This window comes from Jaculus jaculus, chromosome 11, assembly GCF_020740685.1.
Source record: "Jaculus jaculus isolate mJacJac1 chromosome 11, mJacJac1.mat.Y.cur, whole genome shotgun sequence".
In the NCBI taxonomy this organism is placed as follows: Eukaryota; Metazoa; Chordata; class Mammalia; order Rodentia; family Dipodidae; genus Jaculus; species Jaculus jaculus.
Genome location: NC_059112.1, coordinates 16735761 through 16863380, shown reverse-complemented (window position 1 = coordinate 16863380; position 127620 = coordinate 16735761). Strand labels below are relative to the sequence as shown.

At 46.0% G+C, this 127620-nt stretch overlaps 1 protein-coding gene and 1 pseudogene across 4 annotated transcripts; one reads left to right on the top strand and one right to left on the bottom strand.

Moving 5' to 3' along the window:
* Positions 1-9117: 9117 nt before the first annotated feature.
* Positions 9118-10085, bottom strand: LOC101604077 (annotated as a pseudogene).
* A 19448-nt stretch (positions 10086-29533) lies between these two features.
* Dcun1d4 (defective in cullin neddylation 1 domain containing 4) lies at positions 29534-112285 on the top strand. Of its 4 annotated transcripts, none has more exons than XM_045130057.1 (11): positions 29534-29552; positions 61961-62031; positions 62205-62244; positions 71709-71823; positions 74894-74985; positions 81961-82031; positions 85078-85169; positions 94190-94298; positions 105338-105442; positions 108514-108616; positions 109158-112285. In XM_045130057.1, exons 4-11 carry the CDS (start codon positions 71753-71755, stop codon positions 109211-109213), a joined length of 699 nt encoding a protein of 232 aa, XP_044985992.1. In that variant the 5' UTR covers positions 29534-29552; positions 61961-62031; positions 62205-62244; positions 71709-71752; the 3' UTR covers positions 109214-112285. The 4 variants fall into 4 exon arrangements, with proteins under 4 accessions (XP_044985992.1, XP_044985990.1, XP_044985991.1 ...); XM_045130055.1 differs by lacking the exon at positions 29534-29552 and adding an exon at positions 29594-29678; XM_045130056.1 differs by lacking the exon at positions 29534-29552 and adding an exon at positions 31441-31559.
* The last annotated feature ends 15335 nt before the right edge of the window (positions 112286-127620 follow it).

The following is a 127620-nucleotide window of genomic DNA, read 5'->3' as shown; positions in this document are numbered from 1 at the left end:
GATTTCCAATAAATACTCATAGATCAATACACATTAGATACACCTGTCTTACTTGTGGGACGCCAAAACAAAAACGTCAGAGGATGATTCCACAGTGGAAACTGCAACTTCTCTTCTCCCCAAATTATTCTGTGAGGCAAGCCTGAGGTGGGGGAGTTTGTGTGGCTACTTTGACTTCCTGGGTGAGATTAAATGAGTACTTAACCACTCGGGAGAATGAGACTCGTATGAGATGTATCAGGTCACGGCCACTGTCGGAGGTTAAGTGAGCTTGTGTGCACCCAAAGCATGCACTGAGCGTGATAGATGCTCGACTCTTCCTGTCTAGCTGGAGACACCCCGCTCCTTCCCCTGCATCAGCGGTTTAAGTTCTCCAGCTGCTGGTGTAGGTATAATGATCCTTGAGTACATCAGTGTGTTAGATTCGTGAAAGTCAAAAACGTCTTGAGTAGTCTCCCATATCCTGGTATGTTACATGTTGTGAGGTCTTGACAAGAAAGGCAGGTGGACAGATCATCAAACAAGGGTTTTCTCCATACATTGGCCCTTTTGGGAAATCACATATGACTTCCCGTGGAATTTCGAAGCTGCGAGAAATAGCAGTCCACCCAGGTGATGTGGATTGTAGCAGCTCAGCGTCACAACTGCACAGCAAGAGGAACATGTTACTGATCCTCCTGATACAGCCAGCCACGAGATCTGGCTCAGACCTGCTGCATTACGGCCGGATACATCTGAGAGAGTCCATGTGCCTTTCCGACAGGTTTGGCCAGTGCTTTTAAAAAATATTTTTATTATTATTAGATATGGACATTATTTTGTATGTAAACATCACAGGTTGGTACCATCCTTTCCCTCCTCCTTGCCCCTTTTCTGAAGAGGCCCTCCTCACCAGGGATGCAGGTCAACCCCATGGGGATGGTGGGTCATGCATTATGGGGGCAGCAGTCACTTACGGGGGAGAGGCAAGGTCTCTGTGCAAAATGTCCCAACTTGTGGCTCTAACAATCTTTCCTCCCCCTCTTCTGCAAAATTCCCTGAGCCATGCTGGGAGCGTTTTAAGTCTACTTCAGTGATGGGCACTTAGGAGCACCTAGGTGTCTGGTTTGGTAGGTGTTGTGTTTCCTCAGTATCTTTCTCCATAACCCTTGTGCTGATACCAGCTTAACTAAGGGAGCAGCACTCTTGCTCATTTCCCCAGTTCTTCTGTGGTTTCAGCTGGGGCTGGGGTGGAGTGCACTGGGCCATTGATCTCCTTAAGTCCAGTTCCATTTGAAAAGAGAAGCAGATTCTCCAATAGAGAATGAAGTCAGTGCCAGTTAAATGGGATAACCATTATTAATTTAGAGAGAATTTTAAGGGTTTAGATACTTTTATAGTGTAAGATTAGTGGGAGCTTGACAATGGAAGGCAGAATCATGATCTGGATGCGATTCTGGTTTGCTTCCCAGTTCCAGATATGGTTTCCTTTCCACTGAGCAGATCTGTTAGCCAATCCAAGAGCAGTTGGTTACCCACATGGCTGTGTGCCGCTATTGCGCTTGTGTGAGCATCACGTCAGGTTGTTCGCTTCTGAGTCACTTAGACCTCAAGTTGCTCGGACAGGTGTTTGGCTAATGCTTTTTGTAAGGCACGTGGGAAAGTGTTCCTGACCTTTGATACCCATAAGAATCATCTGAGAGGAAGTGACAGTTGAGCAGACAGCACTTTATGAGACATCTCTGTCATACTCTCCAATAACTTCGGGACTATCATGAAAGAGGTGGCAGAAAGAATGTAAGAGCCAAAGGATCAGGAGAAGTTCTTTGGAATTCTTTGTCCCAGACACAAAGTGGTTGTTGTATATATGACTTCATAGTGGCTGTCACTATCTGCAAAAAATAACTGCATAATAGTGGGCCCACCAACAGATTGTTGTGCATGATAGAGAAGGCCAAGTAACAACAACAACAAAGCATCAGCCAGGCATGCTGGTGCGCGCTTTTAATCCCAGCACTTGGGAGGTAGCGGGAGGAGGATCTCCATGAAGTCCCAGGCTACCCTGAGACTATATAGTGAATCCCATGTCAGGTTGGGAGAGAGCAAAACTCTACCTTGAAAAACAAAAAACATACCTACGGAGGGAATATTAGGGAAAAATAGAGTCTCAGGCTGGGGGCTGGGAGAGGGAACAAAGGATGGTGGTAGGAAGGGATTATGTGAATATTTTTTGGATTTTTTTTTTGAAGTGTGGTCTCATTCTAGTCCAGGCTGACCTGAAGCTCACTCTGTAGTGCCAAGCTGGCCTCAAACTCACAGTGATCTTCCTACCTAGGCCTTTCTAGTGCTGGGATTAAAAGAGTGTGCCACCACACTTGGTGGAAATTATGTGAATTTTTAATAAAGTTTTATATTTAAAAGAGAAAAGGGGACCAGCAATGTGAACTGGACCGCAACACCGCACAATGCATGACCCGTAATCCTCAACAAAGAGGGTCCTTCTGGAGTGGGGAGGACAGGGAGGAGGATAACAATGGTAGCAACATGACTGTATATGCTGTGTATATAACTAATAAAAATAAAAAAAATAGGGCTGGAGAGATGGCTTAGCGGTTAAGCGCTCGCCTGTGAAGCCTAAGGACCCTGGTTCGAGGCTCGGTTCCCCAGGACCCACGTTAGCCAGATGCACAAGGGGGCGCACGCGTCTGGAGTTCGTTTGCAGAGGCTGGAAGCCCTGGCGCGCCCATTCTCTCTCTCTCCCTCTATCTGTCTTTCTCTCTGTGTCTGTCTCTCTCAAATAAATAAATAAAAAATTTTAAAAAAACTTCAAAAAATAAATAAAATAAGTGAAACCAAAAAAAAAAAAAAAAGAGAGAGAGAGAAAAGGGGGACTAAAGAGATGGCTCAGCAGTTAAAAGTACTTGTTTGCAAAGCCTTGAGGCCTAGGTTTGATTCCTCAGAACCCACGTAAAGCCAGATACACAAAGTGGTACATGTGTCTGGAGTTTGTTTGCAGTAGTAGGACGCCCTGGTACACCCATGTTCATATTCTCTCTTTCCCCTCTCAATAAATAAATAAAATTTAGGTGTTTTTTTGCTTGGTTTTTCAAAGTAGGGTCTCACTCCAGCCCAGGCTGACCTGGAATTCACTATAGAGTCTCAGGGTGGCCTTAAACTCACGGCGATCCCCCTACTTCTGCCTACCGAGTGCTGGGATTAAAGGTGTTTAGCACCACACCTAGAAAATAAAGTTGTTTAAAAAAAAAAAGACAAAGTGGGGATGGGAAGGTGGCTCAGCAGTTAAAGGCACCTGCTTGCAAAGCCTGCTTGCCCAGTTTGGATTCCCCAGCATTCACATGAAGCTGGGTACATGTGTCTAGTGTTAGTTTGCAGTAGCAGAAGACCCTGTTGCAAACACACACACACACACACGCACACAGACACATGAATGAATGAATTAATTAATTAATAGGGCAGGAGAGATGGCTTAGCAATTAAAGCACTTGCCTGCAAAGCCAAAGGGCCAAGATTTGATTCCCCAGGATCCATGTAAGCCAGATACAAGATGACACATGCATTTGGAGCTCATTTGCAGCAGTTGGAGACCCTGGGACACTCATTCTCTCCCTCTCCCTCTCAAATAAATAAAAATAAAATTAAAAATATAATTCCCTGGGGAGCTCTTGAGCCTGGCACATTTCTGGGCACCACCCCCAGAGACTGGTTCTATAAGTTTGAAGTATGCTTCAGAATGTGTACGGTTAACAAGCTTCCCAAGTGATTCTCTTCTAAGTAGTTCACACAAAAGAGAATTTATATGCCCCAAATTGTAGATGTTTTAGAGCTGAAAAGTGCTTTAGAGCTCATTTGGTGCAAGATTTCCTAACCTTTTTCTCTTTATAAGAGCCAAGATGATCTCGATAACATATTCATGTCTGACAAAACCACAAGTGTTAGAAAAGAGCTAACATATCCCAAAATAGGAACAGCGGTTATTCCCTTTAGATGGAAGCACAGATAAGATCTGTCAATATATTTAACTCAGGTCTCTACTGCGGAATGTAATACTGCCTCTCCAGAAAACATACCAGAAAGCAAGAGAGAGAATGTAAGTGTTAACTCAGGGGTAACCTTAAACTTACAAATGTTTCAGAAATAGTTTCTTAGTACTCTGGAGCACTTTATTAGGAATCAATTTCCTGGCAATGCAGCGCACAATTAAGACCCTTATTGCAGTCCATCCTGTGACTGGTCCCATGATACTTCTGTTCTCTGTCCTGAGTAAGAAGCTTCACGTTTTAGCTGGGCGCTTGGACAGCCAGAGAAAAGATTACATTTTTCAGCATCTCTTGCAACCAGGCATGGCCACGGGCTGAGATACGATATAAAGGGTCACAGTGTGTTACCTCTAGGTAATGTCCTTTTGGAGTTGGGGGGTCACATGACTTCAAGGTTGCTCAGTTTTTAACATTTCTGGGTGATTTTTATTTTAGTTTTTTCTGTGGTAGGGGCTTCCTCAAGCCCAGGCTGACTTGGAGTTCACTCTGTAGCCCCAGGATGGCCTCGAGGGGATCCTCCTACCTCTGCCTCCTGAGCATTGGGATTAATGGTATTCACTATCACGCCTGGCCTTGAGAGATTTTCTTTGCTTGTTTGCTTGTTTGTTTTGTTTCACAAATTACAGCCATTCCCACCACCTCAATCTTTGTGGTTGTTGCAATCACCTTCTCAGTGCTGGGACAAAACACCCAACCAAATCAGCAGATGAAAGGGAAAGGTTCATTTCTGCTGACAGTTTTTGGGGGGAAGTTTCATAATGGCAGGAAAAGCATGGCAGAGCAGGAAGCTGGTCACATCTGGTCACCTATCCGGGAAGATATAGTTTAAGTACTGGGCTTGGAGCTGTGCTAAGAAACCTCAGGGTTCACCTCCTAGTGACACATCTTCTCCAACAAGGATCCACCTCTCAATGACTATATTGGCTTGGGATTGAGTATGAGGTTTAGTCACCAACACATGAGGCCATGGGGGCGGGAGGGGGCTGCATTTTATGTTCAAACTACCACAGGGGTGCATTTCCCTCAGGAAGCAAGGATAGCCTCGGAATCACAGAAGGGGCCAGGGACAGAAACCTAACAAAGGTGAGATGGGACAGAAGGTGACATTGCCATCATGTGAGTCCACCATGAGGAGAAACAGATGCCAGAAAGGGAAAGGCTGGAAGGCGATGTCTCCTTGATGCCTGGACTCCTGAGCAGGGAGGATAAAGATCTAAGGAGAATGACATATCTACATGTGATAAGGCTGTGACAGGCAGGGAGATACAGCAGATAGCTATGAGGAGGGTAAGGAAGGTGTAAGGCAGAACATTTATCCAGCTAGTGGACTTTCTGGTTCACTTACTTACAATGCCAAGTTAACGTGGTCACTGGCCTTTAGAGACACCTCAGATTTTGTGGTTGGAGGAGAGGGATGGTCCAGACTTTTGTAACATGATGATCTGCGTTAGGCATGGAGGCTAACTGTGGTATGACAGTAAGGAGCCCTTAACCCCTGTATCAATTATACCACAAAATGAAGGCATGGTGGCTTAAACAACAGACATGCATTTCTCACAGTTTTACAGTGTGGGAAGTGCACCATCAAGATGCTAGCCTACTTGGTTCTGGCATGAAGTCTTTTTTCCTGCCATACCAGTGCCTACCTACTCACTAAATCCTCATGTGATATGATACATAAAATCCCTCTTCTTCCAATAGGGATCTTAATCCCATTATGGGGTGGGGCACCTTCAGTACATCATCTAAACTTAATTATTTTTCAAAGACCCTATTTCAAATACCATTCCACTGGGGCTTAGTTTTTAGCTTAGTTTGTTTGGATTGCCATGACAAAATATTATAGACTGGGTGGCTAATATGCAATCAAAATTTATTTCTTGAGTCGGGCATGATGGCGCATGCCTTTAATCCCAGCACTCGAGAGGCAGAGGTATGAGTGGAAGGCCAGCCTGAGACTACATCGTGAATTCCAGGTCTGCCTGGGCTGGAGGAAGACCGTACCTTGAAAAACAAAACCAAACAAAAATTACTTCTCACTGTTCTGGAGTCTGGAAGTTCAATAATCAGGCAACAGCAGACTCAGGGTCTGGTGGTGTCTGGCTTCCTGGTTCACAGATGTTGCTCTCTGGCCATGCCCTCAGGTGGTGGAAGAAGAAAGAGAAGTCTTGGGGCGCGTGGGGGGGTTTCTTTTAAAAGATACAAACTCCAGTTATGATGAGTCGAGCAACTAAGTCACCGACCAGAGTCCCGACCTCAAGATCATTACATTGGGAGTTGGGAATGCGACATATAAATCAAAGGGTATGCAAACATTTAGTGCCTTGTAAGTCTCAATGCCAGAACCTGGCTTAGGAACTTTGAGAAGATATTATATCATAAAGCAAGGGGAAAATACCTCAATACTATACACTAAATACAACACTATACACTGAATATTTCATTAGCGAACCAGAAGATCAAATTAAAAGGTTTGCTTCGAAGTCACAGGAAAGAGAAAACATGGCCCAAGTGAGGAAGAAGAAGAGTTAAAACTTATGATGATTGGACCAGAATTTTATGCAATATGAAGTAAATAATGAGGAAATGGAGGAGAAGATATAACAGGGGAAAGACTCCCATGACCTTCAAATCCTGGACAGGATGAAGGCGAAGGATATCTACATGAAGAGACACCCTGGGGACATTTCAAAAATCATAGTTCTTGCTGCCACAGGATGTAAAGTGAGTTCAAGTTGTTTAAGTTTATGGGTTTGTGAGTTACTGCTTACCTCCTGAAATAACTACTCTTATACTCAAGTAGTCAATGACTGTGTCTTGATCAATGTGCCTCGGGAGGTCAATGCCGACAAAAATAACACATTTAGATTCTAGACGTAGCGTCACGTATAGCAGAGCGCAAAAATAATAAGAGGTAAACAATAATTCATGGAAGAAATCACTATTTATGTCTGTGGCTGCCGGTGAAGTCGCAACAAAAAAGCACAACAGGGAAACCTACTGCTTATGCAAGCTAAACTTTATTGAACTGTTATTGAGGAGAACTGTGACCTTGACAGAGTCACAGTAGGATCTCCAAACAAGAAGCTAAGAGTGGGTACAGACAGAGTGTGGGGTGCCAGAGTTAGTCACGGGGTGGTGTTAGGGTCAGAGTTGGCAGAATTTGTAAATCTGGCAAGTCTGTGGTCCTTAGCACATATAAATCCATGCAGAATGACTGCTGAGAAAGTTTTGTCTTAGAATTGTGGGTCTGAATGAACGTCTGTTAAAATAACAAGTTATGGGGCTGGAAAGATGGCTCAGCAGTTAAGGCATTTGCCTGCAAAACCTGATGACCCGGGTTTGATTTCCCACATAGAGCCAGATACACAAAGTGTTGCATGCATCTGGAATTCATTTTTCAGTGGCTAAAGGCCTTTCTCTCTCTCTGCTTATAAATAAATAAATAAACAAATAAATAAATGTTAAAAATAACAAGTTACCTGTCCTGATATAATTTTCAAAACTTCTTTATTTGCAAAGTGTGGTTCCATTTATGTTCTCATTGTAGCATCTAGCACCATGTTTGTGTGGGCACTTGATGCATAGTTGAATGAATTAGCAAGTTACTTATTTTTTTCATTATTTTAAATTTATTTGAGAGAGAAAGGCAGAGAAAGAGAGAGAGTGAGAGAATGGGCACGCCAGGGCCTCTAGCCACTGCAAACAAACTCCAGACGTGTGCACCCCCTTGTGCATCTGGCTAATGTGGGTCTTGGGGAATCGAGCCTCGAACCAGTGTCCTTTGGCTTCACAAGCAAGCTCTTAACCGCTAAGCCATTTCTCCAGCCCAAGCAAGTTAATTATTAAAGAGAAGCAAAGAACAAAACTAATGGTCTCAAATGACCACCCATGAAGAGCATGTGACAGTCCCTGGGCCTTGATAAAATAAAGATTCCTGAGGTCTCCTCCATATTACAGTAGGTGTGGATATAAGGCTGGGAGACTCTCTTTGCGGGTGGCCCAATGGTTTCGCTTTTGAGGAATACCACCATAGCTGCATGGTGAGAAAATGGGCTTGTGATGTCCACATGTGGGACACAAAATAAGATCTCACATGTATCTTTTGAAGCTTGGTGAAAGAGGATTAATAACTGATCCCGGGCAATCATGAGTGGTATCTCCCTTAAAGCCAGCCAGCTAATAAAAGAGGAGGCAGAATGAATTGTGTATCTCAAAGTACACACCCGCCTAACAATCTATATGCCAACACAGTGGTAAGCCCTTATTGAGAATTCAAGGGAAGAAAAGTGAGCAAAATTGCTATGGGAGATCACTTTAGATGGTGTTGATTTGACACACTTAAGGTATGTCAGGGTATGTCAGTATATTTTCATTCATAAGAAGATGCCTAAGTTTTTTTTTTTGCTGACTTTAAAATGTTTATTCTTTAAAAATTAGTTGCTTTTCATACAGCTACACAAAGTTCTAAATGTTTCTTTGGCAATGGAATATAATGGAATTTTACAATTATATAAAAAGCTACCTTTGCCTAAGAAGCAGTATTTACCTGTGTGTACATAGTTGACTGACAAAATTCTCTACCATCCAGCACCCTAGTTAATTGACAAAATCAGCTACCTCATATTATAGGATTTCCAAATAGAAAGAGGACAATACAGACGCACACACACACAACACACACACACACACACAACACACAGCCTTCTGTGGCTCACACAGTATCACAGCCCGATCTGCAGGCAACTGCAGTAATTGCCAAGTACAATTTCGTGATGAAAAAAAATCCTTCGAAGTCCCACTGAAGTACGGCTCAAGTGTAACTGTACATAAGAGATGACTTAACCTTTTGCTATCGCAAATATAGTCAGTGCTCGTTTTTTGAAGGATGAGTCCCCCCACCCCAAAAAAGTAACTGCATTGTATCTTTGACATTAAGCAGAAAACAAAGTGACAAAACCCAGTGCTGGTGACAAGCACAGAGCAAAGTCCCTTCTTCATTCTTCACAAAAGCTAAAATCAGTTTCCAGGACCAGGAAGAGCTGGAACTCCGCCTCTTTTTCAAAGCCACGTTTGTAGACTATGCAGCAACTTTGCTGTCTTTCCTATATTCAAAATCTGCAAACTCCCTGCCCCCACGGCCTCCTCTGAATCCACCACGACATCCTCGAGGGGCAGTGAAGGTCCCTCCTCGGCCACCACCACGCCCTCTGCCACCACAGATCCCAAGACCTCCTCTGCCTCCGTACCCGCCACGGCCACGATTTGGAAGAAGTGGGATTCCAAACGTTTCAGCGTTTAACCTTCTTTCTTCAGCCTAGGTTGGCCTCCTTTCTCTGTTATCATCACAAGAAATATTATCAAAGAAGGATTTAGTCTTGTCATAACAGCAATTAGGTCCAAGTGGATCTTCGTCATCAGCATTCCCTTCACTGTTTTGGGCATCCACTCCTGAGTCTCCTTTATCTTCACCATTTACAGGTTTCTCTTGTTTGTCGAGTTTATCTTCTTTTAATTTAAGTTTATTATGAAATTCTCTGTCGATTTCTTCCTTGTTAAATTGTGCATTTGCACTTTCAAAGTCAAAGTCTTTCTCAAATTTCACTGGACCATCTTGGGAATACCAAATCTTCCCCTGCCTCCTCGGTGGTCCCCATGCCCTGTCCTTGGAGCTGAAGGAGCACCTGGAGCTATTTGTCTTTTGCGATCACTTCTGAGATGATCATTCACGTTTTCTGGCCTTGAGATTTCGTGTACTTCAGCTCGCCTGTGCTCTTGGCTCTCTATTGCTTTCTGGCTGGCAGATGGCAAAGGCCTGGTGAACACAGGGCTCCTTCGCCCAACAGGTGCTGGAGCAGGTAAGTCTGCTCCATAGTTGGACTTTTTCTGAAAGGGTCTAGCTGAGGGCTTGATCGACCCTGAGATAACTGTGTTTTTATAGATCAGGTATCCTGTATTAAGGCAGAACCAACTGCACTACTTTGGGGACAGGGCACTGCCGTTTGATGTTTCTGTTCCAAAGGACATCAAGAAGCTTCCAGCGGGCATGGTGGGGCCTTTAATCCGATGCCTAAGTTTTAATGCCTTTTTTTTTTTTGCTTTAAAATATTTATTTATTTATTTGAGAGAGCAAAAGAGGCAGATATATATATATAGAGAGATAATGGGCACACCAAGGCCTCCAGTCACTGCAAATGAACTCCAGACACATGTGCCCCCTTGTGCATCTGGCTTTACATGGGCACTGGGTTATTGAACTCGGATCCTTAGGCCTCTGCAGGCAAGTGCTTCAACCATGGAGCCATCTTCCCAGCCCTTATGATGCCTTTTTATTGAAATGAAATTTACACAACACCAAATTAACCATGTTTAAATGAACATTTAACATATAGCCCGTTTTATGCAATCACCCACTAGATCTAACCCACAAACATTTCCAACCCTCCAAGATAAATGTGATGGTTTGAGTATAAAATACCCGCCATAGCCTCAGGTGCTTGTGGTGAGGCTGGTATTCAAGCCCCAGCCGTTAGAGCCCCTGAGAGAAAGAGCCTTGCTACAGGAGGTGTGCCACTGGGGGAAAGACCCTGAGGTTTGTTAGTCCAACCCAATGCATGTCCAGGAGCCAGCTTGCTCTCACTTCGACCTCTCAGCTACTGTGGCAAATGTGATGGCCAGCCTCTGCTCTTCCCTGCTTCCCCTTCCATGATGAAATGTGCCCTTACAACTGGAAGCCAAAATAAACTCTTCCCTTCCATAAGCTGCCTTTGGTTGGATGTTTTGTCCCAGCAAGGAGAAGGTAGTTGCTCTATTTTTTAAATTTTTGAAAAGCTACTCATTCAATGGCTCCTTCCAACTGCCTGCAGCCTGATAATGAATAGACTCCCAGTGCCTATGAATGACCTGTTCTGAATGTCACATGAATGGATTCACCCAGCAACGTGCCCTTTGGCATCTGGCTTCTTTGACTTGTCAAGATGTTTCCAAAGTTTACCCAAGTTGCAGTATGTATCTACAATTCATTCTCTCATATGGCTTATAATACTCCATGTACAGGTATGCCACAGTATTATTCATCCATTTTCATTTGGGACTTTTCTATTCTTTGAACAACTAGTATATTTTAAATATATTTTTTTATTTTTATTTGAGAGCAAGAGAGAGAGAGAGAGAGAGAGAAAGAGAGAGAGAGAGAGAATGGGTGCGCTAGGACTTCCAGCCACTGCAAATGAACTCCAGATGCGTGTGTCACAATGTGCATCTGGCTTACATGGGTACTGGGGCATTGAACTTAGGTCCTTAGGCTTTGTAGGCAAGAACCTTAATCACTGAGTAATCTCTACAGCCTGAATAGCTGGTACATTTAACCTTAGCTGCTGAGCCATTTCTCCAGCCCCAAGTTTCTGTTCTATAAAAATTACTAGTCTGTGGTATTTTCTTATAGCAATGAAAGCAAATCAGTGAGGGCTGACTTTGAGGATGAGGAACTCTTATTTATTTTTCTTTTTATATTTAATTTATTTGAGAGCGACAGGCAGAGAGAAAGAGGCAGAGAGAGAGAGAGAGAGACAGAGAATGGGCACGCCAGGGCCTCCAGCCTCTGCAAACGAACTCCAGACGCGTGTGTGCCCTTGTGCATCTGGCTACCGTGGGTCCTGGGGAATCGAGCCTCGAACCGGGGTCCTTAGGCTCCACAGGCAAGCGCTTAACCGCTGAGCCATCTCTCCAGCCCAGGATAAGGAACTCTTGAACAGAGAGGTCCAGCAGGCTGTTCTGTGGTGAGTAGAAGAAACCCTGGTCAAAGTGCAGCTGTTTCTTCTAAACTCTGGGTGGGAAACCCTCTTGTTGCCTGATACCCATTTTCAAGGCTCTCGTGGTCGGTGCAGTGCTGAGGAAAGTGTGGTTGGAGGCGGATGGATGCACCATGTTTTGTGGAAAGAATGGCAGAATCTCTTGAAACCCCTGTGTCTTGAGATGCAGTGAAGAAAAGTGACCTAATGCCATGATTCTTTTAAAAAAAAATTTTAAAAATGTATTTATTATTTGCAAGCAGAGATAAGTAGAAAACAGAGAGAACAGGCACACCAAGGCCTCCAGCTGCTGCAAACAAACTCCGGATGAATGCGCCACTTTGTGCATCTGGCTTTACATGGGAACTGCGGGATCGAACTCCAGTCACTAGGCTTTGCAGGCAAGTTCCTTAACCACTGAGCCATCTCCACTGTCCTAATTCCATTATTCTTATTCCAAAATGTTGATTTATTCAGCCAGCTCTGAAGGACAGGCTGAGTCTCAAGCCAACATTGTCTGGCTTATTCCAAAGAGATGAGGGTTTCACAAAGCCTCAAATGACCAGCTTCTTTAAAAAGATTGCCAGGAGGGAGAGGAGGAGGAGGAAACTGAAGTGATTTGTCCCTGGAGGTAGAAGGGAAGGACATACTCAAAAGAGTGACTGCCCTTACTTGGAGAAGAGTGAAAAGCCCAGAGGGGAAACGGAGTTCTCCTAACTGACAGAATCACAGAGCATTTCAAGTTGCCCAACACCCTGAGACAGGGTCCTCATAGATTATAAGTCCAGAATGAATGAAACCCAGCTGGGACATTCAGCTATGGACTTATAGGTTATGAAAGGGTCCCAGCATGCTAAGGCAGGATCAAAGTCATTCTTCCTTCTTATGACGTCAATTGCACTACTGTTCATAGACAAATTCCAGGCAAGTCAGAGCCACCTAATAACATAGCTAGAAGCCTGAGGCTGCTTGGGCCCAGGGCTACAAGCAATCCAGGTGTGACCTTAGTAGGTAATGAGAAAAGTGTGGTCAAGGCTCCCCTGACTGTCAGGGCTTCATCCCTCCTTCCAGCTGAAGCAGGCAAATGACCATAGGTCAAGTTTTAATTCATGAACTGTTGACTGAATTTCCACTCTCCGCTGGAGACAGTGCTAAATCATCAGAGATAGAGAGAGCTTTTGCACTGTTGGTCAGAAGGCCGGCATACAGTGGAAGTTTCCATGGAAACGTCATGGAAATATGGGCTTGGCTCACATCACGGATTAAGGAGATGGGTTAGACAAGCTGTCCTCCACAAGCCAGGCTGCTCTTGACAGCGACCTAATTTGAAGGCAAGAGTGGGATTTTTTTTTTTTTTTTTTTAATTTGAGAGCGACAGACACAGAGAGAAAGACAGATAGAGGGAGAGAGAGAGAATGGGCGCGCCAGGGCTTCCAGCCTCTGCAAACGAACTCCAGACGCGTGCGCCCCCTTGTGCATCTGGCTAACGTGGGACCTGGGGAACCGAGCCTCGAACCGGGGTCCTTAGGCTTCACAGGCAAGCGCTTAACTGCTAAGCCATCTCTCCAGCCCTTTTTTTTTGAGGTAGGGTTTCACTCTAGCTCAGGCTGACCTGGAATTGTCTATGTAGTCTCAGGGTGGCTTTGAACTCACGGTGATCCTTTTACCTCTGCCTCCCGAGTGCTGGGATTAAAAGCATGTGCCACCAAGCCAGGCTTTTTTTTTTAGGAATTTTTTTTTTTTTTTCTTTTTCTGTGAGATCCATTACTTGGAAGCACAGGAGCCCACCTAAGCCAGGCCAGGCCAGGAGTGACCAGTAGCAGGGGCTGGAAAGCCAGCAAAGGAAGACCATCGTGTGGAGTGTTTCCTGAGCTTGGGGAAACCTTTGCCCTCCCACGGGGCTTATCTACTGCTGGTGATCTGAGTGATGTCAGTCACCTCAGGGAGTGCTGAAGTGGCCTCTGCCTTGCTGGCACAGCGCACCTGACCAAAAGCACCTGACGGGAGGAAAGCTATTTTGTCTCACAGTCTCAAGGAGAAGCTTCCTGAGGGCAGGGGAAACCTGACATGAGCAGAGGCTGGACTTCCCGAGCAGCTGAACCACAGCAGCAGGAGAGGGAGCCAAACTGCCACTAGCAAGCTAGCGGTTAATAAACCATCAAGGCTCACCCGCAGGAGCACACCTCCTCCAGCAAGGCTCCACTTTCTAAATTGCTATTCTCTGGGGATCAAGCACTCAGAACACATGAGTTTATGGGTGGGGGGGGGGACACCTGATTCAAACTACTACAGGGGAGTGACCCCTCTCATGGAGTTCTCCCTGACTGACTCATACTGAGTTGTGGCTGCCCTATTTCAGACTCCAGGACAAATTGGAAAAAAGGTGATCTGCCAGTGTTTGAAGAACATTCTGGCCCCTCCTATGGGAAAACACAACTTCACAGCAGGGTTCAGAGCTGAAGTGGAATTTCAGCTCACTTGTCCCATTAGCTTGGATTGCTCTGTGCAGTACCCAGATTATACAACAGCATCCTGTAACTTAACCAGAGCCTCTGTGATGTACATGCAGAAAAACCTGTGTACCTTTCCTTCTTCCTACCTGTTTAACATGGTGGCTTTGTTTTGCACACATGATTGTTTAAGGGATTTCCACCTTCAGGTTCATGAACTACATGTGGATGGCAGCTAGGACTGTTATTCCTAGAGCTGACTGTTGCGTAGGCACATCTTGATGTATAATGTGGCTTCATGAATGAACCAACGAATGAGTTAATGAGTGGTTCTGTTATCTATTCTGCCAGGATTGGCCTTGTCCACTAAGTGGGAGCCCTGGTTCCTGGTAGTTATGAGACAGAAGGCTGAAAAGACTGCTTCATCTTAATTCTAAGTTTATTTTATTTATTTATTTATTATTTATTTATCTAAGAGAGAAAGAGAGAGAGAGATTGATTCAGATGTATACAGAGAATGGGCGCACCATTCTAGCCCCTGCAAACAAACTCCAGATGCATGAGCCACCTTGTGCATCTGGCTTACATGGGAACTGGGGAATCAAACCTGGGTCCTTAGGCTTTACAGCCAAGTGCTTTAACCACCAGGCAATCTCTTCAGCCCTTAATTCTAAGTTTATAATTCCAGGGACAGATCCTAACTAGCCCAGAGGAGGTGACGTTCTCCCTGATAAATGCTAGAGTGTGCAATTTCCACTCCAACCCCCCCTCAAAGATGGGGGTAGCTGAACAAGAAGCAACTGCTGGGGTCCCCCAACTGCTCACTCACGGGCTGTGTGTGGCTGGCCACCTTTGGTCTTTGTTCCCTCACCCGTGAAGTGAGGGAATGTGCCGAGCTCACCTCAAGTTGCTGGGAGGACACCTTCCATTCTCTCTGGTTCTGGTTCTGCTACTGGATTCTGTCCCAGTGCTGCAGGCTACCTGTGGGAGAAGACGTGACTGTGGGCCACCTCAGTCAAGCAAGGGTTAATGGAGGTGAGCCCAAACTGAAGTCAAGCACAGAGATGGACCCGAGGAGGACTTCCAGGGAGGAGGCTGCCTGGGGAGAGCAAGTTGGGGGCTGGTGTGCAACCATTTGGTCTCTTTCTCTGTCCCATAATTTCCTTTTATTTTAAATTATTTTTAACTAGGAACTTCACTGTGGTGGTTTGATTCAGGTGTCCCCCAATAAACTTAGGTGTTCTGAATGCTACATTCCCAGCTGATGGAGATTTAGTAATTAACACCTCCTAGAGGGAGTGTATTGTTGGGGGTGGGCTTATGGGTGTTGTAGCCAGTTTCCTCATGCCAGTGTTTGGCACACTCTCCCGTTGCTATGGTCCACCTTATGTGGGCAAGGAGTGATGTCCACCCTCTGCTCATGCCATCGTTTCCCCTGCCGTCGTGGAGCTTTCCCTCGAGCCTGGAACCCAAAATAAACCTCTTTTTCCCCACAAGCTGCTCTTGGTTGGGTGTTTTCTGCCAGCAATGCAAACCTGACTGCAATGCTGTATGAACAAATCACGGGTTGGTCATATTCCCATTGGGTTATCATCTTACAGTCTCTCACCCCACCGTCCCCCGTCCCCATTCCACTGACGACCCTATTCAGTGGGATCATTGATGAATGCATCAGTCAGTCCCTGTGGTGATCAACAGTGCCTTAAGAGACTTCTTCCCACCCTGTGGCTCTTACGATCTTTCTACTCCATTGTTTGCAATGTTCCCTGAGCCCTCAAGAGTGTGTTATAAGTTTATGTGGTAGTTTGAATGGATGCCCTTCCCCACAATATATTCAGTGTTTTCATAGCTTGTAGTTTGGATCTGCAGCCACCTGGCTGGAGGAGGTGTTGCTGGGCAGATCTTAGGGTCCAGCCCTAAGGTGTGGTGGTGGAATTGAAATTCCAATCTAAAGAGATAAAAAGTGCCTGGAGTTCCTGAAGTATGCTGTGTGGTTATGGCTTTGGGGCTAGTGGCTTCTCTCGCTCTCTCTGCCTGGTCTTGTGAAAGCAGGCCAGCTTCTTCTGCCATTATGGAACTTCCCCTGGATCTGTAGGCTTCCATAAATCCCTTCTTCCTGGTGCCTGGTCTGGAAGTTCATCCCAGGGACCTGAAGCTGTCTGCTACAGTTTACTTTAGTGTAGAGCATAATATATGTATATATAATAGTGAGAGCAGCACTTACGTTTAACTCATCCCCATTACCGCCGTCCCCCACCCCCACAATTCAGCTTCTCAAGAAACAGCAAACAGATCATTCACAAGGATCTGAGGGGATAACACATTGAATAGGTAAGGTTTTTTTTGGGGGGGGGGTTGAGGTAGGGTCTCAGTCTAGCCCGGGCTGACCTGTAATTCACTATGGAGTCTCAGGGTAGCCTTGAACTCATGGCGATCCTCCTACCTCTCTGCCTCCTTAGGGCTTGGATTAAAGGCCAAGGGTTCCCCCTTCTCTGCCTCCCATCTCTCCACAGGCGTTCCCTCACTGGTGTTACCGGGGTACTGGGGACTTAAGCTGAGGTTGCCACACGTGCACTGCAAGCACTTTATCCACTGACCCGTCTCTCATTCCTTAATTTAGGAATTCCTTTTAAAAATTATTCAATTTATTGATTTGAGAAAGAGAGAAAGAGGGAGGGAGAAAGAGAGAGAGAAGGAGAGAGAGAGGGAGAGGGAGAGGATGGGCACACCAGGGCCTCTAGCCACTGCAAATGAACACCAGATATATGCTCCACATTTTGCACTTGACTTACATGGGTACTGAGGAGTCGAGCGTGGGTCCTTAGGCTTAATAGGCAAGTGTCTTAACAGCTACATCATCTCTCTAGCCCTAATTTGGAAACACACACACACACACACACACACACACGACAGAGAGGGAGGGAGGGAGGGAAAGAAAGAGGGAGAATATGGTCGTGCCAGGGCCTCCAGCTACTGCAAACAAACTCCAGACGCTTGCATATGGCTTATGTGGGCCTTGAGGAATCGAACGTGGGTCCTTTGGCTTTGCAGGCAAGCGCCTAAACCACTAAGCCATCTCTCCAGCCCCTAATTTAGGAATTCTTAATGGCGGTGGTGGCAGGGTGGCCATGGGTGGGCTTTAGGCTTTTGATAAAGAGAGATCATTTTTCAATGATTCTCCTATGGGTTCCTGACCCCCAAAATGTAAAGGGCATTTGCACTAGCCTATCTTGACTGAGGTAGGGAGATGAAAGAGTAAATCTAGAATAACTGAAGGAACTAGTTTTTGGCTGGGTGAGCTAGTGCGTTGTATCTTTGTACATACATATATATGCTTTGGAAATACTGATTTTTCTTGAACGTGGCTTCTTCCTCTCCTCTCACCATCATGGCCTCTATGTAGGTAGTTTCATTTTGGGGACTCATGTCTGAGTGGCGGCTGAGTGAGGTGACCTTGGCAGCTGCCACCAGGTTGTGGTGCTGGAATCTTACAGGACATTCTTACTTCCATAGCATGTTACGACCTCCAAGGAAGTGAACATATATCTTCCACTGCTCCTGTGGTCCTCCCCGCCCTCCTCCCTCCCCTCCCCCTCCCCTCCCCCTCTCCCCACCAATTCCTTTTTGCTGCCTGCCTTCTCCATCCACTCTCCCACAATGCTTCACTCTCATAATGAGATGCTCCGCTGCGCTGCAGCCTCTCGTCCGTCCATCTGGAGATGGATGGGGTCTTCTGTACTGTCCTGAGAGGGACGTTAAGAAGACATTGTATTGGTGAGAGCAGGCTGGAGGAGGCAGGGGAAATGAAGGGCCTGACAGCACACAGAAGCCATTGTCCCAGTAAAATGGTTATTCTTTTTGCCCAGCTCCTGCCTGCAGGAGGAACTGAAGACATGCTATATGGATGGAAGTCACCCCAAAGGTCAGGCATTACTTAGATTCAATTGGAAAATTATACCTGCCCAGATTGAATTAAATGCAACCTCATTAGGACTTGATTAGCTCAATGTGGGAGAAGGTGGAAAAAAAAACAAAACAGCAACCCTAATTCAGAGAGGAACGTGTGGTAATGAATGAATGCATTCTTATTCAAACACTGTTAATTTCCTAGGCAGGGGTATCTCTGTTGTAAACGGCCCCTGGGGTATAAAGACAAGAGTCAGTTTGAGCATCCCCTATTGGAGATTAGCATAAATGTTTTGTTTGCTTGTTTGTCTGTTTGGTTGGTTTTTGAAGTAGCGTTTCACTCAAGCCCAGGCTAACCTGGGATTCGTTGTATAGTCTCAGGGTAGCTCTGAATTCATGGCAATCCTCCTACCTCTGCCTCCAGAATGCTGGGATTAAAGGCTTGCGACCCATGTCTGGCTTAGCATAAATGTTTATAAAGGTTTCCCTGATAGTTACATGACAGGAAATCTTGAAAGTTAGAAATAGTTTTAAAATTAAATGAAATTTCCTGCATTGTTACTAGGCGCAAAAACAAACAAACAACAACAAAAACAAAAACTCAAAACTTCATTGCTAAATGAAATTAAAGTTAACACATTGATGTCAAGTCTAATTGGAAAAGTCTTCAGTTTTCTTAAGGGACCCAAGATGGCTGCTTCATCAAGAAAGAAAATTTAAGGCTGGAGAGATGGCTTAGCGATTAAGGCATTTGCCTGAGAAGCCAAAGGACCCAGGTTCGATTCCCCAGGGCCCACATAAACCAGATGATGCACAAGGGACATATGTATCTGGAGTTCATTTGCAGTGGCTACAGGCCCTGGTGTGCTCATTCTCTCTCTGTCTGTCTCTCTTCTTCCTCTCTCTCTGCTCGCAAATAAATAAGTAAAAATAAAAAATTAAACAAAGGGCTGGAGGGATGGCTTAGCCGTAAAGCGCTTGCCTGTGAAGCCTAAGGAGCCAGGTTCAAGCCTTGATTCCCCAGGACCCATGTTAGCCAGATGCACGAGGGGTGCACGCGTCTGGAGTTCATTTGCAGTGGCTGGAAGCCCTGGTGCGCCCATTCTCTCTCTCTCTCTCTCTGCCTCTTCCTCTCTCTGTCTGTTGCTCTCAAATAAATAAATAAAAATAAACAAAAAAGTTTAAAAAAAGAAAAAAAAAGAAAATTTAAAAGCATGGACTCATTTCTCCGTTGGAATTATTCCAGAGCAAGGGAATTAGCTCATTGAACCTCACAGGCTTGCATTAGGTTACAAGGAAATGGGAAGGTGTCAATACATGAGTTTATGTAATCATTGCAGTGCCTCTCCTACTCTTAGAAATACTTTCATATATTCTCTTATTTATTCCTTATTCCTTGAAGTTATTGTTTCCATCGTTTTAGATGGAAGAACTGAAGTAGGTTTATTGATTTTCTCTCACTACTTTATTTATTTGAGAAGAAGTGAGAGAAAGAAGCAGATAGATAAGAGAGAGAGAGAGAGAGAGAGAGAGAGGGAGGGAGGGAGAATGGGCATGCCAGGGCCTCTGTAAATGAACTCCAGATGCATGTGCCACCTTGTGCATCTGGCTTATATGGGTACTGGGGAATCGAACCTGGGTCCTTAGGTTTTGCAGGCAAACGCCTTAACTGCTAAGCCATCTATGCAGCCCCTGATTGTTCTTTCAAACGAAGCCATTCTATGTAGCTCATGCTGGCCTTGAATGTGTCATCCTCCTGCCTCAGCCTTCTAAGTCCAACATTTGGCCCCAGGGTGTGTTTAATGTCTCAGTCAACCATGGTAAAGAGGTAGAGTCTGAGCCTGAATCCAGGCTGGCAGGCAGCACTTAAGGGCATTTTCCCCCCAACCCTCCCCCCCCGCCCCTCCCCCACCCCACTGCCAACACTGCAGGTTAAGAATGCTTCCTGCTGGTAACTGTGGCTCTCAGGGAAGGGCAATTTCCTGCAGAGAACAAAGAAGATGAATTATTCATTATGGAAACACAGTATACCTCTTTAGTCAGTGTAGAATCCCCTGGAACTTACAATTCTCTGTCTTCTTTTTGGATACCACCTTTTTTTTTTTTTTTTTTTTTTTTGACTATTTATTTGAGAGTGAGAGAGAAATAGGCAGATAGAGAGTGGGCATGCCAGGGCCTCCAGCAAACGAACTCCAAGCGCATGCACCACTTTGTGCATCTGGCTTTCCATAGGTACTGACGAATCAAACCTGGGTCCTTAGGCTTCACAGGCAAGTAACCACTGAGCCACCTCTTTCTATAGCCACTGGACTTTTCTGTCTGAGCTCCCACTGTTAAAGTTCAAAGAGTCTGACTCGGAGTTACCACCGGACGCACAGTTTTTTCTTTGCTATGTAAATTCTCTCTGTTTGGCTTCAAATGAGGCCCATTTCTCATTGGTCATGGTGAGGGATGCCTTGGTGTCCTAAGTCAAGGGTCACTGTAAACTTTGGGAGCTAGGGAAGGAGCTAGAACACAGAGTGTCAGGAACTCACTTAAAGGGAAAGAGGTGGGGTAAAAAACAGGTGTGACAAGAATGGAATGGTGCTGAGGAGTGTCACAGTGACATGAAGCAACCCTAGCACTGTTTGGCAGCCAGTGGTCCTGACCGTGTGACAGGACCTTCATTCATCCCAAGTTCACAGTGTCCCAGGCAAGCAGAGCCCATTATTTTCACTATTTTGAGAAAAATGACACAAGTGTAAAAGCTGGCCAATAAATGACTCGCACCTATAAACCCAGCACTTGGGCTGAGGTGAGAGACTTGCCATGAGTTCAAGGCCAGCCTGGGCTACAGAGTGAGTTCCAGATCAGTCTAATGGGTTAGAGTGAGAGCCTGCCTCAAAAAAAAAAAAAAAAAAAAAAAAAAAAAAAAAAAAAAAAAAAAAAATTGGCCAAAGTGCTTTCCAGGCTAAAATGCCCGGTAAAGAGTTCTTGTCAGTTCCATGTATTTTTTTTTCAGGGGGAGGATATGTTATTGATTCAATGATGGATGATGAAAAAGGGCCATTAATGTGCATGTTTAGCTCACATTCTAGGAGCACACCTGAACAGACTACAAACAACTCCCTTGCCTATGCTTAAGATTCAGTTTGCTGACCTCTAGGATAAGAAAGAACCAGGCTGGGGGAAAGGAAGCTGTTGAAAGAAATATATATATAGTGAAGGAAGATATATGGCAAGAGATGCCACCTTTTTAACTTGTCAGTCACTATGTCAGGGTGAGGTGGGGACATCCTCATTGGCACAATCGAGAAATTATCCTGCTCTCCCTTTCCACTAACCCAATAATTGGGCCCTGTCTATATGCAGGGATTGAAAAGTGAAGCCATTACTTTTATTATTCTAGTGGCATCTAGCAAGGACCTAATTGCAAGACTGTTGTACGCACATAAACGAAAGACAACAGATGTCACAATGACTTTCTCCTGAAGCACTTAAGAGATAAGACTTTCCCACAACACAGGCCTCATTGGTTAACAGGTTAATTCCCATAAGACTGAAGAGACTGCTGAATTTCTAAGAGAATATCAAAGTACAGAGTATATTACATTCAGTAGAGCCTAGTTAGATACCTTGGATAAATAATCTCATTAAGAATTTACTATAGGGCTGGAGAGATGGCTTAGCGGTTAAGCGCTTGCCTGTGAAGCCTAAGCACCCCGGTTCGAGGCTCCATTCCCCAGGTCCCACGTTAGCCAGATGCACAAGGGGGCGCACGCGTCTGGAGTTCGTTTGCAGAGGCTGGAAGCCCTGGCGGGCCCATTCTCTCTCTCCCTCTATCTGTCTTTCTCTCTGTCACTCTCAAATAAATAAATAAATAAAAATTAAAAAAAAAAAAGAATTTACTATAAGGGGCTGGAGAGATGGCTCAGCCTAACTGCCCACGTTCGATTCCCCAGTACCTATATAAAGCTAGATGCACATGCGTCTGTGCATGCGTCTGGAGTTTGTTTGCAGTGGCAAGAGGCCCTGGCACACCCACTCTTACTCTCTTTTCCTTGCAAATAAATTAATTAAAAAATTAATTTAGGGCTGAAGAGATTTTTTAGTGGTTAAGGCATTTGCCGATAAAGCCAAAGGACCCAGGTTCAATTCCCAAGACACACATAAGTCAGATGCACAACGTGGCCCATGCGTCTGGAGTTCATTTACAGTGGCTGAAGGCCCTGACATGTCCATTTTATTTCTTATTCTCTTTCTATTTCTATCTATTTGTCTCTTTCTCTCTCTCACCCTCAAAGAAAATAAATTTGAAAAAAAAAATTGAGAGTTGCTAACGGTAAAAGTAATCTTTCTGACTCATTGTTTCCATACTGTACTTATTTTCAAAAGTACTTCAGAGGCCTGAGGTCCACCCCAGTGAGAGGACTGCCTTCCCTTACCAACCCTGGCGATCAATGGGGTGACAGATGTCACAGCCAGTCACCCTCACATTCATGCCTTCCCTTATCTTAGTTTCAAAGCACATTTGCACCTGTATTATGGTATCCTGATAGACAAATCTCTGAGTTACAGAGGATACATATTCACCTTACTAAAAAGAGAAGGAAGGCTGGAGAGATGGCTTAGATGGCTTAAGGTGTTGGCCTACGAAGCATAAGGACCCAGGTTTGATTCCCCAGTACTCAGGTAAATCGGATGCACAAGGGGGCGCATGCATCTGGAGTTGGTTTGCAATGGCTAGAGGCCCTGACTTATTCACTCTCTCTCCTTTTTCTCCTTCTCTTAAAATAAATAAATAAATAAATGGACCTGAAGCCCAGTAAGGAGTCGGGCTCTTAGGGGACACCTGTACTTGTTAGCTGGGTGGCGAGTTAGTGAAACTTTCTAAGCCTCACCTAACTTACCTGCAAGTTGAGTGCATTAGTTATGCTCCTCGTTGTTGTGACAAACCACCTGACAAATAGCAACTTTTGGGCTAGGGAGATGGCTCAGTGGTTATTAAGGTGCTTGCTTACAAAGTCTCCTGCCCAGGGTTCAATTCCCCAGTACCCATATAAAGTGAGATGTACAATGTGGTGCACCCTTATTCTCTTTCTCTGTCTCACAAATAACTAAACCAATATATATTTAAAACAGCAACTTCAAAAAAGCTTTACTTTGGCTCATGGTCTGAGGGTATAGTCCACCATAGGATGGCATGGTGGCCAGGGTAGGAGGCAGTGGGATCACATTTCATCCACAGTCAGGAAGCACAGAGAGAGGATTCTGGTGTTCTGCTCACTTTCTACTTTTTTTTTTTAAGTTTTTTTTTTTTTTTGTTTGTTTGTTTGTATTTGTTTAGTTGAGAGCAACAGACAGAGAAAGAGGCAGATAGATAGATAGAGAGAGAGAGAGAGAGAGAGAGAGAGAGAGAATGGGCACATCAGGGCCTCAGCCACTGCAAATGAACTCCAGACGCGTGCGCCCCCTTGTGCACCTGGCTAACGTGGGTCCTGGGGAATTGAGCCTTGAACCAGGATCCTTAGGCTTCACAGGCAAGCGCTTAACCACTAAGCCATCTCTCCAGCCCTTCTTTCTGCTTTTTTTATTCAGTCCAGGAACCCAGTTTACGGGATGGTGCCACCCACATTTGGGTGGTCCTCAGCTAGACCTGTCTGGAAACTACCTTGCACACACTCCCGGCGAGTGTCTCATAGATGATTCTCTACCTGTCAAATCAATAATCAACTTAACCATCACATTGAGGATAACTGTAGCGCTCCACCAGGTTGTTACGAAGATAGGCTAGATTAGTTACAAATGAAGCATGAGTAGTGTCCTGTCACATGGGAATAGTGAAAATGTTGTCATCAACTGGAGTTGGCAAACTGCCAATTGGCTGAGTTTGGGGAAATAAACCATCCTGTTCTCTATGGATACACTTAAGAATTTACTTGTTTGGTTTTACCTCCATATCCTGGACATCCACTTAATCTGATTTTTTAAAAAATGTTCTTTAAAAAAAAATTATTTAATTGAGAGCAACAGAGAGAGAAAGAGGGAGAGAGAGAATGGGTGTGCCAGGGCCTCTAGCCACCGCAAACGAACTCCAGATGCATGTGCCCCCTTGTGAATCTGGCTAACCTGGATCCTGGAGAATCGTGCCTCGAACCGGGGTCCTTAGGCTTCACAGGCAAGCGCTTAACCGCTAAGCCATCTCTCCAGCCCTTAATCTGACTTTTGATAACATAAAGGTTACACATGTTTTGAGAAGTTGTGCTATTTTTTCTCTTGCTCATCTTTTTCATGTCAAATTATCATCTAGGCTTAAGGTATTTCAAAATATATCTAATAAAACTTAATATTGTATAACTAATGAAATAGAAAGTGCCCAATGAAATCAGGTACCCGTTAAACAAAAGGTAACTTGCTTTATTGTTATATTAAAGCAGTAGTAACAAAGTGCAATGAAATGACATAGCTGTGTCCCCAAAACTCTCTGCCTATCCCAGCCCCAAGACACTCAATTATTTTTATTATTTTTCCTTTGGGATTTGAAATATAAAAGCACCAACTCAAATGTTATTATCTCAGTAGACATCTCCACAGGGAACATGCTATTGGAGAATTTTACCAATGAGAAAAATTGAAATAGCATATTGTATATTTTAAAGTCCTGCTGAATTTCATCAAAAGGCCATATTCCAAATATGAGGCATAGGATTCACATTAGGTTGATGTAACCTTAAAATAAGGTGAGTAGATTGTCCATCTTTGGAATTTGAAGCTTGGATATTGGACCCATGTGGTGTAGGGGAGATATGGACTAAGAGATGGGGAACTTGAGTGTTTAATCACTGCTTGCTGTTAACTAGCCAAACAACTTGGATTAGATAGTGACCTCCTTTGCACTTCAAGTCTCAAATTCTTAAAATGAGGATGTTGGAGTTGAATCATCTCCATGGTTCCTTCCAGATATAAAGTTTCACGGTCGTCAACATTCAGTTCATGTTCAGGAGTGATGTACCAGTGCTTGCCCCTGGAAGTCACTGAAGGTACTAGGGAAATGAAAGCATAAACATAACAAGTTTCCTGGCCACAAAGGTTTATAATCTTGTGGTGCTAAAGTGACTGGGCAATATTTGCTGAGAATCATGTAGTCATTTCATTCTAGCTGTTTGATTATTCATGAGACATAAGATAAGCAGTGAGACTTAGCTAAGAATGAGTTTTGCCTCTCAGTTCTCTGGCTATAGCTGACCCACTGCAATGATCTAGGCAAAGTCTGTGTTTTACTTAAATGATGATGAGAAGTTAAATATAAGCCATATATATATATATATATATATATATATATATATATATATATTATATATATATATAAGCCATATATATATATATATAAGCCATATATATATATATATAAGCCATATTTATATATTTATATATTTATATATATATAAATATATATATATAAATATATATATATTTAATCAAAAAAATATATTTTTTTGATGCCAGGTCTCACTGTGTAGTTCAGGCTGGCCTAGAACTCATGGAGCTGTTCCTACCTTAGCCTCCTGAGTGCTAGGATTAAAGTCATGAGCCACCATGCCCAGCTCTGAAGTCTATACTTTTGTATCAATACCATGTATGTGCCAAGGAATGGCTTAGAGCTGAGGAGAAATCACCTGGAAAGTTCTTCTTATAGCTTAACCATTAGACAGTTTACCACATATAAATCCAAAGAGCAAATGACTAGGTCAAATTATGGGCTTATTTGAGTTTTGAAATATCAGCACACCAGTTCTTCTCTATGAAAAATAATGGGTATCTCAGCCCTGATCATGATAAAGAAAAATCGAACAAACCCCGACACATACAAACATTACACATGCAAAAGATCAGAAACTTGTATAAAATATAGGTCTTGATTCTCTAGATGTAGGTTAGGCTAAAGCACAGGTGGGATAAACGAAGCAGGAAGGCTGCCCTGTTCAGATTTAGCACTGACCTTGTATAGTGCTATACGTAAGACATGCTGCTAGGAATCTGCACAGCATGAAAGGACCACATGGAAATAACAATGAGAATGAATACTTTGTTTTTTAAAATTGTGTTTTTTAATTTTTTAAATTTATTTGCAAGCAGAGATACACACACACAGAGGGAGAAAGGCAGACAGACAGACAGAGAGAACGTATGGGCACACCAGGGCTTCCAATCACTGCAAATAAACTCCAGACACATGCACTGCTCTGTGCATCTGGGTACTGGGGAATTGAACTTGGGTCATTAGGCTTGGCAGGCAAGTGCTTTAACCACTGAGAAAACTTTCCAGCCCTAAAATACTTTTATTTGAGAGAGCGAGCCAATGCCTCCTGTTGTTGCTGCAAATGAACTCCAGACACATGCACTACTTTGTGCTTCTGGCTTTACACAGGTGCTAGGGAATCAAACCTGGGTCATCAAGCTTTGCAAACAAGCACCTTTAACCTTAAACTGAGCCATTTTTTCAGCTCAAATACTATCTCTTTAAAGTAACTTTTATTTGTCTATTATTATTATTATTAGTATTATTATTAGAGAGAAAATGGGCATGTCAGGGCTTCTAGTCACTGCAAACCAACTCCAGACGCGTACGCCCCCTTGTGCATCTGGCTTACATGTGTACTGGGTAATGGAACCTGGGTCCTTAGGCTTCGCAAGCAAGCGCCTTAACTGTTAAGCCATCTCTCCAGTCCCCAAATACTGTCTTTTAATGATTGATCCATTCACATTAACGATAGAGAAAGTGCCCCTTACCACTGCAAATGAACTCCAGACACATGCGCCACTTTGTGCATCTGGCTTTAGATTGATACTGTGGAACTGAACGCAGGCCAGCAGGCTTTATAACCATGCGCCTTTTACCACTGAGCCATCTCCCGGCTCTGTGCCCACTTCTTTGAACTATTTCATGATACCTAATCAGATACTTATGCCTCCATCCAAGAGGTCAAAGACAAGTAAGAGAGATTTACCTGTACTCAGAAATCACTTGTAATATCAATGAGGAAGCTTTTACTAATTCAACTGAGGCAAATTACCTTTGTAGACATGACCTGGAAACTGAACATGCAAACGTCCAATCACTTCTTTGAATAGCTAGTCATTCTATTGTCATCTATTCCACCAAAGCAAATATTAGTTTACATAGAAGTTCTTTGCATAAAGTAACACCTTGTCATATTTTGGAATGTCATAAATTTTGGGTTAAAATAACCCGAGGCAAACTTGATCCCTTTTCAATTGAGGGTATCAAGCACAGCTCAAATTCAATAGCTGAACTTTTTTTTTTTAATTATTTATTTATTTATTTGAGAGCGACAGACACAGAGAGAAAGACAGATAGAGGGAGAGAGAGAGAGAATGGGCGCGCCAGGGCTTCCAGCCTCTGCAAACGAATTCCAGACACGTGCGCCCCCTTGTGCATCTGGCTGACGTGGGACCTGGGGAACCGAGCCTCGAACCGGGGTCCTTAGGCTTCACAGGCAAGCGCTTAACCGCTAAGCCATCTCTCCAGCCCCAATAGCTGAACTTTTAAAAATTAAATTTTATTTATTTCCAAGAAGGGAGAGAGAAGAGAAGAGAGAGAATGGGTGTGCCAGAGCCTCCAGTCGCTGCAGACAACCTCTAGACACATGCATCACACGTGGGTACTGGTGACTCAAACTTGGGTCATTAGGTTTTGCAGGCAAGCACCTTAACTGCTAAGCCATGTCTCCAGCCCGCAACAGCTGAACTTTTATGGAAAGAACTAAAGAGCATAATGCTAGGGATCTAGTCCTTTGGTGCAACTATTTTGCTCAGCAGACGTGTACAAAGCACTGCCATATTAGACTTGCCCAATAAGGAATTCCCAAAGGGATCCTACTCTTCTCTGTGGGACTTAGCTAAGATTCTGTCGTGTTAACAGGGGCCCAAAGGGATCTCCTATGAAAGCTTTTTGTCTTGAAAAGAAATCTGAGGTGTAGTACCTTCAGGTGCAATTCTGAGATTCTGTGATTAGACGAAGAAATTCATACATGTTAGGATTATATATATATATGTTATAGAGATGAAATTATTACAAGAATGCAATTTATTATGGAGAAATTAGGGATCCAAATAGACTAGGCATATTACAACTAGAGAGATGTAGGGCACAAGGACTGGTTTGTCTGCTTTTTCTTTGTTTTTCCGGTCCGGATTTGAAACCTAAACTTCACAACATTGCAACTCAAAAAGCCCAGGCTGTCGAATTCCGATTCAAAGAGACAGACCGTTTTCTTATCTGTTGCGGTGTCTCAGGTCTCTGTGACTAGATCTGCAGAATGTCCAGGCTGCCTCTAGGGCAGGGCCCTGGAATCTGGGGGAAGTGGAGAATGTGCTTGGGGTGGGAGCGGGGTCCTCCGTGATGATTCCACTTCTATAAAGTGGCGGTTGTGAGACAACAGCGCCGAACTCATACAAATGCTGCAAAGTTTCGATTTAGGAACGCAAGGATCAGAACGTGTCTCCATTCACACCTCTCTGACAAACAGCAGCTTCCGGGACTTGCGTTTTCCAAGATGACCAGGGGTGGAGACCTGACCCTGTGTGGGCTGAAGTGTCAGCCTGTCCCTCCGGAGCCGAGGACGGTCCCCGAGTTTCTCACTTTGCTGGTCTGGGGACCGCAGGCGTGGGTGACGGACAATGCCTGCGGCATTGGAAGTCTTCTGCACAATGTGTGAGACCAGAGGGTGCGTGGACTTTGGGAAAAAAGTGCATTTGGAAAGTAAGGAGAAAAACGAGGGGATTTTGCTAGAAATGAAGACGCGGTGATGCTGTTTTCAGGTTCCCCGCGGCCGGGCACGGCTGGGAGGCGTGCGGGACCCGCGGACCGGGTCTCTGGGATCTGGGGACCCGTTAGCATCCCACACTCGGAGTCAAGCTGCCCCGAGCGCAGCTCCGCGGGGCACTTGGCGTGCTTTGTTTCAGACGCCCACCCGTCTCTCGGGGTTGGTCTCCAGCCCCACCAATCCCGCCCGCCCTGGGGCGGAGCTTCAGGGTCAAGGTGGACCAATTTCCCCAGCCTCGCCTCTACACGCGCTTTCGGAACCGCCCCTTCCCCGGAGGAATGACTGACAGCGGCTCAGACTAATCCGATGCTCGGAAGCGCGGCCTCCGCTTGGGGGCGTTCCGGAGAAGAGGAGTCTAGACCAATCGCATGGCACTTTGGGGGGCGGGGCCTCGTTGCTAGGTCCCGGCCGTCGCTATCGGCACTCCTTTGGCCCAATGAGAGCCGGAGAGGGGCGGTCCCTCGGACGTGATCCAACCAATGGTGGCAGCGGAATGGGCGGGCCCGGGAGTGCCCGGCGGCGGGTCCTCAGCGCCCAGCTGAGGTGCGGTGAACCGGCGGTGGTTGGGGGTGGGGGGGCGGGACGGGGAACCGCGAGGCGAGCGCGGGAGCCCGGGCGGCGAGCGGGGCGTGAGCTGCCCGAAAATGCACTCGGATGCCGCAGCTGTCAGTGAGTAACGGAGAGCTATCGGGCCGGGCTGGGTGGTGGTTAGCGCACTCCAGTCTGTTGCCTGCCTCTGTCCCCCGCCCCATGCCGCCTGTCCCAAAAACGCTCCGGGGAGCCCCTTGTCCCGGGAGCCACCTCTTCCTCCTCCGGGGAACCCGGGCGGGCGGTGACGCTTGGAACGACGGGGGCGGGTGCAGGGTATGGTGTGTGTATGTGGGGGGGGGTGAAGCGGACGGAGGTGAGGGGGGTGGGGACTGGCTCGGTTTCAATGATGGGGGAAGGGGGGGCGGGACGTGCAATGAAGAGCCGGGACCCGAGTGTCCCGGGTGCATGGAGGTGGAGGACGGCGATGGGCGCTGGCGGCCTGAGCTGGGGGTGGCACGGGCGCGGGGAGTGGGGGGGCGAGAGAGCGATCGGGGCTCAGGGTGAGGTTTGCCAGGGTCTGAGCGCGGGGGCGGGGACAATGGGAAGGAGGGCCCCGGGGGTGGGGGTGGGGAACAATGGGTGGGGATCGGGGGCAGTGGCCGAGCGGGGCCGTCGGGCTGGTTTTCAGAGCGATGCGGGCTGATGTAACGGGAGCGCGATCGTGGGAGACTCTGGTGTGGGATGGGATAGTTGGGGAGTCGGGCGTGGGGGAGAGGCAAGGAGGTTTTGGGAGGGTTAAGGGGGCCGGTGCTGGGACGGTGGGGTAGTCGGGAGAGATGAGGGAGATCTGCAGTGTAGCGTGGGGGTGTAGAGGGGTAGGGACGAGGAGATGGGGTACGGAGCTAGTTCGGGCGGCAGGGGAGGTGGGGTAAGGACAGGGACCAGAAGGACTGTCATGCCCAGGATCCGGTCCGTCCGAGGTGGGGTGGGATGGGGTGGGGTATGTTGGGCTAGTGTGCTCGGGGAGGTGCTTTCCTCCCCTTGGAGAGTATGGGGTCCTGCTTGGGAGGGGTACGCCCCGAATATCGGGGTGCACGGAGAGTAGGGGCGTGACCGAGGTGGAAGGGATCAGGGAGGTGTCCAGAGGTTGTCTGTGGTCATGGCTCTCCGAGGGGCAAGCAGCGGGAAGCGAGGTCAGCGCTGGCGCGGGCTCGGGCTGCAGGATTGGGAGGCGGGGCAGGATTGGGGGGGGGGGGGGCGGGTGGCGGGAGGAGGAGCCGGGCTGCAGGCTTTTTTCCCCTTGCGGGAGCCGGAGCATTGCTGCTCTGGAGGCCGGGTGGGAGATATGCTCAGAGGGGAGGTGTTGCAGGGAGTCCCCGGCGGTCCGTGGGTTTGGCACTGTGTGACGCAGTTGTCTAATTTCTGGCCATCAGGTGTGAAGACCCCTGGACCCGCTCCTCTGCAAGGAAGGGTCGATGCTGACGCCCAGGCTCCGCGGGTGCCGGGCGCGATGTCAGCCCGGCGTACCCGCCGGGCGCTTTAGGGGTTTCCTTTAGGGTCTGTCTCCTGTAGCCTATGTGCAAGGGAAAGGCAGGCGCGCGGAATTCTGGGACTTGTAGTCCCAGCCGCGCCGGGCCGCGGTTGGGTGGGGTGCACGTGGGTAACTGTGGCAACCAGTCCCAGAATGCAGCGCGCCCCTTGGAGCCTTCCTTGCTGTGCTAAAACTCGTGCCTCTTCTCTCCCCCCCCCCACCCCCGTACTCCCCAGATCCCCCTGGGAAAAGTGTGAATGGCACCGCTGAGTGCCCTGTCCAAGTCCTGGCCTTTTACACCGGGCACTTGATCTCCGAGTTAATTATTTTCCCCTGCATTCGGTGGCCTTGCAGAGTGAACGCTGAGTTTTGAACCGTCGGTCCAGCACACAGGTTGTGGGACAACGTTCAAGCACCAGCGCAATGAAAGCAACGTTTAGGCTGGCTTGTTTCTTGCGGCATCATCCTGCGGAAGCCTGGCCTGCAAGGTCCAGTCTTTTATTATAACTATGGTAGCGCAGTGCAGAAGCATGGCTCCCTTGTGAAGAAAGTATAAATAACTCTGTTGGTGTTTCTTGGGCCTGCCCAGGGGTGAGGTGATTTGAGGAGGGCAGCTTAATGGGAATTAAGGTTGTTAGAGCCTCATTCATCAATCCATAATGAAGCTGAAGGGGAGCACTGAGGCAATGCAGTGTCTTCAGCTTTCAAAGAAACGAGACTGGGGTTCGTGTGCTTTGTAGCTGTGGCCTGTCATTCCTTCCCTCTCCAGCTTTACAGAGCTTTGGTTGAGGGGGTTCCCGGCCATCACGTCCTTAACCGTAGCAACTTCCTCATCTAACATAGGGGACACCAAGATTAACTAGAGCTGACAGATTACATCAGATATTATGAAATTAGTAATTTATTTACCGGAAGGATGTTTTAATGATCCTGATGTTAATCTTGTCACGGAATCTTAAGATTGGAAACGTTTGATTTCAAGGGTGTGGGTACAGCTACACCCAACTTCTATACTTATTATATGATGGCTTTTTTTTTTTAAAGTTTTAATTAAGCTGGGCTCAGTGGCGCACGCCTTTAATCCCAGCACTCAGGAAGGCAGAGGTAGGAGTATCACCGTGAGTTCGAGGCCACCCTGAGAATACAGAGTGAATTCCAGGTCAACCTGGACTAGAGTGAGATCCTACATTGAAAAACCAAAAAAAAAAAAAAAAGTTTTAATTAAATTTATTTATTTATTTGAGAGACATAGGAAGAGATAGAGAGAATGGACGCACAAGGGCCTTCAGCCACGGCAAACAAACTATGGACACATGTGCCACCTTGTACATCTGGCTTACATAGGTACTGGGGAATCGAACCTAGGTCTTTAGGCTTCATAGGCAAGTGCCTTAACTACTAAGGCATCTCTCCAGTCCATGATGGTTCTTTTTAAAAGTCTGAAAAAGGTCAGTGTGTAATGTTTTTGAGAACAAACTCACTTTATTTATTTATTTATTTTTGTTGTTTTTTGAGGCAAGTTTTCACTGTAGTCTAGCCTGACCTGGAATTCACTATGTAGTCTCAGGGTGGGCTTGAACTCTTCCTACCTCTGCCTCCAGAGATCTGGGATTAAAGGCATGTGCCACCACGCCATGTGAGAAACAATTTATATCTATCCAACATGTTTGAAGTGTCTTAAGAAATCCCTTATAATACATAATACATAATACATACATTTCCCCAAAAACCTTTATTTAATCTTGGGATTTGCTCTTAACTATGTAATGAGGTTCAGAAATGCCAAAGAACTGTAATTGTCTCCAGTATTTTAGAAATTATTAAGTAAATCATATCTCTCCATTTTTCTTTTGTGTCCCAAAGGACAAGTGTCCTTTCCACACATATAATCCTCCATCTCCCTCCATTCCCCCAAGTCCCCAGGCTGCTGTATTGTATTAGCGCATACTTTTTGCTCTGGTTTTTAGGATATTTTTGACCTTTGGGAGGTTCTTTATCTTTCTTATGGATTTAGCTATGCAGTTAAATAGGTATTCCTTATATTTTACGTAGCTGTTTTTTTTTTTTTTTTAAATTTTTTCATTTACTTATTTGAAGCAGAGAGAGATTGAAAAAGGCAGGGAGGGAGGAAGGGGGACAAGGACAGACAGAATGGGTACACCAGGACCTCTTATCACTGTCAATGCTCTCCAGAAGCTTGGGCCACTTTGTACATCTGGCTGTTTGTGGATACTGGGGGGTAGAATCAGGGCTGTCAACGTTTGCAAGCAAGCACCTTTAACCTCTGAGCCATCTCTCCAGCTCCAACCTAGCCATGTTGACTCTACTGGGAAGGATTTTTAGGTAATCTTGAGGTAATCCCTCATCCTCCTCACTTTAGTGCCCTGAGTCTTTACCCTCTTCATTCTCTGCAGGCACTGAGGAGACCTCTGCCACAATTTTTTTTTTTTCTTTCCCAAACATCCTCATTATCTCCTTTCCTACTTTTATCTTTTACTGTGTACAGAAGTCCTTTCTAGCTGTGTTTCCTTATTCCTGTTTTGATGTTGGCGCCATTCTCATCATAATCAACATCATGGCCATCCTGCTAATTGTAGCTAATAATCTGTGGCCAAGAATCCTTGCGAACTCAGTGGCGTAAAACATTAATATTCTGTCAGAAACTTCTCTGCTGATAGTTCTGTCCCTCATGGTGCTTTTGGTAAGTTAACAATACTCAACTAAAAATGGCTCAAACAGTAGGGTGTATTGGTGTCCGTCCACAAGAAGACTAGAGCAAGATGGTTCTATGGCTGGTGCAGTGGCTTAATGATGACATCAAGGAACTTGGCTCTCTGCGTCCTTGTCTTTCTATTCTGATGTTTGAACCCAAGGCCCGTTGCGTCATGCTTGCAATATAGTTGTCACCGTGCCAGATGTCACACCTATGTAAGGAAGCACGGAGGACAGAAAGCGATTTCCTTACGACTCTTTAAGAGAGGGCTCTTTCCCACAGACTCGCCTCAGAAACTTGTGGCTGTAAGCAAGGCTGACAAAGTGAGAGGCTTTTTCCAGCCTTTTATTGTTTTCTCTTTCCTTTTTGATTAGCTCAGGACCCTGGCCTGTGTCATGATTCTGCCCACAGTTCAGGTGGCTCTTCTCCCTTCAGTTATCCTAAGTTAGGAACTCCCTCACAGAAATGGCCACATTTGCTTTCATGGTGATCTTACATCCTGTCAGGTTGACAATCAATATTAATCATCACAGGTCCACCCCTGGTCAACAGGACACCTTAAGCTGTCCCTTTTCAGTCATAACCTTCCACCCCCTTGTCCCTGTGGGGTTCACGGCCATCTCATAATGCCAGCGTTCAGTCCAACTTCACAAGCTGCAGTCCCAACACTGTTCCAAAGTGTGCTTTCTTCTAAGAGCCCCTGTAAAATTTAAAACATTGGATACTTCTAACGCACCATGGGAGAGAGTAGACATTCCATCCCAAAAGGGAGGAATGGGGATATAGCAAGGAAAGATCGGACCAGAGAAAGACCAAAACCCAACAGGGCCAACTCCAAATCTTTCAGCCGCATACCCCACACCTGGGGCGCATGATGGGATCTGTTAGGCTCCAGAGGGCTTGGGTAATCCGCACCCCCCCCTCTCCCGCCCAGCTCTGCTGCTGCAGTCCACATAGCCTCTCCTCGGCCTGGCTGCACTCCATACAGGCAGACTGTGTCCCGTGGTCCTGGAGCATCCTCCAGTCTCCATCACAACTTGGGCTTCATGTTCACAGTGTCACGCAGTAGTCCCCCCCCCCCCCCCGGGCCTTCGTATTTTCCAAGTTTTGAGGTGACCTTTGGTATGATTGAAGGGCGAGGAGTCAGCTTCCGATTGGCAGTCCACACATTATGCACGTGAACCAGCTCCTTTGCCGCACTCTCTCTGGCTTGGTTTCATTTTTTTTTAATTTGTTGATTTTTTTGGGGGGGAGGCTTTATACTAAAAGAATTAAAGATGACTTACTAAATATAGATAACATCCTATCAAGAGAAGGAAAATAGGTTCGGGTCATAGCTTAGGGTTAGAGCACTTGCCTAGCAGCCTCAAGCCTTGGGTTTCATCACCAGGAGCACCAAGAAGAAAAATGAAAAGTACGAGCCGGGCGTGGTGGCGCTTGCCCTTAGTCCCAGCCCTTGGGAGGCAGAGGTAGGAGGACTGCTAAAAACAAACAAAAAAGAAAAAGAAAGAGTACATAGGGACTTCAGTGAACATGGAAGTGCTTGCAGTGTGCTGGAAATAGCTATGTATTTCCTAGCTTTGGGTACTTAGAGCAAAGAGGAGAGCAAGGCCAATTAATTTTATTCATTCAAACAAAATGAAAGAAGCAGCAGTAATTTCAGCAACCATCATTGGAACCTTAGATGTTTCTAACCCTCTTTTTCCCTATTTGCTAGTGGGAGCGAGAGGCTGTGGACTAGTGACTTTTACTCATTCATGGAACCAAACACTCAACAAGAACAACTTAAGGAAGGAAGGGTTCATTCGGGCCCAGTTTGAGGATGTAGTTGGTGTAGTCGGTCCGTTATGTTGGGGAAGGCCCGGCTATTGCGTGTGAGGCTGATGATCATGCTGCATGTGTTGTTGGGAAGCAGATGCATGCTGGAGAAAGGAGACTGCTGGAACATATCTTACTGTCCCTTTGTTTTTGTTTGTTTGTTTGAGAGAGAGACACACAGAGAGAATGGGCACACCAGGGCCTCTAGCCACTGTAAACCAACTCCAGACACACGCACCACCTTGTGCACCTGGCTTACGTGGGCATTGGGGAGTCACACCTGGGTCCTTAGACTTCACAGGCAAGCTCCTAAACCGCTAAGCCATCTCTCCAGCCCGCACTGTCCCGTTATTCAGGCCATGATCCAAGCCTGCAGGGTGGCATTTCTCACATTCCAGGTGGGTCTTCCCTCTTCTGTTAGACGTCTCTTTGGAAGGCCTCGCACAGACATGCCCGCAGGTAGTCTCTTAGGTGATTCTGAATTTCCACCAAGCGGATAAAGTTACGCATCCAAGGTTAAGCACCTCTTCCCGTACCCGTGCTCCCTCCCCGACTCATGGCCACCACCTTGGGTCTGGCTAGGGCTCCCTTACTCCCTCCCTTGCCCAAGAACCTGGAGGGTCCCGAGATACTCCTTTGTGGTACAGACTCCCCAGAACGAGAGCCCAGCGGGGTGGGAGCGTGTCTGTAGTCAGGACTCTTGCTGTCTTTGGAAACTCCTCCATGGCTGCCCTTGGTGCTGTGCCCATGGATTTCTTGACTGTGCCCTGCCCTGGTGGTTCTACTGACATGACACAGACCCTGCGGAAGTTCTGCCCGCTTCTGTTGCGGTTTCACATTATATAACAATGGCTGCTTGGTTTACTTACTCCTTCTGTCCCCAACTAGATTTTTACTCCCCCGAGGCCAGGGACATGTCTTAGTATCCACTCCAGTTATCTAGCATGCCGCTCACGTGTATTTAGTTGACCTGTCAGTGAAACTGTCTAGAAAATGTCATTGTTCCTGTTGCTACCCAGCATGCACTGGTGTCTTTTGTCATTGCCTTTAATTTTTTTTTTTTTTCCCTTCTCAAAGGAATACAAACTGCACTTTTTCATTATTTTGCCTTTAGGTTTTGTTTTCTTTTTCCTTGTAGACTCAGCCTGTATCAGTTACTTTTGCATCACTGTGACCAAAATAACCTGACAGGGGACAGATTTATTTTGGCTCATGACTTCAGAGGGTTCAGTCAGAGTTGCTTCCTTGGCTCCTTAAGTAAGGCAAAGCATCATGGCAGTGGGGGAGTTGAGGCAGAAAACAGCTAGCTGTTAACTCTCAGGTGGACAGGAAGCAGAGTGCAGGATAGAAATGGTCCTGGTTAGATAATGTATTCCCCATGACCCATCTCGGTGACCTGACTCTTCCACTCAGGTTCACCCAGCACAGTTCTCTCAGTCTTCTCTCTGGGGACCAAGCATTTAATATATGATTCTGAGGGTGACCTTTCAGATTTGAACCATGGCACAGCAGTCTGTAAACTAACTTAAATACTTTTTTTTTTTTAAAATTTATTTATTTATTTATTTGAGAGCGACAGACACAGAGAGAAAGGCAGATAGAGGGAGAGAGAGAGAATGGGCGCGCCAGGGCTTCCAGCCTCTGCAAACGAACTGCAGACGCGTGCGCCCCCTTGTGCATCTGGCTAACGTGGGACCTGGGGAACCGAGCCTCGAACCGGGGTCCTTAGGCTTCACAGGCAAGCGCTTAACCGCTAAGCCATCTCTCCAGCCCTTAAATACTTATTTTTAAAAATACATGCTGGGGGGCTAGAGAGATGACTTAGCAGTTAAGGTGCTTGCCCCCAAAGCCAAAGGACCCAGGTCTGATTCTCCAGTATCCACATAAATCCAGATGCACAAGGTGACGTATGCGCCTGGAGTTCATTTGCAGTGGCTATAGACCCTGGTACACCCATCCTCTTATCTTCCTCTCTCTCTCAAATAAATAAATAAATGATATTTTAAAAATACATGACGGTATTAATTTCAATTGAAGAATGTCTGACGTGGAGAGATTAAAATGTTAGGTTGAGGGCTGGAAAGATGGCTTAGTGGTTAAGGTGCTTGCCTGTGAAGCCTAAGGATCTGGGTTTGATACCCCAGTACCCATGTAAGCCAGATACACAAGGTGGTGCCTGCATCTGAAGTTTGTTTGCAGTGGCCAGAGGCCCTGGTGCACCCATTCTCTCTCTCATCTGCTTCTTCCCCCACCTCAAATAAATAAAACATTTTCAAAAATGTTAGGTTGTGCAAGGGACCAGCAAGAGTTCCATTTGTGAATGTGCTGTGTCCCTTTCTGGTGTCATCACAGAGTCCTGGGTGCAGAAGGTTACAGCAGGTTGACAAGTCTTGTTTTTTTGTTGTGGGGGTGGTATTACAGTGTTTCTGCTTTTCTCTGTTTCTGTCTTAATGACCATATCTTGGTCCTAAAGATTTATTTATTTTTTTAAAAATTTCTTTGTTCATTTTTGTTTATTTATTTGAGAGTGACAGAGAGAGAGAGAAAGAAGCAGATAGAGAGAGAGAGAGAGAGAGAAAAAGAATGGGCACACCAGGGCCTCCAGCCAGTGCAAACAAACTCCAGATGCATGCACCCCCTTGTGCATCTGGCTAACATTGGGTCCTGGGGAATCAAGCCTCAAACCGGGGTCCTCAGGCTTCACAGGCAAGCGCTTAACCGCTAAGCCATCTCCAGACCTGGATTTATTTCTTAATAGTATATTGAGATGGCTGAAGGACTTTCCACTCATAAAATGAAGTGTGTATGTTAAAGGTAAAATTCACAGAGAAAATGATGTGGAGTGAATCGGACATGAATGGTAATCATGGGTGGGTCAGTCAGCCTGGATTGGTGTTAATCGGTTAATTGCTTCCCATAGCTTGCTCTTGATTTGAAATTCAGGTTAGAAGTACTTATTGAGTTATTCTTTTAACCAGAACATACATTTAAAAATGTGTTTTAGAAAGAAAAACATGAAACCCACTTTAAATAGGATTATGTATTTTAGTCATTACTGCACGACAATTTTAGACCTAAGGATCTTTTTTTCAGAGTGTCCAGGATTCTAGCAGAGTGTCTGCTACTTGAGGTTTCAATTGCTTTTCCTTTAATTAAAAAATAATTCTTGGGGCTGGAGAGATGGCTTAGCGGTTAAGCGCTTGCCTGTGAAGCCTAAGGACCCCGGTTCGAGGCTCGGTTCCCCAGGTCCCACGTTAGCCAGATGCACAAGGGGGCGCACGCGTCTGGAGTTCGTTTGCAGAGGCTGGAAGCCCTGGCGCGCCCATTCTCTCTCTCTCCCTCTATCTGTCTTTCTCTCTGTGTCTGTCGCTCTCAAATAAATAAATAAAAAATTAAAAAAAAATAATAATTCTTTCTTTCTTTTTTTTTTTTTTTTGCTTTTTCGAGGTAGGGTCTTGCAGCAGTCCTGGCTAACTTGGAATTCACTATGTAGTCTCAGGGTGGCCTTAAACTCACGGCGATCCTCCTACCTCTGCCTCCCGAGTGCTGGGATTAAAGGCTTGCACCACCATGCCTGGCTCAGAAAATATTCTTAATGTGTTATTTTCAATTCAGAAAGGCAGGCTTGTAGTTTTTGAAACTAATGAATATACCAAGCCAAATACTCAATGATATGAAAAAGGCCTGTGGTCCCATAGTAGCATCACCTCTTCATGTGCTTTTTTTTTAAGATTGTATCGTTGAGAATCCCCCTCCCCCCGTGAGTGTTTTGAAAACACTTTCTGTACTTTCCTTGCTGGCCTAGATCAGGAGGATTTTCAGGGCTGAGAGTCACCTGTGTTTGCAGAGACCTTGTCCATCTGCTAGGGCCCTGGCTCTTCCCGGCGGGGGCAGGGAGCTGCTCAGGAGCTCTGCTCCCTTGTGTCTGAAGACAGAGGCGCGTGAAGGGAAGAAGGCTGGAGTCTGGGAAGGCTGGGTGTAGTCCCGACCCAGCCTTGGAGGGACCCTGCATGCGCCTGCAGGTATGTGGTCGTGTGGCTATCAGTTTGGCCTTCTGGTTTTGCTGTTGAGTCCAGTGCCAGTTCAAAACATCAGTAGCCACCTTTTCTGTTTGAACTCACCTACAGTTGGCTTCCTGTTGGTTTCCAAAGCTGCCCTCTTGAGAATTCAGGCATGGCCCTGTCGCCTGTCACATGGCCAGCCAGAAGCCTGGTGGGGAAGAGCAGCCATTTCTGCCTTCATTGTTGTTGCCAGGGACTCTGTTCAGAGGTGGCCCAGGGACTGAGCGAAGGCCCAAGTGACATCACTTGTAGGACACTTGAGAGTGGGGAGTAGTCATTGCGGGTGTTGGGGACTCTGAGCCAAAGTGGACCAGCCCCCTGGATCCCATGGAACTCTGTACCACAGTGCCAGGAGCTTACAGCATGTCGCTTCCTATACATTTTCTGATTTAGGAATATTAACTGTGGAAATGTTTGTGGATTTTTCTTAGATAACATATTTATTTTGTTTAGCCAAAAACTATAGCTGGGTTGGGGGGGGATGCTGGAGAGATGGCTTAGCAGTGCTTGCCAGCAAAGCCAAAAGACCCACGTTCAATTCTTCAGGACCCATGTAAAGCCAGATGCACAAGGTGGTGCATGTATCTGGAGTTCATTTGCAGTGGCTAGGGGACTTGGTGTGTCTATTCTCTCTCTCTTTAATCTGCTCCTTTTCTCTCTCAAATGAATAAATATTAAAAACAAAACAAAAATGGGGCTGGAGGGATGGTTTAGCGGTTAAGCACTTGCCTGTGAAGCCTAAGGACCCTGGTTTGAGGTTTGATTCCCCAGGACCCACATTAGCCAGATGCACAAGGGTGCACACGCATCTGGAGTTTGTTTGCAGTGGCTGTAGGCCCTGGCACACCCATTCTCTCTCCCTCTCTGCCTCTTTCTCTCTCTTCTGTCACTCTCAAAGAAATAAAAAATAAAATAATTAAAAAAACCTGTATCTGATAACTCTCATTGACTTTATTGAGGCATAATGTATATATTATAAAACTTTTTTTGTTGTTATTGGGATGGTGTCTTGTATAGTCCAGTCTGGCCGCAAACTCAAGGAGATCTTCCTGTCTCAGCCTCCCAAGTGCTGGGATTATAGGCATGAGCCACTGCATCCTGCAGATGATACCTATTTTAGGTGTATAGTTGGTTAGATGTTGGTAAATCAATCCGCTGGTTGGTGTAATGTCTGCTAAGATAAAGAACATTTTCATTGCTCCCAGACATCTCTGTGCTCCTGTGAGGCAGTACTTCCAGCTTACTTCCAGATACTTGGCTTGGGGGACATATCATCGTTAAGTGTCTTCCATGTGAATTGATGGCTTGCCCTTTTCCTGGTCCTGGGGCTCTATAATGTGTAAAAGTGTGACAGATGTCTCCTCTCCTTTGCTCCCTCTCACACGCTGAACTCTTAAGCCTGAGAGGAAAACCCTTCAGTGCTGAGCGAATTATGCATCTGATAATTGGTGCTTTCTCACACAAAGCTCTCTTGACTTCAATGTTTCACCAGGGTGACATTCCCAAGACCTGGGGCCATGCCTTGCTAGCATTTGCTCCATGAAGGTGGTAATGCCACTTAATTGCTCTGTGGGTCAGTTGGGAGGCAGGGAAGTATAGTTGTTAGGTACGCATGGGTCCTTGAGTAAGAATGTCTGAATTCACATCCTTGCTGCGCCACTTGTAAGCCGAGTGACTGGGTGAATTACTCACCTAGTCCATGTATAAAAGTCTTCATGGGGCTGGAGAGATGGCTTGGCAGTTGAGATGCTTGCCTGCGAATCCTAAGGACCCATGTTCGACTCCCCAGATCTCACGTAAGCCAGACGCGCAAGGTGATGCCCGCGAAAGGTCATGCGTGTGCACAAGGTGGCACATGTGTCTGGAGTTCGACTGCAGTGGCTTCAGGCCTTTGTGCTTCAGTTCTCTGTCTCTCTCAGCAGGCCTTGGTTCTCCATTTTGTCTTGACATTTTCTTTCTGGTCTGGGTGTCATATGGTGGTGAGTTTTTTAGAGACAAATAAGGCAGAGATGGGCTTAGCTCAGGTGCCCTCCATGTGGGGTCTGGATTTGGCAATTTTCATAACGTAGTAGAGAAGGACTCAGTGATGACCCGAAGAGCAAGGGGCCGTTCCAGGCAGAGGCTCTGGCTGGGGAGCAGGCCTGGTCTGAGGAACATCAAGGAGCCTGGGATGTGGGGAGGAGAGTTGGGGCCCGTAGAGGTGGAGAAGCAGTGGGTAAGATCAGAATCGATCCTGAGGAGGAGGGTTGTGTGAGCTAAAACAGCTCAGGTGTTTTGCTGCTCTTGATTTTCATGTAATGGCCTTAGGCCTTACACGGAGCACTCGAGGAAAGGAGAAACTCCCTCCCCCAGCTGTTCTGCAAACATCTGAGGGGTTTTGTTGTAAGACCCTGCTCTGGCAAACAAGATCCATGGCTCCTGTGTGTCAGGAACTTTCCAATGAGGCCCATGGTATGGACAGAAGATGGTTAGGTGAGATGTGGGAAGGAGGGTGGAGCTGGGTTAGATGGATGTCCAGGGAAGGTGTGGGAAGCATGGTGGAGCTGGGTTAGATGGACGTCCAGGGAAGGTGTGGGAAGGATGGTGGAGCTGGGTTAGATGGACGTCCAGGGGAGGTGTGGGAAGGATGGTGGAGCTGGGTTAGATGGACGTCCAGGGAAGGTGTGGGAAGGATGGTGGAGCTGGGCTAGATGGACGGTCAGGGGAGGTGTGGGAAGGATGGTGGAGCTGGGTTAGATGGACGGTCAGGGGAGATGTGGGAAGGATGGTGGAGCTGGGTTAGATGGACGGTCAGGGGAGGTGTGGGAAGGATGGTGGAGCTGGGTTAGATGGATGTCCAGGGAAGGTGTGGGAAGGATGGTGGAGCTGGGTTAGATGGACGTCCAGGGGAGGTGTGGGAAGGATGGTGGAGCTGGGTTAGATGGACGTCCAGGGAAGGTGTGGGAAGGATGGTGGAGCTGGGTTAGATGGACGTCCAGGGAAGGTGTGGGAAGGATGGTGGAGCTGGGTTAGATGGATGTCCAGGGACGGTGTGGGAAGCATGGTGGAGCTGGGCTAGATGGACGTCCAGGGGAGGTGTGGGAAGGATGGTGGAGCTGGGTTAGATGGACGTCCAGGGGAGGTGTGGGAAGGATGGTGGATCTGGGTTAGATGGACGGTCAGGGGAGGTGTGGGAAGGATGGTGGAGCTGGGTTAGATGGACGGTCAGGGGAGGTGTGGGAAGGATGGTGGAGCTGGGTTAGATGGACGTCCAGGGAAGGTGTGGGAAGGATGGTGGAGCTGGGTTAAATGGATGTCCAGGGACGGTGTGGGAAGGATGGTGGAGCTGGGTTAGATGGACGGTCAGGGGAGGTGTGGGAAGGATGGTGGAGCTGGGCTAGATGGACGTCCAGGGGAGGTGTGGGAAGGATGGTGGAGCTGGGTTAGATGGACGTCCAGGGGAGGTGTGGGAAGGATGGTGGATCTGGGTTAGATGGACGGTCAGGGGAGGTGTGGGAAGGATGGTGGAGCTGGGTTAGATGGACGGTCAGGGGAGGTGTGGGAAGGATGGTGGAGCTGGGTTAGATGGATGTCCAGGGAAGGTGTGGGAAGGATGGTGGAGCTGGGTTAAATGGATGTCCAGGGACGGTGTGGGAAGGATGGTGGAGCTGGGTTAGATGGACGTCCAGGGAAGGTGTGGGAAGGATGGTGGAGCTGGGTTAGATGGACGTCCAGGGGAGGTGTGGGAAGGATGGTGGATCTGGGTTAGATGGACGGTCAGGGGAGGTGTGGGAAGGATGGTGGAGCTGGGTTAGATGGACGTCCAGGGGAGGTGTGGGAAGGATGGTGGATCTGGGTTAGATGGACGGTCAGGGGAGGTGTGGGAAGGATGGTGGAGCTGGGTTAGATGGACGGTCAGGGGAGGTGTGGGAAGGATGGTGGAGCTGGGCTAGATGGACGGTCAGGGGAGGTGTGGGAAGGATGGTGGAGCTGGGCTAGATGGACGGTCAGGGGAGGTGTGGGAAGGATGGTGGAGCTGGGTTAGATGGATGTCCAGGGAAGGTGTGGGAAGGATGGTGGAGCTGGGTTAAATGGATGTCCAGGGACGGTGTGGGAAGGATGGTGGAGCTGGGTTAGATGGACGTCCAGGGAAGGTGTGGGAAGGATGGTGGAGCTGGGTTAGATGGACGTCCAGGGGAGGTGTGGGAAGGATGGTGGAGCTGGGTTAGATGGACGTCCAGGGAAGGTGTGGGAAGGATGGTGGAGCTGGGTTAGATGGATGTCCAGGGAAGGTGTGGGAAGCATGGTGGAGCTGGGTTAGATGGACGTCCAAGGAAGGTGTGGGAAGGATGGTGGAGCTGGGTTAGATGGACGTCCAGGGAAGGTGTGGGAAGGATGGTGGAGCTGGGTTAAATGGACGTCCAGGGGAGGTGTGGGAAGGAGGGTGGACCTGGGCTAGATGGACAATCAGGGGAGGTGTGGGAAGGATGGTGAGGGGGCCACGTGGGTGGATGTAAGTCCAGAGACCCCATAGGGGTGTGTGGGATGGTTTGAGTTGCAGTGGTCATGGCTGGTGAGATAGACTGTGACGCACACAAGAGCAAAGGAAGCAAAAAAGGGAAGGGGAGGGAGGTCGGGCATATGGATACAGGCACAGAGCGCCATGAGGTGGGACCAAGACATGAATGTAACTGCCCTGTTCCCCTAACTCCTTGCTCTCCACCCTGTCACCCCTGGTACACCCACGTTGCACAGGTGAGGGAGCTCAGCTCAGGGCTAGACAAGTGACCCTCTCAAGCTCAGGCAGCTGTTAGGCAATCCCATCTCAGGGCCTGGGTGGCCCTCCACTACCAGCAGAACAATTCTCAGCACGTTACCTGTTCATTTCATCCCTGTGGTCACCCCGTGAGCATGGTCATGCCCAGTGAACTTCTTGTCCAGTGAACTTCTTGTCAGAGCTCGTTGATACATGGTGTGGTGGTTTGAATAGAATAGATGGCCCCCAATATATTCAGTGGTTTATTTGTTTGTAGTTTGTATTCTGCAGCCATCTGGCTGGAGGCAGTGTCATTGGGTGGATCTTAAGGTGTGGTGGTGGGTTTCAGATTTCAAACTAAAGATGCAAAGTGTGCCTAGCTAGAGTTGCTAAAGTATGCTGTGCTGTGGTTTTTGACCTTTTGGCTTGTGCTTCTCTCTCTCTACTTGGTTCTGTAAAGGCAGGCCTGCTGCTTCTGCCATTAAGGAACTTCCCCTGCATCTGTAAGCTTCAGTAAATATCCCTTCCTCCATAACTGTGCCTGGTCTGGAAGTTTATCTCAGCAAACCTGAATCTGTCTGATACACATGGCCTCCCTTTTGACTTGGACTCTCTTCCTTCTGGGATGTCGGAGGCCTTCCATCTTGCCTCTGCAGTCTGTGCAGCCGTCCAGCTGTCCAGCATAGCCTCGCTCATGAGGACAGCAGACAATTTAACACTGCCTGAGAATTATGATCAAGAACATACTTAAAAGATCTTCTCTACTCTTCCTTAACCTCCCCCCCTTTTTTTTTTTTACAGATTCTCAGATAGCCTCGACTAGCATTATGAGCTTGAACTTCTGATCCTCACAAGTCCTGGGATTCCAGGCCTGCCCAGTTTTATGGGGTGCTGGGGAGGGACCCAGAACTTCTTGAATGCCTGGCAAGCACTCTACCAACTGAACTATATATCTCCCTTCTGTCCTTGCTTTTTATTCATTGGCGGCATTGTTTAAGTGTTAGACTTTATTTCAAATATATGTGTATTGTGATACCTAGCGCTTTCTAAATATAAGAGATCTCTAGGGCTGGAGAGATTGTTCAGCAGTTAAGGCACTTGCTGGCAAAGCCTAAGGACTCGATTTTGATTCCCCATACCCACATAAAGCCACATGCACAGTGGCCCATGCATCTGGCATTCGTTACAATGGCTGGAAGCCCTGGCATGCCTATTCTGTCTCTCTCTCTCTGCTTGCAAATAAATAAAAACATTAAAAAAGAGATCTTAAGCAACATTGCTGAAAAACTAGAAAACCAAACTTTCCACCTAGAGCTGCTAACAATTTTATAGTATTTTTGAGGCCATTTTCTTCCTGTTTTTGTAGCCCTAGGGTAAGGTTAAGTGTTCCCCTCCAATGGCTCTTTTGTTTTTTTAACCATTTTTTAATTACTTATGGACATACTCAGTATGTCAACAGCACATGTTGGTACCATCCTTAAACCTCATTCCCTGTCCCTCCCCCGCTGAAGGGACCCTCCTTGTTGGGGATGCCGGTTACATAGATGTCACTCCTAAAATTTAGACCACAGACTCCTTGTTCTAGTTAACTGAACAGGAAACAGGATTGCTGTAAGCGAAGTCCAGCAGTTCTTCAGTTAATAACTCTGAAGACAAACCATCTTCTCCCTCTTGGCCTGTCTTTCACATTCGCTGGGGTTGCCTGCCTTTTGCATGATGGTGATGATGGGGTTGGGACAATTAACCTGGACTGGTGTGTGGCACAGGCTGGCGCTCTGTCACACGCGGTGTGTACCATCTCAGTCAGTCCTCCGTAGCCTGTAGAGAGGACCCTGGCACTCTGGCTGTGTGCACACTGAGGCACAATGAGGTCGTCAGTTATACATAGGGACATTCAGCTAGGACCCCACAGAGCTGGAGACTCCAATCCAGAGCTTCCTGGCGATGAGCTGGCATTCTTCCCCCTAAATCTGGGACACGACTTCTGTGAGTGAGGGGTGACGGTTACTGTTAAGGACACCTTGGGCGTGAGTGTTGAGTTGAAGGGATCTGGAGCCATTTGTACCGTGTCCCATTGGGAATGCAGCCAACCCGTGTGACGTGAGGTGACCAGGTCCTTAGAGATGGTACCCGCAGGTACTGGGTGCTGGGTGGCATGCTGCCTCTCTTGGGTGTCTGGTGTCTTCTCCCAGCCTCATTCATGGGGTTTGTGAGTTGGGGGAAATGGCCAGCAGCCACGCACTAGGACGGCCCTAACTTGGATCTTTTACTCAACGAAAATGCTGAGTCACCGTGACCTGCTTCCCTTATCAATTTCCCCTTGGGTTTTGGCAATCTGTTTAGGCTTTCATGCCCATCAGGTAGCAAATAGTCATTGATAAGGTGAAAGGGGTTAACACCTTCCTCCCTGTCTCTCCTTTGCATTTGTCTGGTTTCCATTCCTTACTTCCCTCACCCTGGGGTGCCCGTCCCTGGGTTAGCCCTGCTTGGCTTGGCTGCTCACCAGTGGAGAAGGAGTTGAGGGTCCTCTCCACTCAAGGGATGACCAAAGTGCCCATTTCCAATTAATCCCACTTTATCTGACCCAGTGGATCTGTGGTTCTGTAAGCTCTCTGGGTATGTCTCTTGGGACCAGTGGCTAGGTTTGGGTTGAGCTGGGAAGTGGCGAGGGCTCAAAGTTGCCCATCTTCTGGCGTAGTAGCCAACGCCCAGGTGGTGCCTGTAATACTTCAGGCATTGATCTGCACATGATTTTAGTCCCTGTGGTGTCCTTACGGGGCAGGAAGAAAGTCCTGCTGGCAGCAAAGGGCACGTGGTGTGAGACTGACTGGCTGTGAACCTGGCTTTGGCGTTTCCTAGTCTTGCAGTGTAGAATAGCCGTTTTATTTCAGTGTGTTGTAATAATTTAACCTTAAAGTGCAAAATGCTTATATTTATAAATGAAAGTAAGAAAGACCTGTGCCATCTCATATAGCTCGTAACTATTAATTGGCATAGAAAGTTTTAAGTTGGTATTGTAGATTATTTTAAAGCATTATTATTTTATGGTTTGCCTAGGAGGTAGGCTTCATTTTATGGTAGCTATAATATATAATATGATACTATATCCCAAGTCAGTTTGAGGTGGAACACAGTGTAATTTTTTCGTTTTGGTTTTTTGAGGTAGGGTTTCACGCTAGTCCAGGCTGACCTGGAATTCATTATGTAATCTCAGGGTGGCCTTGAACTCATGGCTATCCTCCTACCTTTGCCTCCCAAGTGCTGGGATTAAAGGTGTGCGCCATGATGCCTGGCTTAATTTTTTTTTAAATTTAAAACTGACATTTGGGGACTGAAGGGATGGCTTAGTGGTTAAGGCACTTGCCTGCAAAGCCAGAGGACCCAGGTTCAATTCCCCAGGATCTACATTAGGCAGATGCAGTGGCTGGAAGCCCTGGCGTTCTCATCCTATCTCTCCCTCTCTCCATGTCTCTCTGACCCTAATAAATAAATAAAACTTTTTAAAAAAATGGCATTTTGGCCAGGCATAGTAGTACATGCCTTTTAATCCCAGCACTCAGGAGGCAGAGGTAGAAGGATCACCATGATTTTGAGGTCAGCCTGCAACTACAGAGTGTTTCCCAGGTCAGCTTGGGTTAGAATGAGAACTTGCTGTGGAAGAACAAACAAACAAAAAAATTGTACTTCTTACATCCCATATCCTCTGTATTTTGTGGCTCACAGTACGTCTGCAATGGCCTGCCTTTTTACACTCCATAGCAACCTCCCAGGCTATGAAGCAAAACTAACGTGGGATCCTCCTGCCTCAGCCTTCTTCTGAGTGCTGGGAAGTCATCAGCATTTTAAACATCTTCAAGCCCCACCTGCAGCACACCTTCATACCATGTATTTATCTGGTCTGCCCTTCAGAGCCACGTCTCTTTGAACAGGTCTTCCACTAATCTCTATGCTGCCGAGGCTAAGGTTCTCGCAGCACGAGTTCCCTGTGTGTTTATCCACACTCACCAATGTGCCTCCGTAAGTGTTGGGATAGGGTGACCGGTCCCCGTATCAGGGTTGGACTCTGATGGATGGAGATGTAAATGTATGTAATGTACCGAGTTCAGAGCATGAGAAACCTCATAACACGTGATTCTGTTAATGAAGACACCCAGAACAGGCAAAATCTGCAGAATAGACAGTTGCCTCGTGTTGAATTGGCGGGGGGGGGGGGGGGAGATGGGTGTCAGGTCAAATGAGGACTGATGGCCAGGGTGATAATGGGAAGGTGGTTCAGTGTCAGAGCGTGGTGGTGGTGCTCATCTGACTCCCTGAATATACTAGAGCCACTGGGACGTTTATTTTAACTGGGCAAGAGCTCTGGTATGTGAATTTTATCTCAACAAAGCCGTTACAAATCTAATACCAGAAAGTGGTGGGCTGTGGATCCCCATGACGGGATGAAGGTGCTACCACAGTGGATGGAGCAAGTCTCTAGGAGACCTGATAGGGTGGTCCTTAGAAGTCATGTAGCCTTATGAATGTCAGCTGTCAGTGAGGCAGAAGGCATAATAAATCCAGAGGTCCAGAGGTAGGAATTCGCTTGGGAATTCAGAGCAGATTGGAATTACGGAGCGAGCAAGAAGGACGCAAGGCAGATCAGATGGGACCTTGCAGGGACTTGCTGGACTTGGATGGCTTTCTTTGGTGCTGCAATAAGCAATGCAGAACTAGTGATTGAAGTCAGGTCCGTACATGTCCTGTGTAGGCTGGCAAGGGTCACCGCTCCCTGGAGACAGTCATCCTCTGTGTGCCTGGACCCAAAGGAAAGAGGACTTGTGTTTCCCGAGGAAAGAAGCCAGGCAGCCCCATGGAGGCTGTCCCTTGCATAGCCTTGCCTTAACAACAACCTTTTTCTTTTCCCATAACTCTTAGGAAAACAGAGGCTGGGCTTGGGCTTGACCCCTGTTGGTGGGGTAGAGCTGTGCGCAGTTGGATTGTCCTGGTGTTCTGTGCCAGAGACCTTTGGGATGACGTGGATAATCTTCACTTTGGATCTGTTGCCGGTGGCATTGCCATTATTCTGTCCTTGCTCTGAACCTCCTAACACCCCCCCACACACTCTAAACAGGGTCATTTCATCATTTCCATATAACAGCATTCATTGCATGCATTGCTCACTGATTTGTCGCTGGAGTTTAGATAATCATCACATACTTGCTTCAGTCTCCGGTGACCAGAGGAACGCAGTGCGCGTGACATGGAGGTGACAATGGTATGTTCGTTCTCCATTGCTCTGTCCTTCTTGTGAAATGCTGGGACTACTAGAGAGCTTGAGCTGTTTGGTGTGGAAGTAATAAATGGAAGCATTTAAAATTTTTTTATAGTTTTTAAAATTTTGTTTATTTATTTATTAGAGAGAGAGAGAGGAAAGGGGGGGGAGCAGATAGAGAGAGTAGGCATACCAGGTCCTCCAGCGACTATAGCCCTATATGAAAGCATTTTTAAACAGGAAACAATAAACTATTTTGTTATTATCCTCCTCCTCATTATTATTACTGTTTTTGGAGGCACGGTCTCACTGTAGCCCAGGCTAACCTAGAATTCACTAGGCAGTCTCAGGTTGGCCTCGAACTTACAGTGATCCTTCTCCCTCAGCCTCCCGAGAGCTAGGAGTAAAGGAGTCTGCTATCATGCCCGGCTAAACATTATTTTCAAATAAGTTTTTATAACTAAAAGCATGTTGTTTTTAACTGACAGGTAGCAGTTGTACATGACTTTGGGGTACAGTGACACTTCAGCACATGTATGTAGTGCATAGTGATCACGTTAGGGTGATTGGCATATCTGTCACCTCCTATATAACGTTTCCATGGGAATAGTGAGATAGTCCCTACTAGCTATGCAGCTAATGGTGATCAACCATGCTTAGCCTCTGATACTGGGTCACATTAGAAATTACTCCTCTTGCCGACGTCATGGTGCATGAACCTTTAATCCCAGCACTTGGGAGGCAGAAGGAGGTGGGTCGCCGTGAGTTCGAGGCCACCCTGAGACTACACAGGGAATTCCAGGTCAGCCTGGGCTAGAGTGAGACCCTACCTCGAAAAACCAAAAAAAAAAAAAAAAAAGAAAAAGAAATTACTCCTCATTCTCCGTGTTCCTCCTATACTCTGTATTCCTTACCTGCCACACTTCCTCTCTAGGATCTGCTCAGGCTCTGGTAACCACTGTTCTGTGCTTTCTTGGTGTGTGAGACGTACCTCTTACTTTCTATGCCAGGCTTGCTTCGAGCTCTGTCTTCCTCCCCAGCCTCCCGCATGCTGGGATGGTAGGCGTGAGCTGCCATGCCTGGCCCGCTCTGTACTTCTTTGAGATGAACATCTTACCTTCTACATGTAAGTGAAAACAGGCAGTGTCTTTCTTTTTTATTTTTTTTTGGTACCTTACAACAAATGTTTTCCGCTTCCCTTCACATTTCCGCAGTTGGCTAATACCACTCTTTTTATGGCTGTGTGATATTTTCCACGTGTGTGTGCGTGTGCGCGTGTGCTCACACACATGTGTATCACGTTTTCATTATTCATTCATCTGTTGATGAACTCCAAAGTTGACTCCATTTCCTGGTGGTTGTAAAGAATGCTTCAGTAGGGCTGGAGAGATGGCTTAGTGGTTAAGGCGTTTGTCTGAGAGCCTGAGAACCCAGGCCCAGGCTTGATCCTCCAGTACCCATATAAGCCAGATGCACAAGGTGGCTGGCACATGCTTCTGGAGTTTGTTTGCACTGGCTAGAGGCCCTGGCATGCCCATTCTCTCTGTGTATATCTGCTTCCCTCTCTCTCTCTCTCTCTCTCTCTCTCTCATTCAAATAAATAAAAAGGAGTTGCTGAAATCACCTATATTTGTAAAGAATGCTTCAAACCAGGCATGGTGGTACACGCCTTTAATCCTAGCACTCAGGAGGATCTCTGTGAGTTTGAGGCCACCTTGAGACTACAGAGTGAATTCCAGGTCAGCCTGGGCTAGAGTGAAACCCTACCTCTAACCCCCCCCCAAAAATAAGTAAAAATAAATAAATTAATTAAGTAAAATAAATAAAAAATAAATAAAAGTAATAAATAAATAAAAGAATTCTTCAGTGAATATTCTGAGTGCCGTACTTACCTTCTCGATGCTGGCACAAAAACACCAGACCAAAAGCAGCTGACGAGAGGGAAGTTGATTATTTGGCTTACAGCCTGGAGGGCGAGCTCCGTGATGGCAGGGGAAAGATGATCGAGCCGAGGCTGGACAGCGCCTCCTTGCCCCAGCACGTGGAAAACAGCAGCAGGAAAGCAAGCCAAGTTCTGGCAATGGCAAGATGGCCATAACCACCTCATCCCCTCTCCTCAGCCACACTTCCTGTAACAAGGCTCCACCTCCTAAATTTTTTATCATCTGGGGACCAAGCATTCCAAACACATGAGTTTATCAGGGACATCTCAGTCAGTCCACCTGGCTTCAGTGCCCTTGGCCGTATACTCAGTAGTAAAGAGTGCTGAATCATGCAGTGTGAGAACCCACCCAAATAAACTGTTTGCTTCCACAAGCTGCTTCACGTCAGGTGTTTGTTCATAGCTGATGCAGCACGGGGCCGGCTGTTCCACCTCGAAGCCTGCTTCCAGTGACGCACTTGCTCCAGCACAGCTCGCTACCTCCTAAAGGTTCCACAGCCTTCCCAAATCACGCCACTAGTAGGGGTCAAGTGTTCAAGGTTTCGTGTTCAAATCACCACATGATGACTCCTGTGGGCTCCTTGGCCATCTCATGATGCAAAATCCATTTCAAGACTTCCAAAGTCACTTAGTCTTTAGAAGTCCAATATTGTTCAGAAGTCCAGAGTCTCATCTGAGACTCAAGACAATCTCTTTGTTTTTTTTTTAAATATTCTTTTCCTGTTACTTTTATTTATTTATTTGAGTGCGACAGATAGAGAAAGAGTCAGATACAGAGAGAGAGAATGGGCGCTCCAGGGCCTCCAGCCACTGCCAAGGAACTCCAGACGCGTGCGCCCCCTTGTGCATCTGGCTAACGTGGGTCCTGGGGAATCGAGCCTTGAACCGGGGTTCTTAAGCTTCACAGGCAAGTGCTTAACTGCTAAGCCATCTCTCCAGCCCTCAAGGCAATGTCTTAACTGTGAGCTCAGTAAAATGAAGACACAGGTTAACATACTTCTGGCATATAATGTCACAGAAAAACAAAATGAAACAAAACAAAAACATTCCCATTCCAAAGGGAGGAATGGGAGCGAAGCAAGGCAAGGTTGGACTACAGGAAAACGGAGATTTAACAGGGAAAAAACAGACTGTGCAGATCTGTGTCATGATGTAATCGTCTAAAATCGGCTCTAAAAGGCTTGGGAAGCTCCACTCCCCGCTCTGTTGCCTGTAACACCCACAGCCTCTCTGTTCGGCGAGGTGCAGTCTGAACCTATAACTTTTCTTATCAGACATCCCATGGTCCTGGTATCCCCGAAATCCTGGGGTCTCCCTCACACCTTCACACAGTGGCCTCTCAGGATTCTCGCAGGGATTAAAACCCTGCTGTTCATTATCTGCACTCAGAGGCTCTCTGGAACCACCATGTAGTCCTCCATGGTCCCCTCAGCTGCATTTTTCATTCCATCTGAAGCTTGGGATGAAGCCTGGTATCCGTTGATCTTGGAGTAGGGAATGCCTTCAGCCTTCAGGCCTTTTCCTTCCAAAAGAATTTGCCATTGGAGCTTAGGGTTCACAATCAAAACTTACATAGAAATTGTTCCGTATATTACAGTTAAGGTAAAAATCACTTATATTGCCGGGCGTGGTGGCACATGCCTTTAATCCCACCACTCAGGAGGTGGGGGGGATTGCCACAAGTTCGAGGCCACCCTGAGACTCCATAGTGAATTCCAGGTCAGCCTGGGCTAGAGTGAGACCCTGCCTCAAAAAACCAAAAAAAAAAAAAAAAAAATCACTTATATTAAGAACATCACCTGATAAACATATTTCAGGTATATTAAGCAAATTGATAATTGCAGCACCTTTCATTGCTGATCTAAAATGCCAAACTTACCACTCCGTAGACATACCAGCCAGAGTAGAGGCTCCTGAGAATTTTCTGGACAAAGGAGAGGAAACTTAAATAAGAATTCCCATAAAACTTGTTCAGACTGTGTGTAAACACACATACTGTGCATTAACTTTACACTGATAGCCTATGCATGTATGAATTATATGTCTGTGTGTATTTATATAATTGTGTATATGGTAATGTGTTAATCTTGATAATTAACCAATTTATTAATTAGCAAAGATCCCGATATTTTCCAACTCTCTTCTTCACATTGTATGCTGAATTTTAATAATAATAATAATAATATATAATAAAAAGCAAGCCGGGCATGGTGGTGCACACCTTTAATCCCAGCACTTGGTAGGCAGAGGTGAGAGGATCTCTGTGAGTTTAAGGCCACCCTGAGACTACATAGTGAATTCAAGGTCAGCCTGAGCTAGAGTGAGACTCTACCTCAAAAAACAAACAACAACAACAACCAAAGCATAATAGACTGAAAAAAAGTACAACCTGAAGTAACTGCAGAAGGTTCTCAATTGGAGAGCACCCCAGATTATTCCCAGCAAGCCAGCGGTGTCCTCCAGCATTGGGACAGGTCACTGGCCCTCAGCTGAGCAGAGTTCAGCTAGATGGCGTGCAGCTGGACTGTGGTTTATGGAAAAGCCACCCTGCTGTGATACAGAGAATGTGATTGGCTGCTGAAAACTGAGCCTGGCTGTGCATGCGTCAGTCTCTGGCGCATTGAGTATGAGAAGGCAGCTATGGACAAACGAATTTTCTTTTTCTCCTTTTGTTTGACAAGTTGAATTTGGTGGAGTGACTATTTTCTGTGAGTCAGTGCACACGTGATCTCTCCCTGTCAGTGGCTAGTGCGAGGTCCCTGTCATTTATTTTCCACTTGAATCACTTGCACTTGTCTCATTAAATGGTCACCCAAAGTCTAGGTCACCTGTCCTCCATGCTCCACACTTGTCCTCTCCTAGAGCAGCGGTTCTAACACGCTCCTAGTTGGAACACCCAAGAGGTGCAGTCTCTAGCAGGAGCGCGTGTGGCTCAGACCTGTGGCCCTGTGGCCCTGTGCTTGGTGAGTGGCAGCAGGTCCTTTAGTGGCCTGCAGCCCCGTGCAGCAGAGCGCTGGAACTTCTTCCTAGGTTTGTGCCACCTTTGCATGCAAAGAGGTAGTCGGTAGTTCGTGCTGGCCGAGCGCGCTGTGTTTATCTGGCTCATCTGTATACTTTCAGGTGGCCCAGTGGTCTTAGCCCTCAAGGATTGACAAGTTACTGTTCTTTCATTCTCCACTTTAATCAAGACCCCTGTCGTATCTGAAGATCCCTTGAAATGCTCTGAACGTATCGATTTCAAGCTTTGGTCCTTTGTGCCTGATGTGGGGCTCTAGGGTTGAAGGGGTAACAGCAGTGGACAAGGCTGAGGCCCTAAACCTGGGTGCCATCCATATCCAGAGATACAGCTTACAAACGTGCCGCCATGGCAAGCGGCGCCAAAGCCCTAGAGGAAAGGAGGGCATGTAGAGCTGGGTTGGTAGCCTCCAAGATTCTGTGGAAGGTGGTATTTAAAGAGTCTCATGCAGCTGGTCATGGTGGCACACTCCTTTAATCCCAGCACTCATAGGAGGATCGTTGTGAGTTCAAGGCTACCCTGAGACTCCATAGTGAAATCCAGGTCAGCCTGGGCTGGAGTGAGACCCTACCTCGAAAAAACAAAAACAAAAAAAGAGTCTGATGCTCTACCAGCTGAGCTAACTGGGCACTCCCGGAGGTGGTATTTAAAGGGCACTTTGGTGATGTATGACAAGCCAGCTATGTTGTTTTGGGGGAGAGACCCCCAGGCAGAGAGAACGACACGTGAAGCCCCCCGTAGGTAGAAGTGTGTGTGGCATGTTCACAGAACACCAGGACGGAGAGGGGAGGATGAGGGCAAGTCGGGGAGGGCGTAGAAGCGGACTGCAGAACTCGGGGCCACAGAGTTTCCTTTTCCGCCGGTTCCTTTACTGCTCAGTCATCACCTCCCCTCGATTTGAGGTGCTTTCTCGTCGTGTGAGTTATGTCTAGACTTATGCATACAGACATGTTTATCAGTCCCTTTCTCTGACTTCCCTTCTTGCGTCCAAGGTCTGCTGTTGTCACTGCTGTACCTTCATGCCAACCACGAGCCGCTGATGGCCCCGAGGCCAGAGCCCACCCGTCACTTCGTGATTACAAATAGCATTTTATTGGAAACCAGCCACACTCACTTGCTTCTGCGTTGTTTGTGGCTGCACTTGGACCTCAGTGGCCAACCAGAAAGTCGGAAGTATTCATGATTGGACCCTTAATGGCCACCACCTTGTCCTGTGCGTCAATTCATGATAGAGTATGTTCTCAGTACATGGCAGAGTATGTTCTCAATACATGGCAGTGTATGTTCTCAATCCATGACGGAGTATGTTCTCAGTACCTGACAGTGTATGTTCTCAATACCTGACAGAGTATGTCCTCAATACATGGCAGCATATGTTCTCAGTACATGACAGCGTATGTTCTCAACACATGACAGCGTATGTTCTCAGTGCATGACAGCGTATGTTCTCAGTACATGACAGTGTATGTTCTCAATACATGACAGCGTATGTTCTCAGTACATGACAGTGTATGTTCTCAATACATGACAGCGTATGTTCTTCCTTGTCCTTTCTCTGAACGACTGCTTGGTTCATCTGGCTTGTCTGTTCCTCCATGAGGTTTAGAGTCAGCCTGCTAAGCTTGTCTGCTGATCCCCTGCCGTTTCCGTTGCCCATTTTTGGGTGAGCTGAATGGGAATTTGATTGCTTACCGTTTGCAGCTCGGCAGAGGGAGAGGCATCGCTTTACAGTGTAGTTCTTTCCGTTTCAAGAAGGTAATGTCTCCAGCCTTGTCTTTCCCTGATCTTCCCTAGCCTCTTCATTTGTATCTTACACATCCAGGTTTGTCGGGTGCATCACTGCCTTTTGTTGCTATTATAACTGATCTTCTCCAGCTGCGTCTTACAAGTGACTATGATTGGATAAAGAAAGCTTTGCTTCTTCTGTATTTAAGTTGTTTCAGACCCTTGTGGGAATAAACTGTCAAATTTGAAGGCTGGAAAGATTGCTTAGTGGTTAAGGCGCTTGCCTGCAAAGCCCAAGGACCCAAGTTTGACTCCTCAGAACCCATGTAAGCCAGATGCACATGGTGGCCCATGTATCCGGAGTTTGTTTGCAGTGGCTCGAGGTCCTGGTGTGTCCATTTTTTCCCTCTCTAATACATAAAATAAAATATTAAAACTTTCAACTTTGATTGTTTTCTTGGTTTGTAGTCATTAGCAGAACTTACTGATGATAGCAGTTTGGTTTCAATCTTTTACGTGTCTTCCTGCACTGTGGGTTTGGTAACCACGGTAGTTTTGGGCACTAGACCTTGACTTGAGTGATGTTCATGTTTTCCTTTCACATTGTGCAGGCCATATCAATTAGTAATTCAATCAAATTAGACATTAAAAAGAGAAAGTGGGAGGGGGCTGGTTGGGAAAACGGGATCCAGCAGAAGTGAGAGGGTTACAGAGGGTAATGGGAGACTATAATCATGCATTATGTACACGTATGAAGCTGTCAAACAACGAACATAAAAACTAGACATTTTAATGCCCCGTCAACATCTGTTGATAGTTTTAGGACCGCCCAGATGATAATTTGGCACTCTGCTTATCACAGAGGCTTGGCCTTTCTGCAAAGCCAACTGTTGCTTTCAGTGTGGAACGTGGGGGACCGCGCCCGCCCGTCACCCAGCAGTCCCAGCCTGCCCGCTCCCCTGGGAAGCACTTGCTCACGGGGTACAGTTGACTTAACCTTGCGTCTATCCCTTTGGAAGTGAAATACGAGCAGAAGGAGATTTTTATGAATCAGTGCTTTCCTAAATGTATTCTCTGTAAAGCATTTGATCTTTACCCGCCCCCCCAATCATGCTGCCTGAAGGATGTGAAATCTATTTTAGATCTCAAGGTCTATTACTTGCCCTGACCGTTGAGCAGATGAACCATAAACCCAGCGTCTGTTAACCTTTGTGAATTCACATCTTAACTTCTTCGGCTGGTGAACCCAGAGAAAGACTTATTCCTGTCCCTGATTGCATTTCCTTTTCTGCCTCCCTTTTCTTGAGTGCAGTGAACATGGGGTGCTGGTGGTGATAGGAATTGGATACAGAAGGGGACAATAGATGCTCTAACATGGGGTTGGTGACATGAGCCGTTTTCTCCTTACTGCCATTGGCGAAATGAAACTTTACCACTGAACCCAGTTTTAAACACTCTGCTTTTCCCATTGGGCTGAGATTTCCACTACCATCAGTCTAACCCACCACTTGGTTAATAAACCCAGCGGAGCTCTCAGAGGCAAAAGCTGTCAGGCCACTTGCCTCCGTCCCAGAGGCGCTGGAACTTTGGAGCCCATGATGGAGGGTCGGGGTTGGGCCTGCGTACCTAGAAAGTGTTGTGGGTGATAGTCTGGTGTGCAGAGTGCTTTAGGCAAATGGAGTGGTAATGGGGAGATTTTAGTGCGCGCTTGATCTGCTGTAGGCATTGTGTTGGCATTGTGATGACCTGGCACATCCAGTTGTTGTGGGCGTCTGATATTTTCATCGTAACCATACTCTGCAGGATAACTTCTTACCTCTCATGGAATAGATAAAGAAATGGAGATTTAGGGGAATAACCAGGAGACTTCAGGTTATAAGTTGGCACAGGGGTGGTTTTGGCACAGTGCTCCTGCCAGCTGGGGTGGGCATGTGCAGAGGATGGTGGGCTGAATGTGGAACGGCAAGGAGAAGGTTTGTGGAGCACTGTGGTGGGAGACCTGAAAGTCCTGGGAGGCATGGGATTCCAGTTTGGGATGACTTCCTTATCTTTCACACTTCCTCGGAGTTCACTGGCAGGAAGAAGAAGGTTGTTCAGTTACACATGTGAAGTCGACAGCTGAATGCACAGTGGGGCAGTACGTGTGGTGCCCGAGCAAAGCGCGGGGTCACGTGGACTGGGTGCACGCTGCCTCTGACGAGCTTCTTTCCTTCCTCCCTGGGTGGCGTTAGTAGAAAGAGAACCCGAAGCCTCTCGTTTGGGGTCTTGAGGGGCCCAAGGTGGTAATGGAATGTATTGGTTTGCCTTCCTTCCTTCCTTCCTTCCTTCCTTCCTTCCTTCCTTCCTTCCTTCCTTCCTTCCTTCCTTCCTTCTGTCCATCTACCCTTCCTTACGTCCTTACCCTTCCTTCCTCCCTCCCTTCTTTCCTTCCTTCTGTCCGTCCTTCTGTCCATTCATCCATCCATCCTTCCTTCTTTCCTCCCTCCCTCTCTCTTCCTTCTTTCCTCCCACCCTCCCTTCCTTTCTTTCTTCCTTCCTTTCTATCTTCCTTCTTTCCTCCCTCCCTCCCTTCCTTTCTTCCCTCACTCCCTCTCTTCCTTCCTCCTTTTTCCCTTCCTTCCCTCCTCCTTCCCTCCCTCCCTCCCTCTGCTTCTTCCAAGAGAGAGAGAAAGAGGCAGACAGAGAGAATGGGTGTGCCAGGGCCTCTAGCCACTGCAAGTGAACTCCAGATGCACGCGCCACCTTGTGCATCTGGCTGTATGTGGGTACTAGGGAATTGAACCTGGATCCTTCGGCTTTGCAGGCAAGCGCCTTAACCACTAAGCCATCTCTCCAGCCATTTTCTTCCTAAGGGGGCTCAGGTTGGCTCAGATGGGGAGGGCTGTGGGGATTAGGTATTTCAGCTCCTCCCAGCATCTGGCAGGTCAGAATGCTGTTGCGTGTGGCTTGGAAATCTCCACTGAGGCTATTGAATACGATCACAGGAAGGATTTACACACACGCTTGTGTGCCCTCTCACACCCCGTGTGCTTTCCTAAGCCTTTGTGCAGGTGTCCTTTGTGGATGAGCTCCGTGCTGTGCCGTGGTCTGTCATTTCCTTAAGCAAACAAGTGACAGTCTTAGGACTTCTTGCTTGCTTTTGTTCCATTTTTTTTCTTAATTTGTGTGTCTATGTGTATGATGTATGTGTTTATGTGCCATAGCTGTGTGTGGAGGTCCAAGGACACTCGTGTTTCTCCTCTCCTTCCACTGCTGAAAAATCTTCTATTTTTCTTCTTTTTCAGAATCTGTTGAGGTCATTATTTGTTCCATCTATGTTCTGGCAGATTTACTGGTATATTTGTATTGTTGGGTCTATGAATATCATGCTTTAATAAGATTATGGGATTTATCTCATAAACAGGAGTTCCGTCTTCTTTTATTTCATGTTTACTTATTTATTTATTAGAGAGAGAAAGAGAATGAAAGAGAAAGAGAATGGGCATGCCAGGGACTCGACCCACTGCCATCAAACTCCAAACTCCTGTACCACCTTGTGCATCTGGCTTGTGTTGGTACTAGGGAATCGAACCCGGGTCCTTAGGTGTCACAGGCAGGTGCCTAAGCCATCTCTCCAGTCCTCCACCTCCTTTTAACACAAGAGTCTCTCATTTTGCCACATCTGCTTGTGAGCTTCTGATTCTCTTGGCTCCACCTCCCATTACCGTAGGTACAGTGTTGGGATTACAGATGCATGTACCGCGTTGTATTAAGCTTTACGTGGGCACTGCGGAGGACCCATCCTCTTAACTACTGAGCCCTCTCCGTAGCCCCCGTTTGGTTTTTGAGGCAGGGCCTCATATAGCCTAGCCTGGCCTTAAACCCCTGATCCTCCTGCCTCTACCTCCCAACGCTGGCATTAGAGGTGTGTGCCACCACACCCTGCCAGGAGTCATATCCTTGGGGCACTTTAGCAGGGTTCTGCTGTGCTCTTTCTCAGCCACTGTGCAGATGGCGAGCTGTCCAGATGGCCATGGCAGAATAGCACGTGTGCCCAAGTTTGCCCGCTGTTCCCGCTGCCTGCCCGAGACAAGAGGCCTCTTGGTGAGTGCCTGTGCCCTGCAAACCTGCCCCGACGGGGTTCCTGCGAGCCGTAAGGAGAAAGCGAGCCTTTCTAACTGGTCGCAGGAAAGCCAGTTGCTGTCTAGAGTTGTAGCAGAGTCTAGGGGTCCAGCCCTTCCCTCCGAACAGACACCGCCTGCAGTAGCTCTGTTCCCTGGGCCTGGTCCTTGCCCCAGATGGTATTCCAGTGTCGAGTGACTTCTCTCCTTCCTTCCTAGTATGGGAGAGCCTTGGGTTAGTGTGTTTTCAGGGCAACTTGTAGACTAATCCTTATGATAGGAAAGAAACAGAGTTGATGTAAATCCCGATATTTATCAAAATACTTCTACTGATGCTTTCCAAATACGAAAGCAAATCATAAATCTTGAACTCATTGGAGTAGTCTGTATGTGGGCATATACTTAATATAAAGCATTGGGAATGAGACATTCGAAAGCCTGATAGTTTCGTACAGTTTATTTATTGACTTGGTGTGTGTGTGTTCACTTATGTTTGTTTCAGTGTGGGTGTGGATGCACATGAGCTGTGATGCATGCGTGGCCGGTCATAGGCCAGCTTTTGGGTTGGTCCTCACCCTCCATGTCATTTGAACTGAGGGTCTCTTGTGCACTTCTGTTCACAAGCTTTTGAGAAATTCCCCTGCCTCTGTCTGCCTTCCCACCCTAAGTACACTGGGATCACAGAGATCCACCACAGCTCCCAGCTGGGGACTCAACCCCAGGTACCCCGGGGTGCACAGCAAGCACTTTATCCCCGGAGCCGACTCGCAGCTCTTTATTACAGTTTTAGTTGTACAAGAGTGTAGGGAAGGCCTCCGTCTACGTGCCCGGCTTGGAGTACAATTCTGAATGAGTAGACACCTTACGCACATTCACTCTGCTCTGGGCCTGGTTCCTCAGGAGGGGAGTTTGCTTCTGGGGCATACTTCATTTACTGGGGAGGGCCTGCAGGGAACTGTGGGCTTGGGTGGGGGGCCGCTCAGGGCTGGGAGCTCACAGGATGCTAAAGAGATGGGGGAGTGCCACAGGTTCCCCTTTAACTCCGAACTGATCATCAGCTACAATGTAAGAAGGACTGAACGTCGGGATGTTTTTTCTGACATTTTCTTTTCCAGTAGCATGCTTGTTGTACCAGAAATTCTAGGAAAGATCAGGAGCTAGGGAACACATTTCCTTTGAGATCAGGTCTGCCTTCTACTTGTGTGACTACTGGTTTAATTTGCTAACATTACATATATCTTCCTATTCAATTCCAGTTCACTGCTGGCAGATTTGATAGCTATTGTAGTTATTTTCATTTTACCTTAGAATTCACCTAAACATTTCATGAGCCATTAGTGTCTGGTTGAAGATATCACTTTAGTTTCAGATCATTTTTTTTTTTTTCTGGGAGATAGGTCAGTAGTACACATTGTTTATTTATAAATATCAAAATTTGATATACAAAAAATGCTTGTCTTCACCTTTTATTTATTTTATTTTTGCTGCCTTGGAAATAACACCGAGTTTTCTCCTTTTCCTTTTAAAGACTTTCAGCTGAACTCTCATCTCTCAACACTGGCAAATATTCATAAAATCTACCATACCCTTAATAAGCTAGTAAGTCAATCTTTTCAATATACAGCCTCGAACATCAAAGTAGCCATTTTGTGCAACTGTATTTGCTTCTTAAAAATCCAAGCTATGCTTGTTAATTGCTTATGAAGATGCCATGTTTTAAAACTCACTGCGGGGTATGTGGTTTCTTGTACTGATGATGGTATTTCTTACAGAACCTAACAGAAGACGTTGACCAAGACGATCACCAAACAGGTAACTGCTAACACCACTTAACTTTATTACATAAACATGCTCAGATAAAATCATGTCAGAGAAGCCCCGTTCACAGATACCGTGCGTTGTTAAAATGCCCTCCATTGGAGTTGTTGCTTGATTCAAACGTCTTCCAGGGTGAGGGGAAGGCAGCCACGTCATAGCTGGTCCCCAATAGGAACTCCATTCTGGGCTCCAGCTTCGTTCTTTCAAAGGGCCCCATGTGTCTCTAGTAAGTTTTTAGATAACGTTTCTTTTTCCTTTACTGAAGTTATTCTAGTTCATACTAACAAGGTGACACAGTGTGAAAAAGCGTTCTATAAATGTTTGTTAAATTGAGCTGAAACATGATTTGATAGGTAGGAAGGTGTTTGCATATGTACCTTGTGTAGGTCCCGAGGACATGTGAGGGGGAGAATTGAAAATTGCTTATCCTCAAGGTGTGTACAGAGAGCTTATTTAAAACAGATTGCTAGGTCCCGCCCCCACGTCCCAAGTCTGCAGGTCCCAGGAGGGCCCTCCGGGCTTGCAGCTCCTCTCTCAGCTGGCCTGCAGAGCGCCCTTGAGAACCACTGCTCCGCACTCTTGCTCACTCTGAACTCGCTACTCGTGATCACCAAGTTCAGAAACTTGCATCTGATTTTAAACTTGTGACAAAAATTATTTTCAAATATTATGGCATTTGGAAATTACTGCAGTCCTGCGTTAACCGGTGCTCGTCTGGGTCTGTTCAGGTACTCTCACAAAATACCTCAGAGTGAGTCGCTCACGTCTCAGCCCTGGAGGCCGGGGAGTTCAAGCTGCAGGCGGCAGCAGACGCTGGGTCTGGTTAGGGCTTGGCACTCGTTCGTAGCCTCTCGCTGCATTCTCTCGTTGGGAGGGGGAGAGGAGGCATGGGCCATAAGGACACTAATCCCAGTCACAAGGGTTCCACCCTCATGACCTAATCACCCCCAAGGGCCCCCACTTCTTCATACACGCGGGGATTACATTTCGACAAAGGAATGTTGGAGGATGCATTCCGGCCATCGCAATGTTTGCTAGGGAATGTTGAATACCACAAGGTACATTAAGCGAAAGTGAAGGTCTTCCTTTACGCCTCCCAGTTCCAGCTTCCTTCCCAGTGCTCTGTCAGATAAGGCCGTGCATACGGGTGCTTGCTGTACTTGCTGTTTTATTTAACACATTTTTTCCTTCAATGGCACATCTTGAAGATCGTTGAGATTCAGGTCTCCTCCACCCTCTTCCAAATTGCTTCACAATCAGTCGAAAATTAAACATCAGGTGGGGCTTAAAGTTAATGGTCTCTTGGAACACACCTTAGGTAATGAAAAGCACACAGCCTTGTCAGTGCCGCGACCCGTAAGTCCAGTCCATCCAGGCCACACACGTGCTGGGGTCTCCCCACCTGCTCAGAGGTGCTGGACTCTGCTCAGCTTCTGTCTGGATCACCATTTAGACCAGACAGACCTCCCTTCCAGGACCATGTCTGGCATGTCCTAGAAGGCCAGGGAAATGGAGGGCCTTGACTTAGAAAAGGCCTGCTAATTTCTGGTTATATCTTATGTTTTCCCCTCCTGATGATACACATCTGTATGCTTAACTTTCAGCTATTCCCAGTAGTGCTGGAATAAAATTTCCAGGATCAGTTTTAACAGTTAAAAGGAAAAACATATTTCTCTGCATGGGTGGGCTGTGAGGATTTTTTTTTTTTTAAAATAACTTAAGGGTTGGTGTAGTTTTAATATTTAAAACTGAATTTGTATTAGTGAAACCCTAGGGTTGTCTTTTTTAAGCTACGGTAATAAGTCCTTAGTTCTAAATTGTGTGCATTACATATCTAATTTTGGAGTTTTGATTTAAATGAGGGCTTGTTAATAACAATTTCACATTTGTTTAACCTGAAAATTGGCAGTAATACTGAGTGTAAGTTAGTGACAAGGCATGTAAGAGATGACCATGTGTTTGGCCTCAGCCTCCCCTTCTGTCCTGGAGTCAGCGGCTGTGTCTGAGGTTTGATCCGTGCCCTGCAGGTGCCGCACGTGGACCTCACCAATGCCCAGCCAGTGCCAGCTAGTGGTCAGATTTCTTAGGGAGGTCCTTCATCCCAGCTCCCCGTTTGGCTGCAGTCGCTTGTGATCCCCCATCTGGAAGGGTGTACTGTAAAAGCTAAACCACGGTGCAAGGGTGGTCCCTAAGGTGACTCTTGGACTGCGTTGGCCTGGCGGAAGTCTGAGCCTTAACTGTCAACATTGCATGTTGTTGCAGTCAGCTTCGCGTTGCTGGCAGAAATCGCCCGACCAAGAGCGGCTTTTGGGACAAGAGGGTTAATTCTGCCTTACAGACTCGAGGGAAGCTCCACGATGGTAGGGGAAACAATGGCATGAGCAGAGGGTAGACATCACCCCCTGGCCAACATAAGGTGGACCACAGCAACAGGAGAGTGTGTCCAACACTGCCAAGGGGAAACTGGCTATAACGTTCACTCCCAACAATACACTGCCTCCAGGAGGCGTTCATTCCCAAATCTCCATCAGCTAGGGACCTAGCATTCAGAACACCTAAGCTTATGGGGACACCTGAATCAAACCCCCACACATGTGCAAGAGCCAGGCCTGTGTCTGAAGGCTCAGTGTCCCACACTCTGTGTTCTGTAAAACGCAGTGCTCCCAATCTTCCATGAGGGGCGGAGGGAGTGAGGATGACTACAAAGAGAGAGTAGTCCCACATTGAAGGGAATTAAGAGTTGACAAAAAGCAAAGGCCAGCGCCAAATAGAGGAACAACAACAACAACAAAAAAAAAAGCCAAGAAAATGGTGCTATAAGTCAGAAATCATAAATAACACAGAAATGTTAAGAAATGCTATTTAGAAAGAAAGGAAAGGAAATCCCTTTTGTCTGAAATAAATGGTATGACTAAAAAAAATTGTTCATTTAAAAAGTATGGATTTTACTCAAGCAAATAGTTGAAGAAAATGAAATAAAACATTATGTACTGGCAAAATGTCTTAGAGCGCAGTGTATTACAACCTAAATTATTAAATTCTGTGACACTGTTCAGTGAAGAAAGAGGTGAACTAGCTATATGAAATCACAGGCAAGGCAGGTTGAGCCACGTGAAATGCTGTGAAGCAAAGCTGGGAGAGAACAGGCTCATGAAAATAAAAAATCAGAACAGGAGATCTTCATACCAGAGCATGTGTTTAAATTTGGAAAAGGAAGAAACACCCTTTACCTCTTGTTTGGGGATGACTAGAAATTGGGCTCTATGCTTTATGAAAAACAAAGCCTGACAATGACTCATTTTACTGGGGCTCAAAGCAAGATGATCATATATATGTATATATGAACACGTGTATATGATCATATATATGTGTGTGTGTGTGTGTGTGTGTAAATAAAATCTATAAAGACAGTGTAGTACCTGCTTTGGCATCCTTTAAAACAGCATGTTGATTTAAATTATGATCAAAACAGCGAACTAGGAAGACTAAATTAAAGGGCCTTTGGTGACCTCAAACTGCCTTTTGCATTGATTTCTGTGGCACAAATACTAAGATAGACTACTTCAAAATATCAGTAGTATTCCCAACTACTTAACATGGGAAGACTACATTAATTGGCTTATTTATTTGAAAAGATGAAAATTGCTCCCTTGTAGTGTATTAAACCAAAAAGAAATGAATATGAGGGGCCAGAGAGATGGCTTAGTGGTTAAGGCATTTGCCTGCAAAGCCAAAGGACCTCAGTTTGATTCCACAGGACCCACGTAAGCCAGATGCACAAGGTGGTACATGTATCTGGAGTTCTTTGCAGAGGCTGGAGGCCCTGGCACTCCCATACTCTCTCTCCCTCTCTCTGCCTTTTCTCTTAAATAAATAAAATATAAAAATAAAATTTAAATAAATAAAGTCTTTTTTAAAAAGAAATGAATATGAATTTCAACTTTCAGATTAAAAACTATAAACAATTTGTATCTTCTCCCTAAGGATTATTTGAACACTACGGCATTAGAAGGAGTTTCTAGCTCAAGCCTACTGGAGCATACCTGTAATCCTGTCACTCAGGCTGAGACAGGAGATTTAATAGTTCAGGGCCAGCCTGGGCTACATTGGGAGGGTAAGGCCAATTTAAACTATATAGTGAAATTCTGTCTCCAAACGCTAAGGGCTAGGGATATAGCAGTTAATTACCTAGAATGTGTGAGGTCCTCATTTCCACTTTCCAAGAAAAAGAAATGCCTTATAATTACTGAGTGTCAAAATACTGGTCTTGAGATTTTGCCTCTACTCAGTTGTCAGGTGGTTTGTTCCAGATTATTTGCTTCTGATTTTTTTTCTGTAAAGTTTAATTTTTTTTTTAAATTTTTATAGTTTTATTCATTTATTTGAGAGTGACAGAGTGAGAGAGAGAGAGATTGAGAATGGGCATGCCAGGGCTTCCAGCCACTGCAAACGAACTCCAGATGCGTGTGCCCTCTGTGCATCTGGCTAACGTGGGTCCTGGAGAATCGAGCCTTGAACCGGGGTCCTTAGGCTTCACAAGCAAGCGCTTAACCACTAAGCCATCTCTCCAGCCCTGTAAAGTTTAATTGAAAGTAGATTAAATATTCAAGGTCAGAGTGAAGCCTAAATTTAATGGTACAAATGAATGTAAAATTGCACTAAATAACTCACTTGCAGAACTTTTGCTGTAGAAAAAGACTTCTCACAGAGTTACTTCAGGAAGCAAACACTCCTTTAATGTTTGTATCTTAAACAATTCTACCTCCTGGTAAACGTAAAGTTGGTTGTTTTGTTGATGAATGGGGAATAATCAGAAATGATGGCATGTGTCCTTCTGATGGGGGTTTTAAGTGTCTGGGTAGCAAGCTTTATTTGAGCAGATTTTAGAAATACATTCAGCAAATATTTGTCTACCAAATGATGCAATTACATATTTTTTGGAAGAAATTCTTTTCTTCCTCCTCCTCCTCATTATTATTATTGTGTGCGTGTGCACACACGTGTGTGTGTATGGGCACATCATGGCCTTTTGCCATTGTGAACATATCCAGGCACTTTTGTCACTTTTTACGCCTGGTTTATGTGTGTGACTTGGAAATTGAATCTGGGCCAGCAGGCTTTGAAAGCAAGTGCCTTTAACTGCTGATCCATCTTCCCAGGCCCCCCATCTTTTTTACTATAAGATAAAAAAAGTATTATCTGCTGTATATGCACAAGTTAAAAAACTGGGATCCCATGAAACAATATATATTCTTTTTCTCTGGTATTTTTGGGGGTGCGGGAGAGGTCTTGCTGTTAGCTTAGGTTGGTCTTGAACATATTTATGTACCTGAGGCTGGCCTGGGACTTGCATTCTCTGTTTTAGCCTCCTGAGTGCTGGTATTTCAGGCTGGAATGACAGGTGTTCTCTGCACCTGACCTGAAATGTACCACCACGTGTGCACTTAAACCCTCGAAAGGAGGCAGACTTGCAGGAAGCAGGTTTGGGGCAAATTGTCTTAGGTGTGTGCTATGTATTTTGTTGACTTGTTGTTATTGTTCTTATTATCTTGTAAATTGTGGCTTTTTCTGTAGCCTGAAACTTTGAATTCACTGTTATTCTGGGACTCAGTGTGGTTGTGCCTGACGGAACAGAACAGTTTTCCTTAGACACTTCCAGGGTCTGAGTTTGCCTTGTCTCCCTTTGAAGTGACTGCCGAGAGTGCTTGGGCTGTGGTGGTCACTGGGGAAGTGACTACACATGTTTCCTTTGTGAAAAACAGCCCCATAGTTACTCTCCTACACTGATACTCACAGTGGAAAAATCTAGAAGTCATGTCTCTTAGCAAGGTACCAAAATTGGGGTGGTTTGGGCCTCACTTATAAGTAAGGTTTACACAGACAGACACAAGAACTGATTTGTGAAACTTCCAGCAGAAAGAATTCATCAGGAAGAAAAAAATAATTTAAGAAGTTGGTTATAATATGATGGAGAATGGAATTTCAAAGGGGAAAGTGTGTGTGGGGGGGAGGGAGGGAATAACCATGGGATTTTTTTTATAATCATGGAAAATGCTAATAAAAATTTTAAAAAAAATTAAAAAAAAAAGTAATGCACTATAGAAATCTCGATCACACCTTCCAAGGCTCAGGGTCTGATGCAGAAGAGGTGGCGGAAAGAATGTAAGAGCCAAAGGAAGGGTAGGACTCCTTACAACGTGCTCCCCGAGACATAAAATGGCCTGGATATCCATGACCTCACAGTGCCTGACACTACCTACACAAGACCATCATAAGAGGAGGAAAAGACCATGACATCAAAATAAAAGAGAGACTGATTGAGATGGACAGGGGATATGATGGAGAATGGAATTTCAAAGAGGAAAAGGTGGGGAGGGGAGGGTATTACCATGGGATATATTTTATAATCATGGAAAATGTTTAAAAAAATTGAGAAAAAATAAAATTAAATTAAATTAAAACAAAAAGAAGTTGGTTAACTTCTAGCATGTGTGTGTGTCAAAATCACACTAGTGCGTGGTGTTCAGGGAAAGCAGACCCTGTGCTACTTTTCACGAGGAAGCAGTTCCAGTGAATTAAGCTTCCTTAGAGAAGACATGAGTTTTTACATGTTCATGTCCCGTAAGCTGAGGAGAGAAGTGCATTTTCCTCCTTGGTCTGCAGATACTCGTGGCCTGACCACACGCTCCTGGGGGAGGCTGTCTTCCCTTCACCGAGCACATCTGGGGAGGGAGAGGCCCTGCTGGCCACCCCTGCAGGCGTCCCAGCCAGCCGGGGCAGACACTTGTGCAGAACCCACGGGAACCGTGATGACCAAGCATAAGTTGTCTTCCCCTGGGTTGACAGTCTGTGGACGCTTGGGTCACTGCCGGAACTTGGGTCTGGAGTGTTCTCCGGTCTGGCTGTGGACCCAGTGCTTTTCAGGGCCCATGGGTGCAGTGGGTGGGCCGTGGGCTGCGCTCTGTCTGGCTCTCGTCCTGTCTCCCTGCTGTTGGGTGGGGAAGAGAGGGGCTTTGTCTCTGAAGAGCCTTCTTCCATCTTTGGAAGGCTGGCTCGAGCTGGGACTGGAGGTAGTCTGCGGAGGCCTGCTTGCTGAGGGCGGGAGCCAGCAGGCTCCTGGAGCCCAGGATCAGTCTAAGGTGCCAGTTTGGGAGGCACAGAAGCGGGGAGTGTAGCCTGATGGCAGAGGGCTGGCAGTGCCCTGGGGCTGCTCTTCTTGTCTTCAGCAGAGAGGGGACTTTGGGTGCCAACAGCCCTCACTTTTCCCCAGCCTACTGTGCTCGGGCCTTTTCTGCCCAGCCACATGCCCCCGCGCCTCAGTGCCCAACACAGGCCGACTGCAGCGCGTGGCATTTCCCTTCCAGCGGGCCTCCCTGGGGCTGGGAGACACTTCGCTCCACACTCAGATCCTTGGCTTCTGGGACACAGCAGGAGTGCAGAGCCCCGATGTCCTCTTTGCCCCGGTTGCCGCCACGTTTCCCCCAGTCTCTTGAATAACCACACTCGGGAGTTGGCAGCAGATAAGAGCTGGCATTGCTGCTGGTTACCCGGGGTCCCTCGTGCCCTGGCTGTACATACCTAAACACAGTGCGTGCCATCCGAGCCCTTGCTCAGTGGGTGTTTTTCTACGTGAAAATCCCGGGGTGGGGAGCACTGTTCGAATTCCTCCAACGGAGAATGAGTAAGGGGCCCGAAATGGATTAACCATCGCCCAGACCCCAGAGTTAGTTGAAGAGCTGGAGTTTGCTCAGTTAATGAAGGTCAGTACACCCCGGCATGCTTACGCCCTGTACTGCCCACACAGCTCGCCGAGAATCCCTGGCCTTTTTAACCGGGGGCTCAAGAAGGAGGAGTGATGTGGAGTCCAGAGTTCACCACTTCTAACCTAGAGACCTTGAAAAATTACACGATTCTAATTATTTTATCATCTTGTAATTTATAGTGGTTCAAGACAGTCGAAAGCAAGACTGCCCATGTTTGAGCCCCAGTGTTTCACTTACCGCCTTTCTGGGCCTTCATTTTTTTTTCAAGGTAGGGTCTCAGGCTGGCCTCGAACTCATAGCAATCCTCCTATTTCCGCCTCCCAAGTGCTGGGATTAAAGGCGTGCGCCGCCACACCTGACTGGGCCTCCATTTTTTTTTTTTTTTTTTTTTTTTTTTGGTCTACATGAGAAGCCAGTAGCTCCCTCTGTATAACCCTTCTTGTTAGGTGCTTAACTGAGCTAATGCATGTGTTTCTGGTACCTTCTCTTTGGCGGGACAAAACACCTGACCAATAGCAGTTTATGGGTGGAAAGGGTTTATTTTAGCCTACAGTTTGAAGGTGAAACTTTCTCATGGCAGAACAGGGAGCAAGGTGTCGCATCTTGTCCCATCAGCTGGAAGGAAGCAAAAAGAATGAACCAGCTCTGAGAACCCAGTGGGCTCTACTACTAAACATCAAGATTCACGCCCAGGGACACCCCTTCTCCAACTCCCTAAAGCCCCCTGAATTCTCCAAATTGTCACCAGCAGGAGACCAAGTATTCAAAACACATGAGTTGGGGCTGGAGAGATGGTTTAGTGGTTAAGCGCTTGCCTGTGAAGCCTAAGGACCCTGGTTCAAGGCTCGATTCCCCAGGACCCACGTAAGCCAGATACACAAGGCGGCACATGCATCTGGAGTTTATTTGCAGTGGCTGGAGGCCCTGATGTGCCTATTCTTTCTCTCTCTCTTGCTCTCAAATAAATAAATAAAAATAAACACAAACATTAAAAAGAAACACACGAGCCTGTGGGGTAGTTTAAGAACAGACCTTGGCACCAGTGTGAGTGTTCATTGTTGTCATTGTATGTTAGTCAGCATTAATGCCTTTCACAGGAAAGTTATCCTTCCTGACACAAGCCCTGTCTGAAGGCGGCAGAGGCACTTGCACGCTCTTCAAAAACAAGACAAGTTATTGTAAGCATTTTATTTTGGGGTTTTCTTCTGCCCTCTCCACCAGCAATGCAAATCCCTCCCCCCCCCCCTTTCTGATCAGGTGTTCCTTGAAGCACATGGTGGGACTGTGCATATTTCAAAGTCAGGGCACTGGTTGGGCCGCCTTTGCCTCAGGAAGAGCTGAACTGTGAACAGGCCCAGGTCTTGAAGGAGCATTGAAGTAAGAGAAGACGACGGTTTAGGCGATTCCCATGCGTATCTTTGGAGACTAAGTTGAAATGGAGAGCTCTTCTGTTTCTGTTGTGGTTTGGGGCAGTGGGAAGTATATTTGATTGTGTCATTGCTAGGTCTAGTTCTTGACTATAACATTTTCCCAAACAAAGAGGAACACAACCCTATCTTCTCCCGAAGTATTATTTATCTGATTATGTCTAAGCCCTTCCCGACACAGGCCAGGGAGGTGACTCAGTGCGACGCTGTTTGCAAGTCTCCCTATGGCATGCCTTAACTTTGTGTTCTCCACATGACTGTTTTGTAGGAAGCCTGCGGTCTTGCAGTTCTTCAGACTGCTTTAGTAAAGTGATGCCACCAAGGAAAAAGAGAAGACCTGCCTCTGGAGATGACTTATCTGCCAAGAAAAGTAGACATGATAGGTATGGCGCCAAGCCGAGGATCCAGCGCTTGCCTCCCTTTGGGGTGTCTTAGCGTTCACGTGCTACTGGCAGTACTGTTTGGGTTCTAGGCCATGGGAGTGGTTTCAGGGTACAATTATTTAAGGATACTTTCTTTTATATCTGGGTTTGTAAGACCTAGAAAACAATTTTGAGATTTCAGAAATCAACTGGATCTTGATGCATTGATCCCCTGAAAATGGACTAGCTCTAGTTTCTGGTCTCTGAAGCCTTACTGTGTGGGTGTGGGGACGAATTGGAATCTGTCCTTTTGAGAATGTCACTCACTGAAGGCAGCCCACAAGGATGTCCATCCTCAGTGTGAGCCCTAGAAGTTTGTTCTCAGATGGCTGAGAAGCTGATAAAAAATGATGGAAAAACAGGGCTGCCTAAACCACATCTCTGTCAGGCAATTCAAAGGATTGTTAAGTGTTTATTTCAGGACCTTCATGGTTTTACTCCAATTTTAACAAGCATCTTTTTTTTCCTTACCAACAAGAAGGCACCAGAGTCCCGTCTTTTGCTCTTCTTCCTTCACTTTCCCGTTTCTGGTTCCGTGGGTCACTTTATTGACAGGATATGGGGCTTTCCATACTTGTCAATTAAGGAGCTTCAGATAAAGTTTCTGCTGCTTTCCTGCTTTTCTTCCTTTGCTATAAGCTCAGTTGGAGGAGTAGAGAAGAGAGAGAGAGGGAGACTAACAATGTGAAAATCATGTCACCGCACCGCAGAGTAGAGAGGACAGTAGTGACCCCGGAAGATGCCTACCCGTCCGGTGACTTTGACTTCACGAAGTCACTTTGCTTTCTGCCAGTGTGGGTATTGTCACCAGGGGACCGTTAAGTTTTCATGACTGCATAGCATTTTGTGCAGTCCCCCTTTTTCAGTATAATTTAGTATGACAAAGGCAGATTAAAAACTGGCAGTTCAGTTGAAATTTCTGCATTTGTAGTCTTGGCCTCAAACGAACAAACAAACAAACAAACAAACAAACAAACAGGGGATGGAGAGATGGCTCAGTGGCTAAAGGTGCTTGCTTGCAAAGCCTGCTGATCTGGGTTCAATTCCCCAGTACTCACGTCAGCCAGATGCACAAAGTGGCATATGCATCTGGAGTTCGTTTGCATCTGGTGTTCGTTTGCAATGGCAAGAGTCCCTGACAAGCTCATTCTCCCTCCCCCCCCCCCGTCTGCTTGCAAATAAATACACAATAAAAACAACCAAACTTTATTTACATGCTATAAGGTTTTGCAATTTAAGTGTACAATTTTGGGTATAGGTATGTATTTAGTATATATATATATGGTATGGTGTGTGTAGTGCGCGTATGTAGTGTGTGTGTATACATATATATATATGGTGTGGTGTGTGTAGTGTGTATGTGTGGTATATATATGGTGTGGTGCATGGAATATGCATGTGTAGTACACACACACACACACACACACACACACACACACACACATATATGTATGGTATAGGTATGGTGTGTTTCAAAACTGGAATCTTTAATTAGAGATATACACAGAAGCCGGGTGTGGTGGCGCACGCCTTTAATCCCAGCACTTGGGAGGCAGAGGTGGGAGGATCACCGTGAGTTCGAGGCCACCCTGAGAATACAGAGTAAATTCTAGGTCAGGCTGGGCTAGAGTGAGATCCTACCTTGAAAAACCAAAAAAAAAAGGTATACACAGATAATCTAGTGATTGTTGATTGTCTGGGCCATGAATACATTTTCACTAAAGTATGGAATTATATACAGTTTTCCTATTCATTTATTGTCTAAGTAAGAACTATAATCAAATCTTTTTAAATATTATTTATTTGAGAGAGGAAGAGGCAGAGAGAGAGGATGGGCACATGAGGGCCTCCATCCACTGAAAAGGAACTCCAAATGCACGCACCATCTTGTGCATCTGGCTTACATGCATACTGGGGAATCAAACCTGGGCCCTTAGGCTTCGCAGGCAAGTGCCTTTAACCTCTAAATCATCTCTCCAGCCCCAAGTTACATACATAACTTGGTAACTCACATACATAATGGACTCTAATGTGTAGACTCATAAGTTTTGCATGTCAGTCGTAATTTGAAGGATTCTGCCTCCTCTCCCACTCCACGAAGGGAGCTGTGACCTCAGCCCCTGGCTATGAGGTAAGGACTTCCGGCCACGTTGCAGGAGGACGCTTTCTGCTTTTCTTCTCCAGCCACTGCTGGCGCCTGCACCGTGTGGAATGCCAGAGCCCCATGGGGTCCTCTGCTCTCTCTCCTGAGGCCCCAGGGTTATAATAACTGACAAGCTGATGAACCGTTCAAGGGAACTTTTCTTTTTAAACCTTACATCTGAATTCATCTTTTGTCCTGGAAACTTGGCCACGAATTGATTTTTATTTTTTGTAATTTGTTTAATGTTTTCTTGATTTGCTTACTGTTGACAAGTTCTTAGCTCGTGCTCTGTGCTTAACCAGCCACAGAAATCAGGAGAATTTAGATACAAGTGATTTTTTTTTTAAAAGGAACATTAACACCTTATTTCTAGATCCCTGCCCCCCAATATTTTCCTTACTGCCTTTCATCTGATTAGGCAAGTAGATGATAGTTAATTGGATACCTGTTCTGTTTAATTCTCGCTGAGTATTTGTCATCAGCAATACCCCTGCATTAAGTGTTGCCATTTAGTTCTATTTTAAAGCATGGTTGCATCTCAACGATTAAAAGATAGCTAAGCAGGGCATGATGGCACACGCCGTTAATCCTAGCACTCAGGAGGTAGAGGCAGGAGGATCGCCATGAGTTCTAGGCCAGCCTGAGACTACATAGTGAATTCCAGGTCTGTCTGGGTTACAGTGAGACCCTACCTCAAAAAACCAAGAAAAAAGAGAGAGAGAGAGAGAGAGAGAGTAAAGATAGCTAAGGCTTGCAGATTCAAAAGGTAAAAATGTTGAAAATATATTTGAAATACTGATGTCAGGTTTCGATAAAAGTAAAAACTGTTTGCTACTTAAAGGGACTTGGTGACTTTACATAACTCACAACTGCTTTTTCCACTTGTAGCATGTATAGGAAATACGAATCCACTAGAATAAAGACAGAAGACGAAGCCTTCTCCAGTAAGAGATGCTTAGAATGGTTCTACGAATACGCAGGTACGTCATCTCTCAGGTCCAGTGAGACTGTCTTTGGGAAAGTAAGCCATATACCTCAGAGGGGCTTAAAGACTCTTCTGCGCCTGCCTGGGTGGTATATGTGTACGCATATGTTAGACAGGGAGAGCAAAACGGGGGAGGGCTGTCGTTGAGCCAGTCACCGAGTGCCCTATTTATAGCCACCAGCTAAGCCAAAGAATTCAGAACACTAGAAGGGAACCGAAAAGATGAAATGCACTTGGAGAAACACTGAGAATTGCTAGGAGACCTATTTAGGATGCCGAGAATTATTTGGTGTGAGCACTGATGTTAAAATAAACTTGACTACTTTGAACGCCCCAGTGTAGTACAGTGGAGTTTCTTTATATTGTATCTCTATCCTGAAAGCTCATTTGGCAGGAAAAAAAAAGTTTGTTTTGCCATTTAAAAATGTCTTAGATCATTGCATTCGCGCCTTGGCTATAATTGGCTGGATGACATAAGACCGCAGCCTTGGGCTTGTTTGTTGGTAAGTGTGGATGGTACAAAAAGAGGGGAAAATAATCAGATAAAGTTTGGGTTTTGGGCCTTTGGCCTTTCTTCTCCCTCACCTTATTTTAGGCTCTTCCAACGGGTTTAAGCCAGTTTTCCTGTGCTGAGCTTCTGCTGCAGCCTGGGATCCTGTGTCTCTGTTGGCCTGCCATTCCCTGACCATGCTTCCTGTCTCCAGCTTACAGGATAAGAGACAGGTCACTGCTGTCTGCTGAAATGCTTGTCCCCACCCTTCCTTCTGACAGTACTCCTTAACACTCCCGCTCTCCCGGTTTTTCACATTCTTTTGGTGTGGTTCTTAACTGGTCCTGTGTTCATCAGTTTAAAAAAAAAAAAAGAAAAAAGAAAAAGAAACAAACCCTGTATTAGGGCCTTGCCGCTTAATTAATTCGACATTAAGGTTTGGTTTTCTTATGACTCTATCTTTTGATCCCCTTTAGAAGCTCAATAGCCTTCTTTGTAGGGCCTTAAGACTTTGTTCATAACTAGTTTTGGTCCAGTTTGAGTGTGAAAGTTGGGATTTTTTTTTTTTTTTTTTCCCTCTGTGGCCTGATATGCCCTTTTCCCTTGCCCTCATTCTACCCTTTTCCTGGTAGATCCTTGGCCCGTTAGCTGCCAAGCTTGGTCCAGGGAGACACAATTTTCCGATGAAAGCTGGGAGAAAAGCACATTCCTCCTCTGCCGGTGGCACCAAAGGGCCCAGCTCTCATTGCTCCCGTTCTCCTGAGGTGCGAGCTGCGGTGAGCCAGCCCGGTTACCTTTCTAGTGATTTCTGACCACTCGTTAGGCCCAGCCAGGTTTCCTCCGCAGGCCCCAAGACGGCTGCAGGCGTTGACACGGGGCTTGAGTTTATCACCCCGTTGCTTACTTGGTTAGAGCCGGCGGTGGACTCTGCCAGGGGCTCAGGAAATGGGAGCTGAATGAATGAAAAGTGTTTCCCCGAGTCTTGCTGCTGTGATTATGAAGATCTTCTGATTTTTCTGTATGGATTCGCATTAATGTTTTATGAAAATGGGTTCAAAACACCAGATTCTAAATAGAGAAGGCCCCCAGGTCATAGCACAGATACTTTGAATATTTGTGTGTGTCTTTCTTTGTAAGCAGATGAAAGCTGTTTTTTTTTTTTTTTTTTTTTTTTTTTTTTTTTTTTTTAAAGAGAACAGGATGGGATTGCCTACTTATTTGCTGTTCTTTGGACAGGGTGAGATTTTGGGAGTGAAAATAGAGCCACAGAATTTAGATTTCTTGTGAGGAGGGGCCTTGCTGGGGGTCTTCATAGACCATTGCTGAGAAGCTTGTGAAGGATGTGCATATCCCTGTGCCGCACTCTTTACCCTTCTCATCCATTATTTTTGCAGTTCTTAACTCTTTTACTTACGTTTTTTTTTTGTTGTTGTTGTTTTTGGTATCTATGTCTTAACAGCAGGAAAAAATGGCTTCATACTGGGAAAACCTTAACGCTCCAATAGGTACCTGCTTTTTCCCTTTGAATATCCAATCTGTGAATTGAAGGTGTAGGTCACGGACTGGGGGAGGCACCTGGACGGCCTGCAGGGTGCGCCGCAGCATGTGTGGGGGCGCAGGCTGCGCTGCCCCGGGAGGAAGCTAGGTGGCATGTGCGAGGATGGGCCCTGCGCTCTTGCCCTTTCACCTGCAGTGAAGGAGGGTGTGGTGAGGGCCCTGCGTACAGCTGGCACACCCCAACACTGCAGCTGTTCTCGCTTTCCACGGGTCTTACGACCCGTGTGCAGCCTCACCCCACTTATTCTTGAACATGTCACCTTATAAAACGCAATCGTTGATTCCCAGAAGTTCGGTAAATAAACCCCTTCCACTGGGACCTCTTCTCATCTCTGGTTACAGGCTTCCTCTCTTTCTACTTGGATGTGCAGTTTCCTAATTTGAAATAGAATTGGCTTGGGGCTAGGGGCAGTGTTGAGTTTCATCCCCATCTGAAGATGGAGCCTGATGTCTTTTCACCAAATTGAAAAGAAATACATACATATATATATTTATGTATATATATATATGTATTTATTATATATGTATTTATATATATATATGTGTGTGTATATATATATATATATATATATAGATAGATAGATAGATAGATGTATATTTATATATATGTCTTTCAAATACCTTCTATTTTCTGAAATAGATTCAAGACTAAGAAGTTAAGGCAAAACACACAGGTGCTGACATTGATTTTACGATGTTACACTAAAGCTCCCATGGCTGCCTAAGTTCTGTAGGCCATGACCATAAGTAAGCCCTTAGCCTCTGTTTTGGATTGTTTTCTAACATTTCTCTTTTGATTCACAAAGATGAGATTAGAGGTCTAAGGAGATAAGTGCTTTATAAGTACTGGCCACTTAAGCATGATGACCTAAGTTTGATCCCCAGACCCTACTTAAAAAGCCAGAAGCCAGTGCTTCCATAAACCCAGAATGCTGGATGTGAGATGGGAGGTGGAGACAGAATTTCCTGGAAGCTTAAGGGGAGCACAGCAAAGAACGAGAGCAAGCTTCATGGGGGTGGGGGACACCCCACCTCAGAATGAGGCTGAAAACAAAGACAACCCAAAAGTCGCTGTCTGATCTGCACACAAGTTCCTTGTCACGTGTGCACTTGCATGCGCACACACACACATGAACACATGCACACATGCAAACACACAAATACAGAACCCATGCACACCCACCACAGTAAATGTCACTGAACGAGGCAGAGGAAGATGGTAGATGTGCCGGACTTGGGGATTTGCTGGATGTGGAGGCTAACGGAGGATTGGAAAGTGACTCCAAAATGTTTGGCTTCACCTATTCGGTGAACTTAATTAAACGAGCAGTGCCAGGCTGCGGTACCCTGGGGCTGCAGTTAGGGTGAGCAGCTCTGGGCTTCACTCGTGCAGTGAGCTTACCAAGCATGGACAATACCAGGAGGTACACAGAGGCTGTCGTTAGAAACAGTTTGCTCCTGAGGTGCTTTCGTGGAAATGCAGATGGTGGCACTTTTGAAGGTGGTGTGCCGAGTGGGAGAAAACTGTTCACAGCCTTTATAGTGTCGTAGCAGACTGGTTGATGGAGAATTGCATCGCTGTCTGTTTTGTCTTCAAGGCTGAATGAGTTGTCTGGGGTCGAGTAGGGTAAAGCATGAGGGGAGGGGATGCGGAGCACAGTGTGGCGTTGGGTCGGTGTGTGGTACAGTCAGCTGCACGTTGCCGGGATGAATTTCCCAATAGACACAGTTTATGGGAGGAAGGGATTTATTTCAAGCTTAGAGAAACCAGGAGGGGAAGGTCCATCAGTGGTGAAGGAAGCTTACGTCCAAGCAGAGAGGAACCGTCACCAGCTAGCAAACATCAAAAGCAAAAGCCACAAACACAAAATTGGCAGCAGACAGCAGGGACCCTGATAGAGCTCAAACTGATCGGCAGTCCTCTTGACTGGACACCAGATCCGCCCGCAAACACACCTTAGGGATGGACCTCAGGATCCCCCCCAGCACCACCTCCCCCAGCCAGGTGGCTGGAGATCCAAGTCACGAGTTTAATGCCATGCCTACCTGAGTCTGTGGGGAACACACATTCAGAGGACCACAGTGTGGGGCATACTCAGGTCAATAGGTAATTTGTGACATGATCTTTTGAGGCATGATCTTACACAGCCTGTGTTGGCCTCCTACTTGCTATTTAGTTAAGCATCATCTTGAGCCACTGATCTTCCTGCCTCCACTTCCCTGGGATTATTGGCTAACCCCATTATGCCTGGGCTGATATAGGACTCAGGTTTATTCCCCCCCAACTCTCTTTTTGAGGTAGGGTCTCGCTCTAGTCCATACTGACATGTAGTCTCAGGGTGGCCTCGAACTCACAGTGATCCTCCTACCTCTGCCTCCCAAGTGCTAGGATTAAAGGCGTGCGCCACCATGCCCAGCTCTCTTTTTCTTCCTTCCTTTCTTTCCTTCTATTTTCTTTTCCTCCTTCCTTTCCCCCTCTCTCCCTTCTTCCTTCCTTCTCTCCCTTTCTCTCCTCTTTTCTTCCATCCACCAAGGAGACTGAAACTAGGGCTTGAACACGCTAGGCAAGTATTCTATCTCTGAGCTACATCCCAGTTCCCTTTTTATTCTTTTAGCAGTAGTTATTGGCTTATTTCTGAGAAAATTTCTTTGCAGTGGGAAGTTATGAACCTCATGATACAGAGGAAAGAATAAATAAAGCAAAGCCTTACCTGACGTGCCAAAGACTTAAACCTGGACTTGAGGCAGCAGAGAGCCACTGGATAATTTTTAAGCCAGCATGGGATTTGTGTTTGAGGTGGATCCCTTGTACAGGATGGGGTCAGGTGTTTTAGTGAGAAAATGCAGCCTGAACCAGGGCAGTGCAGGAGGATACCATTAAGTCACGGTGAGAAGATAAAATTGGTTGGAGAGAAGGAAGATGAAGGGCCATCCCCAGGCTTGCCTTCTGGCGTGAGCAGGATTGGCGAGGGCCGTTTCTGGCCGGTGGTGTTGGAGAGAGTGAAATGCAGTGGGAGTGGGCTTGGGGGAGTTCAGTCCGTTTAAGGAGGTGAAACAGAGGGGGCCAGTCAGGTTAATGCAGTCAGTCCAGCGGTAAAGAGAGCCGTGTGAGCTAGGATGAGAGCTGGGTGGCAGCAAAAAGGGTCGTAGGGAGAGTCTAGCAGGGCTGCCAACCTTTGGAGACTGTGACGTGCTGTTGTGAGTTACAAATGAGTTGGGGTACAGTCACAGCTGTCCTGGGTCCCATGGGGCCTGCAGATTGGCACACCTGGTAGAGGCTAGAAGTTTGAGGACAGAACTCTGGACGTCCACTTTAGCAAGCAAAAGAGGCCAAGAGAAGAGCAGAAGGAGGAAAAGCAGACTCGAGAGTGTCTCCTGGAGCCATGGGAAGAGACAGTTCTGTGAATAAGGTTGCTTCATATTCCAGAGGTCACCAAAAGACCAAGATGGGAATGTGCCCAGTAGATTTAACAGTTAGAGGGTTATGGGTGACCTTGATAAGAAGAGTTTTAGTGGAAAGAAATATCAGTAGTCGCAGAATGAGCGAGAGATGAGGTGGAGGCAGTGGCTCTTTCAGGAAGACAGAGCTGAGCTAAAGTGGAAAGGGGCTCTGTCGCTTATACCAAGAGCAAAACCACGTAACTGTCCTCTAAGTGCCTGTTGTGGGTTGGTTCTAGAACCTGCAGGGGCACCCACAAGCATAACATTCAATCTCTCATGTAAAAGGATACGGCCCTCCTCCTTACCTTAAGTCGTTGTTAGATTGTTTATGATACCCACTAGACTGCAAATGCTGTGTAAGTAGATGTTATGCTGCATTTAGAAATAGAGGCAAGAAGACAGTCTACATATTTAGTATAAATGCAGTTTTTCAAATACTGTTGATCCCTAATTGGTTGAGTTCGCAGATATAGAGGGCCAACTATGTCTGTTTAATTTTTTTCTCTATTTAAAAGAAACGTTTCTATTATTTCCCAGTTAACTTTACAGAGTCTGGTATTTGGTTCTTTGTTATGCTCCTTAAAATTATTGTAGTATTACCAAAACTAAGCAAAGGGCTTTTTAAGCTGCTTCTATTTTATTTATTTATCTGTATGTGTGTGTCAGAGAGAGAGAGAGAGAGAAAGAGAGAAAGGGTACTGCCAGGGCCTCTAACCACTACAGATGCACTCCATACCACTTTATTGTGGATATTGGGGCATCAAACCTCGTTCACTAGGCTTTACAGGCAAGCTCCTTAACTGCTAAGCCATCTCTCTAGCCAAAGATGCCTTATTTTTTAAAAGTTTTTTTTTTTTTTTTTTTAAATTTTAGAGAGAAATGAAAGAGTGAGTATGGGAACCAGGGCCTCCTGCTACTGCAGATGAACTCCAGAAGCATGCACCACTTTGTACAACTGGCTTTACAAGGGTACTGAAACCCAGGCTGTTCGGCTTTGTAAGCGTGTGCCTCTAACCACTGAGAAATCTCCCTAGCCCTTATGATACTTTAAATAGCAGGACCATATCCCAAAGGTTGAGGGACATAGCAGATGAACCAGTTCAAATGCTGAAACAGAGCAGAGTCTGTAAAGATTTAATGGACATATTCCTTAAGGATTTAATTGAACATTCTTTTTTTTTCTTTTGCCTTTTGTTTTTGTTTTCTCGAGGTAGGGTCTCACTCTAGCCCAGGCTGATCTGAAATTCACTGTGTTTTCTCAGGTGAATTCATGGTGATCCTCCTACCTCTGCCTCCTGAGTTCTGGGATTAAAGGCATGCATCACCACGTCGGGCCAAATTAAACATTCTTTACACTTGTCGTTTTTTTCTTCCAAAAGGGATGAAAGGCCTGTCCTTGGTATCAGTCTGGTTTGGTACTCCCGAAGTGGCCATTATGGATGCGGTCACATTCATTTTATTTAAGATTGCATTTCGTTGCAGGTACTGACGATGTCGTGGGTCCCGAAGGCATGGAGAAATTTTGTGAAGATATTGGTGTTGAACCAGAAAATGTAAGTCTAGCTCACTGAGTAATATGAATTGGTTTCACTTAAACCCTTTGTCCCTTTACAAATAAAGCATTATGAGGCCACCTAAGAAGTAAGTTCCATCTCAGGTTTGGTAAGTGGCCCCCCTAGTATACCTATGGTCATTTCCCTCCTTCTGGTTTAATTTCTCCTGTCCAAAAGGTACAGTAATTAAGCGATTCAATGAGATGCATAAGAAGTGGTGCAGGTGAACTGAGGCTGAGTCACTGTGCGCTGTGTGACTTTGTCCCCTCAGTAGCTGCTTCAGGTTTGTATAGACGTCCTTCTGAACTTGGGAGAATTATTCATAAAGGTTTTGAGTTCGTGGTAATTACCATGAATTCTTCACATAACTTTCACTTGCAACTAAATACAGCTTCAAAGTGACTGATTTTTAATGTAAAGGACTAAATAGGTCCTTTAGAATTTTTTGTTTACTTCGTATGTTTAATTATTTTTGCCTAATTCTCGGCATCATGTTATTATTGAATCTTGTCCCACATACTGTTTCTTGGGCTAAAATGAAAAATTATGGTCATATACATGTCATGGTACATAAATGATGCAGTTTCATTTTATACTAGCTGCCGTTTTAACAAATGTATCGTAGGTCCTACTTGAGCTTATGAGGCCAGACATGGTGGCCCACACCTTTAATCCCTCAGGAGGCAGAGGTGGAAGGGTCGCTGTGAGTTTGAGGCCAATTTGAGACTACATAGTGAATTCTGTCTAAGTCAGCCTGGGTTAGAGTGAGTCCCTACTTCAAAAAAAAAAAAAAACTAACTAACTAACTAACTAACTAACTAACTAACTAACTAACTAACTAGGAACTGGGCTAGAGAGATGGCTTAACAGTTAAGGCACTTGCCTGTGAAGCCCAGGGACCCAGGTTTGACCCCCAGTACATATATAAACCAGGTACACATGGTGACGTATGCCTCTGGAGTTTGCTTGCAGTGACTGGAGGCCCTGGTGCGCCCATTCTCTCTCTGTGAGTCTGTCCCTTTCTCTCTGTCCCTCTCCCAAACAAATAAATGAAACTTGAAAAATCTGAAAACAAAACAAAAACAAACTGGCAATCAAGACCTTATACATAATTTAATTACTCTTACCTTTTGCATGCCTCTCTGCTCCCCATTTTGCCCAAATAACAGGTAAATTTCCTAAAACATATTTGCAGATGCTTTTTATTTATTCCATGGATTTTCATCATGTTTTTTAACGACTGTTATTTTAAGGTGTTCCAGTTCAGATATCTTGATAAAAATGACTCACCTTGGCATAAAGGTTTGGGAACAACCAGGTCGTTAATATTTCACCTCATCATTAGAATCTCGTTGACTTCCGCAGGCAGTTTTGTGCTGGGCGCTGGGCCAGCGTGGCAGTGTTTCTAAGTGTTACGTGACAGGGATCTGGAGGTTCTGTCTGAGGACACCCTTGGGTGCATTATTAGTGTGATGGCAGTTGGGCCTAGGCTCTGGGTCAGATGGGATTGGGAGGCCAGGGTCTGGCCACAGGCATACAAGGGGTGAGCTAAGCATATACTTCAGAGGTAGGAAAGCCTGTGTGGGTATGGGAAGTGCTGATGTTGGTTCTGACAGACACAGGAAGGAGACACAACTCCTTCCAGCTCCTCTCTCTGTACCAGCCAGTACTCAAGAAAAGACAGCTATTGCTGGCATCTTTTTTTTTTTTTTTTTTTTTTTGGCAGTCAGGAGTCCTTTAAAACTCTTCTTTCTGCAGGAATAGAAATAGTCTTGAAATGTGAAATCATGTTGCAGACTAATAGACTACTTTCAGGATTTGTTCCAAGTGTGTATTACTGCATCTCAATTCTAAGGCGACACCCATAGAAGTTGTATTATTTTATATCATCCCTCGGAAAGAAAACGTGTTGCTAAATAAATTCTTACTGCTATAAGCCAGTTGTGGATGCACCCCAATTTTAGAGACGTTACCATTTGAAAAAACAAGTAGCTAAATCCAATATTTATCCAACCTGTCTGCCACGATGAACAGGCACTTCCTTGAAAGGTATTGCAAACCCTCAACTCCCCTGATCATCACAGCTTCGTGAATTTTAGCTGGCCCCTAGGATTCAGGCTTAGCTTCATTTACCCAGATAAGGACACAATCCTTTAGGTCGTCTTTAGCTTCTTTTTATTAGTGTAACACAAGAAAGTGCATTTTGTGCTAGCTTGCTTCCTAGTGTGAATATCCAATAAGCCTGATTAGCCATACTGCATGCAACCCTGTGTGTGTGGGCGTGCACGCACGTGCATGTGCCTGTGTGACTCCACCCTCATCTTTCTTTAGCTTAATTTTTATGCAGAATTTTAAAAGCAAATATTTATTTATTTATATATTCATGAGGGAGAGAGAGAATGGGCGCACCAGGGCCTCTAGCCACTGTAAATGAACTCCAGACATATGTACCACCTTGTGCATCTAGCTTTACATGGGTACTGTGGAATAGAGCCTGGGTCCTTAGGTTTTGCAGGCAAGTGCCGTAACCACTAAGACATCTCTCTAGCTCTTATGCAGAATTTTTAATCTTTCTTATGGAGGCTGAATGGTGATACCACTGTAAAATGTGTTGTTTACATCAGTAAATGTAGATCAACTGAATAAATTGATGGGTAGGTGTCAGATTCACAAGGAGGGCTGAGGAGAAAATCTACTACTGTGATTAGTCTGAAGAACATGCCACGTCTTCCTTTTGGGGAAGTTTTCTTAGTAGCCTGTTGGTCTCAAAGTCATTTTGCGCTCTTATTTAACAATCACATTTTAATCTCTTTAGAACCAAAAACCTTAGTGCTTTGAAAATAATTTTTAAGAAAAATCATTTATCACGAAGTATTACAGTATCCAACTTAAAGGTACTTGCCAAATCACAACTAAATCAGTTTTGAAATGACTCTCTATTCATAGTTCAGTGACTAAACTCGTGGGACCAGCAGTATTTGGCAGTCTGATGATGTGTGTAATTGCCAAGATCAGATTTATCTTTATAATTTTGTTTTTCTAACAGGTAGTTATGCTTGTCCTAGCTTGGAAATTGGATGCACAAAACATGGGATATTTCACTTTACAGGAATGGCTGAAAGGAATGACTTCTCTACAGTAAGTCCTGGGGCCGCATAGAAGGGTGAGGGACATGGATGAGTAGGGTTAGGGATGGGCAGGATGGTGGGAAAGGGTGTTGCCCTGCCGTCTCCTGGGGGTCCCTTATCCCCTGGGACCGTGGGACGCGGTACGCTGAGTGGATATCTGTTGAGTGGTTTAGGTGAGCCTCCCCATGGGCAGAGGTGGAAAGATCAAGACCATGTTTTGGTGACAGTGGTGGTGACTTGCTGTTCAAGTGTTTATACGTAGAGTGTGGACTGGTACTTTTCTGTCTAATAGAAATACTTCTCCATCCATGTGAGCCACATGTCACATGAAGATGGCATTGAAGATGAAGGGCTAATTTTTAACACAGCGTTTTTGACCTAAAGTACTTGAAGTGACTCAAAAGATGTATCTTTTTCTTTTCCCCTTACCTAGGAACAATAGATGAGTTTGTACTGGATTGAAGTTGAGAAATCTGTCACCTTTATTTAATTATTCTTTTCTTTTTTTCTTTCTCTCTTTTATTTATTTATTTATTTGAGAGTGACAGACACAGAGAGAAAGACAGATAGAGGGAGAGAGAGAGAATGGGCGCACCAGGGCTTCCAGCCTCTGCAAACGAACTCAAGACACGTGCGCCCCCTTGTGCATCTGGCTAACGTGGGACCTGGGGAACCGAGCCTCGAACCGGGGTCCTTAGGCTTCACAGGCAAGCCCTTAACCGCTAAGCCATCTCTCCAGCCCTTTTTTTTTTTTTTTTGAGGTAGGGTCTCACTCTAGCTCATGCTCACTATGGAGTCTCAGGGTGGCCTCAAACTCACGACGATCCTCCTACCTCTGCCTCCCAAGTGCTGGGATTAAAGGCGTGTGCCACCACACCCGGCTGCTTTTTCTTATTTAATAGAGAGAGAGAATTGGTATGCCAGGGCCTCTAGTCACTGCAGTTGAATTCCAGATGCATGTATCATCTTGTGCACATGCATGACCTTGCGCGCTTGTATCACTTTGTGTGTCTGGCTTACGTGGGACCTGGAGGGTTGAAGATGGGTCCTTTACAGGCGAGCGCCTTAACTGCTAAGCCATCTCTCTAGCCCTCTGTCAGCTTTACATGCCATTGCCTATCTGTGGGTATGACGGCGTTTTTGTTGGCATTGTACTTTTCTGAAATCTTTTTTTGCTGTTTTCCCATCACAGCCTCACAGCTCCCTCGTGAACAGGCCAGGCCAGGCTTCCTTGTAGTTAGCCTTGCAGTGCAGGCACAAAACACCCAGCCGAAAGCAGCTGCTGGGAAGAAAGGTTTTACCGTGGCTTACGGTCTCGAGAAGAAGCTCCATGGTGGCAGGAGGAAGCATGGCATAGGCAGAAGCTGGCAAGGGGAGGCTGGCTATAACACCCGCTAAACCCATTGCCAGCAACGCACCTCCTCTAGCAAGACTCCACCTTCCAGATTGCTACCAGCTGGGGACCTAGCCTTCAGAACACATGCGTTTATGGGGACATCCACAGGCTTTATCCTGAACACTTCACCCATGAGGAAACTGGTGCTTACAGGGGCTGTATAACTTGTAAGTGGCAGAGGTGGAAGAAAACCCGATTTTTAAGTCATTTTCTTATTTTATTTTTTTGGTTTTACAAGGTAGGGTCTCGCTCTAGCCCAGGCTGACCTGGAATTCACTATTGAGTCTCAGGGTGGCCTCGAACTCACGGCAGTCCTACCTCTGCCGCCCGAGTGCTGGGATTAAAGGTGGGCGCCACCACGCCCTACGCTCTCTTCTTCTAACAAGATTGTCTGATGGTTAATGAGTTGAAGGCAAAAGTCATTTTTTCATAGATGGCCAATCCTCTTTACATGCTGTAGCGCTTTGTGGGGAGGTTGTCTGAAATCCCTGTGGAATTGCGTCTGTCCTGTCGGAGAACGTCGCCTTATGATTTTTAAGCCTATTGGAACTGCTGCTCTCGTTGCTTCCTGACAAGACCACCTGAAGGCTGCTCGGTCTTGAGCATCGTGGTGGTGATGGCTATGTGGCCATGTCAGGATGGACCTCAGGGCTTCAGAGGAGGCCCCGTCATCTTCCCCAACCATTTTCCTTTGTGTCAAGAGTGTGTGGTACCCATTTTTGTATGGCTTTAGGTCCCCCTGGGCATTTGTCTTTACAGAATACTCTTACACAGTGCCAGGGCTTGCCATGTGTTTTTAGGCTACACTTCAGGGAAGAGGTTTATGCTTTAAGCTCTCTGTTGGAAACTCCATCTTGTGGGGTAGTGCAGGTGTGCTTCACTGGAAGCTGCCACCTGGTGATATGTGTGACCCATGCTAAAGCCGTGAGAGGTTTTCATTTATTTAAGAGAAAGAGAGAATGGGCACACCAGGGCTTCTAGCCACTGCAAATGAACTCCAGATGCATGTGCCTGCCACCTTGTGCATCTGGCTTCCACGGGTACTGGGGCATTGAATCTGGGTCCCTTAGGCTTCACAGGCAAGCGTCTTAACTGCTGAGCCATCTCTCCAGCCTGGATTTGCATTTTCTGATATGAACCTCAGAGACTGGTTTCCTTTTCCAAATGGAGATACGAGTAATGGTACCGATTAGCCTGTAAGGGATCTGCAGTTTAGATATTGTAACCTTTAGTGTTAATAAGACACACACTGCAGCCTTCCTTCCTCTGTTGAGTGAATATTTGAGTGGCAGTGCTATGTCAAGTCCACATCCTATGGAAACAAAGCCAATATTCATTAATTTTCTCATCTCATAATCCAGAGTACAGTCACTCTGCTTCTGCAAATACGGATAAAGGCAGTGAGCGGTGGCCGTGCCACAGCTTGACCTTATGTTATCTTGACACTTCCTCTGTCAAATAAATTGGACTTTTTATTTATTTATTTATTTTTGGTTCTTCGAGGTAGGGTCTTGCTCTAGCCCAGGCTGACCTGGAATTCACTATGTAGTCTCAGGGTGGCCTCAAACTCATGGTGATCCTTCTACCTCTGCCTCCCAAGTGCTGGGATTAAAGGCATGTGCCACCACATCCAGCTAAATTAGACCGTTTTAGAAAAGTTTCAAAAACTATTTTATATTATTTATGTGGGGAGAGAGATTGAGAATGGGCATACCAGAGCCTCTAGCCACTGCAGACAAGCTCCAGATGCATGCAACATCTTGGGCATCTGGCTGTACGTGGGTTCTGGGGAATCAAACCTGTGTCCTTATGCTTTGCAGGCACCTTAACCGCTGAGCCATCTCTCTAGCCCCAAATTATACATTTCAGTTCAGCTGTACTCATTTCTTTAGGACATGGGCAGAATGCAGCCAGTTACTTGCCAAACTAGAAGACAGATGGTCTCTAGTTCAGTTCCTGATATATTCCCTGTTTTCCCCTGTGAAGCCTTGTGAGTGGTCTTTGGTGTGGGTATTTCTGTCAGCATTCTCCCACCAGAACTACACATTAAGCTCTGCTTATAGTATTCTAGGGCTTTGCTAGCCTGCAACACCATACTCGTCCTTAGTCCTTCCGTAAACTAATTCCTGAGACCTACGAACCACAAGGTCAGGCTTATCATAACAACCACCCCACTCCTGGTACCAGTTTTTCAAATATGCTTCTTACTGCTGTGGCCAAATACCTGAGGTGGTGTTTTGACTCATGGGCTCATATGTTTTGAATACTTGGTCTGCAGCTGGTAGAAAATTTGGGGAAATCATGGGACTTTTGAGAGGTAAAGCATTGCTGGAGGTGTGTCACTGAGTTCAGACCTTGAGGTGTACTGGTCAGCCCACTGGGGGTTCCAGACTTGCTCTCTCATGCTGCTTCCCCCCACCTGGCTGATGTATGAAGACATGAGCTGGTTGCCTGCTGTGCCGTGCTTTGCCCACTCTGATGAAACTTACCCTTGTGCCTGTAAGCCTGAAAGGAACCTTTCCCCCTGTAAGCTGCTTCTGGTTGGTCCCAGCAACGAGAAGGGAACTGTCATACCTGAACAGAAGGGTCTTAAGGAAGAAGTGATTTATTGGGTTTGTAGTTCTGAGGGTCCACAGGCCATGGTGGTGGAAAGCATGGTGATAAGGGCATGAGGCACTTGCTCATGTGTGGGTAGATGTGGAGGTAGAAAAAGGGGGATGCTTGCACCCAGCTGCCTTTTGCGTTCTCTCTGTTCAGCCCAGGGCCCAAGCCCATGGGGTGGTACTGCCCATTTTCAGGGTGGACCATCATCCCTCCTTAGTTAATCCTCTCTGAAAATATCCTCCGAGGTTTAAAACTGCAGAGGTATTTCTCTGGGGTGATTCTCAGTCCAGTCAGGTTGACAGTACAGACTAACCGTCATCGAGACAAAGTCCATGAGAGGCTTAGAACACTCAGGTAAAAAATTCTAAACTAATTAGGTATTTTCTTTGTGCTAATTGAATCAACTAAGTCCTGTATTTATACATAGTTTGTTTCATACATAGGAAAACTTAAACATGGCTACTTATATGCACCAAGTGGAAAATAGTCCATCTTTTGAATTATCTGTTTTGTTTTACATTTTAGAGGATTTCCCCTCTCCCATGTTTTTGTCCATTTTCATTGTATGAAATCTGTTCTGTAAAATGTTTTGGATTCAAGTTGGAACTAATGCTCATATGATAAGATATACGTATACTGGCATATATCTTTATCTATTTGGATTACTAGAGCAAAGTGCGTATAAGAAACAGAATTTTATTTCTTACTGTTCAAGAGGGAAATCCTGGGTTAAAGTACCAGCTGCTTTGGTGTCTGGGGAGGGCCTGCTTGTGTGTGTGTGTGTGTGTGTGTGTGTGTGTGTGTGTGTGTGTTTGTCTGTCTGTCTGTCTGTCTGTCTGTCTGTCTTCATATGGTGGCCAGAACAACAAGCTCTTTTTGGCCACTTTTATAATTTCATCTGTAAAGGTCCCATCTTCTTGATTTGCCCAATCATGTCCTAATAACATCATCACCTTGGAGATTAGGAGATTCTGAAATTCAAATGGGGGTTATGTATATAGGATTGGGGTAGACATGGATTCAGACTATAGCAGTATATTTGGTAAAAAAAAAAAAAAAAAAAAATTTAAAGGTCAGGTTTTTTTCCCCCTTAAAAATGATTGTTTCTGTACAGTGAGAGTGTAGTAGAAATAGAAAGAACTTGGGTTTTGGAACTACAGCTTGGAATGGGTTCTGTCACTCTTTTCCAAACCAAGGGCTTAGAACAGTAGCCAGCATTGTGTGCAACTGGGTTAGAATAGTGGCCTCAGGCCACGCGAAGGATGGCAGGGCCTGACTGCGTGACATCTGCGGGCCGCGGGACTAAGCTGCCGCTTCAGAAGGTGGCAGACGCTGACTGTGACCTGGCCCCCACCTTGGGTGTGTCTGTTTTGAAACAAAGGCGCGCCACCACTGTGACCCTCGGGGCTGCTCCCTGACTCTCTGGGGAATGGGGCCTTAGTAAGCAGGTTACACTCTGTTGACGGATACACACATTGGGAGGAGTTTTGCCTTGTTTTGCAGTTAGCCCAAGAGACCTTGTTCATTTCCCACACTTGGGTGTCTTTCAGGCACGGGGGACACCGTTCTGCCAAGGTGGCAGGGTCACTCCCGGGCCTGGCATGAGACAGACCTGGCGTGTCACCTTGGCGCGCTCCTTGGCAGTGCCAGAGTTCTCACTCTGCTTCCTGTGCCCCGCCGTGGAGAGCGAACCACTGCGCTCAGGACCGAGCTGGACTGCCAGCCCCGATCCGGCCAGTGCCTGTGGCATTGGACCTTGGCTTTCCTCTCCAGTGAGGAGCAGGGATCTGGCCTTACTTAACTTGGGGCTGAATGGTTCTTCCTCCCGCATTGTTAATAATAAGCTGTTAATTATTTCTCTAATCAAAAGACACCTGCCTCTGCATTCACACACCCGGTGCCGCTCGTGCCCTCACAGTCAGACCCCCTCCCCCTGTGTTTGCCAGTCCTCGTTGCCCGTCACTGGGGTTCTGGAACTAGGTCGCTCAGCATCACCTTTCCTCCCCTACACCCCGCTTAGGCATCCAGCATGAGTCTGCCAAGACGCAAGTGCCGGCTCTCCCACGGTGGGACCCCCTCTGTTCTTCCTAGGATCCCATCTATAGCCCTTGACAGGGGACCCCAAAACCCTGTACGGTGTGCCCCTACCCTTTAGACCTGCTCTGCCCTGTTTGGCCACTGGCCCTTAGCACATTCTGTTCCTAACACCCGGAGAACCCTTCCTGCCTCCCCACGGATTCTTGTATAGGTCTCACTTATCTCTCGGCCACCTCTGGGCATGTTAGTCCACTGAAGAAGTCTCTCCTCACTTCTAGAATAGTCTCATTTTAATTTTTTTTTTCTTTTCCAGCATCAGGAAGGACATTCTTAATGATTGCCTGCCATAAAAAGTAAATATTTACTTGAGGATTTGGCTTTTAGATGGTTTATCATGATAATGGAGAGACCAGGAGGCCTTATTTATATACATGGCTACCAAAAAAGGAGCTTTTACAAGTTAATTGTTAAAAATCAGTCAGCGCACTATATAGCGTGGACCATGTTTTAGTTTTTGAAGTCTGCAGTATTGTGTTATTATCTATACTTACGCAGAGAGAAAAGCTACCCACAGAGGCACAAGGTCCCCTACCCAGCACAGAAACGCTCTGATGTTGCTAGGGAAATGGAGAACATTGGTCCTCATTTTTAAAGGCTACATATTAATTTGTAAAAATGACCAATTAGTATGCTTCCTTATGAAAAGTAAACACCATGTTACTCAGTGGTAAAAACAGGCTGTCATCACCAGGCTCCCTAGAGGAATCGCAGGTTTCAAATCCTGAGCGGTGAGGTGGGTTAGAACAGCCTGTCCCGGACAACATGGTGGCTCTCAGAGACGTGTGGGAGTGCGTCAGAACAGAGCCAGCCCGCAGGGGTCCCTGTGCCAGTGTGTGCCTTGGACACACAGATTCAGTGCACTGGATTAAAGTGAAAGCAGCCTGTAGAAAGTCAGCCAGGTGATGCAGGGACCCCTTCTTCTTAGGAGGGTGACAGGATCAGAGAATCTTCGTGCCGCACCTCCCGAGGTGATCTGGACTCAGGCAGACAGCAGCAGTGGATCAAATGACAGTGTAAATGGAGGTGTGTAAGGCTCACCCAGCACTGCTATAGAAGTTATCAGGAGAGGCCTGCGAGGTGACAGGGAAGGCTGGCATGGCTCAGTGGCCTCACGGGAGACACCCTGAGAGTGTCTGAGACCCTTAGACACACACCTGTGTTAGGAACAACAAGCAAAACACGGGGGCTGGAGAGATGGCTCGGTGGTTAAGGTGCTTGTCTGCACCGCCTAAGGACCTGAGTTCAGTTCCCCAGTAACCACATGGAGCCAGATGCACAAGGTGGCACATGTATTTGGAGTTTGTTTGCAACTGCTGGAGGCCCTGGCATGCACATTCTCTCCTTCCCTCCAACACCGAGCCCCCGGGCGTGGTGGCACACACCTTTATAATCCCAGCACTCGAGAGGCAGAGGTAGGAGGATTGCTGTGAATTTGAGGCCAGCCTGAGACTACATAGAAATTACATGTCAGCCTGGGCTGGAGTGAGACCCTACCACAAACAAAACAAAACAAAAGGGCTGGAGAGATGGTTAGCTGCGAAATCTAAGGACCCAGGTTATATCCCTGAGTACCCACAAAGCTAGATGCACAAGGTGGCACATGCGTCTGGAGTTTGTTTGCAGTGGCTGGAGGCCCTGACACGCCCATTCTGTCTCGTTCTCTCTCTCTCTCTCAACCCCATTCCGCCCAAAAAAGACAAGAGGATCTCATGGGTGCATGTGGATGTCACTACACTGTGGTTGAAACCAGCTTTATCACAGTGTTTTACCTGGTCTTCTGGACAGTTTCTTCACAGCCTCTCTTTTGAGGATGTTAGGCATCAGAAAAATGTGAAGTTGAAAAGTGATTGTATACTTTGAGCAGAATGTCAGCTAACTAGGTAGTCTCAAGGTGTGGTCACGTGTCAGAGGGATGAAAGTACTTTAAACAGAGAGTCTCGTGGGTCCCACCATAACATTACAAACTGATTACAGCCTGACACGACGACCCAGTGTCACACGTGTGCCTGTCTGCAGTGTCACACCTACATAATCACGAGGAAATTAGCTGATAGATTCACATGCTGAAGAAACAGCTGGTCTGGTCTCTTCAACCATGATGCATTATGAACAAAATCAGGACAGCAATGGGGAGGTGTCTTCAGCAGTGGACATGAACACTGACTCTTGAGATGGCATCAGAGTGTCATCATTGATGCTCTCACAGCACAGCAAAAAGCTCAGGCAGGGCTAGAGAGACAGCTTAGCAGTTAGGGTGCTTGCTTGCAAAGCCCAAGGACCCAGGTTTGATTCCCCAGGACCCCTGTAAGCCAGATACACAAGGTGGCGCATGCATCTGGAGTTCAGTTGCAGTGGCCAGCGAGTCTGTCATGTCCATTCTTTCTCCAATAAATAAATAAAAATAGTTTTTAATGAGAGAGAAAATGAGAGTGAGTGAGAGAGAGAGAATGGGTGTGCCAGGGCCTCTAGCCACTGCAGGTGGGTGCAGCAGCTTGTGAATATGTGTGACTTTGCACATGCGTCACCTTGTGTGTCTGACTTACATGGGACCTGGGGAGTTGAACATGGGTCCTTAGGCTTTACAGGCAAGCACCTTGACTGCTAGGCCATCTCTCCAGCCCAATAAAAATTTTTTTTTTTTAAAGGACATGCAGGGGAGAGTGTGTCAATGTGACAGAGCATTCCCTGTGGAAGCTGGGGGATGGCTCAATGAGCTTATTTACTCTTCTGTCTACTTTTCTGCCCATCTGAAATTTATTAGAACATACAGAAAGTAATTGATCATTATGGACACATCCTACTTCAGGCTTTTTATTCATTCTTGTTGTTTTACATTCAATTATTTAAAATAAAAAAAAAAACCTTTGGTTTTATATTACTCCAATTTATAAAACAAAGTCAGATGATAATTTACCTTTCTTCTGTTTCCCTAGATGTGATACAACAGAAAAACTCAGAACTACTTTGGATTACTTACGATCGTTATTAAATGACACTACAAATTTTAAGCTCATTTACAGATACGCCTTTGACTTTGCACGGGTGAGTTCTATAGAGTCTGTTCCCCCCCCCCCCGCCCCTGTTCCCCACTGTTATCGCCCTTTGAGGTTTGTTTATATACACCACATCAAACACCTTGAAAATGTTACTCCTGGGATGGTAGTCAGTGTTTCTGATTCCTTTAAAAACTAACTGAGCTGGGCATGGTGGCGCATGCCTTTAATCCCAGCTCTCGGGAGGCAGAGGTAGGAGGATCACTGAGAGTTCGAGGCCACTCTGAGACTACATAGTGAATTCCAGGCCAGCCTGAGCCAGAGTGAGACCCTACCTCGAACCCCCCCAAAATAATAATAAATAAATAAGTAAATAAAAATAAGCCAGGCATGGTGGCACATGCCTTTAATCCCAGCTCTCGGGAGGCAGAGGTAGGAGGATCACTGAGAGTTCGAGGCCACCCTGAGACTCCATAGTGAATTCCACGTCAGCCTGAACCAGAGTGAGACCCTACCTCGAAAAAACAAAAACTAAAAATAAAGAAATAAATAAAATAAAAACTAACTGATTCTGGGCAAAAATTTTATGCAAGCACAAACCTACAGCCGCTGACATTGAGCAGTTCTTGTTCCTGGCTTCAGCATAACGTGTACATGGGTGTGTAATAGTTTCAAATGTGTCTCTGATAAACTTGAAACACTTCCTTCTCACATAACAAGGAACCTCCTTCCTTCGAGGTATGAGAATAATCATATCTAGTCCAGCTTCACTTTGGGTGCTAGTATTAAATTTGGAAATCATGTGAATTTCAAATCCAGGCTAATTTCCTGTTTGTTGCATGGCAAATCCAGTCCAAATGCCTGGCAGCGGTTCTTTGGGGGCATGAAGTGAAACCTTACCTGTAGCCTGGTCACCACAGGTAGTGAATTCCAAAACACCATAGGGTGTTGTAGTCATCCAGTTGTGATCTACCATGGTATTGTCTGTACGTTTGTGTGTTTCATGGGTTCCAGTGACTAGGTTTCTTTTGATTAACTGCATTAAAAAAACAAAAAACAAAAAACAAAAAAACTCTGACTCACTCCATCAGTCTCCCACCAAAATTGATTGCGGCAGGTTCTAATGCACCTGCGGTGACATATCAGCTCTTCTCTGTGGCACCTCATTTGTGTGTCTTCCTGCCACCGCAACCTTCCGTTAAAATCACAGTGTGCATGGGATGGATTGATGTTAGAAAGCTTCGGATACAGTATATAACTAAATGCCATTTTTTAGAGAAAGGGAGAATGGAGAGTCTCTCGCCACTGTAAACCAACACCACACACCCTTTCTATGCTGTGTGTCTGACTTCTACATGGGAACTGGGGAATCAAACCTGGGCTATGTTGCTTTGTAAGCAAGCACTTGGGGCCGCAGAGCTGTTTCCCTGGCCCTCAGATACTTTTAAACTAGGCACTAGCTTCTAGGATTAAGTAGTTTTATTACATAAGATTCTTTTCTTTTCCTTTTCGTCAAAGTCTGCTGTTTCCTGTATAGTATGGGTAGCAGTCTCTTTAGAAATGTAACTGGTTTTTCTCCCATCAATAGGGAATAAGAGTTATTCATTCCCTACCACCTCACCATCATTCATTGTCATTAGCATTCTTCATAGCCATTCCTATTGGGATAAGAGGAAATCACAAAGTGGTGTTAATTTGCATGTCTCTGATAACTGAGGATGTCAAGCATTTTTTTTTTTTTTAATATCTGTGGGCCGTTTTTGACACAGAAGCTAGCAAATGGAATCAGCCTACATGTCCATCAGCTGATCACTAGACAGGGCCAGTGTGGGGCAGTGTAGCACAATGGTGTTTTGCTCAGCTGTGGAGAACAAATGAAACTATGAAACGTGCAGGGAAATGCATGGAAGTGGAAAGAAAAACACTAAGTGAGGTAACCGCAGCTCAGAAAGACAAAAATCCCACGTTTTCTCTCCTGCGTGGATCCTAGCTTTCAGTGTTTGTAGGTAAATAAGGGGCGGTGAGATGGACTACAGGCTGGGATTCAAGATCAGAGACCAGGAGAGGGGAGCGGGGGTGACATGGAGGAGGGAAAGGACAAACGGACACATGCATTAGGAAAGCAGAGAGGAGGCTTAAGTTCAGGGGAGGGGAGGGCGGGGTGGGGAAAACAGCACAACGAAACCTGATTCTTTGTATGGTAATAAACTTTAAAAGAAAAAAAAATGTCATAACTTCATACATCCAGGTCAGCTGTTTTCTGACTCCCAGGTCCCCTTTATGGTGCTTTAGATTCAGATGCCAGTTTCCTCAGCGTCCACTCTCTTAGCGTGTCCACTGTACCACAGCCTCACCAAACAGGCCCCTTGTTACTTCTTTCTTTTTCCCCCAAGGTAGGGTCTCGCTCTAGCCTGAACTGACCTGAAATTCACTATGTATCCTCAGGGTGGCTTCGAACTCACAGTGATCCTCCAACCTCTGCCTCCTGAGCGCGGGGATTAAAGGCACGCGCCCCGCCACGTCCATCCTTTTACACTTAAAAACAAAATAAAGTTATTTATTTGTTTAGGTTGGGGGGACGAGAGCGAGCCTGAGAGCAAACAACAAACAAAAAAACAAAAAAACAACACAGTTGCATTGGGTGGTCCAGCTCCTGCAGCCAAACTCCAGATGCTTGCGCCACCCAGTGCACCTGGCTTTACGTGGGCACTGGGGAAGGCAACCCCGGGTTGTTTGGGCTTTGCAGGCAAGGCTACTGCTGAGCCATCTCTCCAGCCCCTTTCTTGTATTTGTATATTAGCCTGATTTTCATGTTCCTTCACTCTTCAACCAGCACCCACATTTGTAGGGCGCCATGTGTGTTCCTTCAGCACCCCAAAGCCTTCAGGACTTTCCCCACCACCTTTGTGCTTGTACCACGCTTCCTGGAGGGGGTGACCCAGGTCCCCCGACAGCTGCCCTCAGGGATAGATAGGAATGGACCTCATCCACACTGTTAATAAACTGTATGTCTAGAGCTCAAGCCAGGGTCTTGGGACTCCAAGCCCAGTCTGTAGTTTACTCCAGGCCCTCCCAGTTGAGTTCTGAGCTGGTAAAACTCACCTCACTTGGGTGGCGAGGACGCATCAGCTGTTTCTCCCTGAGCCTGATGCCCGATCTTTCAGCCTGCGCTTTCTGCCTCTGCCCGTGCCCGGCTGCTGCCCGGGAGCCCCGCGTTTGTCCTGTACCCTCACCGTTCTCTCCGTCTCCGAGCTCTGGGCCCAGCCACGCGCTCTGCTTCCCCGCAGACCTCGTTCCTCACGTGGCCCCGAACTTGCCCTGTTTGGTTTCAGAATTTTGCACACAGGCCTGGATAGTCCACGTAGACTGAGCAACCGTGATTTTTTATTCCTTCGTCTGTCCTGTATAGTTATTTGCTTTTAAGGAGCACCCCGGTAAACGCTGGTGCATTGATCCTTTTTATGTAGCAGTGAGTAACGCCTCATTTAATCACGATTAATTGCCAGAGTGATTCAGTTCAGCTTACATGTACTCAAGATGAACTTGGTAATGAATCCTTGTTTCATCTAGCTGGGTGCCACAAGTTCTGAAATGTATTTTCTTTCTTCCTTTTTTTCTTTGCTTTTCTTTCTTCTTTTCTTTTCTTTTCTTTTTTTTTCTTTTTTTTTTTTTTGAGGAAGGGTCTTACTGTAACCCAGGCTAACCTGAAATATGTAGTCTCAGGGTGGCCTCAAACTCATAGCAATCCTCCTGCCTCTGCCTCCGGAGTGCTGGGATTCATTTGCCTTCAGTTAGAAATGGTTTTTAGTTCCCACTGTGATGTATTTCTAAGACAAATTTGTTTTTTTTAAGATTTTTTAAAATTTATTTTTATTTATTTATATGAGAGCGACAGGGAGAGAAAGAGGCAGAGAGAGAGAGAGAGAATGGACGCTCCTGAGCTTCCAGCCACTGTAAACAAACTGCAGATGTGTGCACCCCTTGTGCATCTGGCTAACGTGGGTCTTGGGGAATCAAGCCTTGAACTGGGGTCCTTAGGCTTTACAGGCAAGTGCTTAACCACTAAACCATCTCTCCAGCCCTAAGACAAATTTCTAAAAAAAATTTATTTATTTGTTTATCAGAGAGAGGAGAGAATGGATGTGCTACAGCCTCTAGCTATTGCAAATGAACTCTAGATGCTTGCACCACCTTATGCATCTGGCTTACATGGGTCTCGCTATATGGGGCAGGCTGGCCCGAGATGCACCATCCTCTTGCCTCAGCCTCTTGAGTGCTGGGATTATAGACATGTACCACCATTCCTGCTCTCCCTTTTCCCTCCCTCCCTCCCTCCCTTCCTTCCTTCCTTAGTATATTGTTGCTTTCCAAGCATTTGGGAAATTCTAGATAAATATTTTGTTATGGAGACCTAGTTTAATTCAGCTGTGGTCTGAGAACATGCCCTGTGTAACTTGAGTCTGTTTAATTTGTGGTCTAGACTCTGATGCGCTGTGACGAGGTCTGACCTGCACTTAGATGCGCGCCGTGATGTTGTTCGGTGGGCGAACGTCAGGCACATGCAGCTGGCGATGGAGCTGTGGGATCTCTGTCCTTGTTCGACTTGCTGCTGCTTTCCATTCTTGAGAGGGGAATGGTGAATTCCCCTATTCTAATTATTTCTGTGACTCACCTGTCTTTTTTCTTTGCTTTTGTATTTTGAAATTCTTATGCTAGGTTTTGATATATTTAGTATCACTCCTGCCTCTTTTTTGCTTATGCATTTTGAAATTCTTATGCTCAGTTGAGATATACTTAGCCGTGGATGAACTGACCGCTTAGCATTACGAAATCTATCCCTTGTTCTGAAGTTGACCTTGTCAGAAAGAAATGTGGCCAATCTAGCTTTCTTTTTATTAAAATCTGCATGGCATTCCTTTCATGTTAACCTATTGGAGAGAATAAGAGGCAGATATGTGTATATATATGTGTGGGTGTGTATATATATGTGTATACACACACACACACACACACACACACACACCAGGGCCTCCAGCTACTGCAAATGAACTCCAGTGCATCTGGCTTACGTGGGTCCTGGGGAATTGAACCTGAGTCCTTAGGCCTTAATTGCTTAATACAAGTGCCTTAATTGCTATGCCATCTCTCTCTCCAGCAGAGTTTATACCTCCTGTCTTTTATATTTCCTCTGTCCCATCTGTTTTTTAAGACAGTCTGTGTATGTATGTTCACATGGTTGTGGTGTGTGTGTGTGTGTGTGTGTGTGTGTGTGTGTGTGTGTGTCACGACACGTATGGAGGTCAGTCCTCTCCATCCCCTTCTTTGAGTCAGGGCTTTTCTTGTTTCTTCTGGGAAGGCAAGTGACGTGCAGATGTCGGAATGCTCCTGGCTCTGCCTCCCCTTCCTGTAGGTAGTTTGTAACTATAGTTACATGTGCTACTTTGTGTCCAGCTTTTCATGGTGCTGGGGATTAACATTCTGGTCGACAAACTTGTAAAGTAAGCATTTCACTGCTGAGCCATTTCCCCACCTCCCTCCCCCATCTATTTTTATAATTAAATCTGTTGTTTTTGCTGTGCCTCTGTTTCTTTTTTTCATGCCTTTGGGATTCAGGTGGAGATTTTTTTATGTATGTGACTTTAATTTCTACCATTGCCTTAGTACCTGTGTCCTCCATTTATTTATTTCTAGTGGTTTTTCTGGGCCTTACCATAAACATTTTAAAGTTTTCACAAACTTCGAAGAATGACATGCCACCTTAAGTATAATTTTAAAGCCTTTACAATAGTGTGTGGATCTTGCCTGCCATTCTTCATATGCTGTTGTCGTATGTTTTCCTGTCAATCTCATGTCATCAGCTTTGTCTTAGATAGGCAAATAGATCTGCTGTCGTCGCCCAGATTGTTATTATTTTCTGTTCTTTATTTCTCCTTGTGTAGGTTTAAATGTCTGTCTGACGGTTTTCATTTTCCTTCTGCCTTAAAAAAAAGTCCCTTAACACTTCTCTTTTTTTAAAAAATATTTTATTTATTTATTTTATTTATTTGACAGCGAGAGAGAGAATGGGCATGCCAGAGCCTCCAGCCACTGCAAATGAACTCCAGACTCATGTGCCACCTTGTATATCTAGCTTACGTGGGTTCTGGGGAATTGAACCGAGGTCCTTTGGCTTTGCAGGCAAACACCTTAACCACTAAGCAATCTCTCCAGCCCCTAGCACTTAAAAAAAAAAAAAAAGTTTTCTATTCTTTTTCTTTCTTTTTTAAATTTTATTTGTATTTATTTACTTATTTTGAGAGAGAGGAAGATAGAGAGAAAGAATGGATGCCAGGGCCTCTAGCTATTACAAGTAAGTCCAGACACATGGACCACCTTGTGCATTGTACTTATGTGAGAACTGGGGAATCAAACCTGGTTCCTTGGGCTTTACAGGCAAGTGCTTTCACCACTAAGCAAAATAAAAGAGAGACTCATTGAGAGGGGGAGGGGCTTTTATGGAGAATGGCGTTTCAAAGGGGAAAGTGGGGGCAGGGAGGGCATTACCATGGGATTTTTTTTTTTATAATCATGGAAATTGTTAATAAAAAAAAATTGAAAAGAAAAAAAAACTGGGCTGTACAGATGGCTTAGTGGTTAAGGCACTTGCCTGCGAAGCCTAAGGACCCAGGTTCAATTCCCCAGAACCCACATAAGCCAGATGCACATGGTGGTGCATGCATCTGGATTGGTTTGCAGTGGCCGGAGGCCCTGGTGTGCCCATTCTGTCTCTCTCTCTCCCTTCCTCCCTCTTCATCTTTCTTACTCTCAAATAAGTAAAATATTAGAACAATAAAAAACAGCTTAGTAGTTTAAAGCACAAGCCTGATGACCAGACTTCAGATACCTAAAACCCTTCTCAAACCACATGTCATTGCCACGCACCGGCAGTCGTTAGAAGCAGCACTGGGGGGTCCCCAAGCTTGCGGGCCAGCTAGCCTGGGAATGGCTGCAGCAAAACCAAGAGAGACTCTGTCTCAGACAAGATGGAAGGTGAGGACTGACACCATGAGGTTGTCCCCTGACCTCCACATGTGCGCCACGGCACATACGTGCTCACGCACACGTACATACATTCCGAAAATGGATTTGGGGCTGGAGAGAGAGCTCAGCATTTAAGGCACCTGCTTGCAAAGCCTGATGGTTCAGGTCTGAGTCCCCAGTACTCACATAAAGCCAGAAGCACAAAATGGCACATGCATCTGGAGTTTGATGGCTGTAACAGCAGGCCCTGGTGTGCCTGTTCTGTCTCTCTCTATCTCTCCTCTTTCTCTTTGCAAATAAATAACTTTTTAAAAAAGAGCTTTTGGGTGCCAGGCATGGTAGTACATGCCTTTAATCCTATCACTCGGGAGGCAGAGGTAGGAGGATCGCCGTGAGTTTGAGGCCACCCTGAGACTCCATAGTGAATTCCAGGTCAGCCTGGACCCTACCTTGAGAAACCACAAAAAAGGAGCTTTTGGGATTTTTTTTTTTTTTCAACTAATGGTTTTGTTTTTTCCATGTAAGTCTCACACCATTAAAACTTAGTGCAACTCAGAAACAGGTCATGTGGAGCAGTTTGGGGTTTCTGACAGAGCACATGCAGAGGTCTAACTCTTCTCAGGTTCATTTTTGTAGTAGCGTACTTTGTCTGTTCATGAAGCTTTTGTTTCAGTTTTAATTTGTACCACATCTTACAGGAGAACCTGCATGGGAACAGTCCTGCGTGAACAGAGACACTCTAAAGACATTAGAACTCCAGTGACCTGATGACACGTCATTGTTGTCCACGTTAGCTCTCGGTCCATGTTTAGCGTCAGAGGTGCCTTCATCCCGTGTGCACACATAGTGTCGCAGACTATTTCAAAGAGGAGCCTTTGGTCTTGCAGCTAGTTTATTCTCAGAGGTCTGCTTTGTAGATCTGTAGTTCCGGAAGATGAGGTCACGCCTGCCTGCAGATGATCCGCATATCCCAGCCTGCTCAGTTTCTGTTACGGTTTGGAGAATGGCATGAAATCGTTCTCTTTCTACTAGAAAATTAGTTGATGAAGTTCATTTGGGGGTCAAGAGGTAGGAAGGGAAAGAGAAGGGCTTCTGTCTCTCCTTCTCCTTCACCTGAGATGAGCCTTGTGGGGATGCTAATTGCTGGCTGTCTCCAGGCTCTCGCCTTAGAGTCAGACGTGGGGTTGCAGAATTCTTTGCTCTTTGGTAGAGCTATGAGTCGGTGTTGACTGTTTACTATTTTAATTTCTTGAAAGAGCTTTTGGATGTCTTTGTTGTACTTGAGTTTAATGAAGGTGATTTTTTGCCCCTTAATGTCCATTGCATTGATGGCTGCCTGATAGTGTCACGGGAGAAGCGTTTCATTTCCAATGGGGAACTCGTTTGCAGAGTGTACTCATAGGGATCAATGTGGACAGAGGACTCCGGCAGCGTCTGCAGTTCAGTGCTGGGAAGGCGTGTGCCGTGGGCTTTTCTCTCCAGTGTGTTGTTCCCAAGACCCTTGCATATTTCCAGTTTTCAGTCATTGCATTTGGCCACTGGCTACCACAGGCACCATTGGTTGTCAGTGAGACGCCACTGTTCAGATGGCGATTGCGTCCATGACATATCTTTCTTATTCACTAGGCACAAGATAGTGTTAGTGATTGCCAGCCGTGGGCTACACCCTGTTGTTCAGCTCTCCGGTCCTGTGAGTCTCACCCCTTTCCTCCATGTCCTGGCATGGCATGCCCAGCATGCCTTGTGTCAGACGATGACCTTGTTGCAGAGTCTGTCCAGGTCTTCTGTACCTTCTAGAACTTTCTTGTCACTGTAGTGTATGTCAAAGCTGGTGGGAGCATAAACATTGAGGAAGAGTGAGGACCAGCTGGGGATGTGGGGGTTCACAAATGGTCACAGATGGTCAAAGAAGACACTTCCGGCCAGTGTGGTCAGCCTGTGAGCTGTAGATTCATAGACTTTGGCCTGGTCTTGTGATGTCTGTGTGTGTTTCTTAACAACTGACTCATTTGTCTTCTGTATTGTTTCATGGTGTGGTGTGGAGTGTTGTTGACATCCACCATGCCCACATAGAAGCACCGAAACAGCCACATAGGTTAGATTACCACTTCTGTCTTCTTCCCCTTGGGGGCTTCCAAGACCTGGTGGGACCATCTCTGTGGCCAAAGGACAGGTAGAGAACACTGGGCAGGTGACCTCCCTCCCCCCTATGTTCAAAGAACTATGGAATCGAGGTGTCCCTCCGTCATCAGGCTTCAGCTGAATGTCCTTCAGTAGCTAAGGGTGGTGCAGTGTACCCCCATGATGCTTTACTACTGTGACCAAAAGACCTTGTGCCTTCCTGAAGTGGCAGGTTTCTGTGTCCTCATCTCTCTCGTTTGCTGCTGTTGAGGCTGTACACGACTCTATTGTTCAAGTCCTCCTCCTTGAAAATAAGTACTGTGGAAAGAAATTTACTGTGTATTAAATTGCACTTCACTGTTGAGTGTCCAAAGGTGTATGTGGCCGATCAAGGGTGGTCACAGCATTCTCCTGCGATTCGGGGGACACTGATGTTCTATTCTAGTGGAGAGCCGAGTGCCTTCCCCCTTTGTAGAAAAATCCTTTTGGCGCGTTTTCATTCCCATCGAGACACAGCATGAGAGCCAGCTTTAGATGTGTAAGGTTACCTTGTGGAGGTCCCAAAGCCTCTACGCCTTTCTGCAAAAACCACGTGTAGTTCTAAAATGGACACACAGAAGCAAAGTGGAATGAAGAAGTAGGAGTTTTCATTACAACTAAAAGTGGGATGAGCGTGAACTGTGTGTGTCTGTTCTGTTTTCTGGTTTCCCTGCAAGACGGCCCCTCGCTCGGTCACTACTCTGCTGAGTGTCACGTGCGAGACATGCCAGATGAGGAGGGCGTGGGCAGCACATGCCAGCTACCTCCGCCTTGAAGCAGCTTATGGAAGGACTGGCTTGGTGTTGAGCTTACAGATTCAAGGACAGGGGAAAGCACGTCAGGAGCAGACAGCCGGGCATTGCTTCTTCACACATCATGGGGCAGAAAGGGCCCAGAAAAAGCTCAGTGTGCAGGGCCAGGCTGTCGCACCCTAAGATCCATCCCCCCTCCCCCAGTGGCACAGCTCCTTCACTTCCCAAAGGCCCCACCAGCTGGGGATAAAGTACGAGGCTTAATCACAAACCCGTGAGGTCGCCCAGGACACTCACATCCCAACAACCCAGAGTGGATGAGCAGGTGGATGGTGTCATCCTTTGACTTACTTACACAAGAAAAATGACTGGGAAAGAGCTGCCAAGCCCCAGCCCTCATTATGAGCTGAGGAAGTTCCAGCATATTTAGGCACAAGAAAAATAAAATTTATCCCATGAAATAAAACTTAATATAAAAATAAGTTTCATTAAGGCAACCCAATTACTAAGCATGAAATGCCTAAACTATCTTTAGTTAAGAGCTATAATTATGATTCTGATGGTTATCATAAATGTGAAATAATCATGTTATTGAATTGTAGATTTTTATTTATCCTATGAAATGATTATAGATACTACAACTGTATGATTGATTTTTGCATCAGGGTAGTGTTACTCAATTCACATGAATCTTTCTCCAGATAAATTTATGTCTATTATCCCAAATGATCACATTTTCCATTGTGCTTGACGCCCCTGTGCACTTAGCTCCCATTCAGGGTTTTTATGATGTGGGATAAATGAGTTATTTAAAAATTTCATGTTGGGCTGGAGAGATGGCTTAGCGGTTAAGCGCTTGCCTGTGAAGCCTAAGGACCCCGGTTCGAGGCTCGGTTCCCCAGGTCCCACGTTAGCCAGATGCACAAGGGGGCGCACGCGTCTGGAGTTCGTTTGCAGAGGCTGGAAGCCCTGGCGCGCCCATTCTCTCTCTCTCCCTCTATCTGTCTTTCTCTCTGTGTCTGTCGCTCTCAAATAAATAAATTTAAAAAAAAAAATAAAAATAAAAATTTCATGTTGAAGGGAAGTGCACATTTGGATTCCTGATGCTTTTGTATTAGAATGGTCTGGCTTATCCTTGTTTTTGTCCGTTTAACAGGAAAAGGACCAGCGCAGCCTAGACATCAATACTGCCAAGTGCATGTTGGGACTGTTACTAGGAAAAATCTGGCCTCTTTTTCCAGTTTTTCACCAATTCTTAGAGGTACCAAGTTATTTTATGAACTTTCTGTTTGCTTGCTCAGAGGCAGCATGCACTTTACCTAACCATTGCATGTCGCTTTCGCATGTTGTGTACATGTGTGCTCACAGGAATTATGCTGCCACAGTTGCTGTCCGCCCACAGCTCCCTGTTTCCTTGGACTGCGTCTGTCTGTGCGTGTCATGTCACGTGCACGGGCATCACTCCAGCCACAGCCCTGTGTCTTAGCCCCATTTAGAAGCATCTCTGCTGTTCAGATTTTCTACTCGTCATGGCAATAGCAAAACAAGGTTTGCTTCCTTTTATGGCAACATAATTCTGGTTTTATTAATCCACAATTAAAAACTAGCCTTCTCTGGGCTGGAGAGATGGCTTAGCGGCTAAGCACCTGCCTGTGAAGCCTAAGGATCCGGGTTCGAGGTTCGATTCCCCAGTACCCACGTGAGCTATATGCACAAGGTGGCACATGCATCTGGAGTTTGTTTGCAGTGGCTGGAGGCCCTGGTGCGCCTATTTCCTCCCTCCCTCCCTCCCTCTCTCCTCCCTCCTTTCTCTTCCTATCTGTCACTCTCAAATAAATAAATAAAAATAAACTTTTTTTTTTTTTAAAAAAAAACAGCCTTCTCATTAAACTAGTTTGCATCTTTAGTCTTACCCAGTTACCTCCCAGTAGCGTGAGGAGCACCAAGAGCATGAAAGTGCTGTAGGCCAACAGTGTCTCCTGTGGCTTTCCATTTGCTTCTGTTCTGTGAAGTGACCCAGTATTTTCATGTGTAATTACCAGTTGCTGTAAGCATCGATCAGTGTTTTTGACCTGCCGACTGCCGGAGCTGCTTGTCTTACGTGTCCTCACGCAGAAGCCCACGGAATCTGAGCTGTGTTTGAGTTATTGGGTGGTCACCTGTGTCCTTCTCCTCACCCTCCTTACCCCGAGAGCCTTTGAAACAAGTCCTTTGCTGTCAAGAATGAGAGTTGGGGGCTGGAGAGATGGCTTAGCAGTTAAGCGCTTGCCTGTGAAGCCTAAGGACCCCAGTTCAAGGCTCGATTCCCCAGGACCCACGTTAGCCAGATGCACAAGGGGGCGCACGTGTCTGGAGTTCGTTTGCAGTGGCTGGAGGCCCTGGCGCACCCACTCTCTCTTCTCTCTCTCTCTCTCTCTCTCTCTCTGCCTCTTTCTCTCTCTGTCGCTCTCAAATAAATAAATAAAAATAAACAAAAAAAATTAAGAATGAGAGATGGCCCTTTGAGAATGTCTCAGGTCTTACTCTGCCGGAAGCTTACCTCTTGAAGTGGGCTTCCTTACAACAACTTGCTTCAAGTGATAGTGGTCCAGGAAACTTAACCAATGCACGTCTTCAAAAACTGCAATTAAAACGTGCTTCTAATGTTCCTAACCAGGACTCTATGAGAGGGTTGGTAAAAATGAGTTGTTAGTGTGTTTGTTGACATGATACTCTAGTCTACCTGGGATCCACCCTCATTTCTCTGGCAAGCCCAGGAGATGAGCTCTGGAAATGAAATGGAAGCGACTCCTTGCTCTCAATGAACTTATCAGGATTCGAGCCTCTGTGTAAAGGGGCTTTTTATTCAAAGACCTGGCTGGGGGTAAACTGAGTTTTACATAATGTCGGTGGTGTCATTGGCTCTTTCAAGGCTAGTTTTTTTTGCTTTGGGATACTTAGAAAGTTCAACTTACAGTTGATGCTTCATTCTAACTGAGCTTGCATTTTTCTTTTACAAGGAGGCAGTAACCCTTTGATTCTACTCCTGTCTGCATTCTCAGAAAGCTCAATTGACTCTCCTTGCTGTTAAAAAAAAAAAAAAAGTATTATTTTACTATTTTCCTGATTTTAGTTTTAAGGATTTTTTTTAAGTGCTGGCTGTGGATTTTATTTTATTTATTTTATTTTTATTTTTTGCGGGGGTGGGGGATTCTGCATTTCTAGATTACCTGCAACAGAATAGAGCAAATACTTGACAGCCATTCTAGTTAAAAAAAAAAAAAAATTATTTATTTTCAAACAGAGAGAGTGCAAGCATGCCAGGGCCTCCAGCCGCTGCAGATGAACTCCAGATGCATGTGCCACTTTGTGCATCTGGCTTTACATGGATACTGGAGAATTGAGCCCAAGTTGTTAGGCTTTGCAGGCAAGCACCTTAACCACTGAGTCATCCCTCCAGCTCCATTCTAGGTTTTTTTTTTTTTTTTTTTTTTTTTTGAGGTAGCGTCTCACTCTAACCCGGGCTGACCTGGAATTCACTAAGGAGTCTCAGGGTGACCTCAAACTCATGGCGATCCTCTTACCTCTGCCTCCCAAATGCTGGGATTAAAGGCGTGTGTCACCACTAGCTAGCCTGGCTAGCTTTTTTTTTTTTTTTTTTTAATGTTAAGATCCCAGTTTTGAATTGTTAGGGGGACAGTTTTCTTGAGTGGCAAAAGCTCAGCAACATGGTCACTGGAAATGCTGGTTCTCAGCAAAAGACCCCCACTGCGCGTGTTTCAAGCCAACGGCTTGGCACTGAGCACGCTGGACCTCTCTTCACTTAGTACTAACTTGTCAAGTGCTGGATAGGTGCTCTCCATCAATCCTGTAGATTCTGTGTTCAATTCTCATTCCTAGCTTCGCTTCCCGCCATTGCTAAGAAGTAGCCACTGCCCCTAGTTGAGACATTTTCTCTTTTGAGGACAAGAAATTTGTTGCTTTAGTGTATCAACTATATACATGGCATTTATATTATGTGCTATTGATAGCTCAGTGATGATGTCAGGCATGCACCAGGGTGTGCAGAGGTTATAATAAAATGGTGCATCATGTTACAAAAAAAAAAGAAAGAAATTTGTTGCTCTGATAAACGCTTGTCATCTGCAGTTGAGTCCTTACAGTATTTTGTAATGAAAATTGTCATCGTACATTCTCTACTTGTGATCTCTCTCTCTCTCACACCGCCTTCCTAAAGTGGTGCTTCAGTGGAATTGGCCTCTATGAGCTTTATTAGTACTTCATATAGGAATCGCAATCATCTCGTTGTCCGCTGTGTGTGTCAGTAACCCTGTCCTCTGTTTCCTCTGCCAGCAATCAAAATATAAAGTGATTAACAAAGACCAGTGGTGCAATGTGCTGGAGTTCAGCAGAACGATTAGCCTTGACCTCAGCAACTACGACGAAGACGGAGCATGTAAGTGCCCGGGACCCAGTGTCCTCTCCTCCTCCTGCCCTGTACATGACACATCTTCCTTCCAGAAAAGTCTCCAAGCTGTGTTGTGGCCTGGCTTTGTCTTCCTTCCTTCCTCCTTCCCTCCCTCTCTTCCTTCCTTCTTCCCTCCCTATCTTCTTTTGCCCCTTCCTTTCCCCCTTCATTCCTTGCCTCCCTTCCTCCCTCCCTCCCTTCCTTCATTCCTTCCTTCCTTCCTTCCTTCATTCCTTGCCTCCATTCCTCCTTCCCTCCCTCCCTTTCTTCCTTCCTTGCCTCTCTCCCTCCCTTCTTCCCTTCCTTCCTCCCTTGCCACCTTCCCTCCCTTCCTTCCTCCCTTGCCACCTTCCCTCCCTTCCTTCCTTCTTCCCTTCCTCCCTCTTCTCTCTTTACTTTTCCTTTCTTCCCGCCCCTCCTCTCCCCTTCCCTCCCTTTCTTTCCCTTCCCTTCCGCACATACGAAGCACGCTCTACCACTGAGCCACACCCCACCGCCCTCATGTTGTTTTTTCCTCTTGTCTCTCCAGGGCCAGTTTTGTTGGACGAGTTTGTGGAGTGGTATAAAGACAAGCAGATGTCCTAGGACTGGATGCATAGCAGCGAGAGAGTCACTGTTAGCGCGGTTCCATCACCCATTAGCCATCAGTTGCTGTTCGTGTCAAAGCGCATGCTGCTTTCCTTGCCCCGTCTCCCGCCCGCCCGCCCGCGGGCTCTTCTGGTGTCGCTGTCGAATGGGCTGGCTCTGCTTGCTGTGTGACATTGTCTTCCTCGAAGGCTGCTTCGCGGTTTGTATTCACACTACAGATTGGTGAATTTTGCCAACGTCCTCACTGTGATTATGTGTATATTGCTGTTTAAATTTTGTATATGTGTATAAAAAGAAATGCTTCACCTAGAGATTATTTCTGCAAAAATGTAAAAATAATTTTGTGGCATATTTCTAGTCCCCTTTTCCAATGAGCCCGTTATACTTTATTTGGTCTCAAATGTAGCATTTCAGAAAACAAGACAAAACAACCGTGACCATGGGCAAGCATGGCCCAGACGACCCTTCCCGCTCAAGAGGCCAACTTGTGGAAGGAGGCAGGAGTCATGACTCGCAATGGCATATGGCAAATAGCATTTGGGTTACTTGACAATACTAGCGTTTTAAATGGAAGTTAGTCATTAACCACACAGACGTGTAACATGCCATAGGACATTTCCAACATGCAAGGTGTATGGTTTTTCAGTTTTTCCAACATTTTTTAATGCAAAAACTGTTGTAGCTTGAATATAGGTACAAATGAGCAAATTAAAGTTACACCATATTTTAAAGTGAAGTTTGAATTCTCGTCAAGTTTTTTTAATGCCCCCCCCCCCCCCGTCCCCTGTGCATTTTTTCCAGGCCAATGTTTGATCTGCAGATGCTTTTTGTACCACTCTGGGTACAATGTACTTTGCCACACCTGTGAAAACCTGCTGGCTTTGTGGCGGTGTGTGACCTCAGAGCACTTTAATAGTTGTGGCTTGAATTTTCGTTCAGTCTTTCATGTGTCTGGCATTTCCCAGGGTTTTTGAGGAAAGAACTTAAGTGAGAGATGTTTTGTTTTGTTTTTTGTCTCTGTTTCTTTCTTGCCGGGCTTTTCCTGGCAGCATGTCCATTGCGGGCAGTGGACGCGAACCACCAGCAGCACTGCGCTGACCCTGTCCCCAGGACCCTCCCCGAGGTCCACGTCCATTCCCTGAGGCATTCGTGCAGAGGGTGGACAAGAGAAGCAGAGCAAACCCGCGGGTTATTTTGACGGCTGTATCTTACGTCTGACTTTAAATTTTTGCCTTGCCCTCTTCGAGGAAATGTATAGCTAAGTGATTTTTACCCCAACTCTCTGGTGCTATTGAACGACTAACTCAGTCCCTAAAGTTGTGTGAAAATGCAAAAGTCTAATGATCCAACCTAGTCAAGAGCTGATGGTACACTTGAACAAGTGAACGCGGTGGTTTTAAGAACCGGGCCTGCTTGAACCTGTGAAGACGTGTAGATTGCTGGCCAGAAGGTCTTCTAGATTCAATGTGAACCACTTCACGCCATCACACGAGTAAAGCACAGACAAATGCTACTCTTGACCACTGTTTGAACGGTTTTTCTTTTCAAAGTGTTCAGATTTTCATATTATTTTTGTTCCCTAATCGAACCACCAAAGATGGAAATTTTGTATGTATGTCCAGTGTGTGTGCATGTACAGAATTGTGGTATGGTAGAACGTAACTACTTCCCTTTCTCTACCAAATAACGAGATTTGGTTCGCTGTGAAATAAATCGGAAGTTTAAAAGCAATCCACCAGTGATTCAGCGTACTTCACCATTCCTCCTTTGCAGTCACCCACATTCCTCTGGGCAAGGTGGAAAAGCCACGGCTGTCCCTCTGCGCGCACGCGTGTTCTCAGTGGGGACTAGCTACCGAGAGGTTCCGAGATGGGGAGAACTGACTTCTTTTCAGGTGTCCCCCCCACGCCCCAGTGAAGTTCAAGAGCCACACGAGATCAACTCTTGATTGCCTCATAGATTTGTGTGTGTAAGGATCACGGGAGAATCTGGAGGATTTTTCAAGCATTAGGCAGTTAATTCTAGAACACAGGACTGTGACAAGGAGAGGCTACATTCCATCCTCAGTGCACGTTGTACTTGAAGAAAAGCCATTGTGATGCATACCCCACGGGGATGAGCTAGCATCTTTAGAAAAACTCTAAATAGTATCTTAAACTGCCTTGAAAAATAAGCTCTTATGACTACTGGTTGCCCCTATTTTTTAAAAAAATTTTACATAGCTAATTTTAAAGGAGAGAGAAAGGAGCCCGACAGAGTTATCAGACGCCTTTTCTTAAAAATATTCCCAGTTAATATGAAGTGAACTCCCACCACTGAGCACTTATCCAAGGCTGATGAGAAAGAAGTTAGGGTGCCTTCTCCTGGGTTTTCAGCACCCGAGCCTGCGACCTTCCTCTCCTCCCTTGTGTTTTGGACTTCCCATGGCAGTACTCTGTCATTAGGGAAACACTTACACATTTACTGCTGTGGTAGGTCAGAAATGTCATTTGATTTGCCACAAGTACCCACGGTCATGTTAGGTCCATCTCTTCTGAAGCATGAACTCCGATTATAAGTCTAGACAAACTTCTAGATTCTGGTTAAATAACAGATTTCTGTTGCCTTGTGGTCTCCATTCTAACAGTACTTTTGAAGTTTATACAGGAAGCTTTAAAAGTTAGTTTGAGCCCCTGATTTTTATTCTTACAACTGCTAAAATACCTCTGTAAGCCTTATCCTTTATTCTTTCATATGTTGTATAATAAGTGTATAGAAGTCATTGACCAACTAAAATGTTGGGTTATCTGTAAATGAGACCAAAATGTGGGTTGCTTTTTTTTTTCATAAAATAATTTCTATGGGGGGGTTGCTGTTAATGAACAGTAGCTGACCTGTAACTGTGAATGCTTCATGTCTGTCGCCAATATTTGCATTACATTCATAACAGTGTGCAAGTCCTGTGACTCCCAGCCTAACTGAAATACTGTTATGCCACCTAACAAGTACAGCAAAATGGTTTTAGGTTTTAAAGGAACTGATGTAAAATGATATCTCATAAATAAAGAAGTATTTGTGTTTGGTTTCAGAGGTTATTTGTGAATTCTTTTTCTTCTAGCTTTCTCTGCAAAAACCAATTCAGAGGCAGTTTTAAAGGACTTTATTTTAATATATTTTTTTAAAAAACTTTATTTATTTATTTGAGAGAGAGAGAAAGAGGCAGAGAGAGGGAGAGAGAGAATGGGCGCAGCTAGGGCCTCCAGCCACTGCAAACGAACTCCAGATGCAGGCGTCCCCTTGTGCATCTGGCTTACGTGGGTTCTGGAGAACCGAACAGAGGCCCTTTGGCTTTGCAGGCAAACAAACGCCTTACCCACTACACTGTCTCTCCAGCCCTTAATGTTTTCTTTAATGTATTTGTGAGGAGAGATAGAACATGAATGATCACTCCAGGGCCTTCCGACATAGCAAATGAACTCCAGACACATGTGCTACTCTGTGCATCTGGCTCTACGTGGGTACTGGGCAATTGAACCAGGCTGACAGGCTTTGTATCAAGCACCTTTAACCACGGAGCCATCTCCACGGCCCAGAGTGGTTTATTTTTTAATCCTGTTTTTTTCTTCTCTAATTTTTTTTTCCTATTCAAAACTTTCAAAGCTAAAGAAACAAAATAAAAGACTAGTGTAATGAACTGCTATCGTCCTTAGGATGACTAACTGCACCTCCTGTTCCACGGTGTGCTGGTGTGTAATTCTTTCCCTATAATATACATATATACTTCTTTTTTTTTTTCTTTTTTTTAAAAATTTTTATTTATTTATTTATTTGAGAGCGACAGACACAGAGAGAAAGACAGATAGAGGGAGAGAGAGAGAATGGGCGCGCCAGGGCTTCCAGCCTCTGCAAACGAACTCCAGATGCGTGCGCCCCCTTGTGCATCTGGCTAACGTGGGACCTGGGGAACCGAGCCTCGAACCGGGGTCCTTAGGCTTCACAGGCAAGCGCTTAACCGCTAAGCCATCTCTCCAGCCCCATATATACTTCTTACCGAATCTCTTGAGGGTAAATTACATTATGTCACATCATACTTGACACTTTGAAATAAGACATCCTCTGTGTGTGTGTGTGTGTGTGTGTGTCTGTCTGTCTTCACATGTGTGTAGGTGCAAGTGTGTACATACGTAGAGGTCAGAGGTCGACTTTCAGTGTCTTCCTTTGTTGCTCTCATTATTATTATTGTTGTTGTTGTTGTTGTTGTTGAGGTAGGGTTTCATTCTAGCCCAGGCTGACCTGGAATTCACTATGTTGTCTCAGGGTGGCCTCAAACTCACAGTGATCCTCCTGCCTCTGCTCCTAAGTGCTGGGATAAAAGGCGTGTGCCACCATGCCTGGCCTAGCCCCTTGTTAATCTTTGAGACAGGATCTCTCACTGAGTTTACCAGTTAGGCTAGACTTGCTGTCCAGGATGCCCCAGGGGCCCTCCTACCTCCACCACCATGCTGCTTTTAAAGGAGTGTAAGAGACTCCAACTAAGGTCCTTGTGCTTGCATAGCAAACCCTTAACTGACAGAGCCACCTTCCCAGCCCTGAATAAGAAATTACCTATAGAGGGCTGGAGAGATGGCTTAGCGGTTAAGCGCTTGCCTGTGAAGCCTAAGGACCCCGGTTTGAGGCTCGGTTCCCCAGGTCCCACGTTAGCCAGATGCACAAGGGGTGTACGCATCTGGAGTTTGTTTGCAGTGGCTGGAAGCCCTGGCACACCCATTCTCTCTCTTTCTCTCTCTCTGCCTGTATCTCTCAAATAAGTAAATAAAAAATAAAAATAACAAAAAAAGAAATTACCTATAGAATAATCAGATGACAGGATGCTTATACTCAAGAAATTTAATATTGATAATAAGTGTCTGACATTCAAGGGTTAGAAAATGAGAGGCTGAGACTACATCTTTGGGAATAGGGAATTCATTTGTGGCTCACAGTTGGGAGTTTTAGGCAAGGAGAAAGGGGCCAGGAGGTGGGAGAATTGGTGATGGGTTGCGACCGTACCTTCCTAGAAGCAACCATCTATAGTGGGTTATCAGGGGAGGGGAGCTGGGTATGAGCCAAGAAGCAAGGGAAGAAAGGGGAAGAGAAGCCAAGAGAAAGAAAGGGAGGAATGGTATGTAGAAAGGAAAGCAGATGAGAGACATGAACACACGCAGATCAGAGAGAGACAAATGCTATAGAGAAATACACCTTTCAGGAAACGGCCAGAAAATTGAGTGCGTGCGTGCGTGCGTGCGTGTGTATGTGTGTCCTTGGGCGTGGCTGCTTGCTCCGTGGGAGGGGAGGGCTGTGTGTGGAGGTGTGGGCTTGTGCTCAGGGAACATTGCCGAACGGGATGGAAAGAATAAAAGAGCCAGGGGAAGCCAGGGGATGAGGAGGAGTGCTCTGAAATGCAGATAGGAGGTGGCTGTTGCACTCATGATCTTAGAAACTGTTGTTACGTGTACAAGACCCACATGAGATGGGCCCTTCAACATTCCGTCATGGGTGGTGGAGGGGCTCGTGAGGAGCTATTGTCAATTAATGGGTGCTGGGGACCGGAGCATTTTCCTCAGTAATGTAGCCCCTGGTTCTTGCCTAAGCTCTAGTAAATATCTAGTAAATATCTACCCTACTGTTCATGCAAGCCACCCTGACTAAACTCGGTAAGGTCACAAGATAAAGACATCAAAGTCGAGTTGGGACAAATTGGAAAGAATAAGGGATTCAGAGCCCGCAGAGATGGCTCAGTGGTTAACGGTGACTGTTTTCAAAACCTGAGGGCCTAGGTTCTAATCCCGGTACCCACGTGAAGCTAGACGAACAATGTAGCAATGGCAGGGGTCCCTGGCATGCGCCTCACTTTCTCTGCCTCTTTATCTCTTACCTCAAATGACTGTCTAAAAAGGGGGGAGTTCAGTGGGAGAAGAGACAAGAGAAGGTAATGGGGTGAATGTGATCAAAATATATGCATAAAAATTGTCAGAAATTATTTAAAATTTTTTTTCAAAGCTTCTAAGCTTTCTAAGAAAGTAGTAGAAAGAAAGATTGCTAAGAAGCAGAATTGAGTCTTGGTGCATACCATTTATGCTAGTGATATTGATGGTTCTTTAACTGTAATTTGCACCACAGGCTAAGGACCAAGCCAAGAAAGTCTCCAAGGGCTAGAGAGATAGCTAGTGGTTAAGGTATTTGCCTAAAAAGCCTACCAACCCAGGTTCGATTCCCCAGTACCCATATAAAGCCAGATGCACAAAGTGGTGCATGCATGTGGAGTTCATTTGCAGTGGCTGAAGTCCCTGGTACACCAGTTCTGTCTGTCTTCTCTTTCTACTTGGAAATAAAAATATTAAAAAATTTTAAAAGTGTACATTTTTCCAGACACCTAGGAGAGGATGGATAGTGGAGACGAAGGAAACAGCTTAATTTCACATTGTGGAAAGAATTGTGGGGAAGAGTACCAGCCTTAGCCTGAGGCATTCTCAGCCCAGGGTGTGGCTGGGGCCACAGAGCATGGCGTCACATATCCAGGATCTGAGGAGCCCAAGATGTACTTTGCTGGACAATATTGTCAGTCCATGTGGAAATTAACAGGAGGGGCACGTCTTCTGGCAATGTCACTGAAACAAGAGAAATGGGTGTAAACAATGTCCCCTCAGCTCAACCAAGGTGCTTTGCAGACATACAGACCTGTGAAGGAAGAAAATTACAGCCCTTTGAACTAGTGAGATGGAAAGGAAAGAACTAAAAAAGAAAAAGTCCACAAAATAAGTTTGAACTAAAGATACAGCTCAATAGTAAGAGTGCTTGCCCAGTCCAGCACATGCAAGGCCACCAGTACCACACAGACACACACAAACACACATGCACACACACCACAGATGCAGACTATTGAATCGACTCCTTCAGAAGCCGGAGGAAAAATGGCTATTTCTTGACAGGCTATTGAGTCATTTGTGCAAAAGGGTAGGACACCCTTTGATTGGTGCCTTGGCATGTGCCCCATCATACCACACTCGTTTCTTGAACACTATCTCCAAATCCTTGTGGGGGAGAAAACTAAAAGCTTTTAATGTAGATTACAGGACACCACTCTGATTCCTTTCAGAATATGTTATCTTTAGGACTCTACTGTAGCCAGAAAGCAAGCAAGAAAAATCTCAGGTGGAAATGGTGCCTCAAGCTTTCTGGATCCTGTTCATTTACCCCAGCACTTAAGGCCCAAGATCCAGCATGGAGCACTGACACCACTTGTGGTAGACTCAGCATAAACGTTCACTTTTTCCTAGGCTGGAGAGATGGCTTAGCAGTTAAGGCACTCACCTGCGAAGCCTAAGGACCCATGTTCTACTCTCCAGATCCCATGTAAGCCAGATGCACAAAAGTGAAGCAGATGCAAGGCTGCATATGCCCACTAGGTGGTGCAAGCGTCTAGAGTTCGATTGCTGGAGCTGAGGCCCTGTCATGCCAATTCTTTCTCTCTCTTTAAAATAAAAAAAAATTAAAAATGTTCACTTTGTCCTAGTTTGGTTTTATTCCTGCCATGTTATTGCTATCTTAACAAAGAAAGTAAAGGAAAAAGGAATACATAAAGTGATTGTGTGAATAGAAGTACTTGGTTAGACATCATGTAGGCTCTCAGATGCTTGGAAACCATAAAACAAAACTTGACAATGGCCAGATGTGGTGACGCATGCCCTTAACCCCAGTGCTCGGGAGGCAGAGGTAAGAGGATCGCTGTAAGTTCAAGGCTGCCCTGAGACTGCATAGTGAATTCCAGGTCAGTCTGGGCTAGAGTGAAACCCTACTTTGAAAAACCAAAATAACAGAACAAAACAAAACTTGATGATAGTCATTACATGCAAAATTCCAAAAAGCATTGTACATGTAAATCTGTTCCCAAAGAAATGTGGTCAGTACTTAGAGAGAAATTCACTTTCCATTGAAGGCAAACTGTAAAAAGGTCTAAGGAATCCCAGTTCATAGAAGAGTCAAGCTCAAGAAGTTTTATTTCCCCTTGATAATGTTATCCCAAGGCATCTCGGAATTGATTCAATTTGAATATCTAAAGTTATAAACGTGTTCTCCAGAATCTAAAGGGTGTGTAGGGATAAAGAGTCGTACTGTTAGAAGCCATTCTGCATGCAGTTCAATGGGAGAGAGAGAAATCACCAGCAAAGATACTTAACGGTGGACACTGCAAGCCTCATATTTGGTCAGCCAGGCCAAGTGCGTCAATAGGTGCAATAGTGGCACATCTGTCATGGTGGAAACCAACTGCCCTCTGATTGTACTGGAGGCCTTCTCCACGGGAGGGTAATACATCCCCGATACTGAAAACCTAAAACGGGTAATCATGAGCCCTAGTGGTATAATGTCTGCTGCTGTCTGGCTAAATGTATATACTATGCTTATCAAACTTCCCAGTAAGCATTTCTCTTAATGTTTCTACCCTTATATTAATGCTACTCTCACTTTTGGTAGAGAACCTTCTTTTTTCAGATGGCAGTGACCTTGGGATGACTCAGAAGTCACCATGGTGCTGAGAAGTGACAGGAGTGCTCAGCACTGCAATATTTCTATCACACCTTCCAAGCCTCAGGGTCTAGTGCAGAAGAGGTGGCGGAAAGAATGTAAGAGCCAAAGGAAGGGTAGGACTCCTTACAATGTGCTCCTCCAGACACAAAATGGCCTGGATACCCATGACCTCACAGTGCCTGACACTACCTACACAAGACCAGCATAAGAGGAGGAAAAGACGATGACATCAAAATAAAAGAGAGACTGATTGAGAGAGGGAGGGGATATGATGGACAATGGAGTTTCAAAGGAGAAAGTTGGGGGAGGGAGGGCATTTACCATGGGATATTGTGTATAGTCATGGAAGTTGTTAATAAAAATTAATTAATTATTAAAAAGAAGAGTCACACTGTTAATGATGAACTGAATCACACTGAGTGGGACCAACCTCCCACTGCATACGAGGGACTGAATTCTCATTACATATGAGGGACCAACCTCCTATTACATATGAAGGCCCCCACATTTTCTTTCTCTCTACCTGATCATGTTTGCTCTGGAGAAAAAGGTTTGGGCAAGGTTGTAGTCTATTCTGACATTCCCTAGATCTAAAATTAATACTTGCCTTTTAGTAACCTGTTCTGCATGTCTCAAAGTGCTCATAAACTCCATGAAATCCACCCACAGATTTCTAGAGTCTCAGTATAATCAGCGGATTGTGTGTTTGGCAGAATTCCCATGTGGAATCGGTAATAGGTGTTGACGTTCATCGGTAATAGGTGTTGACGTTCATAAGCATCCATTGAGGAGACAGGGGAACTGGAAACTGAAGAATGAGGAAGGTGCTCTGGATGGGAAGTGTGAAGTCCGTGCATGTCACACTGCTTCCACCTACAGTGGAGAAACACTGACTGGGTGAAGGTGAAAGTTCCTTCTGGAGCACAGGGATTTGTAGGGATAAAGGGGAATCCATATTGAATTCTTAGAGGTCACGCACAAGCTCACGGATCTTGCTTTGAGAGTTGGCCCTCCGCAGCCTGGAAGTAGCCAGGACCATTTGGTGGTTGCAAAAGCAATGTAGCTCCTTCCAGGAGGTGGTCAGCCAGGCAGTGCCCTTTAACACTGATCTCAATGAACAGCCTTCGACATTCCTGTGAAGAGAATAATGACATTCAGAGGAGGTGATATGCGTGATTTTCAATTTTCGTTCATCGCTCCTCCAAAGCAGGCCAGACAACCTGGACCTTGTACTGCGGCAGTTCCAATCCACCATAATAAACTCACGTACTCGGAATGTTTGACCCTCGGCTGGTGGCAATTGGGAAAGTGGAGCCTTCCTAGAGGAGGTGTGTCATTGGGGGTGGGCGTAGTGGTGTTATAGCCAGCTCCTACTTGCCAGAACCTGGCTCACTCTCTTGCTGCTGTTGTCCACCTGCTGTGGCAGAGGTGACGTCCAGCCTCTGCTCGTGCCATGCTTTCCCCTGCCTCCGTGAACCTTCCCATTGAGACTGCAAACCAAAAATAAAAGCGTTCCCCTCATCAGTTGCTTTTGGTCAGGTGCTTTGTACCAGCAACAAGAAGCAACAACACTTACCCAAGGCATATCATTAAAACTTGTCTCCTGGGCTGGAGAGATGGCTTAGTGGTTAAGTGTTTGCTTGTGAAGCCTGAGGACCCCGGTTCGAGGCTCAATTCCCCAGGACCCACGTTAGCCAGATGCACAAGGGGGCACACACATCTGGAGTTTGTTTGCAGTGGCTGGAGGCCCTAGTGTGCCCATTCTCTCTCTCTCTCTGCCTCTTTCTCTCTCTGTCTGTTGCTCTCAAATAAATAAAAATTTTTTAAAAATTAAAAAAAAAAACCTCGTCTCCTCCTGCCTGTCTGTCTTGGAGCTGGCCACACATTACTTCTTCTCATTATCCTTATCTGATAGTAAGTCAGAGAACTCCTTGGGTACCTTCCTCATGCTTCTGGAGGTAAGACTGTTGTCTGGACTTCAGGAAGACAAGCCTGGATTGCCAACCAAGTCTTCATTAAGCCTTAGGTCACGTCCATTTTTTTTTTAACAGTTTTTTTTGAAGCAAGCCCAACAGACTGGCCTTTTTGATGTAAGAGATAAACAGAATTGGTGTGCCAGGGCCTCCAGCCACTGCAGTCGAACTCCAGATGCATGCACCACCTTGTGTGTACATACGAACTTGCACTGGCCTCACCTTTGTGCGTCTGGCTTACATGGGACCTGGAGAGTCAAACATGGGTCTTTAGGCTTCACAGGCAGGCACCTTAACCACTAAGCCACCTCTCCAGCCCTTATGTCCTTTTTGCCTTTCACATTTCAACAGTTTTGCTCAGGGATTACCTGAATGACAAGGTCCAGAGAATTTCCAAATAGCGGAACGTATGGCTTTTCCTGGAAGTTGGCATGCCTAGAGAGGGCCTGGAGGCTCTGTACCCCTTTTGCAATTTATTCAGCCAGGTACGTCATAACAACCTTTCCAATGAATGGTCAATATGGAGTGTATCCGAGCTCTGTGAGCCGCTCGAGCCAGTTATCCCAAGAAGGAGCTGGAGATGTGAAAGCTGCAGTTTTCTAGCCAGCCAGTGAAATCGTCTGTTTGAAATCGTGTGGCCCTGGGTGGACAGCAAGGGGGCAGAGGGCAGCTCTGGGACACAAGTCCCCAGCCTGTGGGATCTGACTCTGTCTCTAGGAGATGGTGTCAGAGCTGAATTCCAGGACCCAGCTAGGATTGCCGTTTTTACAGAACTCATAGCTCACTGGTGGGGGTGGGGGGGAGCCCACGTGCCTCATATCAGAAGTGGCTTGTGTTGTGAGTATATAGTAGGAGAAAATGCATCTGTGGTTGTTTTGTTTTCCCAATGAGGAGTTTTAAGTTTTGTTTTGTTTTGTTCCAGGTAGGGTCTCAGTCTAGCCCAGGCTGACCTGGAATTCACTATGGAGTCTCAGGGTGGCCTCGAACTCGCAGCGATCCTCTTAGCTCTGCCTCCCGAGTGCTGGGATTAAAAGCATGTTCCACCATACCTGGTGAGTGTGTGTGTGTGTGTTGTGTGTGTGTATGTGTATATATATACACACACATATATATATAATTTTTATTTATTTGAGAAAAAGAGATAGATGAGAGAAAGAGGGAAGGAGGGAATGGGCATTCCAGTACCTTCAGTCACTGCAAACGACCTCCAGATGAATGCGCCACCTTGTACATCTGGCTTACGTGGCTGCTGGGGAACTGAACCTGGGTCCTTTGGCTTGTCAAGCAAGTGTCTTAACATGCTAAGCTATTTCTCCAGCTCGTTTTTTAAAAATCTTATTTTTATTTATTTATTTGAGAGTGAGAAAGAGGCAGATGGAGGGAGAGAAGAATTTAAAGCTTTAAAATTTCCTGAGCTAGAATGATGAGAAGCTGAACCTTAAACCTAGATCTGCTTCTATTTTGGCAATCTGGTGGGAGACCACAGAACAACTTAGAGGTCTACCGGGAGCTAGGAAGGTTGAGGTCTGTAAGCTCTGTGAGCTGCTTGACTCACTCAAGGATCGTATGGCCCTCCTCTGCTATGCTCCCCTTTTATTCTACTGTGTAGTCCTGGCATCCAGTGTCCCTCCATCACTCACTCCTTCCTCTCCTTTGTCAGAACTTCATGTAAGTGGAATCCTGGAGCGTGTAGACATGCATTTTTCCTTCCCTCCCACCCAGAGCTGCCGGCTCAGCTATGCTTCCTTGGTTCCTTCCTTCCCACTCTGAGCAGTGAGTGTCTCCTGGCATGGGTGTGCCACACAGCGCTGACAGACTCTGGAGTGAGTAAGGCTATTGTGAACTGTCATCTACAGATCATTTGTGGACATGTGTGTTTATTCCTTTTTGGTATCTTTAGATTTAGTGGAATTGCAGAGCCACATGGACAGTGTACGTTGAACTTCAGAAAACACTAAAACTGTTTCCAGTCATCTCAGGAGTTAACATTCTTACCAGCGATGTGAGCATTCCAGTGCCTCCCTTTAAATGCTCATGGGCACTTAGCCTTGTCAATTTTTTTTTAAAATTTCAGTTTAAAATGTTTAGCCATGCTGGAGAGATGGCTTAGCGGTTAAGGGACTTGCCTGCAAGGCTTAAGGACTCATGTTCAATCTCTCTCCAGATCCCACATAAGCCAAGATGCACAAAGGAGATACAAGTGCAAAGACACACATGGCCACTAGGTGGCAAAAGCATCTGGCATTCTATTACAGTGGCTGAGGCCCTGGTGTGTCAATTCTTTCTCTCTCTTCTCTAAAAAATAAAATAAAGCCAGGTGTGGTGGTGCACACCTTTAATCCCTGCACTTGGGAGGCAGAGGTAGGGGGATCACTGTGAGTTCAAGGCCACCCCAAGACTACATAGTGAATTTTAGGTCAGCCTGAGCTAAAATGAGACCCTACCTCAAAAAAATAAAAAATAAAAATATTTAGCTACTCTAATAGGTATGCATTACATGCTTTCTGACTTTCAAAGCACATCAAATGTATATAATGGTATATAAAAATATAATGGTATATAAAACAACCCAAGGCTAGTGAATTCGTTTTCAGTTTAAGCAAATTCAATTTCCTATAACACGTTTCCTACAGATGACATGAATAAATGGAATACCACCAAACATGCTCTATGAGGCCTGTGGTCACTGTGTTTCCTGGCAACAAGATTAGGTGGAGTCTGCTGCTTTGGAGGAGCAGCTGAGTATTTGAGATGGGCCTCCCTCTATTTTAACACCGCTCAGAAACTACATTGTAATAATCAGAGATTGCCCACAGAGACTTCATTGTTAACAAGGCCTTACATTCATGTTTGGCCATCAGAGTCTAATTATCCTCTGTCTCTATCTCTTTTCCTTAAGATTATTTATAAGGCACCCCGTCAATTTTACTTTGTTACAGAAGCCTTAATTGATTGAAATTGGTGCGCCCACACATATATGCCACAAATTAAGGGGAAAGTGCCTGACAATTGCAGTCCACACCTCTGTCAGCAGTCAGTCATTGGGTTGCAGCTGGTGTGTATAACCACCATCAAGCCCTCATTCCTGAAACATCTGGGCTATGAGTCTTGTCTAGATTGGGCTACTGTAATTTTCTACTGACCTTAGTCACAGGACGTAATACTCTGAATTGCCTGAAGGATCTCCTGTCCTCCAGACACCCCGTCCCTCTCTTCCATTGCTAAATAGGACGCCGTTCACCCTTGACAGGATCAACCACCCCAGCCTACATGGTAACCCCACTTATCCACTCAGAGACACGAGGGGGTCCAGGAGGACCAGCAGCAGTCTTTAACTTCCCACTCCATGGGATCATTGCTGTCTTCTGGTGAGAGCATTCTTCCCTTTGACCCATGCTTTGACACCCCAACACTTCTTGGCCAGCAGAGTAAAGGTCACGAGCAGAGGCAGCACATTTTCCCAGTGAGTCACTGGAGGTGATAGCGGATGGTGCCACTCCTGTTTCTACCTAGCCCTTGATGTCTGAACCCATGAGTTCCTGGCTGTGAGAAAAACAGCACCATTTATTTGATGGTGACTCAGAGTCGCTACAACCTTGTGTACGGAGAGCCCTTCCCAAGACCTGCGGGGAATTATTATCTTTTGTGAGTTCCAAAGGCCATGCACGGTTCTTCTGAACCTGCTGCTTTAAGCTGGTGGGAACACAACCAGTTAATTCCATGGGCACAGGGCCCATTGCTGCACTTGCTTTGATCAGAGATGCTGTGTGGGCCACCACTAAGGTGCCCTATAAAGGGCACAGATTGGTAGTTTGAGCAGAAGTGACACTTGTTGGGAAGGCATGTTCATATCCAAGAAAGCATCGACCCCATGAAAGACAGAAGATTGCCCTGACCACAAAGGAAGCCGTCCAATGCCACAGGAAGCTGGCTTGTCACCCCAAAGGCATGATTCACATTGAGGACTCAGCGGTCCTGGATGCTGGTAAACAGGCCACTTGGCAGTGGCCCTAGCCAGGTCAGCCTTGCTATTATGCCCATGCCTCACTTCCAGTTTAACAACGACTGATTGAAGTCACCTCAGTGCTCAGGCTGGGAGAAAACACCTGACCAGAAGCAGCTTAAGGAGGGAGGATGGGTTCATTCTCAGCTTTCTGTTTGGAGGGGCGGGGTCCATTATGCCAGGGTCACACCAGCAGAGAGGAAATGGACTGGGCTCAGCTCTGTCACCTCAAGGCCCGCCCCCCAGTGACATGCTTCCTCCAGCAAGGCTCCCACCTCCTAAAGGTTCCACAACTTTCCCAAATAGCACCACCAACCGGGGATTAAGGAATCAAACATGAGTCTGTGGAGAACAATTTATAGTCAAACCATTGCGCCGATACCCACAGAACAGATTATCCTATCCACTTGAGTATTAAAACCTGTCTCTGGTGAGGCCACCCTGTGGCATGCAATTCACATGAGAAATGAATAACTTCAGTGTTTGCCTCCTCGGAGGTCCAGCCACATCCCTCCTTCCCATAACTTCTTTGGTAATTTACAATCACACTTCTGCCAAGTCCCCTGATCATCCAGCTAAGCCACTGGTCACAGTCTATAAATCCATATATAATGACATGTCTGCTCCTTTCTCCTTCCAAACAAAGCAAATAATTAGGTGGGCTGTTTGAATTTCCTCCCGTTGAGAGGATCTTTCCTTCACAACTGTCCTTTAGAGATGTTCCAGAAAATAGTGGTAGCGCTATAGCTGTCCTCTTAGAGGTGGTCCCTGCATATCACCCAGAGACATCGATAAGGCCAGCCTGCACCTTCTCTTCCACTGCGACCTGGTAGTCGGTGTGTGTGTGTGTGTGTGTGTGTGTGTGTATTAGTGCATAGTATGTATGCATGCACGAATATACATGGCTACATATGTATGTGCGAGCATGTGAAGGCCAGAGTTGGATATCAGGTATATTTCTCAATCACAGTCCAGCTTATTTGTCCAGCTTACTTTTTAAAATATTTTATTTATTTATTGATTGATTGATTTTTGGTTTTTTCGAGGTAGGGTCTCACTCTAGCCCAGGCTGACCTGGAATTCACTATGTAGTCTCAGGGTGGCCTCGAGCTCTCGGCGATCCTCCTAACCTCTGCCTCCTGAGTGCTGGGATTAAAGGCATGCACCACCACGCCCGGCTTACAATATTTTAATTATTTATTTGCAAGCAGAGAGTTATACCAAGACAGAGAGACAGGCAGACATACAGAGAATGGGCCTGCAAATGAACTCCAGACACATGTTCCACTTTGTGCAACCAGCTTTATGTGGATACTAGAGAATTGAATCTGGGTTTTGCTGGCAAGCACCATACACAGTGAGCCCACCAGCTTATTTTGCTGAGACGGCGTATCTCAATAAACCTGGAATTCACCAATTTGGCTAAACTACCTCTCCAGCAAGCCAAGAGATCCTTCTATCTCTACTTGCCCAGCGCTGGGATTCCTGGCATCTAGGACTCATCCTGGTGTTTAAGTGTGCACTGGGGCTCCAAAGTCAGGTTTCTCATGCGTGCATGGCATGCTTACTGATGGAGCCATCTCCTCTACCTGGGTCTCTGTTTCAATCCCTCAGGTTCCACTCAAGCTGGGCCTCTGGTTGACTCTACTTCCACTCAAGAATGGAGTTTTGTTCTGCATTCCCAATTTGAAGGCCCAGTTCACAATGGCAGTTCGGATCTTACGGTAACTTGGTAACCTCTGTTTAAGCATTCACTGTTTACTAAGGCCCAATGCCGGGCCAAGAGGTTTTCTTTTTTGAAAAATATTTTATTTTACCAGGCTGGAGAGATGGCCTAGCAGTTAAGCGCTTGCCTGTGTAGCCTAAAGACCCCGGCTCGAGGCCTGATTCCCCAGGACCCACGTTAGCCAGATGCACAAGGGGGCGCACGTGTCTGGAGTTTGTTTGCAGTGGCTGGAAGCCCTGGCGCACCCAGTCTCTCTCTCTCTCTCTGCCTCTCTCTCTGTGTGTCTGTTGCTCTCAAGTAAATAAATAAAAATAAACAAAAAACCTTTAAAAAATATTTTATTTTTACTTATTTGAGAGAGAATGGGAAAGAGAGAAAGAGAAAGGGAAGAGAGAGAGAGACAGAAACACAGAGAGAGAATGGGCATGCTAGGGCCTGCAGCCACTGCAAACAAACTCCAGGCACATGAGCCATCTTGTACATCTGGCTTACGTGGATCCTGGGGATTCGAACCTGGGTCTTTTGGCTTTGCAGGCAAGCACCTTAACTGCTAAGCCATCTCTTCAGCCCAAAAGGTATTTAAAAAACAAAACAAAACAAAACAGGAGAAGTTATCTGTAGAAGATGGCACAGCCTTGCTTCCAAATCCTGAGACGCTGTGTTGGTTCACACAGAGAGGCCTGCCAACAGTACTAAATATTCCTGTCTGCCATTACCGCTTCCAGTGTCTTATTTCTGCTGGGTCACATGGTTAATAGCACAGCAGCCTGGACCCACTGCAGAGCCTGCTTGGGTCCTGAGCCCTACCTCACTTAAAATGAACAGCTTTTGGGGTCACATGATCAGTGGACTAGAGTAACTTCCCCTAATCTAAAGTGGGCCTACTATGCATCTCTTCTGTCTCCCAAGTGCAGTAACTTACCCTCCTCTCTAGAAGATATAGCTCAATGAGCCCCCACAGCAAATGACCCCTAGAGATTTCACTTGGGCTAAAAGCTTTGCCAGTTGGTTGGATGTGTCCCAGCCTCTGGCGTGCAAGCGTGTGACCACCGGGACTGGTGGTGTCCCATTAGGTCCGACCATTATGATGTCATTGATGTAATGGCCCAGTGGGGTACTTTGTGCGAGGGAAAAAAAATACTAATCAATATTCCTGGTGACAGAATCATGACCCGGGGCTGAGGATAGGACAGTGTACTGCTGGCCTTACCAGGTAGAGTAAATGACTTCAAGCCGCCTTCACTGGCAGGAATGGGGAGAAACATGTGCTGGCTCCATAGCTCTATATCAGCTACCAGGAAATGGATTCATTTGCTCAAGAACTAAAACCACACGTGGTGCCATAGCAGTGAGCGGCTTAGTTCATGGAAACCCATTCTGTCATTGCCCCAAGATCTGTTGACCAAGTCTACCTCTCTGGTAAACCACCGGGATGTGTTATTTCTTCTGGAAGCCATGTCAGCTAAAACTAGTTTCCAGAACTTGTGCCAAAGGTCTGATTAATTCCTTTTCCCTAAGGCACATTTGTCCTTGTAAAGACACATGCTCGGGAAACGGCCTGCTACGTAAAGCCTTTGCTTCACAAGTGTGAGGACTGCAGTTCGGATCCCCCGAACCCACGTAAAACTGGACGCAGTGGCAACAGCTGTAATCCCAGTGTCCCTACAGTAGGAAGGGGGGGCAGGAGGCTCAAGGAGACTCCCCCAAAGCTCGCGAGTCAGCTGGCCTGGCCATGCAGCGACGGTAACAAGAGATCCTGAGTCAAACAAGGTGAAAGGGGAGACTGATCACAAAATTGTCTTCTGACCCCCACACACACTTGCCCATGCTCTCTCTCTCTCTCTCTCTCGCTCACACACACACACACACACACACACACACACACACACACACACATTGTTGCAGTCAGGTTCACATGGCTGGTAGAAATCACCCAACCCAGAGCAGCTTGTGGGGGGACAAAAGAGGTTTATTTTGGCTTACAGGCTAGAGAGGAACCTCCATGATGGCAGGGAAAGTGATGGCATGAGCAGAGGGTGGACATCGCCCCCTGGCCAACATCAGGTAGACAACAGGGACAGGAGAGTGTGCCAAATACTGGCAAGGGGAAATTGGCTATAAAACTCATAAGCCCGCCTCCAACAATAACACTGCCTCC

What these genes read in the sequence shown, in the direction of transcription:
- Dcun1d4 (XM_045130055.1), top strand. Translation starts at nt 29,654, where the DNA reads ATGCACTCGGATGCCGCAGCTGTCA. An exon ending in CCAAGACGATCACCAAACAG is followed by an intron (nt 62,245 to 71,708) that starts GTAACTGCTAAC and finishes ACTGTTTTGTAG; the next exon opens with GAAGCCTGCGGTCTTGCAGT. An exon ending in ATGGTTCTACGAATACGCAG is followed by an intron (nt 74,986 to 81,960) that starts GTACGTCATCTC and finishes ATTTCGTTGCAG; the next exon opens with GTACTGACGATGTCGTGGGT.